Source organism: Tamandua tetradactyla, chromosome 2, assembly GCF_023851605.1.
Source record: "Tamandua tetradactyla isolate mTamTet1 chromosome 2, mTamTet1.pri, whole genome shotgun sequence".
In the NCBI taxonomy this organism is placed as follows: domain Eukaryota; kingdom Metazoa; phylum Chordata; class Mammalia; order Pilosa; family Myrmecophagidae; genus Tamandua; species Tamandua tetradactyla.
The window spans coordinates 149,128,940-149,273,118 of record NC_135328.1 but is presented as its reverse complement, the minus strand read 5'-3'; the positions used below and the strand labels follow the sequence as shown (position 1 = coordinate 149,273,118).

Below are 144,179 nucleotides of genomic sequence, written 5' to 3'. Positions count from 1 at the left end.
TGCAACTTACTCTCAAATGATTCTGAGAAACAGCACTGCAGATAGATGATTGACAGATGAGATAGAAAAATAAAGTAAATGGAGCAACAGCTTAAGAACTGGTATATCAGAGTAAATGGTCTATGGGATGTCAATGTACTATTTCTCACAAACTTTCCTATAAGTTTGAAATTATTTCAAAATAAAAAGTAAAAAAAAAAAAAAGAGCAAATGAAGACAAGAATAAACTAAAAACCAAAATAATTACTGTGCCTCAATTCAGAACCAAGAACATCACCAATGACTGAGCCACATCAATGGTGCCACGGGCAGGTTTAACACACAGTGTGAAGGGAGGAAAAATACAGGAAAAAGAAATATGCAGAACTGGAATAGTAAAAATTAGGAGAAAGGGAACACAAATAGAAAAGAGAGGTATATGTGAGAAGGTATAATCAGAGGTGTAGAATGAAGTTTGTGCTGCCATACTTTTAGTACTGAACTTGGTAAAGCACCTGTCGAATATAAGTTTTAAATATATATTTTTTAAGTTCTTAGGAAGTGTGCACATCCATAAAAAGCAGATTTTTCATGTTAAAATCCTGCTTTGATAGCTAGCCTTTCCCACAGATCACATTTTTAGATTCTCAGTCAAGATATGAAGGAGGTAATAGACGAATACTATGAGCAACTACATGCATAAATTAAACAACGTAGAGGAAATGGACAACTTCCTAGAAAGGCATGAAAAACCAACACTGACATGAAAAAAAATAGACGACCTCAACACCAATCACAAGTAAAGAGATTGAATCAGTCATCAAGAAGTTCCCCAAAACAAAAAGTCCAGGACCAGATGGCGTCAACACAATATAATCAATTAATGTAATACACCATATCAATAATTCAAAGAGGAAAAACCATATGATCATCTCAACTGATGCAGAAAAGAACATTTGACAAAATTCAACATCCTTTCTTCATGAAAACACTCCAAAGGATAGAAATAGAAGGGAATTTCTTCACTATGATAAAGGGAATATATGAAAAGCCCATAGCTAACATCACCCTCAATGGGGAAAGACTGAAAGCTTTCTCCCTAAGATCAGGAAAAAGGCAAGGATGCCCCTGTTACCACTGTTATTCAACATTGTGCTGGAAGTTCTAGTCAGAGCAATTAGGCAAGAAAAAGAAATAAGAGGCATCCAAATTGGAAGGGAAGAAGTAAAACTCTCACTGTTTGCAGATGACATGATATTATATGTGAAAATGCTGAAAAATCTACAGCAAAGCTACTAGAGCCAATAAATGAGTACAGCAAAGTGGTAGGTACAAGATCAATATCCAAAAATTACTAGTGTCTCTATACACTAGTAATGAGCAATCTGAGGAGAAAATCAAGAAAAAAATTCCATTCACAATAGCAACCAAAAGAATCAAATATTTAGGAATAAATTTAACTAAGGACATAAAAGACCTGTGCAAAGAAAACTACAAGAAATTGCTAAAAGAAATCATGAAGACCTAAATAAATGGAAAGGCATACCGTGTTCATTGATTGGAAGACTAAATACAGTTATGACGTCAATTCTACCCAAACTGATTTACGGATTCAATACAATACCAATTAAAATCCCAAGAACTTACTTTGCAGAAATAGAAAAACCAATAACTAAATTTATTTGGAAGGGTAGGGTGCTCTGAATAGCAAAAAATACTTTGAGAAAGAAAAACGAAGTGAGAGGTCTCATACTACCTGATTTAAAGAATATTACAAAGCTACAGTGGTCAAAATAGCATGGTACTGGCATAAAGAAAGACATATTGACCAATGGAATCAAACTGAGTGTTCTGAAATATATCATCTCATCTATAGTTAATTGATCTTTGATAAGGCAGTCAAGCTAACTTAGCTGGGACAAAGTAGCCTCTTCAATAAATGGTGCTTGGAGAACTGGATGTCCATATGCAAAAGAATGAAAGATGATCCAATTCTGACACCCTATACAAAAATTAACTCAAAATAAATCAAAGACCTAAACATCAGAGCGAAGACCATAAAACCTTTAGAAGAAAATGTAAGGAAACATCTTATAAATCTTGTTGGAGAAGGTGGTTTCCTAGACCTTACACCCAAAACACGAGCAATGAAAAAAGTAATAAATAAATGGGATCTCCTCAAAATCAAACACTTTTGTGCATCAAAGAACTTTCTCAGGAAAGTAAAAAAGGCAGCCTATGCAATGGGAGACAATATTTGAAAACACCTACCAGATAAGGTTTAGTATCCAGAATATATAAAAAGATTACAACTCAACAACAAAAAGACAAACAACCCAATTAAAAAATGGGTAAAAGACATGAACAGACACTTCTAAGAAGAGGAAATACAAATAGCTAGAAAGCATATGAAAAGATGCTCAACACCACTGGCTATTAGGGAAATGCAACTAAAAACTACCCTGACATATCATCTCACACCCACTAGAATAGCCACTATTAAAAAAAAAAAGACAAGTGCTGGAGAGGACCTGGAGAAAGAGGCACACTTACCCACTGTTGGTGGGAATGTAAAATGGTACACCACTCTGGAAGGCAATTTGGCAATTCCTCAGGAAGCTAAGTATAGAACTGCCACAATAAAGTCAGGAATCATGTAACAACATGGATAAAACTTGAGGATACTATGCTGAAATTAGCCAAAAACAAAAGGACAAATACTGTTTGGTCTCACTAATATGAACTAACATTAATGAGTGAACTTTGCGAGTTAAAGTAAGAACACAGGTTATCAGGAGGAAGAAGGAGGGTACAGACTGGGCATTTGGTGCTTAAGGAGTACGGAATGTGCAACAGGACTAACTGCAAAAATTCAGAAATGGATAGCACAATACTTTCTGATGGTAGCACAATAATATAAGTACAATGACTGAAGCTGAATTTGAGTATGGTTGAGGGAGAAGGGCTGGGGGTACATATGACACCAGAAGGAAAGAGAGAGGATAAAGACTGAGATGATCTAACTTAGGGATGACTAGAGTGGACAATGATGGTGATTAAAAGTACAAATATAAGAATGTTTTTGCATGAGGGAGAACAAATGAAGGTCAACACTGCAAGGTGTTGAAACTGGGACAGTATACAGGAAAAATACAGTCAATGCAAGCTAGGGTCAACAGTCAACAGTAACACTGTAATATGCTTCCAGTGAACGTAACAAAGGCATTCTGTCAAAACCAAATGTCAACAAATGGGGGATACTGGGGAGGGATATGGGATTGTCTGTGGAAGAAAAGGAAATATCTTCATATAGGTTACAGTGGCAAAGGCATGGCTTTGTGATTATACCAGGAACCATTGATTTTTTACTTAGGTTGGATTGTATGCTATGTGAATAAAACTTTTAAAATGAACAGAGAGAAGCAAGTGCTAGAGAAAATGTGGAAAAAGTGATGTGCCTATTCATTGTTGGTAGGGAGGGCAGTGTGTTGGTTCCACAGGAGGTTAGGGGTTGGGTTACCATAAGATCCTGCAACCCTGTTGCTCAGTATATACCTGGAGGAACCAAGAATGGGGACAGGAATGGACATTTGCGCATTGGTGTTTATGGTGGCAGTGCTCACAATTCCCAATGGATGGAGGTGGCCTAAGGGTACAAAGTCTGAGGAATGGAAGGGGGAACTGTGGTGTACACATACAGGACTACTGAGCAGCTGCAAGAAAAGAATGAAGTTGTGAGTCATGCAACTAGGTGATGAGCCTTGAGGACAGTATGATGAATGAAATGTCAGAAACAAAAAGACAAATATTATCATGCCTCACTCATATGGACTAATTAAAATATACAAACTCAGAGAATTGAAGTCGAGAGCCTAGGTTTTCAGGTTGTGTACTACTGTAAAGGGTCCTAGATTATAAGCTCTTACAGCAGTCACATCTATTTCAGAGTTGTAACTTATTTCTAAATTCTGGGATAGTGAGCTATTTGTGTATAACCTGGTCATTCCCTGAAATTGTGGGTATTTATGTGACACCTCAGATTCTGAGTTAAGAGCTCTGAAGCTATGCAAGTCAGCACTACCCCATACAACAACTGTTTAAAAAGTTGAAAAAGTGATCAGACTTCAACTAGAGATATACATCAAGCTGATCTGGATAGGACTAAAGTAAATCAGAATACAGGGTAAAGGATAATACTGTCCATCCATATTTTCAAACCTCAACTTCTGTGTGAGACGAAAGGAAGAGATGTTTATTTAGTGCAAAATTTATAGTTTGGGTAGTGCATTATCTAATTTAACTTGTATGCCAGTTTATTCAAACACTCATGGAATCCTGAATCGCACATGAGAGATCTTGTTGGTTTGTCCAGGTTAGTGTGATGCCACAATAGATCCCAGAGTAGTCTGGGCAGAGAATAAAAAAGTATTTGCAAAGTCCTCTTAGGGTTCTAGGGCGAAAAGAGGAAATATTAAACTTCCCCATGTGACAAATTTCTGATATTCTCACAAGCAATGCGGACAACCAATTCAATAGAATAGGCTAAACCCTCAATCTCGAATTTCACCCCTATGAAACTTATTCCTACAAAGGAGAAGCTAAGCCTACTTACAATAATGCCTAAGAGTCATCCCTGAGAACCTCTTTAGTTGCTCAGATGTGGCCTCTCTATGCCAACTGAGTAGGTTAGCTCACTGCTCCCCCCCCATGTGGGACATGACTTCCAGTGGTGTAAATCTCAAGAGGAAAGAGAGAACTGAGACAAAATAATATTTCAGTGGCTGAGAGAATTCAAACAGTCACAAGATTAAGCTGGAGGTTATCTTTACACATCATATAGATATCCCTTTTTAGTTTATAGTGCATTCGAGTGGCGAGAGGGAAGAACTGAAACTGTTGAACTGTGTTCCAGTAGCTCTGATTCTTGAAGACAATTGTATTAACTACATAACTTTTACAATGTGACTGTGTGATTGTGAAAACCTTGTGTCTGGTGCTCCTTTTATCCAGGGTATGAAAAGTTGAGTAAAAAAAATAAGGACAAAAAATAAATAATGGGGCAAGTAGGATAAAAATAAAATGGGGTAGACTGAAATACTGGTCATTGACAAGAGGAATGGGTAAGGGCTTTGGAATGTATGAGGTTTTTTTAATTTCTTTTTCTGGAGTGATGCAAATGTTCTAAGAATGATCATGGTGATGAATACACAACTATGTGATGGTACTGTGAGTGACTGACTATATACTTTGGATAGACTGTATGTGTGTGAAGATATCTCAAAAAAATTATTTAAAAAAAAAAGATATGATGCTACTTCCTTCAAGTTTTTTGCTGTTTTTTTAAACATCTCACACCAGACCTTAAGGATGTGAAATATGCCATCATTTAACTAAAATTCTCTCTTATTTGTCTTCATAAGTCTCAAAACATACTTTTTACACCTACCAGCACTTTTCATATGCCTCTGCCTCCCCCACCCCTTAAGAAGGGAAGGTGAAACAAATATATCTGCTCCCTTAGCAATGTGGGGGAAGGGGCTCAGGTTCTTTGGATTAAGGTAGTGAAGGCAACTACCTATATGGAAATCAGGGATTTTAAAAATTCACTATGAATTAAAAAGTGAATTATCCCAAACTGTTGTTGATAAAACTTCAATTCAAGAAAGTGGGAGATTCAGATAGTCAACTACTTAAAGAGTTCGGATGTGTGATCTGTAGACTGAGCTCTCGGATAAGAGCAGGAAGCCTTAGGGCTGTGGTGAGGAGTAGGGCCTGGAGCACAGGTGATCTTGGGCAGAGCACATAACTTCCCAGACCCTCAGTTTTCTCCCATGTAAAGTTAGGTTAACAAGGTAACCTACCTCATAACATTGTCATAATTATTAAAATGAACCACTGGATAGAAAACACTTGAAATAGTGCCTGGCACACTGTTAAGGGTTAGAGATTATTACCACCCAGTAATTTCACTCTTCTGAGCCTCACATTTTCATATATGTAAAATGAGGAGATTGAAGAGAAAAACTGAACTTTCAAAATCACTGTCTATTCTAACACTCCACGATTCTACAATCATCCCTCCTCCCTGCTGTCAGATCTTCCAACTGTCATGGTACGTTCTTATCAATGAACCACCCTAGAGGACAAAAGGTTAGGGAGAAGGGTCTAAAGAATTCAAAAATTCATTACTGTCACATCCCAACAATCCAGGCTTACTTAAGGTGGTACAAACCTTTCAAGTCTGGGCCCTGCATAGCACCCCCTTCAAGAATCCCCTGCCCCCAGCATGCCTTTTGCTAACTTGTAAACGGATGAAACTCTTCCTAACCCCACAGAGTATCACCTGAAGAAATAGTCTGCCTTCTCAGGGCTTCTCCAGATATCTCAACTCTTTTATTTAAGAAAAATATTAAACATTTATCACACTGTCTGCAATTCTCTGTTTATATGTCTCACTCATCAGACAGTGAGTTCCTTAAGGGCAGAAATTATGTGTTGTTCATTCTATTTTTCTTTAAATCCCCAACATAGTTAACAAGCATTTTGTTATTATTTCTTTAACAAAAATAAAAAGAAACTCAAGGATGGTGTAAATGAATTCTGTATTGTTTTGCATGCTTCTTCTATAAACCTACAACTTTCTCTTACAAAAAAAGTAAAGTTAAAAACCAAGTGCACCTTTGAAATTTATTACTTTTTTGTGTATACATTATTTTCCACAAAAAAAGAAAAAAAGTCAATTGCGATGATAAAAAAAATATTTATTCCTTCTAGCGTCCAATGTTCTAGAGCAGCTAGAAGGAAGAAATCTGCAATGATGGTATGGAAACCCATAACAAACTCTGGGATCTGTTGGGTAACTTGTTGAAGAGTGCTTTGAAAACTACTGCTTTTTTCTTTTTTTGCTTTGTATAAATGTTAAATAAGAAAAATTAAATTAAGAAAACAACAACACAGGTGTACATAACCCTTACTTCTCCAAGCTGTCCCCACAAGTCTTAGGTGTGTAAATTATAAGTCATCCCTGCAAGCCCTAGGTGTGTGAATTAAAAGTAATAAAAACTATGATACCCGATAAAGTGCCTGGCTTGTAACAGACACTTAATAAATGTTTGATATATGGATGTCAGAAAGACATCCAACTTTCTCTTTCAAGTGAGAATTTTCTTGGATTCAGATTATAATGCTCCAAACAGGCATTTTTAATTTCCATGCTATAATATCGCCATTTCTAGTACTCTTAAAACAATATTTACCAAAATATGTCTAGAACTGCTACTGTAATTAAGAACGGGAAATGTGCATAAGATACATGCCACTCCTTAGGATTCATAATATATATGAACATAAGAGAAGCCTAAAAAGTCCCGCTATAGAAAAAAAAGAAGTCTTGTAAGAAAGTAACTTTTTTTAAAAGAGAATATAGAAAAATATGAACTTGGATGATATAAAAATATAACAATGCATTCCATAGGTCTATCTAGGTAGATAATCAAAGAACAATAAGACCTTTGGGAAAAAAGTGATTATACTCTCCCTTGGAGACAGAAGTCTAATATAAATATATATCTTACCTGCAGATTTTTATATACAGTGAGATAGTAATAGCAACAACAAGGTATACTGGTCATATCTTCTTAGCATTTATGGCAAATTATTAATCAAGTCCCACCTGAAACAATTTGTTAAATTGATTTTAATCACTGGGCCTCTCATGTGAAGCTTTGTATAATCAGCATTTCATTTACAAAATTAATTGCCTGATTGATTCTCAGGAGGCAGTTGCTGTCATTACCCTGCTGTCATAACTTCTGAGGAGGGTGTCACAACATGAAATTCTGACAGTTTGAAAAGCACTGCTATTTTAAAATGGGTGAAAGGAGAAAGAGATAAAGAAGGAAAAGCAAAGAAGTTACATTACACCCTTTAACCTGAGAGAACTTCAAAGAGCTTCAAGCTAAATATACTCAGATAGCAATACCCTTCTACTAAATTAATCAATATAAAAATCTAGGGAACAGGGCATGAAGGATTTTTACTATCTTAAAAAAATAACCAGAATGTAAAAGCAAAAAGTCACCATCAGAGATTAAATTTTAAGCTATGTTACAAAATATATATCAGATAAAGAGCAGCACTACATACTATTAGACTATTTGCCTACTGCCAGCCATTTCAACATTTCCATACTCTTTTCTAATTAAAAAGCATGAACAGGGAGTGCAAGGGTAGTTCAATGGTATAATTCTCACCTGCCATGTGAGAGACCAGGGTTTGATTCCCAGCCATGCACCTACCTCCCCCGAAAATTCAACAAATGGTGCTGCAATAATAAGATATCACATGGAAAAAGAATGAAATGTGACCCTGCCATACAGCATACCAAAAAAAGCATGAATGAAAATTTCAGAAGTTTCTGACTGAGAAAGCAAAATCTATCCATTTAAAGGATAAACAATACAAACACAAACATGTATTCATTCATTTTTTCAAAAATACCTCAGTGTCTGTTATTATTACACACATTTTTATATGTAATTTCTTGCAATTTAAATTTAATAGACTTTTAAAGATGGGTCTTCACCTAAAAATCTACCAGAGTCAATTAAAGAGATTTGTTTAAGAACAACTTTTATTACTTTCTTTTATACAGAGTACAGAACAAGGGAGAAAAGAGGGGATTTTTAAAAGTTATCATCATTCTCCCAAAAGTGAGGTTATTTTATCTACATCATATTTTAAATGGACCACATAAGCATCAAATTGCCAAAGATCACATTGATATTCACCACTAATTTGCCTCTGCAGAAAGGACACCCAACTGTGCAGAAGCCCCTCCACCCTGGACGCGCACAGCCAGCTCACAGTTGCATTTCCAATCTCCACAACAATCCATAAAAGCAGGGTTGACCACACAAAGCCAAGTTGTTTTCAAAGGCTTAAAACAATTTCCAGACTATAGAAAAGGACTAATTTAAAACAATCCCCATTTAATGCAATCCAATTCTAAATAAGGCCTCTTCTAAATGGGTCACACTGAATATAAAAGAGGCATCCTCTGGAGACCAGATGTAATTTACCTTCCTTTCAGAAAATTGAATTTTCATTCCTATGTACATCTACAGAATTCCTTTAAAAAGAAAAATCATTTTATAAATTTGCTCTACTTTCTTCTGACCAAAAGGTATTTAAGGTACTGTGTTTCTTGGCTTGGTAAAGAGAACTAAATGGCACGTTGTATCCACTCCCATATCTCACGTTAACATGACAAATTCATGGTTAAGCGAACCCAAAAGCACAATCCTTCAAGCACACACACACACTCTTAGGGGACCCTAGTGGGCAGGCCCATCCTTTGCCTCTCTGTCCCACGGAACTCCCCACAGAGTGCGAGTAATGGTCCCGGTCCCAATTTTCACTTGACTCCCACAACGCTCAGAGGCATTGCTAAAGTAATGTCTACAGCGCTTAGAGTTCTATGAGAGAAAGTCATCATAAAAGCACAACCCAGGATCACTACCTAAGCTACCCCACATTATTTCAAATTCAAATACATGTCATTTTGACAGCTTTCCTATAAAAGAGTCCTACAAAGTGAAGCTGGAGAATTCTCTTCTACAGTTGGCAAAGGGGGAGAAGATTTGACACCTCACCCAAACATTTAATGCTAGCTTCACTACCACCTAGAACAGGACTCCACAGCTCTATTTAGAGCAGTAATTCAGGGGCAAAAATGAATGAATGTTATACAAGTGGGGATATGCATTGGTATGAGGCTGTAATTGAAACTCTATTAAGGATTATAATTTTCTTTTTTTTGGAAAAGGGGAAAATTATTGTTTTTACAACATACCACGTGAAAGTAGAACTTAGTTAAATAATCTTGATGGCTGAGGATTTGTAGAAGTCTAGTTTGTATCTTTCAAAGGAGGTGGGAGTGGGTGGGCCTATCCTTTTGTGAATGCTGGAAGGAATGTGAGGAAACTTAGGTTTATCAAAAGGAGGCACAAGTTATAAAAGGCAGAAAAACAAAGATATAGAGAAAAGAATAAACGAGTTAAACTCCATTCAAGGCCACACTACTCATTCATTCAACATTTTCTTAAGTGGAAAATTTTAAGATGCAAGGCACTATGAAACATGAATCAATGTACAAGACAGTTCTTGACTTAAATAAGTGTATACAAACAATGCAGATATAAATAAGGTAAAAATAAACTTGTAAATGGCACAGGGCAGAAGAAAATAGTACTATGAATGTTCAGCTGAGAATAACTTCCAACTGACAGAAATGGAAGGATTTATGGGAAATTTGTCACTGAAGGTAGATAATAAAAAAATGAAAGAGATAAACATAAATATCAAGACACAAACGTAGTAACAGCCACAGTTTAATGAGTGCCTCCTGGGAGCTGAGCACTATGCTCACCGTTTTACAAGTGGCATGTCTAATGTTAACAAAAAATCCTGAAGAGAGCTGACATCCCCATTCATTACTGTTAGCTGAAGAAAAAGCATCTCATGGAGAATACATAACAGGCCCAAGACAACATCACAATATGACACTCAGGTTTTTCCCAGGTCAGACTGATGCTCTCTGGGGAAGACTTATATAACTGCCATTAAATCCTTCCTCCAAGCCACTCCAAGTAATGTTCCTTGATATGAGGCAAAATGTAAATAGAAGACTCCTTTAACTACTTCTATCTTTACTAATTTGTGGCATACAACCTGTGGTAGGCAGAATTCTAAAATGGCTCCCTGTGACTCCTGCCCCTGGTACTCCTGTCCTTATGTAATCCTCTTAAGTGTGGACAAGACCTGTGAGTTGTATCTAATCAAGAGAACATGGCAACTTCCGGAGAAGATGGCGGCTTAGTAAGACGCATGGGTCTTAGTTCCTCCTCCAGAACAGCAACTAAAGAAACAGAAACAATACGAAACAGCTCCCGGAGCCACGACAGAGACCAAAAAGACAGTGTACCCCTTTCTGGAACGGCTGAACGGGCAGGGAGAATCCGCTGCGGTGAGATACCCGAGGGGCGCGCGTTTTCCCGGGCCGGGGCGGCTGGCGGGGTCCCTTCCACACACGTGGCTTCCCGGTCCGACTGGGAATGTTGGATAGCGGGGCCCTCCCGCCACGCTTGGCGTCTCGGGCCAGCTGGGCAATTTGGACCGGTACTCCCCCAAGCCGCGGTGGCCGGCGACCCCCCCTCCACGCACGGTTTCCCGGGCCGACTGGGAGATTCGGATTGGCCAGTTAAAGGAGCCACAGCATCCTTTACTGGTGGGACCCGCAGACAGACGAGCGCCACGAGCGCCACCTACTGGGCAGGAAAAGAAAAACAGAGCCCAGAGATTTCACAGAAAAACCTTTCAACCAGCCGGGTCCCACACCCAGGGAAATCTGATCAAATGCCCAGACACCAGCAGAAAATAATGGATCACGCTCGGAAAATTGAAGATATGGCCCAGTCAAAGGAACAAACCAATAGTTCAAATGAGATACAGGAGCTGAGACAACTAATGCTGAATATACGAACAGAAATGGAAAACCTCTTCAAAAACCAAGTCAATAAATTGAGGGAGGACATGAAGAAGACATGGGCTGGACAAAAAGAAGAAACAGAAAATCTGAAAAAACAAATCACAGAACTTATGGGAGTGAAGGACAAAGTAGAAAAGATTAAAAAACAATGGATACCTACAATGGTAGATTTAAAGAGACAGAAGCTACAATTAGTGAACTGGAGGATGGAACATTTGAATCCCAAAAAGAAACAGAAACTATAGGGAAAAGAATGGAAAAACTTGAGCAGGGGATCAGGGAACTGAATGACAATATGAAGCGCACAAATATACGTGTTGTGGGTGTCCCAGAAGGAGAAGAGAAGGGAAAAGGAGGAGAAAAACTAATGGAAGAAATTATCACTGAAAATTTCCCAGCTCTTATGAGACCTAAAATTACAGATCCAAGAAGTGCAGCGCACCCCAAAGAGAATAGACCCAAATAGGCGTTCTCCAAGACACTTACTAGTTAGAATGTCAGAGGTCAAAGAGAAAGAGAGGATCTTGAAAGCAGCAAGAGAAAAACAATCTGTCACATACAAGGGAAACCCAATAAGACTATGTGTAGATTTCTCAGCAGAAACCATGGAAGCTAGAAGACAGTGGGATGATATATTTAAAATACTAAAAGAGAAAAACTGCCAACCAAGACTCCTATATCCAGCAAAATTGTCCTTCAAAAATGAAGGAGAAATTAAAACATTTATAGACAAAAAGTCACTGAGAGAATTTGTGACCAAGAGACCAGCTCTGCAAGAAATACTAAAGGGAGCACTAGAGTCAGATACGAAAAGACAGAAGAGAGAGGTCTGGAGTAAAGTGTAGAAAGAAGGAAAATCAGATATGATATATATAATACAAAAGCCAAAATGGTAGAGGAAAATATTATCCAAACAGTAATAACACTAAAAGTTAATGGACTGAATTCCCCAATCAAAAGACAGACTGGCAGAATGGATTACGACCCAGCAATACCACTGCTAGGTATCTACTCAAAGGACTTAAGGGCAAAGACACAGACGGACATTTGCACACCAGTGTTTATAGCAGCATTGTTTACAGTTGCAAAGAGATGGAGACGGCCAAAGTGTCCATCGACGGACGAGTGGCTAAGCGAACTGTGGTGTGTACCTACGATGGAATATTATGCAGCTTTAAGACAGACTAAACTTATGAAGCATGTAATAACATGGATGGACCTAGAGAACATTATGCTGAGTGAGTCTAGCCAAAAACTAAAGGACAAATACTGTATGGTCCCACTGATGTGAACCGACATTCGAGAATCAACTTGGAATATATCATTGGTAACAGAGACCAGCGGGAGTTAGAAACAGGGTAAGATAATGGGTAATTGAAGCTGAAGGGATACAGACTGTGCAACAGGACTAGATACAAAAACTCAAAAATGGACAGCACAATAATACCTAATTGTAATGTAACTATGTTAAAACACTGAATGAAGCTGCACCTGAACTATAAAAAAAAAAAAAAAGAGAGAGAGAGAACATGGCAAAGGTGAAGCCATTTTTCAGTTGTGAGTAAGGCCCCCAATGAGCTCACTGAGTTTGAAGGGATGGAGGTTGGGGGGTAGGGGGAGAATTATGGCGGTGGGCCTGACCTAATCAGATTAGCCCTCTAAAAACATGCCAATCTGCCCAGAAGTTACACTCCAAGCAGCAGAGACATTCTCTCTCGTGGTGGCACCAAAAAAGCAAGCAGCTATAAACTCTACAGCCACACGGAAATGGATTTTCCCAAAAACGTGAGTGAACTTTCCCTAGTCCAATCTCCAAATGAGAATACAGCCTAGCTGACTCCTGGACTGCCACCTTTTGAGACACTGAGCAGAAGATGGAGTTAAGCTGTGTGTGGACCCCTGACCCACAGAAATTGAGATAATAAAGTACACTGTTTTAAGCCACTAAATTTCTGGTAATCAGTTATGCAGCAAAAGAAAATTAACCCACAGCTTAAGTAAAAATAATATGCTTCCCATGTAACCTCGCCTCAGCTGTGTATCCAACGGCACCATCGCTCCTGACCTCACTCACATAGGACATACACTGAAAGAGCAGTGAAATTATCAGTGCTCTGATGTTCTCACCAGCAGGAAATCTTAAAAACATATAATCCCAGAAGTTATTGGGAGGTTCTTTGCTTTTCTCATTTCATGAGATACTCCTACCCATCTTTCAAACGCAGACTGAAGGTTCTCCTTCCCTGTCAAGCTCGTCTTGAAACCACCAGGCAGAATAAACCATATCCTCTGTGGTCTCACTGACCTTTGAAGAAACTTCTACTCTAATACTTAAAAGGTTTAGTTGGCATTTTGTTTGTCCCCTCAACAGCAGAAGTCCAGATGAACAATAAGACATAGTTTAAAGATAAAGGGAAATACTCTAGGGCTTTGTTACAGAGATAGAACAGGAACAAGATTCACTTATTCCACTTTTCCAGGCCTCAATTTCCTCACCTATGAAACAGGGATTGCTTGGGTACCTGCTACCATTCAATTTTTTATAACCAAAACTGAACAAAACACATGCCCGTGGACTGAATAAATATGTGACATTAAAAATATATTTGACAGGTCAGCCTAAATTCTAACTCAAAAAACAGCAGAAGTACTAGCAATGATACCAATATAAGAAAATATGTACAAAATTGTGAATTGTAAATAAGTGGACAAAACTATTTAATAATACATGCATATATGCTGACAAACGACATAAATGATTTAAAATAGGAGGGCATGGTTTTTCTTCCCTTTTCTCCGCACTACCTTTTGTGCTTCCATGAAAAGAAGAATACACTCCCTTCGTAAAGGCTGTGAAAGGTCTACAAAGAGCCAGGGCCTGTTGCCAGAATTCCCCATGCTCTTGAATTCTATTCCTCCCCTACCTGCTGCACAGGTTTCCAGGATGGCTGTTTAAATCCACAGTTTGCATCTACTTGCTCTTTCCCTACTACCTGGCCAAAATAATAAACTCCATCAATCTCCAAGAAAATAATAAACTCCACCAATCTCCAAGCCTTGTCAAGCTTGCTGAACTTAATATGAGACCATGTTACAGTTATAGCTAGCTCCACTGTATGGTTGGTCTTACCTAAAGTGATGTGCAAAGGCTATTTTTTAAAATCATTTTAATAAACCAATAAAGTGAAGGAAAAAGGGAGTACTCCAAACTCGCATGCTTTTTTTCCTCAAAGGGACAGGCAAATCTTTAAATGCTGACAATCGTGGTAAAGAAACCTCAAGTTTGCCCACACTTATCTAAAAGTCACATCTAACCTAGTAATTCTGAATAATCTGATTCACTAGCATCATGTCACAATTCTGATTAGGTGTTCTCTAAAATCCTGTTTACTAAATTGCTTCCTTTAAGCATGTATAGTTACAAATTTTTTTTCAACTAAATCAGGTATCATGTGGAAAGATTATACTGCAAACAGTGAAAGAGGACTCCAGGGATCATGCTTCATTTAAATTTCAAAATTAAAATAGGACTAAAATTCTATAAATTTAAATTTATTTTTAAAAAGATAGGCAGCTTAATTTATACACAGCTCTCTGGATCAGTAAAATGTCAATATCCCATTATAACATGCTGCATACAAAATAGCTACAACTTTGACAAAGCATATGATGAAAGGCCAAAAGCCTCAATGTGGTTATCATGTGCTAATTTCTTTTTAATGAGGAGGTCAGTCACGGTATGAGCAGTTTAGCAGTTCACAGAGCTAAAACAGTTAGCCTTCCTGTGCCAGCGTGAATATACAAAATAAGCAACAATAGAGGCAGCCAAAATTAAGATATCCAATATTTTACTAATGTTAGGTTACTGGTGTCTTACTATTAAAAGGATAAGAGCAAATCAACTGAGTAAAACACAAACAACAAATAAAACTCTCCAAAAAGTATTACTTCAGATTTACTGAAGCCATGTGACTTTGATTAACTTCGATTAGTTACACAGATAAAACTATGTACAAACTTTGATATTTCCCCCCAAAGCCCAATAAAATAAAAATCCTGAACACCATTTGTAATCAGATTTTAGTGTCTTTAAATGTTTCTTTGCTTTCATCAAGAAAAAACAAGAGTAGAAGAGAGCAGGATATTTGCCTATAGTCAAAAATCATCAACCAATAATTTTGTCAATTCAAAAAAATCAACAAATAATTTGCAAAACTGGTAAATTCTTATTAATAAACAATACAGATAATGTTTTAATTTTCAATTTTCATATTTCAAATACAGGTTAGAAAAAGGGTTTGTTTGTTTTTTTAACTATGGAGACCTAGTGTAGATAATTACAAAACTATTTTTTCCTAGCTGAAATTGGGGAAAAAATGCACATTAAAAAATAAAAGAGCCTGAAAGAAAGGAATGATTTCAAAAAAATTTGTTGTGGGATAATATAGAGAATTACAGGTATGGACTTTAGCAACTGGTCTGTTCTGATTCCTGGTCAATTTAGGCCACGCTCAGAAGAGCCTATGTGATAGACTGCCAATAACGCAATGAAGGCAACCGTCTTTCAACAGATCTCTACAAAGTTACACTGTGTACACTTGGCTAGGATATCTATTTGGTACTTGTGGCAGTTTGAAGGGATTCTGCACCCTAGAAATTCATGTTTTAATACCGATCCATCTTGAGGAGGCAGCCATTTCTTTTAATCCCTATTCAGCACTGCAGGCTGGAAACTTGATTAGATTATCTCCACAGAGCTGTGACACACACAATTTTGGGTATTAACCTTTGATTAGAGGGAGATGTGACTCCACCCATTCCAAGCGGGTTTTGATTAGTTTACTGGAATCCTTTAAGAGAGGAAACATTTTGGGAAAAGCCAGAGAGCCATGAGAACCAGAGTCGATCATCCAGAGACCTTTGGAGATGAAGAAGGAATACAACCCCAGGGGAGCTACATGAAGCCTGGAGAGAAAGCTAGCAGACGTTGCTATGTTAGCCATGTGCCTTTCCTGTTGAGAGAGAAACCCTGAACTTCATCTTCATGGGCCTTCTTGAACCAAGGTATCTTTCTCTGGATGCCTTAGGCTGGCCACTTCTATAACCTTGCTTTAATTTGGATATTTTCATGGCTTTAAAATGGTAAACCTGCAACTTTTTAAAAGCTGCTACATTTCTGGCATAACGCATACCAGCAACTAGCAAACTGGAACAGTACTCTACTTTAAAAGGTATAATAAAGTGTTTCAAGAATTCAGTAGTGTTTCAATGTATACCATTACATGCTCTCCTTTCTGCTCAACTTACAAAGCTAATTACATACAATAAAAATAACTTCAAGAAAAAAAAGTCATCTGATACCTTCCAAATAAGAAATGTTCTCATCTTCTCTCAACTATTTTCATAATTTCAATCACAGAATTCAATTATTTTGAAATGTACACTTTTGTTTCTGCTTTGGGATACAAGAGGGTTTAAGCATCAAGAATCGTAAATCTCAACACACTTGGTGGTTACAAGCTGTTGGGAATAGCACACAAAGACCCAAGAGGCCTTGGACTGCCTTTGAGGTCAGAAAAGAAGTTATCGGGGCTGACACCTAAAGATTTTATCCATGTTCCTTCCAGGTAAATCCTTCAGCGAGTTGCCTTGGAGGAGAGTGCCACACCCAACAATGGTTCAGTGATTCAAGGAAGAAAGGACAATGTGGTTTGTTTTAATTTGTTCAGTGAACACTCAAACAATAAGAAAACCCTTCCCCTCCTTATCCCCATATGAAAGTACCCAAAAGAAAAAAGCACTGTGATCTGTTGGAAAGAGGCTTCAGCAGGGAAAATGTCAAAGATCATGTATGTTACAATCTTATTTATGGGTTTTTATGTTTATATAATTATGCGTTTCATACACGGTATTTTAAAATAAAACTACAAAAATACATTTAACTTAGGAACAGATACTTCTGGGAAGTGAGTAAAAGGGAATTTAAATTCAATATCCATGTTTCTGCCAGTGTTTGAATCTTTTATAATGGGAACATATTCAAGTACTGTATTTCTGTAATTTAAAAAAAAATTTTAAAAACAAAACTCAAAACTGTAGGTAAAAAATAATGGAACTAACTGAAGATAGGGCTTAAATGAATATGAACCATTAAACTGATACCTCCTTTAGTCTCCAGTATTTTAGAGCAGCTAGAAGTAAAAACCTAAAATTGTGAAATTGTAACCCATGTAAAAGTCTGAAATATTGGAATATGTTCTACAACTAATTGTGGTGCTGTGCTTGGAAATTTATAGCTTTTTTGTTTATATGTTATTGTTCACCAAAAAAGAAGGAAAAAAAAGTCTATTGTGATAATAAAGTATCTAAGCCTGCTAGCCTCCTATATTCTGGAGCAGCTAGAAGGAAAAATATGAGAGGATCCCACGACAAATTCTGGGATCTATCCTGTAACCACTTGTTGAAGAGTGCTTTGAAAACTATTGCTTTTTTTTATTTCTTTGCTTTGTATATATGTTATACTATGCTATATTAAAAAGCTTAAAAAAAATAACGGAACTGACAGGCTGTCTTGAACATGAAGAAACTCAATTAAATGGTAGACAGGAAAAAATAAAATAGACCACTGCATGGAGAATCAGAAGCCTGGTTTACTACGTGCAAGCTCTATTGCTTATAGGATTTCTGACCTTGGACTATTTCCTTATACTTGTGGGCCGCAGTTTCACCTTCTGATAGAACTAAAATCCTCCCCATTCTCCGTGCTAGCTAGCTAAGTGCCTCTGCTTGAGCCGAGATCCCAAAGAGATATACAGATGCAAGATTTGGGGATCCCAAAGAAATACAGAGATGCAAGATTTGGGGATCCCAGAGAGCTATAGAGGTGCAAGATTTGGGGATCCCAGAGAGATACAGAGGTGCAAGATTTGGGGATCCCAGAGAGATATAGAGGTGCAATATTTGGGGACCCCAGAGAGATAAAGAGGTGCAAGATTTGGAGGGAGCATGAAGTGATAAATTGCATACCTGTCCATACCAGGATTAGCAAATTACGGTCCACAGGCCAAATCTGTTTTCTTTTGTAGACGTAACCTAAGAATGTTTTTGTTTTGTTTTTTGGGGGTTTTGAGGTTTGTTTTTTTATTTTTAAATAGTTGGATGCAATCAAAATAATATTTTATGACACAGGAAATTATATGACATTCAAATTTCAGCCTTCATAGTGACACACAACCTCATCCAGTCATCTGTGTATTGTCTATGATTCCTTTCTTGCTACTACAGTGAAGCTAAATAGTTGCAACTGAAGACCAACCGGACTAAAGTGCCTAAAGTATTTAATATCTGGCCTTTTATAAGAAAACTCTGCTGACCTCTGATTTAAACAGTAACATTATCTCTAGGTTGAAGAACTATCAGAACACACCACAGGCAAGGGAATGTAGTGAAAAGCTCAGAATCTGGCTGCAATATCAGTATCCGGTTTGAATCTCAGCTGTGTCCTTAAGTCACCAGGCTTCACATTCTGCATACATACAATAAGGATAGTAATTAAACTTCTCAAGATTATTGTGAGGACTAAATGAAAAAAGCACTTTGGAAATTATTAAATGATCTATAAACTATTATTACTAAGTAAAAGCATACAATCCACATTTAAAAACTTGGACTGAAAACGTGATGCAGAAAAGGTATGCGGGGGTGGGGGGGTAGGTACAAGGATTGTTGTAGAATTCTCACCTGCCATGCAAGAGATGTAGGTTGGATTTCCAGCCCAAGCACCTCCTCTCCCCTTCCCGCGCCCCAAAAAAGCAAACAAAAAAACAAACAAAAATTCAACAAATGGTGCTGCAATAACAAGGTACTCACATGAAAAAGAATGAAATGTGACTCCTGCCATACAGCATACAAAAACGAAAAAGGTGTGTAAAATGTATTTTTATTTGAAGTGTATTTTTAGAAGAAAAGACAAGTGAGGAGCAGGAACTCCTCCAAACCAGCTCTAAGGGCCTTATTAAAGCTATAGATAGAACAGACAGAACCCGTTTTACAATTGAGTAACAGCACATTAAGGCACACTTTTTAAACTTCAGAAACTATGTACTGAAGGCCATAAACCTTTTAAACACTCTAAAAATCTGCTTAAATTTCCTGTATATGAAGATTAAAATTATTTTCTATCACTTACTAAGGACTTGGGCAGTGAACCCCTATTTTATGGATAAGGAAAAAGAGGCTCAATAGATTTATGGTAAAAACTTGGGGCCCTGCATTGAGCTTAATTCAATGTATGCACTGGAGGTTGTGGTCATTATATCAATTAGGAACGAATATTCTTTTTTAACTGGGGAAAAACCACAAAATGTATATAACATTTTCTCCTATATTTTCTTTCCATCTATGTGTGGAAAGAAAAGAAAGAGTTGGCAATAGGATAAAAACATTTCTTTCTGGTAAATGGTAAAAGCTCAACAAGCAGTTAGAGCATATTACCAGTCCTTGGATAAAGTGCAAGCCTGTTAAGTTTCTACAATTATAGCAATAATAATAATAATAATAGTAATAGTCAAACTTATATAACACTCTCCATATGCTTTACATACATTACCTCGTTTAATCCTCAACCAACTCCAGAGCTTAGGTATTATAATTATCCCCCTTCTACAAATAATAAGTGGAAAACTCATAACCACAATGCCCAGCAAGAAGCAAATGAAAACAAAGTGTTTGTTTATGCTAAACTTGCCTTCAGACTCAAATCGAAAAAGTCAAGACTAAAAATGCATCCAACTAGGAGCACCAGGACTCAAATAAAAAGGTAAAGTGCGGGAGTGCAAGGGTGGCTCAGTGGGAGAACTCTCGCCTGCCATGCGGAAGACCAGATCTGATTCCTGCCCATGCACTTCCCCCCACCTAAAAAAGAAGTCAACAAATGATGCTGCAATAACAGGACACTCACTTGGAAAACTAATGAAATGTATCCCCCCACCACAAAGCATACAAAAAAGTAAGGTAAACTTAGAGCCCTTTGCTCCAGCCTGAGTAGTATAAGCAACAAATATATAGTTATAATGAGTAATAATTGATTAAAAAGTCAAGGATCCATGTGTCAAGTATTGAATCTGAGCAAGACATTTATATTTTCCAAATTCTTGTCCTAATTACATGACATTTAGATACTGGCAGTTTATAATACTGCCTAATCTTTAAATTGTATGGTTTTGAGGAGGAGGAAAGGAAACGGGACATTAAGAGAAAAAAAGAGCAAAATTTTTAAAACCTATTGGCAAAAATTAAGAAAAGACACACAGGAAAAAATTTACATGAGTACCCACCCATGGCAGGACACGATTTTGAACCTTACAAACTGATCCATTAAACATGCGCATCCAAGAAGGAACAGGAAGAACTGGTTCAAAGAAAGAGAAAAAAAAGACAAATGAAAGCAAGAAAGACAGAACCCACTTGGAGGGTCAGAAAAAAAAAAAAAGGTAAATATGAAAACAAAAGTAAAGAAGACTCTAGGTAAGTATGAAGCAGAAATGCACACAGAGAGATGAGGGTGACAGACAGACACACACACAGGCAGGAAGAAGAGAGGGTGAGAGGGAGATCCACCCACTTTTCCACTCACTCATCAACAGACTGAACGACTATCATCTCAAAGACGAGAGTAAATTTTTAAAAAAGGAAAGGAAAATGAGTTGGTACCCTCTGTAAAATGCAAGTGGCATCCACTATAATCCTTGTAAGACCCATTACTCCTATATATACAAGAACTCACAAGCAATATACATGTACTTCTATTACATAACTATAAATGTGGACTGCTTTCCATAAATAAAACTCTAGTTCTTAACTCTTCATGAAAAAGGCTTAATATACACACAAAGTGACACGCAGAAAAATTCAATCATCTCTGTATACTAGTCAGCCCAATAAGTCACTCCTATAAAAAGGAAACAAAGTTGCTTAGAAGCTGTATAACAAATATATTATACTCCTTATATACACCTAGCTCTACAGCAGTAAGTGAACAAAGCAGGATTTGTTTGTTCATACACATACCCTCATAAGGAATAAAAATAGATGGAAAGATGCAAAAGTAATAGCTGCTGTATTAGTGTGACAGAATTATGCTTTTTGCTATTTTCCATACCTCTTTTTGTTATATTAAACATGTATACTCATATATATACACACACACATAAAATATATACTCATAAACACATATATACACATATATCTCTATTTATTTTAAGAGGCTAAAAATACTTGCAAATATAAGAGTAACCCTTAACTTATACTTAGCCATAGAAAAATAAGACCAATACACATTTTTTCTCTTTATTAATTTAAAACTTCTCCCCGCACACTCTGTATGAAACATCTATTTTAGCCATTTTATGTTTTGAAATTAAAAGCCCCAGTGGGATAGGGGAGCTATAACCTTCTATTTGCTACATCTTAATAAATTCTAACCTAAGAACCTAAATAGGAGCTTTAAAATGAAACGTGAAGGAGGAATAGCCAAAAATATAAAGTGCCACCTATTAAACCTGAAGTCATTCCTTAAATTAAATTAACATTTGATGTTTTAAAAGTAAAAGCCCATGATTTAAACACTTGATTATCTTTCAGTTCAAGCACTGCTTCACTCCTAAAAAACTGGGTATTATCTGAATAGAACTATCTAAAATGAAGTAATAAAGCATATAGGCACAATGAACCATGGACATACTTAACACATAATCAAGTTTTCAGAGACACAAATTTTATTTTGCTTCATCTAATGATGATTGTGAAGTTAAATGTTTGCAAACAGAAAGTTTATTTCTTCTAATCCATAGCCAGCAGTACTTCTTAATTATTCCTCATAGCAACACTATAATCTAGCACTTTCAGAAGGGCTGTGATTTTTCTGACTTAGGTTGAGGTCCTCTGGTGAAGACAAGCTGTGAAAAACCCGGTTGGAGAAAGGAAGAAAGGTGCCGTTGACACATTTATCTGCCAGGCTCACACCTTGGGTAGAATGCCAGCCAGTTTAAGCATTCCGCACTGCAATAATTTTGTCTCCATCCTTTTGACAATTTGTTTCAGGCCTCATTTGCAACAAAGAGTTAAAACATTTTAGTCAACCCTTGAGAAAGCAATTTGATTTCTTCCACAGCAAAATGCCTAACCTATTCCAACTACTAAGCCACTGGTTAAAGTTCAAACTGCAACACAGATAGAAATCAAGTACTTTCCTTTGAATGTTGCAAAAGGGAAAAACACTAACCAGTCTTACATTTATTTTCAGTAGATATAAAACACAATCAGGTAAATAAACTTCTATATGCTCAGTTTCAAACATCAGCAGCATGTTCTCTTCTATTAAAAAAAAGTAGAAAAAAAGATTCCCCCGTAATATATGTGTCCTCATCCTAATTTTCTCTTTAAGAAGGGGAAAGTAATGAAAACTAAGCCAATGGTCACCTTCACATAGTCATCGGAAAAGAAAGAAACTTTGGTTCAAATATGCTTTCTAACTGGTGGGGCAGGAGAGACCTATATAACAAAAATGTTGGTTATGGGGAAAATGGGAGTCCCACCGATGGGAACCTTAGAACCATGATTTGGAGGACACCGAACAGAAAAAATGACTCCCCTCTTGTTTCACTTCTTGGTTGGGACTCTTAACTATTTGCTCTGTGGCTCCTGAGGTGATTCTATTTTCTATAACTCTTTAACCAATAATAGCCCACTTGAGGGACAGGAAGAGTTTTCTTCATCAACCCTCCTAATATCCTAAAAGAATATCAAACAGTGTGAATGTCAACAAAAAAGAAGCAAAAAACCTACTAACTTCCACAATGTTGCAAATTCAAAGCCCTTATCTAACTTTGCTCATTCCGATAACTCCTGAGATAAAATACAGTATAATTATTTTTAAAAGTCTATGGCATCAGCATGCCTGGGTTCATATTGTGCCTACGCCACTTCCTAGAGCATGTGCCTTGAACTATCTAGTCTGCACCTTTGCATATTCATTTGTATAATGGGTACACTCATAGTACCTATCTAATAGATACTGCATACATAGTGCTTAGTAGAACATGTGATACCCAGTAACCATAATAAATTATTTTATATAATTAATTACTGGATAATTAATATTTTGGTCCAGTGGAAAAACAACTTATTTCCTTTTGAGGTACCAGATCCATGAGGGATTATGACCTATAATCTGTAATACATTATGCAAGCCATAATTTAAAGAAGAGTTTCATTATAAATACATGCTAGAAAACACACTTGCGTTACGTTAACAACATACACAGAGAGGTAACTGCTTCAGTTTTGGTGCTTGTTCTTTATGTGGTGGGGTGGGGGAGATGGATTCGTGAACGTCATGTCTCAAACACAAGTTTTCAAAGGAGGTAATGAGAAACCGTACTATAGCAAATTTTATCCTACCAACACTGCTTTAGCCTGAAGCTAAGCAAAGCTAATCACTCAAATACAATCATCTGTTTTAAAAGGTTTTTCCAGACAGAGATGTCTCCAGTTGACTTACTATTTCATGATGACAATCCAGTATACCAAAAATACCACAAGCACCCAAAATAATCTGATAGTTCGATCTATTACAACTTTTATTTTCTGAAAATGTCTGTAAATAGTCTTTATATAAATATGACTCCTTTCCCTTAAGCCTACAAATCTAGGAAATCTAGGAAATATCCTCCAGCCTTAAAGGAAAAAGGCAGCTGTGGCTTTGAAGTTAATGCTGCTCCAGTTTGAACCCTGGTACTCTATTGCAAGAACCTGGGTCAAAACACTTGCCCTCAAGTCCTAAGTTTCCTCAAAACCTATAAAATGGGGATGGCAAAATCTGTCATATAAACCATTGTTGTGAGAATTAAATAAAGAGAACTACTATAGCATATGCGAGCACTCAACAAACAATATTAAGTCCCATACTATATGGCAGATACTATGCCAGACACTGGGGACACAAAGAAGAAAAAGGTTTCCTCCCATCCCCAGCCAAGCAAGCTTTCAGTCCAGTGGAGAGAAAAAAAAAGTCAAGTGATATTTAGGAAGTTGGGACACAAGGCACCGAGCACAGCACCTAGACACAAAGAAAGTAATCAAATAAGGGCTGGATCTCTACCTGTCTTCCAGTTAAATAACAATTAAAAGAGGAAAAAAAAAACACTTCTCTTCCAAACATCTTGAAAAGCCTCTTTCTCACTCCCATTCAGTGAGCAGCCTACCACTTGCGTCCTTCCTGACCACCCTTCCAAAGGGCATCAATGACCAGATGAAGATATCAGCACCCAATCTTAGTGGATCGTCCCTCAGTGCTTACCCCAGTAGTCCCTGTCTTCTTCCCAGGAACCTCTGCCCTCCCCTGACTTCTGTGAGCTCTCCCAAGGTTTCCCACCTCCATTGCTGGCTCGTTGGCTGGCTTCTCTTTTGCCCTTTAAAGGTTGATATTCCCTAAAATTCCTTAGCACCCTTCTTCTCCACATCAATGCCCCCCAAAGGCAATCTCATAAACCCCCACACTCTCAAGTGACACCTCATGCTAATAACAGAAATTCACATACTAGGCCCCAGCCCCACTTCTCTCCCTGAGAGCCCTATTTCCTATCTGCCTACTGGAGCACCTCCATGCAGCTCTCTAGAACATACCTCAAACACAAGACGTCCATAACATACTCCTAAATACACAGGATGAGTCAAAAGCAAAGAACGCTTTCAAAACGCAATTTCACCAGATGACTTCTTGTGGAGAGAGCTCGAGAACTCTGTACAAGCTCTTCCTCTCAGCCTTGAAGAGATAAAGGCAGGCATCGTGGCTGCCAATGACATGTCAGCCGCAGTGAAAACTCTGCACAAGATCTGGGATGATTTAGATGGCAAGACTAGAATTGCCCAGTATCAAAGAGTGCACACTGAGCACTAAAAAGATTGTAGAAACAACTGTGTATGTAGTCAGTTCTAACAACTGTCCAGTTACTTATTTTACAAAGCAGATTTCACTACATATCCACACATAGCCCCATTACTAAATGAGAAATTTTTGGAAGTATTCAATTCCTCTAAGTCCCCCTGTACTGCTGTTCGTTCCTGTAGTAACTACCCACTGCGTGGAAGGATGGTTCTGCAATCTTTGGGATTAAATTTCACTGGAATGTAAACCTTATGACACTAGGGTCACTGCTGTACCCCCAGCACAGAGAAGGCACTGCTGAATGACTCAAGTGGGTACATAAAGTAGCATAGGATCTGGCAGTTGTTGGCAATCAATTTTAGGTCTCCTGCCTACTCCCAACACTGGTTTCTCTATCTTTCTTCCCAGGGTCTTTTGGGGTAGGGAAGATATCCCTTGAAATGCCTCTGTACTGTTATTATACTCAGTGTTTCTACCACACTGGTGAGACTCTCAGAGACAGCAAGGCATGTAAGGCTTAGCTTGCTTCTTGCTAAATTCCCTCAGAAGGTCATGAGATTCTGAATAACCTGCTTGTGCTTCTTCAGGTGGCTTAGCAGGATTTGCTGCATCTCACTACCCACCTGCTTCTTCTAACCCTACCACCTCTCACCTGCTGCCTAACTTCTCCACTTTGCACCTGTAATATGGCAAACAGGAATATCTCCATGGAGAACCAAATGAAAAAGGAGGGAATTGCTTCATTCATCTTCAACAGTCATGAGTATTTTGAGTTACTTTCTTAGGGCTTTCTATGCTGTTTCAGAATATTAAGATTGCTGAAAAATATCTTACTAGAAAAAATGATACATTACTTCAGAAATTCTCTGAAAGAAATAACACAGGTAGACAAGTGTTAACTTTCTAGGCAAAAGATACCTTTTATCATAATAAAAAAGATTACAATGTAGCTGTTAAAGCACTGAAGATGCCCATTCTCTTCATAAGCTTAAATAACCAAATAAATTAAAGGCCAGGTCTTAGAGAAATGGACTTGCTGTAACATACTGCAACAGCCTAATAAAAAACAGGTTACAGGGTTTTTTTTCCTAACTGTCAACTCATTTGCTTGAGATGAGTTAGGCGTAGTCAGCATTAACTTAAAAAACCACAAATCCATGATTACTCTAGTACTGCTATATTATTATAAATAATAAAGCAAAATTAAATCTTATTAAATGGGAAACAAGAGCCAGAAAAGCCTTCATTTAATTCTGAGCTAAAAAGAGTTTAATAGAGTAGGTCACTTGGAAATATTCTCAGCCTGAAATTAAAGAGTAAAGAGGAAGTGAGGAAAACACAAGTTAAAAATTGAGAAAACAGGCTGCAAAGAGCTAGTATTGTGAACTTTCATATTGTTTAGACACTTTTGCAGTACTAATGTAGTAGAATTTAACTTATATTCTATCTAAGACAGGGTTATGAGCCAAATTGATTTTTTTAAACAGTGGGATTTGGTTTTATTGACAAATTTTAATGAAAGAGAGAGAGAGGAGGTGGAGAAATAAAGGGGAAATCTGTCCCCATACTGTACTTTATCCATAAATCGTAAGGCAGAGAAAGACTGCAGGGGCTCGGCACCCATCCCTCTACCCTAATGCCTCACTGGCCCAGAAGCACCCCAGCTAGGTGAGCAGGAAGAGGATTTATTAGACTTGGCACTGTTATTTAGTGCTGCTATTGTCTTCCCCAACATCACTGAATCTGGCTCCAAAACGGCCACACAACAGCAGCAACGACAGAAACAACTATGACTATGTGTTATGAAATAACCTCGCAAAAGAACAGGAGTATTTTTCTGCCTTACAATTGTTCTTTGAACTACACATTAACATCTTGATTATTTTAAGATATGTTAATTTTGGTGTTTGGTCTACAAATTTCACCACACAGTAGTTCCCCCTAGTTACATTTAACTTGACTTCATTCATTTCTTACTCTAAAATCCTCTTTCGGCTGCCTGTAATCTATTTTTTCTCCAACCTCCTGGTCCCTGAATGGTTAATAGTTACTTGTTCTCCTCTTATTCTCTCTTCACACAATCTTTGATTTATCGATTTCTGTACTCCTAACACCAAATCACCTTGAGATGTTGTCCAAGCTCCATCCATTCATTCGCTCATAAAAAATAATCATTAAGCACCTATTACGTGTCACTGATTTGGACACTGGTCCATAGCCTCCCACCCCAAAAACTCCGTTCATGACCACACTTAAACAATTTCAGGCAGTGGAGAATCTACGCTCCTCTTTAAACATCAAGAGATTATTTCACAACTTTTCTGATAACTCAGCTCAATCCAATGACCCAGATGGTGGCACAGGATTCCCCTTGACAGAGAAATGTAAATTTATGTTCAGTGATATTACCAGAAAAGTTCAAGAGCCATCCTCTCCCCTCATAGAGCAGATTCTTCCCTCCTCTTTGTCTGGTAATGACTATGGAGCCAAAATACTCTAAAAGCGCGTCAATTTTAAGAATGCGATTTTTATGTATCTTAATAACAAAAAACCCCGTTTGTTTACATTTTATCTCCCGCTCTTCAACTTTCTCTCTGCAAGACACAGACAGCTGTGGTGCACAAGCCATCCCACAGCCTGATTAAGTCAGAATCCCTGGGTGACTCTGACACACAATCAGGTTTGAGAACCACCAGTTTAGTGGACTAAAATAGTATCAGACAACCTGGGTAACCTTGAACAAGCTTCTGAATTCTACCAGTGTATCAACCATAAAATAGGGATGATGACTGCCTGGCAAGACTGTTGAAAGTATTGCAATTAATAAGTGCAAGGTGCCTGGCACAGAGCAGGTATTCAACAGCTCTTACTGGTATTAAGGTTTTCACTGCAATGTTATTATTTATGGCTCTGCTATAACTCTCTAAATCTGCATTTCTTTATCTGAGTGGCTGAGAATAGGTAGCGGTGTGTTTGTAGGCATTTTACCAAGCACATTAAGCAGAATGAGGAACATTTCATACTCCCCATGCAGGCCCCACACAGGCTGCCCTGCCAGGTCCAGCAGCTGATTCACTATCCCCATTCCACCCCCCACCGTTGTCACTGACTCGGTGCCGTCCTTCACTTAGTTAGGCACGGCGCTCTCCAGAGGAACCACTCTGCACTGGTCTACTTTGACCTTAATTTGGCTCCTTCTAGTTCTCCTGTCATAGGCTTGTCTTCTAGTCCTGCCTCTTTCCCTCCACCCTTCATTAACCTAACCCCTGTATGGACTTGCCACTCCACTTTCCCACTTATATGTCAAGATGTTGGCCACTGTCATCCCAGTCTGCCCTCTATGGAATTTGACTCCTCATTTCTGGCATGTTCACAAAGTCCACAAACATTCTGTATGATCATAATCAGATACTTTCCTCAATTTTTAAATCAGTCTTTATATGGAATAAGTACAAATCTTCCTCAGGTCAAGGGACAATTTTATTTCCCCCTTAATCTGCTGTATCCTTTAAGCACATTCCCCACACAGGCATGCTATAGAATTTCTTTTTTCCACCCCAAAGAAAGAGTCAGGAACGTACGAGGCCTCCCGCAGAGCCTGTAATGTATGCTCTCACCGGCAGTATTTCATAAACCCTCATGTGTGCAGGAAAGGATTGGTTCTGAAAGCCACACACAAGCACTTAGAAATTTAAGACTGCTCTAATCGCCCCTCCTTTTGCTAAGAAACCAATTCGGACCCATTATTCTTGTAATGAGAACTGTCCCTCTTATATAGTCACATTGCCCTAATCAAGTATCAGACCTATTATTTATACTTAATTTTTACTTTAATGCCATGTATGATGTATTTATTAACAAGGCAAAGATAAACATTCTCTAAAACTAGTTTGTCTGACAAAACTGTTTATTAACTATTTTCATTAATCATTATAAAACTGAGTAAACCTATCTCCATAAGTATCAATTTGTTTCAAAATTTTATAGAAGACACTGATTCTTCCAGAGATAGGTCATAAACATTCATCTATCCAAAATTCTAATGACTTCCACTTTTTGAAAAGCTCCTCTAAACTGAATATATTCAAGACTATGATTGCCTACAATACTAAAATTATTTCACTCTCAAGTAGGATTAAGAATAAACAAAACTTTTAAATATTTCAAAAATTGCAGTTAGAGAAAGATTAGTTAAAACTAATTAGAAATGTCCAATTTTCTTTTTTAAAGTGATTAAGTTTTTTTATAAGACAATTTCAAAACTTCTACATTTATCTCTCTACCTATTTATCTCTTGATTTTAAAACCCTTACAATCATCACATTATCCATTCCACAGAACAAATGCCATCCCGAATGAGGTGGAGAGAGCTTGCTTGTTTGTATAGGCTGCCTCTCTGTGTTATCTGTCCACGTTCCATTTGAATCCAATTTCCTTGTATTACCTCTGCCCAGGTCAGGGATGAATGCCTGTCAAATTCCCAGTGGAATAAAAAGAAAAACCCTTTCTTCCTGAGGCAGCAAGTTTCAATTCACAGAGCACATGGCTAATCTACATATGTGAAGGTCACGGCACTTCAGTCAAAGAGGTTAAGAATGGAACAGCTCACGTAAGGGGTAGTCTTAAACATCTTGGCAAGATGCCCAACAACTGAGATTGTTGAAAAGCAAATAGATAGCTTCTGGCAGCAGCAAGGGGAAAAATATTTTGATCATGTGATGCTGTACACACTACCTAGTTTACTTCGTGTGTGAAACTTTCAGAGTCCCTAAAAAATACCACATAAGCAAACTGCATCCAGATTTCAGCTTTACCAGTTTAGCTGGAGCTAGGATATCATCTTCTTCATAAAATAGATTTATATAGAATTTCTAGACGTAGAAGAATAAAACTTTAACATGCTGACAGCCAGTTGCTGCAAAAATCTTAACAGCTGATTTTAACTTCCTTGCATTTGTTTTCAATGAAGCATGAAACTACTCAAACCCGGAAAGAGTATATAAACTTAAAAAAAATTCCTTTAAGCTGTCCAAATACAACTGTTTTAAGTAAAATTCAGGTTCTGCATTTCTTACTCTTCTTCCTCACCTACAATAATATAGCAAAATGGAAAATTACAAGAACTTAAAGCACACTAAAAGCCAAAACAGTTGCTTTTTGCATCCTATCTTTACTAATTAATTACAGAACGAAAGCAAAAATGACGTTTCAAAGTGCTCACACTTTTGATAAAAGTCACGCCGGAGGAGGAAGGACAATCTTGCTGCACACAGGACATGCCGAGCTAAAGGGGGAAAGCCAGCACGCCACCAACACGTGTCTGACTGTTGTTAGCACTGCATCTTCCTGAATGTTTTCTCTATCGACCAAAGGAAAATAAAGGGGGCTGGCGCCAAGAGGGTGGAAGGGAAAATTTTCAAACCCAACAAATTCACATAAATGTGTGGAAAATATTTAAAAGTTTTCACAAATATATAAACCACTTTTTTTAATACATGCAGAAAATAAATGAGAAACAAAAGATCCATTTCACCAATTTGTTGTTTGTCTACCTGCCACTAATTTCTCTCAACTCAGAATTTGGATTGCTTGTATATAAGTCCAAAGTTAGTTATTTAATTCATACTTCTAGTGAAATAAAATAGTAAAATAAAAATATCCCACAAACCATCTTCTTTAATTACTTTAGTCACTGATATTCACTTATTCAATAATCTAAGGGCCTCCTCTCTGCTAAATTAACACAATTTTTAATAATTTACAAATATTCTCTGGATATCTTATTTGGTACAATGCCCCTACACCAGGGTCAGTAAATGTTTGTTGATGGCGGTGAAATTAAATTTTTAAATTATCAATCTTCTGAATTTATTTTTCCTTATCAGTTAAGACAAAAATGACTGTTAAAACAAAATAGCAGACATTTTAGAAATATGATCAACTGGTCAATAACTCACTTTTCCTAAATACTTGGCAAGGTAGAGACATATCAGGTAATAAAAAATGGAAACTGCCTAGATTAAAATAAGCTTCAAATATTAACCTATTTGTTCTGAGTTGAAAGACTGACAAAGTATTAAATTAATTTGGCAAATTAACTAATACAGAACCACATCTAACTCATTTTAACTCCTTATTCAAAGAGGAAATACAATTCTCCGTCGGGCTATTAAAACGTTCCTTTCCTTGCCAGGCAGTATATTAGTACTTATTATGAAGTCTATTCCTCACAACAATTCCTTTAGAAAACAGAAAAGGACAACCTCAGAGAGGTGAAGGATTTGTGGAGGGTCACACAGCTGGTGAATGTCAGTCTTCCAGCATTCTCGCCCTCATCCTTGCCTCCATCTCCACTCCTCCACAGCCCAAAACAGGTATGCAGAGGCGCTGCACAAGCCTCTGCCTGATGCCCGTTCTCTTGCTACAAAGGCATCAATCTAGATTTCCAAAGCCTTGGAAACACAGAAAACAATGACTGAAATTCAATGAACTGAACATTAAAATCTTAGGGCTAATAATACTATTCCGCTCTTTCTTCAGCAGACAAATTGCCCTGTGAGCGATCTCCCAAATCACTCAAAAAAAAAAAAAAGTATAAATTAAGATCACTTTTTCATCAACGTTATAGCACCTAAGAACAATCTCCAAGTACACGGATATTTCACATAAAATAGTGAACCACTGATGGACAGATTTCCTTGAAATTCCTAGAAATGTATATAACATATTCATCAGGAAATTTTCAGTTTGAACACATTATCAACCACTCTTCAGATATTTCCTAGATGATGCACTTTAAGGGAAAAAGTCTTTCTGCATAAGAACTGCAAAAGAATAATGTAACCATTCATTTTAATTTCCACTCTGTAAAACACCAGGAGTCTATGATAATTCACCAGGGAAAATTATGGATCATATGTTATATTTACTCTCTGTATCTTAAGCGCCAAGTGGTGCTCAGTAAGTATTTGTTCATAATAGAATTAAATTGTCCCTGATACTTTTATAAATCTCACTGTGGGGGGAACAAACTGTTTTTGAAATATTTAAGGCAGGTCTTTGGCATTCTCAGCTCTTTGTATGAAAGCAGCCCTAAACCTCCTCAAAACATAAATAAATTATAATCTCACGAAGGACCATATATGAAGCATATATTCGGTGACAATGAAGCAAACACAGAAGCAAGATACTCAGCTAATGAGAAACCAAAACCCATCACCCAGAATCTCAAAGGGAGCCTATTTTCAAAATTCTGTTCCTTTGCAAAATAACAGCTCCCCTAAGAAGTCAATCATCAGTGCAAATCATGAAACAGAAAGGTCTAAGAGGTTTAAGAAAGGAATGGACTCTTGGACAGAAATCAGAATTTATTAATATTAAGAATGGAATATTGAATTGGGTAGCAGCTTGGATCCAATTACATTATTAGTTCACCATTTATAGGTAAACCAAAACCAATTCAAGTGATGGTTAGCAAGGGTCCCAATCAGTACAAAGCTACATTTCGTGAAATTATAGCAGAACACATAAAATCTGTATTTGCACAGGTATCAATTGCTATTCACTGAACATGTCTGGGAGCTACTGTAGTTTAATAAGCTGTTTAGCGGTGTATACCTAATTAGGCAATATATACTTTTTTTTTCTTTTTCAAAGAAAACAGAACTGATGGTGGCTAAGGTTTGTTCTGGATACACAGTGACTGTGGCAGAGCCAGGCAGAGGACAAGAACTAAGGACCCCTTCACCATAAGAAGGAATGTGAGGAAAGAATAAGTGACACATGCAGATACACCCATAACCCACATCTATTCCCTGCTCAGCAGGCAACAGCGGATAGGAGGAAACTGAGGCCTTGCCCAATTTCAGAAATGGGCACGGAAGGCTACAAATGAATCAAGGTCTGACCCTCTCCAAGCCCATGCATAGTATTTTCATCACATTCGTATGACTCATAATAAGTTGTTATTCCCTCAGAAGCCCTCGTAATCACAGAAATACGCAATATATAACAAACATACCAGTTCCTTTAGAAATATGCCTGCTTCTTCAGAAAGATACCTGCTCAGCAATAGCAGTGTTTTACATTTCTATTTCTAAGGTCATTTATAATTCATTGAGTAGAGTGAATTTATCATTAAAAATACAAACTAGAAGTTGGAAATTTAAACGGTATTTACATGGGTTTATAGCTTGATATATGTGAACACACAGTCATTGACTCTTAAAATCTGGTTCTTAAAATTTCACGAATTAGATGTCAAACTTTAGATGAATTTCAGAATTACCAATCATTTAAAAATAAGGCTATAAAGTTGGGTGAGTGGTTTAACTTCTAAGATACTCTTCACAGAAAGTAACAGAAGACGCTAGGAATACTGGAACAGCCTCCACTAATCATCAATGCCTTGCTTTCTGAAAGGTTTATTTCAGGACCCAGAAGCAGTTGCTGAATTTACTCCTCAGCCAGCATACATTATCTAAACAGTTACCAAAAATACTCCAGCAATCTAAGTATCTTCCTAAATCTGAGCAGACTGTTTAACTTTTTTTCTGAGAGTCTATGTAATGTAGACAACTGGCAAAAGAGAAAAGGACCCTTCTATATACATTTCAAAGGGATTATCTTTTCCCTCTTTCTGTCCTTAATTCCCTGGAGTGGATCTATACTTTGCTCTGGCACCAAGCCAGAAACTAATTCGTAGAAATAGAAAAGGGTCACTAGTTTGCATCAACTACATCGCGACAATCTACAACTACTTGTTTTGCCAAAATCCACTTCCCCACCCCCAAAAAAGCAGGTCAAATAGAGCTATGACACCCATACGATTGCTATTTGCACTTTGTTTAAATGAGCTAGTTCTAAGCAAATGATGGCAAAAATATTATGGCCCAGGTAGAATGGAGGAAGTTTTGGTACTGTCCCCTGCACAATCTGCATACAAAGCTGGGACAGTGCTCAGACACTAGCCACTGTCAGTACTGAACACAGGGCTGATTATGAAAATGGGTGCTCAATAAATATTTTCCTAATATTTATCTAACATACCTCCCAATATACTCAAACGTTGTTTACATTCAAGAAATAATTGTTGCTTCCCAATAGCTCTTAAATAGCAGCTCGTTTTCTCAAAGTCCTCTGTGGAATGTGGTGTTAAGGTTAAAATACATAACTGATGGTATAAAGATGGGACTACAGATCAGCATCGATAGCAGCTAAAATACAATTCCAATATTTCACACACAAAAAAGCTTGCTCATAAAAAAGACTAACTAGGATCTAAGAAATATTCCTTTGCAGTTGCCTCTAAAATTCAAATAAAAGACCAGGCATCTTAATTTAGTAATTTTTCTACATACAAAGAATTCCTACAGTTTTGCAGAGGGCTGCAAGTTAAAAACATGAGGGAAGAAAAAATTAAGGGGCAGAGAATTTATATAAATAAGGAAATCTACATGAGTTGTTTACTGGGCAGTGCCCAAAACTTTAAACATATGCACTAACAACAGAGAGATAAAACTTATATAGGGAAGTGGCTATGAGTGAGAGAGCAGCTTAGTGTTAGGGCTACCTAGGCGTGTTGGTTTCGGAATGGAGGAGGAGTGTGCGGAGAAGTTATCCAGTCATACCCAGCTGGATAATCTGTGAAGTGAAATCGGCTGAGAAAGAATCTTAGAGATTCATCAGTAGAAGCTTTGGGGTGAACTGTCATTGGATAAGAGAAAAAAAAAATGACTACCCTTGAATGTTTAGAAACCAAAACCACCCTTACTTCAACCCCAATCCGAGGAGCAGGAGATGGAATGGAACTGAGGAGCCATCTAAATCTGTTGAAGTCACCTTGGAAGACCAATCTGTAAAACATCACAACCTTCAGAGTCTGTGAAAGAATAAGGTTCCATCAGATACCCCAGGAGTTCTTCAGCTAGGGAAGATTCTCACTGAAAAAGTAGTGGAAGTTGAAAGCTATTAGAATATTAGTTCCCAAAGTTGCTATAACCCATGATATTCCCAACAAAAACGCAAAGGTTAAGTCTCTGGGACACCATGAAAGAGAAATTCTTGGTCAGTTAAAGGGATTTATAGGATTTAGGAAGGAACTATCAGAGGTAAGGAATATATTAGAAAAGCTCAAGAACTCTGAAAGGAGGCTGTTACAAGACAAAGACGGTCTTTCAACCCAGCTGGAAGTAGAGACAGAGTTAAGCGGGAGTTAAAAAGTTGCTGGTGGCTTCTCTTGGGGATGATCTTCAGTACCATTCTGAATGTCTAGCCTGAGAGAAAAAATCAGCTTATTTTAGAAAATGAAGCCTAGGGTGAAACACAGCTCAGCTTTCCGAACACTTAGAACATACATCAATACAATGTGATGTACGACGAAGTAAATTCCGTGCAAGCAGGGTTCTAGCAGATGAATTAACCAACTCCAGTGAAGTTTTACAGCGTCAGAACTGTGATGCACAGATTGCTATACGAGATCTCCTGAGTGAACGAGAACATTTTCATCAGGAAATGAAAGCTACCAAGAAATTATTGGAGGAGCTCTTGGTCTCCTTGCAGTGGGGAAGAGAGCAGACTTACTACCCTAGTGCACAGCTCACAGACAGCAGAGCTTGCATTAACAAATCACAAACCGGCAAAAGCAGTGAATTCCCATCTTCTGGGAAATGGTGGCACTAACAGTCAAAAAAGGTTTCCATCCACAGTTGAATTCTGCAATACCCCAGCTGAAATAATGGCTGAAACGGTAAAATATTTTTTCTTTCATGATCATTGGAACTATTAAGACTGTCCTCGTAGTGAAGGCTGACACAGTATAATGGAAAGTGCTTGGCCCTGAAAGTTAGGAAATGCAGGTTCTAAACCTGACTTTCACAGTAATGAACTTGTGATTTTGGAGAAAATTATTTCTTCCTCGTTAATTTTTTTCTAACCACTCTATTCTGAAGGAGAAAAAAAATGTAATTGTTTTGAATAAGGTTCTGTCATTCAACAAACAGTGTGAGAGTATACTTTAAAAAAATTATATAAAGAAGCAAAAGTGAGAAAAACAAGGGGAAAATGTTAATATTTCATTTCTACATCTACTACACCTTGAAGCAGAATGACTCCAAAAAGCTGCTTTTAAATTTTTAATGGCATAACTGACAATGAAACAACTACCCTACACAATATACACTTCCAAATAGGTAAAATCTGGGAAAATTACCCCATGGTTAGCACTAGAAGGAAGTAATGGACTTAAAAAAAATAGCCTTTTTGGTGGGACACTAGGCAAAAATGTGCTAAAAAACCATGAAGTAGCAAGATTAATGGTTCTAAAAATAAGATTGTTTTGCTTACGATATACATTAATAGCTAACAGTTTTAAAGTTTGACATGAAGAAAGGGGAGAATTATTTTTTAACATCACGTAATAAAAATAAAACTAAATGTGGTCTTATACACTAAGATTTTCTTCCAGATTTCAACAAATACAACTTCTCTTTCAGAGTCACCTAATATGGAATGACTTTTTGTCTGGTTCTGAAGATTCACCTTCCATCAAGGCCCCAAATAGACACTGAGAAGTGTGTTCTACAGAAAATTGTCAGCGAAGCAGGATCTAGTTCAATTCAAGAGTTGTCTTGCTGTGACATATCTATGCCAGATTCTGCTGCTATCTACCTAATTTTAATAATGGAACTAAAAGTGTCTATTGGTAAACTTAAGATTTTAAGGCATTAGCCTCTTTCTTAACAATAAATATCATTCAAGAAATGAATTAATTCCATCATTAGTTGATTTGTCTAAACCCAATAGCCTTTCTCACATTCTCGGCACTGAAATGAGTTTAAAAACTGCCTACCGGACCCTATTCAAATAAGTAAATCTAAGGAAATAATTCTCTTAGAAATTCTTAGAAGTAATCCAAATTAAACCTTGAAAGGAGAGCCTGTTTGGTAAAAACTTAGAGAAACATATATTTAATTTTGGTAAAATTCACTCACTCCTCAATCAAAATGAACTGCTAAATGAAAACTATAGTATATGTACATCAACAATTTCATTCATTTAGAGGTTAGCAAGACAAAATAAGTGACATTAAGTGATATTAAATGATATGAGGGTAACATACCTAAGTGATAACTTAAATAATTTTCTTTTCATCAGATTTCTAAAAGGAAAAGTTACTAAAATATACAAGGGTCTTTTGTTTGTTTTGGCATGTACAGGCTCTATGAATCAAACCTGGGTCTCGTCTCATGCATGTCAGATGAGAATTCTACCACTGAGCAACCCTTGCACCGCCCTATAACAGGGTTTTAAATTACAATTAATTCATTCAATCACCCAATTTTTAAAACCAAAAAGGGCCACTTCATCTTATATAAATACTCTCCAAATTGGAAAAATAAGTATTGTATAACAGTTGTATATCTATGATACATAAATATACTCCTAGTAGATAAGCAATTTTGCCTGGAATTTTCCTCTATAACCCAGGGAACTCAGCCCTGGAGCTCCTCACCCTCAGGCGTGCATGCTCAGCAAGTGTGCAGCACTGCTTTGCACAGCTGCAGACGAGCTGCAATCCGCCAGAGGCTACTACCCAAGTCCAGCAAGGGCTAGGACATGAATGTGGCTCCCTAGTTATAAATAGCACCATAAAATGTCCTAGCAATTTTATAACAACCATTTTAAAAATATAAATATTGCAAAAACAAGTGAATGGAATTTGAGTTTTATTAATATTCATCTTTAGCTGCCATAAATCTGTTGATGACATTCTATCACAACCTCAAATTTACAAGTCAACACACACCCCAAGATGAAAATGACATGAGTGAAAAGTAAGTCTCTCTCTCACATATTTGGACCAAAGAATACAGATCCATTAATGGAGTGCCAAAATCTAGGCAGAGTAGTGCTAAAAAGCCTTGAGATTTAGGACACCAGGCAAAAACCTGATTTATTCCTATATCAACCCAACCAAAATTTACACCTCGAATCAGTCTTCAAAGTAAGTAGCAAAATTTTATAGACCACAAAAAACTTTAAATCAAACTACCCTCTCTTCCTAGGAGAGGACAGGGTGAAATAAATGAAATCATCTCTTCAGTTAGCCTGTCATAAGTTGGTATGAAATCATCTTTTCAGTTAGCCTGTAATAAGTTGGTATTTATCCTAGGGGAATAAGTAAGTTCCTATTAAATCAGAAGTCATCATACTCAAATTATAAATAAAGCCCATTAACAAAAAAGAGAACTGAAAATTCAACCCCATTCTATTACACCTGTTCTCTTTACCATGTGTCTAGTAAAACTTGTCAAATGAGTTTATAGTAAAAGATTCTTCCTATACATTGTCTTACTTAAATTTTTTAAATCGGTTTTCAAAACAGAATTAATGCTGTTTTATACCAGAATAAAGATGTTATTTTTCTCAATTCTATTTAAGGAACACGATATTTAGAGAGTAGATCTATGAATAAAAGTGCCCAGGTGTAATGTGGACTGCTCACACATTCCTAACACCTTCTCATACTTCTTCTGATACTATATGACATTGGGAGAAATGGAACAAATTTAAAAGGCTTTGACAAAAGTTCATCCCTAGATAAAGATAACACAGATTTAAAAAAAAAAAAAAAAAAAAAGGAAAAAAAAGAGAGGCCTAAGGTAAGAATATGTTGTTTCCTGGAATATACTTATCAATTTAGTATTAGACATAAATTTTAGTGATACCTGTGTCTTAAAGAGTAGTTAACATTCAAAAAAATTGTTCTAAGTAGTGTAGATGCACAAATATCAAGATCCCCAATAAAAACAATTTATACTACGCATAACTGCACCCTAGATAAGCTAAAAAAAAAAAAAAGACTGCAGACATTTTTGTTATATTTTCTCAGTTTGTGTTTTAAACGAAAGACCTTTTCTTTGAACCAATTACTAAGTCCACCTCCTCTGACTGTACAGTAACCATCCACACTACTGGTTTGTACATTGGCAAATACACAAATGTAGGCCACAAAAAATTTTTTTAGAAGAGTTAAAATATTAGCTAGCCAACGATTTCACTGTGAGGGGAAGTAGGGAGTGGTTTTATAAAAGAATACAGCTCATACTCATTTTAAGGTTTCAGGAACCAATCTACTGTATCCTGCTTTGTAAGCCACTTTTTTCTCAATAGTAAATAAGGTTCTTTTCTAATTAACTGGTATTGTATTCTATAAAACTAAATTTAAAATAGCATTAGTGGAATTCAGAGCAAATGCAGACCTCATCAAATCTTATGTATGTGTACAGACTTCAGGATTCCTTTTGAGATTGCCCTATCTGAATATTTTCACAAAAATCAGTTACAAACTGTTTATTATACTTTTGAAAAAGAGCCTCTCTCTACAATATATGCATATGTTCTTCCGATTTACAAAAACATTTGTCACCCAATATAAACCATTTCCTAAAATCAAAAATGAAACTAAAGTATTTATTAAAATACAGATGAAAATTTCATCATTCAACAACGTGATTTAAAGTAGTTTATGACCTATGGTTAGACAGCAATTTAATATTTTGGACAAATGACTGTGTCTTAGTATACAAATACACAAATACTATCTTCAAAAAAAAAAAAAAACATATTATACGGTACCTAAAAGAAATCTGTGAATATAGGTCATATAACCATCTTTTTTCCTCAAAAATAAAAAAGATATTCCCAAGAGTCACACTGTGGACATAATGGATTCTACTGTCATTCCAAGAAAACAAATTATTTAAAATGATCTCTACCATTAATAAATAATACTCCAAAATGATACGGACCTACATCTGTCCCTAACTTCATTCATTTCCAGTTTTCGAAGATGTGGATCTTTTTATCTGTCCCCTTTAAAAGCAAGCTAACAAAGCACATCATTTTAAAATAAATTTTGTGGGTTTATTTACATGAGGTTTCTCTACAACGTTTTCACTTGTGCAAAAATAAAAACTGAAATCACAAGTTTTCTATTAAGAATAGGAAAACATTATTATTAAAAGTAAAACTAAAGATTTGAAAGCAGTGGACACCAATATTGAGCCCAGGATTAACATTATTACTTATTAAATTCAGTCCTTCGTTCACTCTGACATGTTATCTTCTCTATGATATCTTCATTATCCTCTAATATATTAATATTATTAAAATACACCTCTCTAAAGTAAATGATCTGGGTAAACACATATATAACCACTGGTATTTCCTCTTAACCAATTACAATGTTAAAAACTTTCACAGGATTAAAATATCCAAAAAAAAATTTTTGAAAGAAACACACCCAGCACAACTTGCTTGTAATACACTTTTTCCTAATTCATTGTGTAAGCTATTCAAATATGGTCACATTACCTAATCTAAACAAATAAGGGGGAAAAAGGATTCTTGCAGGCATTTCTATATTCTCTTAATCAGAAGCAAATATAAAATAATGTTAATACTTCACAAGAATATCCATTTTCCTTTTTAACGTTGTTCTGCAAAACTGTTTATTATATAGATTACTAATTCCAGGTTTTTAAAATAAAATGTCAATTCTAATTAAAATTCCTCATCCAAAGACATGTTAAATGGTCAGAATCTTAAATGGCCACAAACTACTAAATATATAGTTTTAATGCAGTTATAAGATTAATTAAATATCACCAAAAGATACCACATATCAGGATCTTGAAAATATTAATTTTGTATTAAACAATGTGCTCTAATGTAATTCAGTTGTCTGTTCCAATATCTATCTTGTAAAGGGCAAATTTATGTAAAAGCTTTGCCAATCCAAAAATTGATAAAATTTTTGGTTTGATTACTTTTCAACTAACATAGTCTCACCCTAAAATTAAATGTCTGAAATTGCAAGATTATTGAAAAACCGACTTTTGTAAATATCCAAAAGCAGACACTAGCATAGTGTTTTTACATAATCTTATTAACAGATATGATTCAAAATAAGTTAAACTTTAAATAATACTCAACCTTACATCTGCTCATAATAGAGCTCAGTTATTATTTGTGGCAAGAATTTTTGTGACTGTACTGCTCAACACTTCTATTTACATCAGCAGTGCTAAATGCCCAATGGTGAGAGGGGAGCCAATCAGATGGCAGATTAGATGTCAACTCAGAGGCAGCTGTCTGGAGACTATTACAGCCAGTTTACCTCCACAATTCAAATTCCAAACCTTTCAAAGGAGATCAAGTCAGACTTTAGGCTCAGCCCACTAGCAAGAAACAGCAAGTGTGCAGGACACTTCTTAATAACGCCGTGGGACTTCAGGGGCAGCAAAATAAAGGAAATCAAAGTAAATATGATCCCAAAAGATCCATTTTCACTGGTCTGGCACCTTACTGGATTTATCTAATAAAACACATGCATAATCCACGATCAAAAGTAAATTTAACTTACTCGGAATATGTTCCTTTAACACGGCCTACCTATTGAAGATGACTCCTTTCAAGCAGCCCAGAAGTCAAATAATGGATTTCATTGGCTATTCTTATGAAGGAATCAATATATTTTAGGACATTTTACCTCCACACAGTTGCAAATTTTCATTTTACGTTTGCTCCGAAACATTCAAACTCAAAAGACGGCACCAAACAACCCTGAATGCTCTAGCTATACGCGGCTCTACATAACTACGAAAAAAACACTTCAGTTGTCACCTAGCTAACCTATTTTTTTCTGCCATTTCCAGCTCTTTACCTTGCAAAAGGTAATGAATGCACTGTGGTTAAAGCGCTGCAGGAAAAAGTTCTTCATTCTTTTCCCAGTTAAAGGACATCGTCGGCCCTAACGGAAGGTCTGGTCAATCGTCCCTTCCCGACCGCACTGACTGGGAGACTATTTTGTTACAAAAGCAACCCAAATCGTCCCCACCACCCCAAACTGCTTTCTCCCGTGGGACGCCTTCCAGTGAGGACCCAGGAGGGTTGGAAGGCCGGGGGTGGGGGTGCTCCCAGAGAGTGAAATGACACCACCGGCGCTCTTCCTGACTGAAGCCCCCTCCCCAGGCTCCCTGATCGCCCGGTCTGATATTGTGTGCTCCCCGAACCCTCCGCGGAGGCGGCTACGAGGTAAAATGGCTTTGGGAATCTCGCCCCCGCCTCCCTCCAAAAAGCAGATGGAGAAAAGTAAATTCGAAAGAAAGAAACTCGGCTCGCGGGCCGGAGGCCGCCCGGGCGGAAGCAGGCCCGGCGGCGCGGTTACCTGGGCTCGGCCCATGCTCTGTCCTGGGTGGCCGGGGCTCATCGCCGGGTGGCTTCTTTGTTGCGCGGCCGCCCAGGCCGGGCTGGCCGCGGCGTACGGGGCGCCCATGTCCTTGCCCAGCCCCATGCCCGCGGCCGCCTGCTGGCCGCCCGCCGCCCCCGCCGCCGCCGCCTGGGACTGGGGCTGGGGCTGCGCCGGCGGCGGCGGCGCGCCGGGGCCGCTGTAGTCTGGGTAGCCGCCGCCGTAGCTCCTCATCATAGGGCTGGGCGAAGTGAGCAGCTGGTTCAGGGTCGGGGTGGCCCCCGACGGGTGCTGGCTCTGGCCGGCGAAGCGCTGGAAGCCCCCCGCCGCCGCGCCGCCGGCCGCCTTGCTGAGGCTCGCGGCCCCGCCGGCCCCGGGGCCCATCATCATGCCGCCGCCCTGCTGCCGGGGCGAGCTCAGCACCCCGAAGCCCGAGGACGGGCCCCCATAGCCGCCGCCACCGCCGCCTCCTGCTGCTACCGCCGCCGCGGCCGCCGCCGCCACAGCTCCCGCTCCTCCTCCTCCTCCTCCGCTGTTGCCTCCTCCTCCTCCTCCTCCTCCTCCTCCACCGCCGCCGCCGCCGCCGCCCGCGCCGGGCCGGCTGTAGCCCGGATAATGGTTGTACTGGCTGCCGGGGTAGCCTTCGTGGGAGTTGTGCAGGGGTTCCATGCCGCTGGGGGCTCCGGCAGCGGCGGAGGCGGAGTGCATCATCCCCATCCCGGGGCTTTGTTGTCCGCCATGTTGATCAAAGCCAGGCCCGGCCCGGACGCCGGGGCCGCCGCCGGCGGGGGCAGCGCTGCCGTAGTAATTATTAAACTCTGGGCCAGTCGCCTGGCCGCCGCCGCCGCCCCCCGGCACAGCGACGGGCGGGTGCGCGCCCAGAACGCCCAGGCCTGCGGGCTCCAGCCGCCCGCTCGCCGGCTCCCCCATTTTGGGCGGCGCGTCGTCTTCGTCGCCAGGCTTGCCCAGTGCAGGCTGGCCCGGGGGCTCGGCCTGAGGGCCGGCCGCGCCGTCCGGGCCGCCTCCGAGCGGCAGCGGCTCCATGTCGGGGCCCGGCTGCGCCGCGCCGCCGCCGAGGTTGCTGTTGTTGGCGATGGGATGCTGCTGCTGCTGCTGAAGCTGGCTTAGCTGCTGCTGTAGTGCGTGGTGGTGGTGGAGGTGGTGGGCATGGTGGTGGTGGTGGTGGTGGTGGGCATGGTGGTGGTGGAGGGGCGCTGCGGCGGGTGCCTCGCCGACGGCTTTCAGTTTGTGGTTGGGGAGCAGCCCTGTCTCCATGGCCGGGGCCGAGGAGGAGGACGAGGACGCCGACGACGCCGAGGAGCACGGCGCGGCGGCGCTTCCACCCTCCTTGAGGGCCGCCTCGGAGCCGCCGCTTTGCGCGCCGGGGCCGCCTCCGGCCGCCGCGCTCGCGCTGTGGGCCATGTTCAGCTCATGGCGGGGGCGCAGGGGGTGATGGTGCACATGATTCAGGCCGCCGTCGCCGCCGCCCCCCGGCACAGGCCCGGGAGCCGCCGCGCCGCGCGCCCCCGCCTCTGAGTCCCGGACCCCGAGCGCCGGCCGCGGCCCGGGGGGCGCCCGCCGCTCTCCGCCGCCCGCGCTCGGCCGAGCCGCCGCCGCCGCCGCCGCTGCACGCGCGGCCATGATCGGGCGGCCGGGCCGGGCGGGGCGGGGGCCGGGCAGGCCCTCAGTTGGCGGCCCCTCCTGTGCGCATCCGCACGCCCGGGTCTAATAAAGCGAGCCCCCTCCCCCTCCGAAGTCCCTGGTCTAGGCGAGAAGCGGAATAACGCCTTACGGTCTGGGCCTGTTCCCGCTGTGGGCTTTCATGGTGAAAGTTTTAAGTTCAGGTTTAAATGAAACTTTTCTCTTTTCCTCTCTAACCCGGATATAGGCGAATACACGACTGGCTGAGCCTCTCGGGCCCAGCATGGCATGCGAGGGAGCCGCGCGAGCTCGAGCAACTATTATCCGCTCCGCTCAGCTAGCCGTGCGCACTCGCAAAACGCGGACTGGACTCAGCCCGGGCCGCCGCCGCCCGCCTGGCGCCCTCGTCGGGCACCTCTCCGGGCCCCTGGGCCGGGGCCTGCGCAGGCTCCGCGCGCCTCCGAGCACAGCGACGTGGGGCTAGAGGAAGCTGCGCTTTCTCCCGGTGCCCTAGTCTCCTTGCCAACCGGGCGTTCGTGTGTTTGTTTTCACGTCTAAAAGGAACTATACAAAGGTGGAAAACGAGTCTGACTAGCAGACAAAAGAGAGAGGAGGGCTGAGAAACAAAATTGTCTGCTGACCTGAAAGGTTACGAGGAGCCGGTGGAAAAAGAAAATATTGGGGCACTGTGGGCAAAAGCACTGTCCCTCCCCGGAGTTATGTAATTTTTCAGAATGTTAGCCTCTCTGCGATGATTTTGGTCTATGTGCGTAATCCCCACTACTTCTTCAAGCTACAAAATAAGGGAAGGTTTTAAATGAATGTCAGCTGCATTCAAGGAGGGCTGTGCCCTGTACACAGCAGATACTCAATAAATGTTTAACATTGACTGAACCAGCCCCGAAGATAGTGTTGTTATATTTAACTATTAAAGGCACCTCAAATTTGTATGTAGGCTTATCAATAGAAACCCTTAAGCGTTCTCAAGGGAGCATTTATCTTACAATACACAATACACTATGCCCCCTCTTTAAAGGAGAAAATCCACAAATATGTAGAGTGGTGTGTTATGCTCCAAACAACTTTCAGCTGAAAATTTAACTATTAGTGTCATAATAGCAACAGCTAAGGTTTATGTCACATCTTCATTAATCTATATGGCATGTTTCATATTTCAGATGTTAATGTGTACAATTAACCTTCATATGAGTTTATTCTAAGAAATGTGAAGCAAAACTAAAATAGATGTTATAGTTAATAAATATAAATAATATAAAAAATGAAATCTAATGTTAAAGTGAAAATGTATCATGCTTTATCCTTTTAAAAATGTCTAGTCTCATCATTTTATAATGTTTTAAATGTTTTTCTGATTGTTAAATTACCACCTACTAATATTTTAAATCTCCTGAATGGTAGGTCTTCTTAACCTAAGCAATGGTCAGTTGTACTAATGCAGGCTCTGTGTTCATGGAGAAAAAGTATCTAAAACCAGAGCTTTAGAGGTCAAGTTGGCTGAAGTAATATATATGATTTTGGAAGAGTGTTTCTTTTCCAGAGTCATTTCACTCTTCAACTTTTCATAAAAAACTATTTTAGCTCATTTCAACTCCCACGGTTATTTTTGTTTGCTTGGCCATGTGTAAATATGTTACATGACTAATAGAAAATGAAAGACTGGAAAAAATTTGGTGACTAATTGTGGTAGGGGGAAGTCAGGTGCACACCCAAGGGTCATAATAGAGTGTCGAAACAACAAATTGCAATTCTATGCAAGCAGCTGGAAAACAGAGTTTATCATCATGTATAAGTGAGAATAACAGAACTATGAGATGAATTCATGCCAAATCATTTATCAGTTTTTGCCAAGAGAATGTTACATCTTTGTTAGTGTGTCTCTTTGACATTTTCTCCTTTTATAAATTCAAGTAACTATTAATTATACATATTTGTACCACGTCAGTTGAATTTTCAAAAATTTTCATATGCAAACATAAATGTTTTGTGAGTGTATGTATACATATGTTCTAAAATCATTTATGCTTTTAACATTTATAGTCAAACAATATGCATAATCATAAAAAAGCATTATTTCAAATTGATAAAAATATATCAAAATCAATTCATGCAAGTATAGCTATATTTTGTGGCTTATTTTCACAACTAATCCTGAGGGAAACTTAGTCACCAAGTTCAGTTTTGACCCTTCCCTTAAAAATATTTTTTCAAATAGAAAAAAATCATGAAATTAAGATAAAATTAAGTATAGAAGTCTAAATCCCTTTTAATTCCATTTGCTTCAGCAAGTCAACAAGAAGATTGGAGCCAAGGGCCTATGAAATAGAGGGCCTCAGCACAATGAAATCAGTCCGCTATAAAAGGCAACACATGCCAGTTTTTCCTCCCCAATGGCAGATGCCACGCCCTAACGCACACAGAAGCCACTGCGGTCTGTAAGAGAAGCACAGCACAAAGCCAGCAGGACTTGTATTTGTCTTTTAAACCACAGCAAATGTCAAAATACCTTTTCTTTAGCATCTTTGCAGAAGTAGTGAACTCATATTTTATTCAACTTATACTTCTTAAACACACCTTTCCAGAAAACAAAATAAAAGCTTCTTATAGTTTCCTTTTTTTTTTTAATTCCAAGTCTTAATAAACAAAACAGCAATTGTCAGGGGTCTGTTATAAAGGGATGAAATAGTTTTAGAGTTTACAAAAGCATAATTTTACCTACAGATTATCATTTCTATTGCATCACTTGCCTCAATTATCCTTTATGGCTGTCCACCATTATTATTTTTGATAAAATAAGGTACAAGAAATAACTGTGTTCATTTTTCCTAATGAATTCCTTATTTTTACACTTCTTACCTAAATTTCAAACCATGATGACAACTATAATAAATTGAGAAGGTGAAGGGCCAAAACTGCAGACCTCCCAACCACGTTTGCTCCCCATGCCTTCATGTTTAGCCTGAAGCTTACCCATTATTTTGTTAAGCATTCCTTTTTGGTTTATAAAGAGATTTTTTTTTAATTATATGGAAATATTAATATTCAACTGCTCCTTTTGAATAGTTTTAGGGCACTGAATTAAAAGCTTTTCAACTTGCCCACTTAAAGAGAATTGAGCCAGATGGCCCGCTAAGGATTCCACAGTTCTGTCCTCTTACTTCATCATAGCCCATCCTACTCTGTTTGCTTTCAGATTAACCCCCTTTAACTGTTCCACTTATTTATTCAATGACTGAAATGATCACGATTCACTTCCCATCATATTTCTCAGTATTCTTTGCGTAATTTGGAAGCAATTTAGAATAAAGCCCTGTCAAGGTTTTACAAATAAGAACTATTAAAGAATAAAGCTTTGGATACTTGCTTTCCTTTTAGATTTATGAGAAATGCGATGAATGGAGCTAATGGGATTTCCCTACTGATCTTGGTCAGGGACTTCAAAAAGCACTAAACAATTGTCCTTTTCACTTCTCTGATTTAGACATTAGCAATGAATAACTGAGTAAATGCAAGATGTGGGATATAGCATTTGATTTGAAACTACTATGCAAATTAACAGTGGCCCCTAAATTCAGGATGCAGAAAAATTAGGTAGGATTTGGGGAAAAAAAAAAAAAGTAGGCAAAAAAATATATTTTAATAAATTTGAGAACTGAACTATGGCGAAAAATAGCACTGTTATGTTTACTAAGGATATTATAAAGGGGATAATAAGCCTGAATGGGGATAAACTATGCTTGTTTATTCAAATTTATCTAGAATCTACTTGGTGCCGTGCCTGAGAATAAAAAGATAAATATTACCTTGTTCCTGTCCTCAAGTGTTTCAGAGTCTACTAGAGGAAATAAGCAATTAACAAATACACTAAAATTGGACACTATGGAGGATTTGACTAGTGAAAAAGCAAGTTCAGCCTTCCCCCATACAACAGCATTCTTGCTATTAGCAGGATACCTGACCCTAATCCTGTTTGGGCAAGTCTCTCCCACAACACCAGGAACCCACTACTGAATGCTGTTGAGGCTAGTTGGCACAAGCAATTAGGCCAAAGACAGAATTGTTCTAGTTTTGGATGTAGATTTCCAGAACCTTAAGTCTAACATTCAGCTGCTATCATTTTCCTCAAAAGTCATGAGACACAGAGTAACATCACTGAAATAAAGATCTAAATACCTTATTACATTTTAAAACATTGTAACTTTTATCTTACAATGGACTGTCCACATTTTGAATGACGTAATAAATGTTCCTTTATTACAGCCTACTTTAGAAATTATGACTTTAGACAAATGTGTTCTATCACATCTTTCATTTTATTTCTAGTATTGTCCTCATCCATTTACCACTATCAAAAATTATTTATTGAGGAACTACTAAGGCATTTCAAAACCCTCATTCTGTGATTATATCAGGTCTTATAGTCACCTGTGTAACTCCCATCAGTGATAACCTGCTGCTTGGATAACAGCATTTTATAGGTAACTCCACTCTAGCTTCTAAACAAGTAATACTTGGGTAGTAAACATATTTGAGATCATATATAATAATCAGGACACAAAGAGAAATCAATTTGGTTGGGTAACCACTTCAATTTTCTGAGGTGCTTTCGGGAACTTCTCTGAGGGCCTTCTGTGTTTCTCTCACATATGAAGTTCATTGCTTCGTAGTACATGTAGACTTTAAAAATAAGACTACTTTTCAAACACAGTATATCCCAAATAATCCTAACTCGTGCATTAAGGTAAATGCATTCCTGATTTTTATTTTAACCTACTTATACTCAATTGCTTTGTCCCTAATTCATTATGAGACTCAGAAGGTACTTTTAAGCAGGGGTCGGGGGTACTCATTGTCATCTGATTGTTCTGAGAAGAGCCAAAGGACTTAGTCATATTACGCTTTTCTTTCATATAATGATATAATTTCATTGAGGAATTTGCTTATTACTTATTGAAGCTCCCAGTATATTAAATGGGCAAGTTGTTAAATTTTTTTCTTTCTAACTTAAAGAAATGTAGCACATTGCAGCATGTTATTAGAAGACTCAAAATTCAGGGACCTCACAAAAAATTTCAGGGGGATACACCTGGCATTTTCTCTGACAGTTCACATGTCTCCTCTGACAAACTGGCCTTCTATACTTTCTGGTGCTGGGTGACCTGCTTTCTCAAAGACAATGCATGGTAGAAGGTTTCCCTCCCATAGCATAACCCACAAGAAGGAGCTAAGAAGGTGGCCTCTTGACTCAACCCCATTCATTCATTCAGTAAATAATTGCTGGGCTCTGCATCACACTGCATCTACCTGCTAGATGTGAATCAAACAATCACACTAATAAATGTATAATGGTAAAGATAACATGCAATGAAGGAGAAATAATGAGGGAAACATGAAGGAAATAATGGAGGGGCCTGTTGTAGACTGGGCATTAGGGAAGGCTACCCCAAGGAAATGATGTTTGGGCTGAAAGCTAAAACATGAGGAGAAATCAACCCAGTGAAGAGGGAACAGGCCAGTGGGGCTAGAGAGCAGAGTGCTGGCAGGCTGGAGCCATTGCTAAGGTAGGGGCACTATGCTGGGTCCACAGGCTGGATTAGGTCAACCCGTTATCCATGAGCTCTAGGAAATACCTGGAGCATTTTAGCAAGGGGCTGACAAGATCAGATATGGGGTATGGGCAGAACCCCCGGTTGCTGGGAAGAGAACACTTTGGAGGTGGAGCCAAAGCAGATGGAAGTTAGAGTGGGGCACAAGACCCAGGGGTCCAATCCCATTCTCCTAGGCCAGGGAGGCCCAGCCAACCTCAGTTATTGAGACTCCCAGTAAATCATGATAATTAAGAAATGGGAAAAGAAGATTATAAAACTTACAGTTTAATGTTTACATTTTTAAAAAATAATGTATTTGACCTCAAAAATGCAATGCAATGTGATTGTGCTTTTAACAGTATAACTCTAAGATTACAAATTTAAATATATATACATGATGAGTATCTTTTAATTTAGTCTTTGTATCTCTAGGACTAAATGAATAACCTTACCTGGCAACAATACCACAGCCTAATATGAGACTATTTGTAAATAACTCTGAATTATCTGTCACAACAGGGCACAATACAAGTGCAAGATGGTGCGTTTGGATAGGGGAAGGAGGCATTACATAAATGGAGGTAAGTGAACTGACCCCCAAAGAGTCCTTGTGTTCACTGCACAAGGGTGCACAGCCCGAGAGATGAGTAGAGGCTGCCACCCAGCCTGAGTCTTGCCTGCCACTCACTGAGTCCTACTAAAGGACTGAGTCCACTGACAGGATAGGTGTCTTTTGCAACTTACATAAAGCACCATGTGTGCCTGTAAGGGCTTAGATGGGAGAGGCAGAAGACAGCATTGAAGAACTTGATGATAGATTAGTTATGGGGTGAAGGAGCAGAAGAGTCAAGATCTCAACTCTTCTTTTTTATTTTTGCCACATCTCTCTGGCCCAAACCAATTTATGATGCAGCTGGAAACTCCAACTTTTATCCCGATTCTCTATTCCAACTTATCCAGCTATTCTACCGAGCTGTATTTACCCACCCAACACTGCTGACATAAGCCAACTGAGCTGGTTTGAAATTGTAATGTACCCAGAAAAACCATGTTTTCTTTCCTAATCCAATCTTGTAAGGGTAGATTATATACAATAGGTCTAAACAGGGTGGAAATATTTGATTTGATTGTTTCCATGGTGATGTGACACACCCAGTTGCGGGTGTGACCTTTTAATTAGATGGAGTTGTGACTCTGCTCATTCAGGATGGGTCTTGATTAGTTACTGGAGTCCTTTAAAAGGGGAAACATTTTGGAGAAAGCTCGGATGTATGGATAACAGCTTGAGAGTCAACAGAGATGCAGATATTTGAAGATGCTTGGAGTGCAGACAGGGAGAACAGATGCCTAGACACAGATGTTTGGAGATGCGGAGCCCAGCAGACATCGCCATGTGCCTTCCCATGAGATGCTAAGCAAGTCAGAACCCAGAGTTGTGTCCCAGAGTTGCTAAGTGAAGGCCCATTGACATTTAGATAGGAAACCACTGTCATCAGAACCTGGAAGCAATAGAAACTGGAACAACAACCAGCAGATGCTAACCACATGCCTTCCCAATGTGATAGATATTGGCCTTTCTTGAGTCAAGGTATCTTTCCCTGAGTGTCTTAGTTTGGACATTTTTATGACCTTAGAACTGTAAACTTGTAACAATAAATTCCATTTTTAAAAGCCATTCCATTTCTGGTATATTGCATTCCAGCAACATTAACAAACCAGTACACCAACTCTGCTCAAAATAGAATCTTAGACCTAAAGAAACCTTAGAAGATTAAGAAGCTGAAGGTGATTCCTTAAATCCATACACTGCAAACATTTTGGGGCCTGAAAGCCTTCTCTATCTAGGAATTTGTAATGTTGAGGTGGAGAGGGAATGTCATGGAAACTCCTTCAAGACAATTAAACCAAATGAGTCAAGACATCCGACCCACAAGTTACAGCTTGCCCACTACCCAGGATTGAAGTTACAGCTTGCCACTACAGCACCAGGTGACGTCATTCTTGTCCTTTATATGAAGGGTGCCTCTGATCAGTGTACTGCTTGTCCCCTGGGAATATACTTTGGGGCTGCCCTGCTTCTTCCTGATTTGTCAGAGACCAGAGCCTTTGAAGTGGTGCATGGGAAAAAAGCAGTGGCCTCAGTTAGGGAATGCTAAAGCCTGAGCATATCCTCGTTTTGCACCATGACTTGGCTTGCTGCTGCCTTTCTGCAGATGCAAAACCTTGGCTAGGAGCAAATCTCATATCTCTCGAGGAGAATTATGGAGTCAGTATTCCACATGTACACCTTTTGGGGCACCTAATACCTCATCTCTTCTCTTTAACCTCCCTCGCTCCCTTAGACAGAAGTAGTTATATTTAATCAGTGAACCAGCCACTTGTTTGCTGCTGCTTTCAGCTTTATAATTATTATTACTTAACATTTAGTGTGTTTGTCCTATGCAGAAATGCAGGTCAATTAAGCCAACAGCTGTTCTCCCCACCTTTCTCCCTGTCTTTAGTAATAGAAACCCTGATTTTTAGCTGGATACATGACCACTGTGATGGTTAGGTTCAGGTGTCATCTTGGCCAGGTGAGGGTGCCCAGTTGTCTGACTGACCATTACTGCAAGTCTATTTCATGGCTGGTTGATAAACCAGAGGGCGGGTTTATTAAATCATCAGACACTCTATTGCATCTGTGGCTGATTAAGTCTATGATCAACTAAGGGTGTATCTTCCACAAACAAGATAATCTAATCAAGTAGCTTTGATCCAAGCAGTTGAATACTTTTAAGGGAGAAAGAATTTTCACTGCTTCTTCAACAAGTGAGACCTTCTTGTGGAGTTTGTCCAGATCCATCATTGGAATTGCCAGCCTCACAGCCTGCCCTATGGATTTGAGACTCTTGCGTCCCCACAGCAGCATGAGACACTTTTATAAATCTCATATTTACGGATATCTCCACTTGGTCCTGTTTTTCTAGAAAGCTCTGACTAATACAACCACCTTTGAAAAAATGTCTAGTTTTCTCAGATTCCCTTGGAGTTAGGTGTATCCATGTGTTTAAGTGGAACTGCTGAACCAGCTAGGTTACTATCTATCATTAGGCTTTGTTTGTAAGTGGGCAAAATAAATACTATCTTGTTTAAGGTACTGTTTTGTTTTGTTTGCTTTATTTTGCTTGGGGATGCTTTTTATCCTTTTTCTTTTTATTCTTCCTTCCTTTCTCTTTATTTCTTACTTATGAAACCAAATCTAAAACTGATGTAGTGCATTAAAATTTCTCATATAATCCTCACAATGTCCCTTTGAGAGTTTATAAACTTCTCAAGCCTTATCTCCTGTATAAAACATAGATAATAATAGTACCTACTTCATCAGACTTCTGACAATGAAACAGAATGATTGCTATAAAGCTCTGAACACAGTGCCTGGCATCCAGGAAGCATTCACCAACTACCCTGTATTTTATGAAGGACCTTACATCTCTCTAGCTGGATTATCAATCCCTAAAGGACAAAATCCCTGTCTTCAATTTCTCTTGTGTCTTCTAAAATACCCAGAACAACTCTGGACCCACAGTTGACCCTAAGCACTTAACTGCCAACAGAACTTTGCGGTTGGAAATGAATGTGCAAACAAAATTGCTAGATGCATTTTTTAATTGATCACTTCTTTAGATACAGAGAACAAATGCAGCTTAAGGAACAGTAACTTTTCATGTGACTGCTCATTTAAAATAAATGAGTAACTTGTTATTTTAATTTACATAAAAGGCAGAGGAATTTTTTCTTAAATTTTGGTAATGTTAAGTGCTAAGCTTTGTTAAGAAATGAACTTTTCCTGATTTCCCATCTTCCTCTCTAGGAAAACTCTTCATTATCCTTGTTAGTTAAAGGAACATTTTGTGGCATAAGATTCGTAACTATAGAGAACACTGCAGAGTTGCTTTGAGCATGTTTAATGTTTGTGCACATCATAGTAAGGCTTGGTCTGTGAGAGTCTAGTGTGGCACTTGTTTATAAACAGAATGATTATTAGTGCTGATTCTATGAGATTGGTTTCCCATTGACCCAGCAACAGTGAAAAATCTTCACCCTTTTCCAAAGCATAATAAAACTCCCATGGTTTTTGAAACCAGACCAGTAATACATGCTGAAGCTCATGGATTATTTTAATTGAACTTATTATTTTTTAATCTCATTAAATTTTCACCATATGCTGTTTACTTTTTTGTTTCCTGTATAGGCTGAAAAAATGAAAATAGGCCAGGCCAGTATGTTTCATTGGGGCCACATCATTACGAAAATGACAGGCACACACTCCGGGGAGTTCAGAAGCAAAATGATTAAGGGGGCTTTTAAATATGACTTTTGAGCAAAGATTCTTACAGCTCTATGTATTGTTTAACTAAGCAGCCCAGGAGGCAAGCAAGAAAACTGCTTCCCACCATGTGAACACTGTATAATCGCAGGAGGCATTGTGATATAGTAGAAAGAAGATGGGTTCTCATTCCAGTTCCATATTTACAGGATATGCAAGTTTGGGCAATTTACTTAATCTTGTTGCATATTAGGATGTATGTGAAGCAATACCTACTTTGCATGATTTTCTTTTTGTAAGAATTTAATGTGAGAGTCTATTATGTAAGGCACTTAACATATTACCTGGCATCAAATAGTTGAGCTGGTATTATGAGTGTGTATGTCTGTGTGTTTATATTTTTAAATAGAATAGATATCTGTAGTGTGATTTCAGGAAAGGCAGGTATATTCTGCTCAACCCCCAAAATTTCTTATGTAATTTTAATTTCTCCAATTCAAATTTATAGGTTTATTCCTTTTCTAAAGGTTCTGAGCCCTGTCAAAATACAAATTTGCTTCTACAGAGTAATGACTTAAACTTTTATCATCCATTTACACTATATTATGAATATATTTTGCATCCATTCCTGAAGTTTGGATGCAGAGGAAGAAGAGGTGAGAAAAAAGGGCATGGGTCCCAGAAAAAAGATGAGTTGAATGAGGGATGACTGGTAGTGAAGGGGTATGTCTCAGAGAAGAGGACAAACTCCACTTACTGCTCAGTGTTCCCTCTGAAATAGCTCTTTGCATTAATTGGCTGAAATCATGAAAAGGAAAACATAGTTAATATTCAAAATGTTTTTATTTTCATCCAAACAGTGCAGTCTTCTGAATCTTCAACCCATTTCCTAAAGGCTATCATTCCAGGATTTGTTATTGCTAACTACGTTTCAGTTTAAGCCTGGGAGATGGAATCAGGGACAGACAGGGGAGAGAAAGAAGCTGTGGGACAGAGGTGCTTTTCCAGGATGAAGTTAATTCTGGAATTTTGTGGCTAGATAGGACGATGGATGATGTAAAGCAATTTTTCTTTGGAGGTGATAGTGAAACATTGTGAATGCCGGCACTACGGAGGCAGGGAGAAGTATAGCTATGAGGTTCCCTTTGGCTACAATGACAAAAAATAGTACAGGAAAATGAGAATTTTCCTCAACTAAGGAGAAAAGAAGAGGATAAGGAAGAAAGGAAAATTAGAAGGGAAGGAGGAGGAGATTAGGGAAGGATGGAGAAGAACTCAAAAAAACTGATAGAGATAGCCAGATACACTGTTACTAGAAGCATCACTCATCTGGAAAAAACAATATTGCAAACTGCAATTTCTTCCTTGATACATTTATCACTAACTAGGCCAGACCTTCTTACTAAAATGAGATAACTTACAGAAAACATAAAACTCTTAGGTTCAAAGTTACACTTTAGAAGATGAATGAGACTATCTCAGCCTTCCCAATTACTAACCTCTCTTGCTGACCTTTCTTTGGTGAATTCCTTGCCAACTGGTCTACCTGCCTCCATTTTTTTTTTTTTAATTTTATAATCCCTGCCATATTCTGATCTCTAGCTCATCTGGCTATTGAAAAATTTCCACCTGTGAACTCTAATAATCTCCTTTCTTCTAGGAAAACTCTCATTTCTTTTCTTGGCTTTCCTCTGCTTCAATCTTTTGGAAATATTTATTGATATTTGAAGCATAGCGTTCTGTAATTTTAATTCTACTCCTGTTTATCAAAGCTGGTTTTGAAGTCTATTTAGAAGAGCTAGGCCCCTTCTATATGCCAAACATGCCTATGTATGATAGGACTCAGGGGATGCATGTTCAGGGACGTGTAACAGTCTTTGACGTGAAAGAGACACACATTAGTGAGGACTTCAATTTCCTGATCTAAAAAAGGAGGTAATGGACTAGATGGTGGCTACTTTGATGGTTCTTTTTATTTTCCTCCTCTCTTGACTTTCCTGAGGCTATTCTAGTCCTAAACTACTTCTACTCTTTCTCTTTTTCCTTCACCAACTTCTTTTCCTTGTAGCCACCCAACCCTGCGGGGAGCCCTGCTTTTTTTCCTTCAGGGTCCACTACCCTGTGGGCATTCAGCTGACTTCTGACTTCTCCGGAGACTCTGGCCTGGTCACAATGGCATCCTCTCTGCCTTGACACACTTTTGCTGCCCCCTCCCTTTGCCCTCATCCCTGTCATTCCTCTCAATTTCCAGCCACTCTCTCCAAAGGCTGGCTCACAACTCACCCTTTCTAAGAAGCTATCCCTGATGATGTCCATTTCTACTTCCTTGCTCACACCAGGCACCCTTATACCTCTCTGACTTTAAATTTGCTACTTTCAATGGTCCTTTCCACTTAAAAAGCTACTATCTTTAAAAACTCAGCCCAAATATCCCCACCTTTGGGAAGCCTTCCTGATCACTGTTCCCATTTACCCAGGTGTAACAGTTACCTCTCTGAGCTCTGAAACTAACTCGTGGGCCTCACTGTTTTAGCCCTTATTATATTCTGTGTGTAGATTGCTGTGAATGTTTATTTCTCTATGACTAGAGAGTGTGCTCCAAGAGGGACCACACATTTTTATATATTCAGAGCCTAATGCAGAACCCAGTTCTCCATTAGAGTTTGTCAAGTGAATGAATGACCTCAGCAACAAATCAGGATGAAAATTAGAACACTGCCTCCAGCATGGTACCAATGTGATGGGTACATTTGAGTTCTGTAATCCATCCAGAGCAGTCACAAGGTCTCTATGTATGAGGATGTGTCCTAAGTAATCAAAGGATTGAATTTTTGTTGTTGTTGTTTGTTTGTTTTACCAAGAAAATCTCTCTTCTCCATTAAATGAAAGCCAAAGATCTAGAAAAAAGAAAAACAAACAAACAAAAAAAGTCAGAGATCTAAAAACAGCTATTATGCATTGCTTTAATGATACCATCTATCAATATAGGCAAGATGTGTAGGACAACATAGGGGAAATTGTGATATTTGTGGAGGGGAGCACACATTTAAATTTTAATTAGCATGCAAAAAAGACTCTGCAGTCACCCTATAGACTTAGGTGTTTCGTTGTTTTTTACGATGCTACAACTAAAGCATACTTTTCTAAAAGCTTTCCCACTACACTTCTAATAGCTTAAGGTTATTAAAATTATTAGATACAGATATTAGATATTTCTTTGAGCTGCAAAAAATAAACTTATTAGCATGATGTATCTATAACAAGACTAATCATAGCTGACTTTAGAAGTATTTTCCAGATATTTTGGCTTAACTTTTAACTTGCTTCTTTCAAATACAAGATGTTTTTTTTTTTATTTTTAATTTTTTTTACTTGGGCAGGCTCCGGAATCGAACCCGGGTCCTCGGGCATGGCAGGCAAGCACTCTTACCTGCTGAGCCACCGTGGCCTGCCCACAAGATGTTATTTTATGACATGAAATTTGGACATTGTATCATTCTGTCAGGATCTATCAGTTCATTGTTTTTCCTCTAATTTAAATGTTTTGACATATATATATTAATATTCTCAGGAAAATGTTGTTAATTTGGCTCCTGGAGGCCTTCTTATGAAAATTCTACAGTGAAGGTAGCTAACATCATTAGAGTTTTATCATGAGATTGCAGCAAATCAGTCACATCTTCAGGCTTCGCTTCTAATCCTAGTTCGCTTGCTATTTCTACCACAATTGCAGTTACTTCTTCCATTGAACTCTTGAACCCCTCAGAGTCATCCATGAGGGTTGGAATCAACCCTTCTTCCAAACTCCTATTCATGTTGATATTTTGGCCTCCCCTATGAATCATGGGTATTCTCAATGGCATCTGGAGTGGTGAATCCTTTCCAGAAGATTTTCAATTGACTTTGCTCTGATCCATCACAGAAATCACTATCTGTGACAGCTACAGCTTTATGAAATGCATTTCTTAAATAATAAGACTTGAAATTTGAAACCACTCCTTGATCCACGGGCTGCAGAATGGATGTTGTGCTAGCAGGCATGAAAACAACAGTCATCTCATTTCAATAGCTCCATCAGAGCTCTTAGGTGACCAGGTACATTGTCAATGCTTAGTAACATTTGGCATATTTTTTTCCTGAGCAGTAGATCATAACAGTGGGCTTAAAATATTCAGAAGATCATGTTGTAAACAGATGTGCTGCCATCCAGGCTTTGTTGTTCCATCTATAGGACATAGTCAGAGAAGATATAGCATAATCCCCAAGGGCCTTAAGAATTTCAGAATGGTAAATGAGCATTGGCTTCAACTTAATGTCATCAGTGGCATTAGCCCTTAAAAAGAGAGTCAGCCTGTCTTTTGAAGCTTTGAAGCAGACAGTGACTTTCCTCTCTAGCTATGAATATCCTAGATGGCATCTACTTCCAATATAAGGCTGTTTCATCTACATTGAAAATCTGTTATTTATTGTAGCTACCTTCATTGATTATTTTGGCTAGAGCTTATGGATAACTTACTGTAGCTTCTACATCAGATGTTATGGAGACGGCTTCTATCCTTAAACCTCATGAACCAGTCCCTGCTAAATTTAAACTTTTTCTGCAGCTTCCTCACCTCTCTCAGTCTATATAAAATTGAAGAGCATTAGGACTTTTCTCTGGATTAGGCTTTGGTTGCAGGGAATGTTGTAATTGGTTTGATCTTCTCTCCAGATCACTGAAACTTTCTCCGTATTAACAATATAGCTGTTTCCCTTTCTTATCGTTTGTGTGTTCACTGGAATAGTACTTTTAATTTCCTTCAAGAACTTTTCCTTTGCACTCACAACTTGGCTAACTATTTGTCTCAAGACGCCTAGTTTTTAGCCTATCTCAGCTTTCAGCATACTCTCCTCACTAAGCTTAATCATTTCTAGCTTTTGATTTAAAGTGAGAAAAGTGTGACTCTTCCTTACACATGAACACTTAGAAGTCATTGTAAGGTTAACTGTCCTAATTTCAATCTTGTGTCTCAGGGAATAGGGAGGGTTGAGGAGATGGAGAGATGAGAGAATGGTTGGTCAGTGGAGCTGTCAGAACACGCACGTTTATCGATTAAGTTTACCATCTAATGTGGGTAAACTATGTCACAGTTTGTGACAACCCCAAACAAATATAATCATAACATCGAAGATCACTGATCGGGTGGGCCATGGTGGCTCAGCAGGCAAGAATGCTCGCCTGCCATGCCAGAGGACCCGGGTTCGATTCCCAGTGCCTGTCCGTGTACAAAAAAAAGATCACTGATCACAGATCACCATAACAGATATAATAATAATGAAAAAGTTTGAAATATTGTGAGAATCACCAAAATCTGACATGGAGACATGAAGTGGGACATGTTGTTGGAAGAACGGTGCTGATAGACTTGTTTGACACAGGGTTGCTGTGAACCTTCAATTTATAAAAAACTCAATATCTGCAAGGTGCAGGAAAGCAAAGTTCGATAAAATGAGGTATGCCTGTAATTCTGAAAGATATTCCATAAAGTATGTTGTGGCAGCATTCAAAGGGATAATTGGAGAAGAAGAGAAATTGTTACAATTCACATGTTGCATGATTTTTGTATGTAGTAAACCCAAAATTATCAACCAAAGAAGTTACTGGAATTAATAAGAGAATTTAGCAAGATAGATGCAAAATCAATATAAATTTTATGGGAATTTGTAAGTTTTCTTCTAAATTTCTAATTTTATTTACATAAAAAGTTAATAGCATTCCCTTCTCTTTTTAATCTCTCCGGCATCTGTATTTATGACAGCTTTATCATGTTAATGATATTTATTTGTGCCTTTTTCTTTTCCTTGAGCAGTCTCACCAGAGTTTATCTATTTTGTTAGTTTTTTCAAAGAACAATATTTTGGCCTCTGTGAGCCTCTCTATTATTATGATTTCTATTTAATTGATCCATTGTTCTATGATTGCTATTTAATTGATTTCTGCTCTTATCTTTATAATGTTCTTTATTTCTTTTCTGTTGTTTTTCCTTTAACTTTATTTTTAACTTATTACTTTGAAATAATTTCAAACTTACCAGATAGTTGCAAAAATAATACAAAACCCATTCAGAGAACTCTAATATTCACCCACCCAGATACCATATTCATCAACTTTTAACATTTTGCTACATTTGCCATGCAATTCTGTTTATCCATCTATCCATCCATCCATCCATCAACCCATAACCATCCATCTATCTATCTGATGATCTGGCTATATATTTATCCATCTGTTTTCTAAACATTTGACAGTTGTATATATCATGCTTCTTGAACATTTAATACTTCCATGTGCATTTCCCAAGAACAAAGATATCCAGTTATATAACCACCTTTAAAAATGCCAAGTCCAAACATCTTAACATTGATATAATGTTTACAGTCTATATTCCAGTTCTTTCATATCCCAATGATGTCCTTTTGGGCATTGTCTTCTCCATGATTAGTTCCAGTCCAGGATAATTGATTGTGACACCCCCAAACAAATAAAATCATAACATCAAAGATCACTGATCACAGATCCCATAACAGATATAATAATAATGAAAAAGTTAGTGTCTTATCTCTTTGGTTGCTATATTTCTTTTTCTTTTTTCAATTGTGGAAACATATATACAATATAAACTTTGCCATCTCCACCACTCCCAAGCACACATTTAGTGGTATCACTCACATTCAGAGTGTTGTACTACCCTTACCAACATCCATTACCAAAATTTTTCCATCAACCCAAACAGAAACCCTATGCCCATTATGCAGTATCTCCCTAGTTCCCCTCACAAATCCTCTAGTAACCTGGGCTTTACTTCCCATCTCTGAATTTGTATATTCTAGTTATTTCTTATAAATGAGATCATATAATATTTGTCCTTTTGTGTCTGCTTTATTGCACTAAATATCATGTCTTCAAGGTTCATCCACGATGTAATATGCATCACACCTTCATTTCCTTTGGTGGCTGAGTAATATTCCATGACGTGTATATAACAGTCTCTGAGTTAAAAAAAATATATTTTATTGATTTTTTAAAAATTTCTTGAGGTTCTATATATTTGTTCTAATCTGCTATATCAGTTTATTGTTACCAATTTCTGTCAGGTATTTTCAAGTTTGTGTTTTATTTAATCATAGTAAGTGTAGTTGTTTTTACTTTCTTTGACTTTTTTTTTTTTAATATGGGCAGTCACAGCAAATCGAACTCAGGTCTCCAGCAGAGCAGGCTAGAAATAGAATGCTGCCGCTGCGCTGCCGCAGCACCACCGTCACACGGCCTTCTTTAACTTTTTAATTTGGAAATATAGCTACTTGACTTTCATCCTTTGAGTATCAAGGCTGTAAATTTCTCTCAAAGTACCATTTTTTTCTGCATCCCATAATATAGTATGCTACCTTTTATATGTATATATTATACACAAAAACAAACATTGCTAAAATACATGAGGATAATAAGAACTTATACCCCACAATCACGCTGTACACAAAAATCAGCCAAATCAAGGAGATTTAAAGTGTTAAATATGAAATTCAAAACTAAAGCTTTCAGGAATCAGTATGCAATAATACTTTTAACACCTCAGAGGCACGTGTTTTATTAAACAAGAAAAGAAAATTTTTAAATGAGGAAAATTGACAAAATTGACTACATTAAAATAATATTTTATTATTCAGTTAATAAGTAATACATATTTGGGTCATTTGTATGTTGATTATATTTGTTCATTTATATTTTCTATTATTGAATCATCCATTTGATAAAATGAATCGATGGTTCAAAAGCAAAAGCAAAAACAATATCCGTTTATCAAAAGACACGATAGTGAGAATGAAAAGACTAGCCACAGAATCAGAGAAAATATGTGCTAAATATGTCATTGGCAAGGAATTAGTATCCTGAATGTATAAAAAAATTTTATACATCATTAAGAAAAGGACAAACCAATGAAAGAGTGGCAAAAATCTTGCACAAGCATTTCATGGAAAAGAAACACAGATTGCTAATAAAGGTATATAAAATCACTCAATCTCATTAGCAACCAGAAAAATACAAATTAATTCAACTATGAAGTAACATTGTATACCCAAAGAAGTGGCAAAAATGTGAAAGTGTGAAATGATCATGTGAAGGCAACCATGCCGAGGAAGGCAATCTCTCATGTACTATTAACCCAGTCACCTTGGAGACCAATTTTGCTTTATGGTCAATATGAGAAAATGCACATATTCTCTGACCTAGCAATTCCATTCCTAGGCATATAGTCTAGAGAAACTCTACTGTTACAGGAGGCATCTACAAAAAGATTAAAGCAGCACAATTCCCACTAGCAAAAAGAAGAAGCAAACTAATGTCCATCAATACTAGAATGAATGAATAGAGCGTGGAAATGATGAAATGGAATACTATATAGCATTGAATGTGAAAAAATTATAGCTACCCTTAATAATGTAGTAGAGTCCCAGGAACATGATTTTCACTGGAAAAGACAAATTGAAGGACATATACAGCATTAGTCCATTGATATAGAGTTAAAAACATACATAACATTTTTTTCTTTGTGACTAACACATACATACTTATTTTAAAATACTGTCTGAGCTGCAAAGCATTGATTAGAAATGATTTTTTAATAATTTACTTTGAATTGTGGTAAATACACGTAACACAAAAATAATTTTAACCATTTTAAGTGGACACTTTTTTGACATTAAGTGTAAGTTTCACCATAATTTTCATAACCCTAATTGAAAACACATGCTCATTTAGCAGTGACTTCCCACTCCTCCTTCCCACCACCCCTGATAGCCATTATTCTGCTTTCTGTCTCTATGAATTTGTTTTTGTCTGTGTTCCATATAAGGGGAATCATATCCTTTTGTGTCTGTCTTATTTCACTCAACATGAAGTCTTCAAGTTTCATCCATAGTGTAGCCAATACCAGCACTTTACTTCTATTATGGTTGAACAATATTGCATTGTGGATATACCACATTTTGTTTATCCATTCATCTGTTGATGGAACTAGTGTTGTGCCCACCTTATGGCTATTATAAATAATGCTGTGATGAACATTGAGGTACAGATATCTGTCCAAGCTCCTACTTTTAATTATTTTCAGGATATACCTAAGAATGGACTTGCTGGGTTATATAGTAATTCTATGCTTAATTATCTGAGGAACTACTAAACTATTTTCCACTGTGGCTGGACCACTTTATGTTGCCACAACAATGTAAGGGAGTTCCTATTTCTCTGCATCCTCACCAAGTTGTATTATTTTTAGTTTTTTTTTAAATAAAAGCCATCCTAGTGGGTGTGACGTGGTATCTAGATACAGTTTTAATTTGCATTTCTCTAATGGCTAATAACTTCGAGCATCTTTTCATATACTTATTGGCCATTTGAACATCTTTAGCAAAATGTCTACTCAAAGCCCTGGCCAATTTTTTTTTAATGCAATTTTATTGAGATCTATTCATATACCATACAATTATCTGGTATCATCACCCACATAAACATACAGTTATTCAAAATCATCCAGTATCATCATATTGTTATGCATTTACCACCACAATCAATTCTTGAGCATTTTCATTTCTCCAAAGAAAGAGTAAAAATTAAAAAAACGAACACCCAGAGCATCCCATACGCCATTATTTATTTATTTTTGTCTTTAATTTCTTACTCATCTGTCCATACACTGGATAAAGGAGGTGTCAGTCACAAGGTTTTCACAACCACAATCACACTGTAAAAGCTATATAGTCATACAGTCATCTTCAATAATCAAGATCCTGGATTACAGTTCAATAGTTTCAGCTACTTCCTTTTAGCTATTTGAAGACACTAAAACTCAAAAGGGATAGCTATATAATGTATAAGAATAACCTCCAGAATGACATCTCAACTCTATTTGAAATCTGTCAGCCACTAGAACTTTATTTTGTTTCATTTTTCTTCTCCCTTTTGGCCAAGAAGACTTTCTCAATCCCATGATGCCAGTTCCAGGCTTATTCCCAGGAGTCAGGTCCGCATTGCCAGGCAGATGTACAGACCTGGGGTCATGTCCCCCATAGAAGGGAGGGCAGTGAGTTTACCTGCAGGGTTGGCTTAGAGAGAAATTGGACCATTTTTAAGATTTTTTTTTTTGTCTTTTGTTATTATGTTGTAATCAATTCTTTATATATTTTGGATATTAAACCCTTATCAAATATACGGTTTCCAAATATTTTCTCCCATTCTGTAGGTTGTTTTTTCATTTTTGTGATACTGATAATGTCCTTTTATGCACAAGAGAAATCTTATTTATCTATTTTTCTTTTGTTGCTGATGCTTTTGGTGTAAAATCTAAAAATCCATTACCTGCTACAAAGTCTTGACAACACTTCTTTCTGTTTTCTTGTAAAAGTTTTATAGTATTAGCTTTTACATTTAGGTCTCCGATACATTTTAAATTTATTTTTGTGTATGGCGAGAAGTAGGGATCTACTTTCATTCTTTTTTTTTTGTATACTATATGGTGGGGTCATATTTCATTATTTTTTTGATGTGAGTATCCCTTTATTGTAGCACTATTTGTTGAATTTTTGTTTGTTTGTTTTTCGGGAAGTGCATGGACTGGGAATCAAACGTGGGTCTCCTGCATGGCAGGCAAGAATTCTACCACTTGCAGCCCCTACATTCATTCTTTTGCATATAGATTTCCAGTTGTCCCATCACTATTTGTTGAAGAGACTATTCTTTTCCCATCAAATGGACTTGGCACCCTTGTTGCAAGTCAACTGGCCATGTATGTGTAGATTTAACTTTGGACTTTTAATTCTATTCTATTGGTCTATATGTCTATTTTTAATTTTATTTCATTTTACTTTTTTTACATGGGCAGGCACTGTGAATCAAACCCGGGTCTCCGGCATAGCAGGCAAGAACTCTGCTGTTGAGCCACCGTGGACTTTCTGTCTATTCTTATGCTAAAACCACACTGCAGCTTTGTGTTAAGTTTTGAAATCAGCAAGTGTGAGTCCTCCAACTTGTTCTTCTTTTTCAAGATTATTTTGACTATTTGGGTGCCCTAGCAATTCCATATGAATTTCAGGATCAGTGTTTCCATTTTTGCAAAAAAAAAAAAAAAAAAGGCTGCTGGAATTTTGATAGGGCTTACACTGAATTTGTAGACTGCTTTTAGGCAGTATTGACTTCATAACAATATTAAGTCTTCTAATCGATGAACATGGACTGTCCTATCATTTGTTTAGATCTTCTTTAATTTCTTTCAGTAACATTTTATAGTTTTAAGTGTACAAGTTTTTTACCTCCTTGGTCAACTCTATTCCAAGGTATTTCATTCTTTTAGATGCTATTGTAACTGCTTTCTTGATTTCCTTTTCAGATTGTTCATTACTGGTGTGTAGGAACCCAACTGACTTCTATGTGTTTATCTTGTAGCCTGCAAGTTCGCTGAATTTGTTTATTAATTCTAGTATCCTTCTTGTGTATTCTTTGGGATTTTCTCTACACAAGATTATGTTATCTGTGAATAGGGATGATTTGACTTCTTCCTTTCTGTGCTGGTTTGAAATGATGTATGTGCCCTAGAAAAGCCATGTTTTAATCCTAATCCCATTTTGTAAAGGCAGCTGTTTCTTCTAATCCCTATTCAGTATTGTATGTTTGAAACTGTAATTAGAATATCTCCCTGGATTTGTGATTTAATCAAGAGTGGTTGTCAACCTGATTTTGGTGGAGGCGTGCCCCACTATTTGGGTGGGTCTTGTTAGTTTACTGAAATCCTATAAAAGAGGAAACATTTTGGAGAAAGTGAGAGATTCTGAGAGAGCAGAATGATGTAGCCACAAGAAGAAGAGATTCTACCAGCCAGTAACCTTTGGAGATAAAGAAGGAAAATGCCTCCCAGGGAGCTTCATGAAACAGGAACCCAGAAGAGAAAGCTAGCAGATGACGACATGTGCCCTTCCAGCGGAGAGAGAAACTGTGACTGTGTTCACCATGTGCCTTCTCACTTAAGAGAAAAACCCTGAACTTCATCGGCCTTCTTGAACCAAGGTATCTTTCCCTGGATGCCTTTGATTGGTCATTTCTATAAACTTGTTTTAATTGGGACATTTTCTTGGCCTTAGAACTGTAAACTAGCAACTTATTAAATTCCCCTTTTTAAAAGCCATTTTGTTTCTGGTATATTGCATTCCGGCAGCTAGCAAACCAGAACACTTTCCAGATTGGATACTTTTATTTCTTTGTCTTGCCTAATTGCTTTTGCTAGAACTTCCAACACAATGTTGAATAACAGTGGGTATCCTTGTCTTGTTCCTGATGTTAGGGAGAAAGTTTTCAGTCTTTCACCATTTGGTATGATATTTGCCATGAGTTTTTCAGAAATGCTCTTTGTCATGTTGAGAAAGTTCCCTTGTATTCCTAGTTTTCTGAGCTTGTATCATGAAAGGATGGTGGATTTTGTCAAATGTCTCTTCTGCGTCAATTCAGAAGATCACATGGTATTCTCCCTCATCCTGTTAATGTAGTGTGTTCTATTGATTGATTTTCTTATGCTGAACCACCCTTGCATATCTGGGATAGATCCCACTTTGTTTGTGGTGTATAATCCTTTTAATATACTGTTGGATTTGAAATATCAATATAATGATTCAACACTCATACTAATTTGTTAAAGTCGAACTTCTCTGTATAACTCCATCATCACATTTGATCTTTCTCCCACTTTTTAGGGGTATTTGGGCTATTCCCATTCTAATTTTTTCATGTTGGAAGGGGCTGGCAATAATATGGCATGGGGGATGGAACTAATTGATGATCTGGAGAGATTGGCCCCTCTGGGTTTTAGGACTTATCTAGTCTGGGAACCCATCTGTAGGCTATAGGTTTCTGGAAAATTATCCTAGCGCATAGAACCTTTGTGGAATTTTATATATTAGCCTAGGTGTTCTTTAGGGTTGGCAGAAATTTTTTTGGTTGGGGTTTGGCAAACTATGAAAGGTACCAATGTCTAACTGAAGCATGCCTAAGAGTGACCTCCAGAGTAGCCTCTCAACTCTATTTGAATTCTCTCAGCCACTGATATCTTATTTGTTATACTTCTTTTCCCACTTCTTTTCCCCCTGTTGATCCCACAGTGCCAGGGCCAGGCTTATCCCAGGGAGTCATCTCCCATGCTGTCAGTGAGGCTTTCATTCCTGGATGTCATGTCCCAGGGCAATGGTTTTACTTGTAAAGTTGGGCTTATACAGAGAAAGGCCACATCTGAGCAACAAAAGAGGTCCTTCAGAGGTGACTCTTAGGCATGCCTAAGAGTCTTCTCTGCTACATACATAAGAAGCTTCTCCGCTATATACATAAGCTTCACAAGAGCAAGTCTCAAGATCAAGGGCTTGGCCTATTGATTTGGGTGTCCCTAATGTTTAATACAGGACCCAGGGTTTCCCTGGTGGTAAAGTTTAATGGTTCCATAATATTTCTCCCAACCCTCAAAGGACTTTGCCAATACTTTTTTATTATCTACTTAATATACTCTGAGATATATCCAGGCATTACATTAAGCTATACAGGATTAGAGGTTCTCATTCTTATTCTGGGCTTCCTGTGCTTAGATTGTTTAAATGATCTATCCAGACAAGTTGAGTTAGATTAGGTGTTACAGAAAACCTAAGTTCTGGACATAAAAAAACTTTCTTCCTTTGGTCTCAAAGAGTAGGTGAAGTTCTAAACTACAGGCAGTGTCTTCCTTACCCTGTATTCTGAACCCTCCTGTTCATTTTATGGAAGAGTTTGAGAAGAATTGGTAGTACATTGTCTTTAAATATTTGGTAGAATTCAGCAGTGAAACCATTTGGTCCTGTTGTGAGATTCTGATTGATTCAATCTCTTTACTTGTTGTAGGTCTGTTGAGATTTTCTATTTGTTCTCGCATCAGATTAATTTGTATATTTCTAGGATTTTGTCCATTCTATGTAGATTTTCTAATTTGTTGGCCTATAATTTTCACAGTATCCTCTTATAGTCCTTTTTATTTCTGTAAGATCAGTAGTAATGTCTCCCCTTTCATTCCTGATTTTCTTTATTTGTGATCTCTCTTTCTTTTTCTTTGCCAGTTTGGGCCAGACATATATGCTCCTGGTATGTGCATAAGTGTTACTCTGCTCCCTCTGAAACTGGGGCTAAGAATCCATACTGGGGGAATGAGCTGGTCCTGTGCAGAGCCATGGGGGTGGGGGAGGGGCTCCAGCTAGGCTTCAAGAGATCCTACCACCTTTATGTAGCCTTTTTTCTGATTTGCTGCTTGCCCTGTTACTGCAGTCCTTTAACTCTTCCCTGGAATTTTGAGAAAGATGTTTCTATCAATTCCAGCTGGTTGTTCAAATCTTCCATTCATGGTGTGGATTTTAATACACATCTCTCAGAAACTAATGTAGTAGCACATCATTAAGTAGGATAAGATGTCTTGAACAACACAATTAATAAGCTTGTTCTAATGGAAATATAAGAAATCTAGCTCCCAATAAATAGAGATAACATATAATTTCAGATACTCATGGATCATTAACAGACAATAACCATATCTAGCCTCAAAAAATACCAAGAAATTCATTTAATACAGAGCACATCTTCATATCACAATGCAATTTAGACACAGGAACAAAAAAACCTCAAAAAGATAATTCACAAATTATATTATTTTACAACCTAAAAAACTCTTTAAGATTAAAATAGACAGATGATAGAAAGACATACCGAAAGATAGAAAAATATAGATAGAACTTTATATGAAGGATAATTAGGTAAATAAGAGATGATAGGACCATACTATATAAAATAATTATGTGAACTGCCCTTTTCACTTAATATTATATTATACATAAAATAATTTATTGTCCATATCTTTCCATATTAATAACTGTACATTCATATTTACAATGATATGATATCATTTCATTGTTTGAATTACCATAATTTATTTAACCACCCATTTTGAGACAACATTTTGCTATGTGGCAGAGACTGCTAATTGTCCCCTTATATCCCTTCTTTCCTTCTTCCTTAGTAATAAGACACATGTTTTTAGCTAGGCAGATGATGTTTGGAAAAAAGACTTGTTTTCCAGCATTTTTGCAGTCAGCTATGGCCTTGTGACTAAATTGAAGTGCTATGTATGACTTCTAGGGTGTATCCTTATAGGAAATAACTTTGCCTTTTTTCTTCGTATTCTTACTAAGCCAGAGCATAGGTGAGATGCTTGAAATTCAGATAGTTATGTTGGACCATAAGATAGAATCTTCATGTAGAAGAGAGTGTAGACACAAAAGAGAAAGAATCTGGGTCACCATTGATATGGAATTGCCATTTTAGCTATGGATTGCTTATCTCAGGACTTTGCAAACATGACAGGGAATACTTTAGCTATTAATTTGGGTTTTCCTGAAGAATACATGTTTTCCCAAATATTGCTATAATGATCAGCTGCCGTAAGCATATGCACATCATTATGCAAATAATGTAATGCAAATCATGTGCCTATGCATGTAATGATATGCATATCATTACCTGCTTCTTCTAGAATAGATTCCAAGTGGAACGTATAAGTCAGAGAAATATTATTTTAAAGGCTTTTGAGATGTATTATCAGTTTTCACTCCAGTAAGTTTGTACGTTTACTTTTTCACTAGCAGTGCATAAAAGTGCCCCATTTTCCATACACACTCCAAGGCTAGTGATCATTCTTTCCTATCTTTGTCAATCAGGCCAAATACCTGATTGCACTTATTTGATTATTAATATGGTTATATGTTTATTTGTCATTTGTGTGTCTCCTTTTATATATGCATTTTTCAAGATCCCTGCTCATTTATCTATCAAGGCATTTATTTTATTCTTATTGACTTTTAAAGATGTCTATGTAGTGAGTAAACTTTTGTTTGTCTTAAATATTGCAAATATTTTCTTCAGGAAGTTCATTGTCTTTAAACTTTGTTTATGATATTTTTATGTAGAATTTTACAATTTTATCAGGATTGCTCTTCTTTTTTCATTTCTGTCTTTGGTATCATTTTTAAAAAGTTTTCTCCTCTTAAAGATATAAAAACATTTACCTACAGTATTGACCAGTACTTATATGTTTTGCTCTGTTTTCATTTGGTTTATTTTGAAATTTTTAATCTATCCAGCATTTATTTTGGTATGAGGTAGGGATCTAAATATTTACTTTTACAAGTGGTTAACCATATGTTCCAATCTTTATTTAATAAGTTATACTTTTCCATCTGATACAAAATTCTAGCTCAAGGAAAAACTAAATTCTTCCTATACCCATGAATCATCTTTTAATTCACACCCATGTTCCAATGATCTTTTTATATATTTTTCTACAAGTGCAATAGCTTTAGTTATTTTAGTGTTGTAACAGCTTATCGAAATTAGTATGGTATATCCTCACTAATAAATAAATTAAAAATAACAATTATTCACATGAATTCACCACTCAGAATGAATTATAGAATTTTTTATAATGTTCCAGTAATATAAAACAAAAAACACAGACTCATGACAATTAGGATTTTTATTTGAATTTTTACTAGAATAATTTGCAATTATTTGGTATCTTTTTATTGTTTACTCTTCCCATCAACACATTTATTTTTGTTTTCATGTTAATTCACTTTTTTCTTTCTCTCAGATGTTATCAGACTTCAAGAAGTTAAGGGTCTAATAATAATTATGAAGTCTCTAATTATTTTGGTGAAAGTGAGGAGGTAGTCGAAGCAGTCTTTGCCTTAAAGACTGTTTGATAAAGCTGCTGGAATGCTATATGCCAGAAATGGGTTGTCTTTTTCAATAGGGATTTATTAGGTTACAAATTTACAGTTCTAAGGCCATGAAAATGTCTAAATTAAGGCATCAAGAGGAAGATATCTTTTCTGAGGAAAGGCTGCTGGTATCTGGGGTTCTTCTGTCACATGGGAAGGCAAGTGGCCATGTCTGCTGTTCCTTTTCTCTTGGGCTCTGGTTTCAACGCATTTCTCTCTCAGCTCCTGTGGGTCCTTGCTTGTTTCTTCTGGGGTGTTTCTCTCTAAGCTCTCTGGGCTCTTGCTGTCTTTCATCCTCATAAAGGACTCCATAATACTCCAGTATTAAGACCCACCTTGAATGGGCCGGGTCACATCTCATTCGAAACAGCCTAACCAAAAAGTCCCACCCACAGTAGGTCTGCCTCCACAAGAATGGATTTAAAAAACCTGGTTTTTCTGGGGTACACAACATATTCAAACCAGCACAGACTCTACTGAATTAATACAGTGACCCTTGAAGCAAAAATAAAATTCTCCCTAACTTCGTGATTGTGAGGAAACCACTCTCTCTTGAATTGTGCAAAGTTGACAGGAACGACAAGTGACAATGAGAGTGGAATGGAATTGATCTGGAATGGGAAAGGGCAAGAGGAAAGGCATTTGAACTGGAGAAAGAAAATTATGTGACAGATTCACAAGTGTTCTAGGCTAGAAAAGATAACAATTTACAATCATTTAGGGAGAAGGGAACCAATTGTGAGAAAACCTTCCAACATGAGTCAAAAATGTGGATTTTCACATAAGCAAAGGTTAGATCTACTGGTTGTTTCTGAAAATGGGCCAGAAAAATCAAAGCAGTGCTTAAAAAAGATAATTCTTGCTGCAGTGAGCAAACTAGTTGGGAGTGGGGAGGTAATTAAGAGTCTATTTAGAAATTGGTGCAAAAATAATTTTGAAATTTAATTTACTCAGTAGTTTTTATAGAATAGTTCTATGTGCCTATCATTGTATTAGCTTTGAGATGACTGTGTTTACAAAACGCATTGAGACGTTTGCTTTTAGAAGGTCTGCACAACAGATGTGTGATACCACTTAACATGAGGGAGACATTACCCAGGTACTCCTGTACTTTGTTTAACAGAAATTTCACTGCCCAAGTGAATGCGTGATTGATGTTACTCAGTGATTAATGCAGCAAACTCCCTACTTTACCCTCTGCAGCAGAAATCTCCATTTAACCCTCTGGGATATGTAGGTGCCTCATTTCTTAAGAAACTACTGTGAGCTTAACAAGAAGGGAAAGCTTCACAAAGCAATTAGGAAGAAGGCAGTTTAATCCACCCTCTTCCTTATTGAAAAGCAGGTTCAACCAAGGTAATTCCTACTAAAATAAACTCTAATCTGCAGAAAGGTTTATAGGAAAATGTAATCAAATAAGAAAATGACAGAAATAAATAAAACAGCTGTTAAGACAGCGTATTTCTCTCCTGTTTTTTTTCCTTTCAGTGTATTGAGTCATAGCAGAAACAATCAAATAAGCATTTCTATGTGTATTGGAGCTGCTTTTCACCCTGCAAAAATCACTTTTCTCACATGAGTATTTAATTTTTTTCTCAACATCGAACTGATGTCAACATGATATGAAGCAAAATACTTTTGGTTATTGTTGCTGCTATTTGGAATTGGGAGAGTTATTTGGGATTTGGTCTACCCTACAATAGAGCTTTAAAATTTTGCTTCATTTTGTGCCTTTAATTCCTCTCTGCCTTCCCTGGCTTGTAATTATTGGCTGCTAAGCAAGAGAATATTAGAGGAGATGAAAGAAGATTGCATGTAAGTGTAGGAGTTTTTATAAAAGCATATTTAACTTTCAGTTTGTAAAGCCAACTTTGGCCCTCAGATCTGGTGGTGTGTACGAGACCATCTCCCTAGGCATCTTTTCAATGATATGTAAGAGCATTTGGACATTAAAGATATTAGCACTTTGTCATATGAATTTAAAATATTTTTCCTGTGAATGTCAAATTGTAGAGCCCTTGTGGAAAACAATATGGTGGTTCCTCAAAAAGTTAAATATAAAATTACAATATGACCTGGTAATTATACTCCTAGATATAAACCCAAAGATACTGAAAACAGGGACTCAAACAGGTACTTGTACACCAATGTTTATAGCAGCATTAAGTGGAAACAGCCCAAGTGTGCGTTGGCAGATGAATGAAAAAATAAAATATGGTACATATACACAATGGTGTATATTCAGCTGTAAGAAAGAATGAAGTTCTGAGACATGCTGCAACGAGAACAAACCTTGAAAGCAATGCTGAGTGAAATAAGCAAGGTACATAATGAGAAATACTGTATAATTTCACCTATGTGCAATAATGTAGAAATAGCAAATTCACAGAGGCAGAAATTAGACTAAAGGTCCAGGGGAAGGCGTGGGGGAAGAGTTATTGCTGGTGGGTTTAGGGTGTTTGTAAACTTTGGTCATTTTAAACTAAAATTAATAAAAGAAAATTTTCCCAAGAATGTGTAATAAACATTCTATTTCAAAAGAAAATTCTTAACTTCAAAATGTTCTACAAATTTTCTAATTTTGCACAGTTGAGGATTTGTACTCTAATTTCTTCATGTATCTTTCTACCTTTTAGAAGAGGATTTTTACTAGCCAATGAGTCTATTTTGTTTTTCAAATAAGTAAGGATGCAGCATTTCCTCTGTGGATTTGTAGTATGGTTCTGTTATGCTTACGTCCATTTTGATAACGATTTTATCACTGTTTCCATTTTGAAGTTATAGTCTTCACTATTTTCCTTTACACACTTATAGTAGCTTAAAATTTAAAGCATTATAGTTTGAACAGCAGAAATTACTTTAAAAAAAAAAGAAAATTCCTAGTTTTAGTAGAAGACTCCCTTATTCAGGGAGGATTTGATTTTAAATAATTTCTATTTAAATCTTTCACTAGGGAAATTGGATTTAATCAATTTTTCCAAAGAAAGTGCTTTCTTCCATTTGATTTCATCTTAAGACAGTTGTTTGATGTAACTTTAATACATAGTCATTATCTCAAAGATTGATGTTTCAGAAAGAAAGAAAAATGAGGAAACAAAAATGAAAAGTCAGAGAATAATGATGACCATCTCCATGTCTCATGAAACCTTTAGAATAAAATAAATTAAGAATATAAGGCATAGAACATTCATGGTGAGTTCAAGCTTTGCTCAAAACTTTGTCCTTAATTACTTTGCCAAAAATTTTTTTTTTTATCATTTCTATTGCAGTTCTCTCTGAGGAGAACATATTCTACACTCCCTCTCTTTTTCTATACCCTCTCCCCAAATGATCTCACTTTATCTTCTGAAATTTTACATTTTTGGGGGGAAGTAAGGCTTGCCTTAAAAGCTAATCATTACTAGATTCCATGCACCATTTTATTAAAAAGTCATAGAATTGGGCATTGACAAAGACTCAGATCTGCTAACTTATCTGACTTAACAAAAGTGTTATATCTGAAATAGTTTGAGTAAGAAAATTAGGAACAATGATGTTGGAGGAAGTAGTCTAAATACTAAATACTGGTTATGAAAAATGAAATTCTTTAACTTTTCTAAATCTCTGACAATCATATTCTATGATTTAACCCCTAATATTTTGTGAACTGATGATTTTAGGATTTCATATGGAAGCAACTTTTTTACTATGTTTTAAAGACCACTGTTTGAAGTTCCAAAGTGTTTTAGGTTCTTAATGGTTTATTTGTAAATGTGGGTAATTAACTTAAGAAATAACTTATTCCTTGGACTAAAGAGGCTGTCAAATTGCAGGCTAAGTAATGAAGTAACTAAATTAAAATTTGATATAACAAAAAAAAAGTTGATATAATTAAAGGAGGATATAGATAATAGATTGTCACATTAATATTTTTAATTTATTTTAAACAAGAATAAAGTAGCATTATTTAAAACATTACTTTAACCATTTTTATTAATTAGATTTATTATAAAGCAGTAAGGAATTTTATTCATATTTATTTTTTTTCAATTTTATTTTCGTGTTTGGGCAAGGGAGAGCAATGTGGGTTTTTTGTTGTTTGTTTTTAACTAAGGGAAGAAAAAGTAAATGTATCAGAAGATATAGAAGCTTTTAGTCCAAGATTTATCTTGAGATGATCAGATACACAGTCCTTTCCATTCATTAAAAAAATACTTATTGAGGACCTATTGAGATTAATTTGGATAAGAACTGAATTAAAAGCTTTTGAAATCTGAGTAAAAGAAGAAAGGGACTTTCTGAAAGCCTCAGGTATTCACTGAGCTTTGAAACCACTCAGAAGCGCCCAAGTCCAGAGGGATTTAATTCATAAATTTCTGTCAGCCCCAAAATAAATTCAAATTTTAGTTAAGGTACAGTTATTGTGTGAATATAGCCAGTTTGTTGTTAGATAATTATATTTCTTTAAAAATTATTGTATATTTTAATTTATTATAAAAGAGAGATGCTTTTTTGGAATAAATGTCAGTGGTCGTAATTTAGTAAAGAATTTATTTCTATATGTAACAGAATTTTGTTGGTGGTAACCCTCATTGCTTTCCAAGGATAGATACTTGTGGTTGGGAGGCCCTTAGTTTACTGTGTGCTAGGGTAAGCTAAGGAATTTGGGCTTGATGACTGAATTACTCTGCATAATAAGGAAGGGGTGAAAGGGATTAACAAATAGTTTACCTTAGAGAAGATGCTGGAGGAAGTCATCTGGAAAAGGTCTCTGGTTGAGGGCTGTTCTGGAAAGCCCTGGGAGCTTAGGAGGACAGATGGGGGGAGAAGGGGGTGGGTGGGGCTGGGAGATGGATGGCATAAGAGAGGTTCAATGGGTTTTGGAGTGAAAGGTTGTACAGTGTGGGATGTAACCTGTCATAATGCCACCACAAATCTTCAGTAAATCTTTAAGGATCTAGATATATTGGGGCTGATTGGATTTCTTGTGGAAGGCAGTGAATAAATAGAGTTTATGTCAATATTGGCTCCAGGAAGAAATAGCTTAACATAGATTAAAAGGGCAACAGCTACAGATACCAAAGTAATAATAATAATAATAATAATAAAATTTAAATTGAAAACTGGGAACATTATTTGCCAAATGCTTTGACATTTGCTTGTGCCTGGGATTATGAATACTACTGGGCCTATGCAATACTTCTCAAGACATGTGTGTCTGTCTGGAAGAGCAACAGAATTCACGGCGGCAAACAGGTTCAGAGATGAAAATCTCCCCAAGACAGATCTTTCTGGGTTATTTATTAAACAAATTACATGAACTTAATCCTCACTGGAATTTTAGGTGGTAAGGGACCTCATAGCTAACTTTAACAATTGTTTATCGTTTTTTTGGCATGGGCAGGCACCGGAAATCCAACCCAGGTGCAAGTCGTCTTCAGCATGGCAGGCGAGAACTCTGCCACTGAGCCACCGTGGCCCACCCAACAATTGTTTCTTAAGTCAAGAAAATTGTACTCCTTTTGCAAAAAAAAGTTATAAACTATATATATATATATATATATATATATATATTTCAGTTGTAGAACGGATTTCAGAGTTTGGCATGGGTCACAATCCCACAATTCCAGGTTTTTACCTCTAGCTGCCCCAAGACACCAGAGACCAAAAGAAACATCAATTTAATGATGCAGCAATCATATTTGTCCACCAAACCCCAACCTTCCCTATATAATCCCACCATCACCTTTGCTCTTTCTCCCACTCTTTAGGGGTATTTGGGCTATAGCCATTCTAACTTTTTCATGTTGGAAGGGGCTGTCAAAAATATGGGCTACGGAATAGAACTAGTGGATGTTCTGGAGAGGCTGGGCCCTCTAGGTTTCAGGACTTATCTGGTCCAGGGAACCGTCTGGAGGTTGTAGGTTTCTGGAAAGTTATCCTAGTGCACGGAACCTTTGTAGGATCTTATATAACACCCTAGGTGTTCTTTAGAATGGTTGGAATGGTTTTGGTTGGGGTTTGGCAAGTTATGATAGGTAGCAGGGTCTAACTGAAGCTTGAGCAAGAATGACCTCCAGGGTAGCTTCCCAACTCTACCCTGTTATAAACTCCTAAAAGCCTCTTTCATTTGTACAGTTGAAATTCTAAAGGAAAGAAGTTTTTGTTTACACCTCTGTTATATTCCATTTTCAGTTATTTTAAGGTTATTCAGACTGTTCTTTTCTTAAATTAATTATACAAGAAACCTACTATAACATGTATCTCATACTTAAATACTGATGGAAAATACTGTCTTCAAACTCCTGATTCCCTAATGGCAATAATTTTCCACTGTGAGGCTGTATTCACGGGGCATACTTGAATGAAATTTCTATATGCTATGACAGGAGGTAAAAATCACTTGGCAAGAAATTTCTGACTGTGGCAGTATTTGTTCATTTGCATATTGGTAAGTGATTTGCGTACCAGTTAAGTTAAATATGCCACAAATGTATCTCTCATTTACATCATTGAGAGGCGGGGAATTAGAGAATGACAAGTTGTATGTGAAAGCACTTCGTAAAGTACCAACAAAATGCAGCCCTCTAGTATCAAGGTTAGACAGAAGCTAACGAAAGTCTCAGGAACAGTTACAAGGCAAAGGAAAATTATTGGCTTATGAAGTCAGAATTATAAATATGCAGGTACAACTTTGCATCAAATATCTTAAACATTTTTCTTGTATAAATTGAGGTGACAAAACAGTAAAAAAGATTAAATTCATGCTTCAATACAGTTTGTGTTTTTCACTTCTTATTGATACCATGGTCATTTTTACTTTTCTAGCAAGTATTATTTTGTTATAAATTTCTAATTTTACTGTAGTATGATCGGAGAACGTGTTTCTATATGAAACCAATCTTTTTGTCACTGATTGAGATTTCCTTTGCGGGAAACTTTGGAACTGTTGGATTTTCTCCACAGTATATCTGTTTATACTTGTTTTTACTTTCATTGCGTGGGAATAAGTGTACTTCTTCAATATTTAGACTCATATATTTCCTCAACTATGGAAAGTTTTCATTCATTTTCTTTTCTTTTTTTTTTTTTGCATGGGCAGGCACCGGAAATCGAACCCGGGTGTCCAGCATGGCCGGCGAGAACTCTGCCTGCTGAGCCACATTTTCTTTTTAAGACCTGCCTTTCTCCCATTTTCTATTCTCTGTGAGACATATCTGATGTATGTTGGATCTTCTCATTCTATTTTCCATATCTCTTAACCACTCTTTTCTCTCTTCCATCTCTTTCTCTCTGTACTTCATTGTAGGTGATTTCCTCATATACATCTTCCAGTGTGCCAGTTTCTCTCTGGTGTGTCTAGTCTGCTATTTAACCTAGCCGTTGAGATTTTAATAACTGTAATTTTCATTTATAGATATTCTATTTAGTTCTTTTCACATTTGCCTGCTCTGTATTTCCATAATGTCCTATTGTTTCATTTTGTTTGCAATTCTTTTTCAAAATGTTTTTATTCATTTTAAACATATTTATTTTAGAGTGTCTTTGCTTTTGCCCTGTTATCTGTAGTTTTTTGTTTTTTTGTTTTTTTTTTTTTGGTACTGACTTTTGCCCCTGCTGACTCTCTTTTATGGTAGCGTCATTCCTGCGTATTTCATAATAAATTTTGTTGTTCTTGTGCTTTCATCTTCAGTGTGTTCAGTTGCTAATCAATGAGAGGCTTCTGATCCTTAGATTGGCAAAGTGTCCTCCCAGAGTGCTTTTGCAGTTGTTTCTATCAGATTCTTAGGGATTTCAAAGCTCTGGAATGATTTTTAGGTTAATTTATTGTTATAGAAAATACATTCCAAGCAAATGGCTCAGGGCTACCTTTCCAAGCAAACAATATAAATCAGATTCCTCAACATGTGGTCTAGGCTGGCGTCAGTATCTCTCAGCTGATGCCTTTTTCTCAGCCAATCCACTCGAGGGTTCAATAAACCGCAAGCTACTGTGGTGCTTCTATAGGCCAATAGGTGAGGTCTTTTCTAGTTTTCCTTCTTTGAGGGTCTCGGCTTTATGCAAGGGGCTGGCTGCAGCTTCGCCATCCAGTGAGTCTAAGGCTGCATCACCTGTCCCTTGCTTTGTCTTCTTCCCTGTCCATCATCATTCCCAAGGTCTTTATCCAAGACTAAAACCCCACTGGCCCCTGCAGCACTAGCTTGCACTTACTGCTTTGGCTTTGGTCTCTCACTTTGTTTCTGGCATCGGAGGACCTGTTTCATTTTATCCAGAGTTTCTATGAATTGGTAGCAGGAAGAGAGTGTTTCCATGCCACATCTGTCCACCATGTTCACCTTCGAATTGTGTGTCCTAGAAGGAGTAAGTATTTTTCTAACAGGCTGGAAGTAAATTTGTCTTTGTGGAGTAGGACCAACGAAATCATATGAGTTAGAAGTTAATAAATTTATCATGACTACTATCAAAAAAAAGTTTGTTGCAGGTAGAAGGATAAATTATTTTTAGAATGAATAACCTTCAGTAATGTGATGAAACTATCATCAGGGATCTTATTTCTAGACTTAATTATAACAGTGAGATACATGTGTATGGACACACACATATGCATTCATGGTTTTAGGGCAGCAGATGTCAATAAAAATTATATTTATAGATTAAAAAGCAAGGAAAAAGACTTCATCTTTGTATTTGAAATATAACTGCAAAGTGACAGGTATCTTCATCAACATGCAATGCACATACCATCCGTATAGCTGTAACTCACTTTCTTGGCATATGTTCAATTAAGTCTATTATTCAGGTTTATGCTCCCTCTACATACTTTCCAGATAAGTAGGAAATGATAGTTTGTGATTACCCCAAATTTGGAGTATTTAACACACAGTCAAGACTCTGAAACCCATTTCCCCCCATTAAAGCTTTCCTGACTCAAAAGCACTCTTAATTAGTCCAAGTAACTCATTGTTCTCCCTCTTATTCAGCTATCTGAGGCTTGATTAAGATTAATGCATTTAAGTGTCTAAACACCAGACCTCATGCTGGAGGGTGTCAGAGGATTTTACTAGTGTGTAACCACCAGTAAATAGCATGTCCTGGGCACAGTCTGAATGGATGAAATGTGCATGCTGTGAGATCCTTGCTGTGTTCTCTTAACATCTTAGTTTGTGGGAGGATGAAGGGGGAGAAGCACAATTCTTTCTCTCACTAAGGCATCATGAAATCAAGTAGTCTATTGCATAGACAGACTATTTCCATGTTTCCTGGTGCCATCTAATAACCAAGATGATAAGGAAAGGAGGCCATGAATGAAGCACAGATAGAAACCAGGAGACTTTCTGCTTTCCAGACTGTTCCATTCTAGCCTCAGCCTTATGAATGATTTCCGTGTCCTTACAGGAGTCCTTGAAGCTTTAAATGTACTCATTTTCTTCATTTCCATTTAACAGGGAAGTAGTTTGGGTTTTGTTATCCTGATGTCATTCAATTTCCTGAAATGATAAGCCTAGTGCTGGGTGATAAAAGAAACTCCTGGATGTCATCACTGTCTCAGTAGGTGTGTTACACAGAGCCCAGAGGAGGCATTTGGTTGTGGAGAAAGCTGGGAAGCCTCCCTGTTCAGGCATTTCTCAGCATGGTCATGATGCTTTACTGATCCCAAACACTGACAAACCAAACAACGCTGTATTTATACAGATTTCTTTTTAAAATAGTTGTCTGTAGTGGTCCTGAATCAGCAGTGTGGCAATCTTCTGGGAGCTTCTTAGAAATGCAGGGTCTCAGGCTCTATCCAGAGATACTGAATTAGAATCTGCAATTTATCAAATCCCTGCGTGATGCATAAGCACGTTCAAGTCTGAGAACCCCTGGTTGAGAGTGTTATGCCCTAGACTTAATATAGGCTTACTTCTTTTGACTTAATACCTATGGAACAAGATGAAAGGATTCCCCACAAACCCACCTAACATGGCATTTTGATATTCAATTAACAATTAGGAGTCATAGTAGGGTCTCTCTTTTTCCACATGTAAGAAAATTTAGTATTAAAATCTGCAGGCGGGCCGCGGTGGCTCAGCGGGCAAAGTGCTTGCCTGCCATGCCGGAGGACCTCGGTTCGATTCCCGGCCCCAGCCCATGTAAAAAACAAACAAACAAACAAAATACAATAAAACAAGAAAATGTTTAAAGATGTTTCCCTTTCTTCCTTCCATCCTTCCTTCCTTCTCTCTGTCTTTCCTTCCCTTCCTCCCTCTAAAAAAAAAAAAAAAAATCTGTAAATGAATCAGAGAAATTGTTTCCATTTCTATTTGGTATGAATACAGTCCAGTTTCCAAGTGCTAAATTAGAAGCAAAGAACTGCTTCCTTTCAGGTTAATGGGTTTCCCCTCACCAAGCTGTCCTTCCATCATGTATTCTAGACTTGCCTCCACTTATTTATTTTTTATAACTGTTCTTCTTTTTAATAGGACTATTCATTCTTCCAATATTAACAGCAATTAGACTCACCTCACGGCATGTCATGCCAAGTCAGTTTGTGATTCTCAGAGTGGGATGATCTTAGTCTTGTCTAGGTAATAAACTTTGACAACCAAAACAAAGTGGCAGGCAAAACACATGAAGAGAATTAACAATAAAGGAGTGCGAATGACAAGAACCTCTGAAACATCATGCCTGCCTTGGCCTCTGCTACTGAAATGGAAATAAGGGAGTTCACTTTGCTGGGACAGATGAGACTGAGACATAGCCTTAAGTTCTATTTTTCCAAAAAGTTTTTAAAGAAAACTCCTTAAAAGCCTTTGATACATTAGCATTCTTTTTCTGAATCTAATCTATTAAATTTTATTGGAAAACATTTACATAGCTCATCAGCAGACTCCCTGTTATTGAGTAATATTTAGCATGCTGTAATCACGGGAAGGAGAGATTTAGATTAAATGCTGCTTTTTTATTACTGTTCAATCATTGTAAGTTGTTCTACTTTTTATCTTTTTAGTCAACAGATTTCAAAGGTGGGAAAATATCTTCATTTGCAGACATACCTGTATTTATCTCCTATTATATTTTCCATTAGTGTCTACATGAGATTTATTCCTGGTAATTTCTAACAAAGTAAATGTGAATCTCCCAACACCAGATGCTAATAATAAAGACAAATGATCCCTATCTCTTAGAGATGTTATGAAAATAAATTAGATAATATTTACAGGGGAATCTGACTTCACTAGAGATACTATATAAATAAAATGTAAGGAAACAAACAGAAAAACCTTTAAAGAACAGAAAATTCCATTCAATTGTAGTCTGATTGATTTGACAGTACCAAATTGTGTTCTGAGTAAAGTTAACAGGCCTTCTAATAGTGGTTCCACCAGTTGTGGGTAAATGCCAAATATTGATAATGAATTCTGAAACCACAGTTATCAGTTTGGATGTGAGCAGATGAATGCTTTGCCTTTTACTATATGTCTACATTTATACTTGGGATACTGGTAAATCCTTGCATACATTGGGTTTCATCATTTAAATTACTTTAAACGTCTTTCCAAATTTAATAACACAAGGATAGTTACTTGGGGGGGGGGCTTGCTATATATAGTAAGGTACTGATATAAACAGAGATTTTTAAGGACATTTATAAAACATATACACCTAACAAGCTATTTTTACATTTTTATCATCTAGAATCAAAAAAGGGCTTTTAGAAATATTTACAAAGTTGCCCTAGGGGAATGGGGAGAATTGGGGATAAATTCAACTTCCCCATTTGGAGAATTCCTGATATTCTCACAAGCAGGGGAGACAATCAAATCAATAGGCTGACCCCTTGATCTTGGGATTTGCCCCTAAGAAACTTATCCCTGCAAAGGATAGGCTAAGCCTACTTAAAACTAAGCCTAAGCGTCATCCCCAGAGAACCTCTTTTGTTGCTCAGATGTGGCCTCTCTCTCTCTCTCTAGGCCAAATCAGCAAGCTAATTCACTGCCCTCACTGCTCTATGTGGGACGTGACTCCCAAGGGTACAAACCTTCCTGGCAACATGGGACTGAAATCCTAGGATGAGCTGGGACCTGGCATCAAGGATTGAGAAAACCTTCTCAGCCAAAAGGGGGAAGAGAGAAATGAGACAAAATAAAGTGTCAGTGGTTGAGAGATTTCAGAGTTGAGATGTTATCCTGGAGGTTATTCTTATCCCTTATTTAGATATCCTTTTTTAGTTTATGGTGTATTGAAGTGGCTAGAAGGAAGTACCTGAAACTGTAGAGCTGTGTTCCAGTAGCCAACTTTCTTGAAATGATATAGCTTTTACAATATGACTGTGTGATTGTGAAAACCTTGTATCTGATACTCCTTTCATCTATGGTATGGACAAATGAGTAAAAAATATGGATAAGAAATAAACGAATAATAGGGGGAACAAAGGTTAAGATAATTGAGTATACTGAAATATTAGTGGTCAATGAGAGGGGGGGTAGGGTATGGCATGTATGAGTTTTTTCTTTTTTCTTTCTTTTTGCTGGAGAGATGTAAATGTTCACGAAAATGATCATTGTGATGAATACACAACTATGTGATGATATTGTGAGCCATTGATTGTAACCATGTTAAGGATGGTGAATGTATGTCAAGAATGTCTGTATGTTTGTTTGTTGTTTACAACAAAAATAAAAACAAAACCAAACAAAAGGGGCTTTTGGTGGGTCAGTAGGCAAAAAAAAAAAAGGAATCCCATTAAAACAGACTGAAAGGCACAGTTGTGCTCACAGGTACGGGGAAGCCATCAATTATATCCTTAGTAGATTTGTAGAGTGCTGGAAAGTCTCCCATTATACATATGTTTTGAAACATCCTTCCAAATTACCCTAGGTTTTACCATTTTAAATCCTTCTGAGTTAAGGAAAGAGGCTGCATATTCAAGGAAAAAAGGCAAGGGCAAAAATTGTAAGATGATGATATTCAATTAATGTGCCTCTACTACCTGCCAGCTACTATTCTAAGTGCTTTTCAGGACTATCTCATTTAATTCTCACCTCAGCACTGTGACACAGGTACTATTACTATCCCAATGTCATAAGTGTGGGAATAGGCACCGGGAGGTTAAGTAGCCTGCCTGAGTCTGCACAACCTGTCAACACCAAAGCTGGGCAGCCACCCTGGCTGTCAGTCTCTAGAGTCCAGGGTCATGACCAACATGCTTTCCTGCCTCCTTTAAAAAAAAACAGCATAGTAAGGAGTTAACTACATCCAACATATTCCTGTTAAAAAAGCAAAACAAACACTACTTTTCAATGTTTCATAGAAAGAAATGTACGAAAGTTGGACATTTTTAGACTGTCCAGTGAGCATTGGCTGCATCTTTCTAGAAAAGCCAAGACTGAATATGAGATAACCTCCATCTTTCCATTTTAAACAGAGTAGGGCTGATGCCCAGCAAGAATCCGTGTACAAGAATATCGTGTTGAAAGGATTTGCCAAGAATGGATTGCCAGATACTATGCCAAAAGGACAGATCTCTTATGAAACAAACAACAGATATTCAGGTGGAAATAAGACCAATATGGAAATGAATTTAGAGTTGGATGTATCAGAGGAGTAAATAATATACTGTAATTAACATGCATAACTTTAGAATTAAATTCTGTGGTCAGGGGGCTACTGTGGATGTTAGAATGCAGAAGAGCTTCTTTTAAAAATATATACATATTGTGGTAACATACAAAACATAAAATTTTCCATTTTAACCACTTTCAAGCACACAGTTCAGTGGCAATAACTGCATTCAAAATGTTGTGCTACCATCATCACTGCCCATTACCAAAACTTTTCCATCATCCCAGGGAGAAACTCTGAGCCCATTAAGCGTTAATGCCCTCAAAGTATCTTCTTGATACATATAATGTAAAAAAGTCCTTTAAATTTTTTCTTCAACGTCTGAAATACGTTCCGTACAAGGTTTTCCTTTTGTTTCAGCCCATAAAACACACGGCTTTAAGAAAAAGATGAGCTAGTGTCCTGGTTTCCCTGCTCCTAACAGAACACTATCATATAGTTCAAGAACAAACCTTTCCATAGCAACAGACATTATATATCAGACACGAACCCTAGGCATCTCCCTTGAAGAAAGCTTTAAGGTTATAACAGATAAATTCAAAATAAAGCTGATGATCCCATCACCCTAAAGCCTGCTTCCCCAACGAGCTCAAGAAAGGACACATTGACAAATGACTCACCATGGCTTCCTACAGCTCATTTCTTTGCCTTCCTTTTTCTTTAAATGGTACTTTAGCCTTAATAGTTACAAAGGTTTCAACAGAGAGGACCAGTGCCATCTGAAAAAAAGAAGAAAAGAAAGGCCCCAAATCCAATACAACCATGGTTTGCAGTTCAGCATCGGGTGTACTGAATGGCTTTGGGGATGGGGGTGGAAGGTGGTTTTTCCACTTTGAGACCAAAGTTATCCATTCCTGCCACCCTTCCCTGTTTTATATTGTGCGGTTCCACTCTGTGAACATTATGCGAACACTGCCTACATGGTTATCTATAATTTTAAAATAGGTATGTCACACGGGGGGAAAGGTAGCTTCAGGGACACTATCTTGGAATGTTTTCATACAAAGATATGAAAAACATGATATTAGGCCATTGGAAGTAGTGGCTAATGCATGGGCAGAGCTGGGCTTATACAGACAATTGCATATGCAAACTATAATTAGATTCCCCAACCACCTGATTGTACAGATTGGCTGCCTCCAATTAGGCAAAAGGCACTGCTGAGGGGCCACGAAGTAATCTGCTCCCTATTGTCTTGGTGTGGGAAGACCCAAACGCTCTGTCTGCTAACATTGTACTTTGTTTTTAACATGCGGAACTAGGCTTGCAGACACTATTGATGCTAGGAGAGAGGAAGTTAATGATATGTTGTGAGTGGTTGTGCTGTATACCATCCCTATTCAGGCTTTAAACAGCATCTTCCTCCAAAATTTCTACTCTAAAGGTTGCGAGTTGAAAAGTGAAACAGATGGTCCAGTTTTATGTTTCTTTTCCTTTAGAATTGCATATGCAGCTCAGGGGCCTCAGTTTTCACACGCAGCTCAGGGGTGTTGGTCTTCTGGGATCTCAAATTATATTTCAGTCCATTACGTGAATATCAGTTTTGAAACTAAGATGGTATGTAAAAATTATTCAAAATTCGCATAGCCGCAGCCTTTGCTGGCTCTTAGTGTGTACCATGTGCTGTTCATTTTACTTGAGAATATTCTAAAAGCAAGATTGATGTGTTTTCTATGGTCCTAAAATAGAAACAGGTTCTGGGCTCATAATTGAACACTCATAAGCCCCCTTTCCCTATTAACATGCCTTCTCTAATTTGTGCCTCTGTTTGTACAATATAAATGGCCTCTAACAGCCCTTCATTCATACAATGGTCTCCCTAACCCAAAGAAAATTAGTAGCAGGCAAAAGCCTATTTTTACTGACACAGAGACAAAAATGCTAATTACCTTAAAATATTCTCAAGTGTGTATCTTTGGCATCCTTCCAGGCGAGGCTCAAAAGTTTTTTTTTTTCCCCATTATTTACTAGTTATACAGGGAAGGTTTTCGGTTTACATTCAGGCTTATAGCTAACTAAATTTATAATTATAATTTGATATCTTTTATTTTGGGTCCTGAGTATCAGTGATTTGCAAGGTGGTTGATTTGCTTTCCACTTATTCTTGGGTATACTTGAGAAAGTTCCATATTTGTGATTAATTACACTTTTGCTATTTTTGTTAAGGTACTCAAGGACAGTCACAGGAAAAAAAAAAACAGTGCCTAAAACTCTAAATTTATCTTATTTAAATACAGTAATTGCCATAAAATATTGTTTCCTCATAATTCCAGAGAATTTTTCTCTGATAATTAAATTCCTTTGTTCAAGTTTATCTACCTTTCAAAAATGGGTCAAAACTAAAACCTCTAGTGTACAAAATAAGTAATAAAGCAACAAAATTCAATGTGACTTACTAAATGATGATATCAGCAGTGCTGACAACATTTACATAAAGATGACATGTTTTTCTCGTTTCTGTAACAACTATTTGTTGGGGATGTATTATTTTTCAGGCTACTTTGTTAGGACTGGTATATAAAAATATAAATAATGTAAAAGTGCTCTTCTTGAGGGAGTTGAAAAATCAAATTTGGGGAAAGAAAATATATGCATGCTGAAAGTTAAATAACAGTGCTGGAGTGAAGAATCAGTGGAAGAAAACAGAAAAAGAGAGGTCACAGTCAATGTAAGGTGAAGTATCACTTAGTGGAAAATACAGGTAACATGCAACACAATAATAAGACAAACAGCACAATTTGAAATTGAGCGAAAGATTTGAGTAGACATTACTCCAGAGAAGATAGAGAAATGGACACAACAAATAGCCAATGGTACATGAAAAGATGCTTGACATTATCTTTTATTAGGAATTAAGGAAATGCCATCAAAACCAACAATACCACTTCCCACCCACTAGTATGGCTATAATCAAAAAGACTGACAATGCCAAGTGTTGGGGAGGATGTGAAGAAACTGGAAACCGGCTACCTTGCCGATGGGAATATAAAATGGGAATGGAAACTTAGCATAAAATCCAGCAATTCATACCTAGGAGAAATGAAAACATTTGTCCAAACAAAGATAGGTATATGAATATCCATAGTAGCATTATTCACAGTAGCCCAAAAGTAGAAACAGCCTAAATGTCCATGAACTGATGAATCGATAAACAAAATGTGGTCTCTCTATTCCATGGAATACTATTCAGCCTTAAAAAAGAATAAGTACTGATAGATGTTTCTATGCAACGAATTTCAAAACCATTATGTAAATGAAAGAAGCCAGTTGCAAAAGACTATATTTAGTATGACTCCATTTATATGAAATGGCCAGAAAAGGCAAATTTAAATGGGATAGAAAGTACATCATTGATTTCTTAGGACTGGGGGTAGGAGTGGAGACTAATTGCAAAAAAGGCACACAGGAACTTTTTGGAGTGATGTTTTAAAATTAGGTTGTAAAGATGCCTCTGTGACAGTACAAATTTACTAAAAATCATTGATTTGTGCACTTACAATGAGTGGATTTTATGAAATGCAAATTATACCTCAGTAAAGCTATTAAAAAAAACCAGTGCCGTACATTTTCATTGGAGTGGGTTAAGTGGTCATCTGAACTTTCATTTTTATTTCAGTGTTGAAATATAATTCAAATATGTGTCTATATCAATAGATAAGAACAGTTCATAGTTTGCAGCATCCTTTACAATTTTCAAATTTGTTTCTCACACCAATCCTGGAGGTAGGGTGAGCAAATATTGCTTTCTGATGAAATTGTAAATGCTGTAGATAATATAATTTTAAAACCAAGGGCACCCTGATTAAAGTAACCTGAAGAAACTGGAAAACAAGGATTATCATTGCCCAGACTACCCCAAATGCTCTTACAAAGACAAAGTGTTACTAAAGGTAAGTCCCCTGCTGGGATATCCGCACAGCCACCAGCCATAGACCTTGTTGGATCTCAGCACCCGCAGACCTGCCCGTGTCCACTCCCCCATTTAAGCCTCTCACTCTTAAACATTTGCATTCACAAATATTGAAATGCATGTAATATAACTGCATATACAACTAGGCACACAATGATTACCATTATAGGAGCTAATATTGCCCTGCAGAAACAAAACTATAAAAACAAAACTGGAAATTAGTGTATTAATTTGCTTTATGGCATAAACCTCTCTAGTATTTCTCAAGAAAGCACAAAAGGAATTTGAACGAACAATTCCAACTTAGCCTGAATTAGAGAATGATATGTTTTAAGAAATGTGGTTTATAAATAAGGTGTCAGACAATGTAATTAGAAAATGTATATGGCATGTGCACAAACACTCTTACACAATTAAAAACGACATAAATCTTCATTTCGGTTATACATATACAAGACAGGCCAAAATCGCAGTCTTTCCCATACAGCCTGAGATTTAATGCTCTGTGATTTATGAGGTCAGCTTTGGTGATACCTTCCACACACATTTTGCTCAAGAAATTAGGTGTAAACGGTGTTCTCCAGAGATGGGGAAGTATTAGACTCTTCTAAAGTTTCAACCTTCCTACCTTACCCTTATATTTGCTAATTTGTCTACCTATATGTATATGTAACCTCCGTTTTATGGAAAGGCACAAATTTTGTGCACCTTGTTATTCTTTGACTGGCTAAATGACCTTCTATATGTTTCATCCTGAAATTCTTTGGCAGGCAACATGTGTTGTTTAAGGGTGCTTATGTCATTTTTCAATCTGCACAAGCTGCGCTTCTGACTGTGCTTGAGATGTCCATCAAACTTGGTTAGTTTAAACAAATGTAGGATTTTCACGTTATTTCAATCAACAGCTAATTTTGATTTTTCAAGTTGCAAAAATATATTAATTTACACAATGTAATATGTAGGGTAGTGGAAAAAGCCTGTGACCCAGGGGCAAGATAATTGGGTTCTGGGCTGGAATGCACAAATGTGACCTTGGTTAAGTCACTCAGCCTCCGGGACCCCAGTGCTCTGAACTGGCAAAGTCAAAGTTTTTGGGTAAAATAGTCCCTAAAGTCCCAAACATAACTTGACAGTCATTTATCAAGAACCTACTGTTTCTCTATAAAATAATACAAATATTTATCTAAATAATTTGAGCTTTTCATCATCCAGGTCACATGTATTTTAGCCTAATAGCCTATATTGATAAAACAACTCTGAATTTGAAATCCATAGGCAGAATCTTTTGGCAGTAACATAAAAACTAGAGACTGAGAGTAAAAATTATAAATATAAGAATTTAATATTAATTGAATGATACTTCACAGACATGTATGCACATATATGTATTCATTTGTAAGGAAAAGCTATGCCATCTAAAACTGTGCCTCTGATTTATTTTCTTTTTAAAGTCTTATAATACTACACTGGCTTTCAAACTTCCTAGAGCCCCAGTGTTCTTCAAGGGTGCTTTTATGGCCAAGGAGAACATCGAAGAGAACTGAACCTCCTTCCCCACTGGCCTGTCAACACCTCTGTTTTTATCTGTTTTATCTACATGGCTTCTGTTTAATATTTTGTTTTGAAAAGGGTCCTTAGATCAATGCAATCTGAAAACCACTGCACTATATAATTTTAAAGGTTTTGCTTAAATGCTGTACTTGAAAAAAGTGTTTTAGTATTATACATTCCACTTAAAATGTCATCCTACAAGTTGTTCCAGCAAAAACCAAATGCTAGAAAATATTTTTCATTTATAGTCTTTTCTATACTGTAAATGGCATGCTACCTTTAATTTTAAGAGTTTCTATACAAATCATCAAATACTTTCATAGCTATACAAATATTAATATTTGATACAGGGCAAGGGATCTCTGAAGCTAAGGTATAATCATGGATTGATAGGGAGCTAAATAGGAAAATCCTGTTTAGACAGTTGTAAGAGAAGGGAGAATGTTTAATGAAACATGCTTGATAACCTTCCCATCACAAAACTGATAGATACTTGGCTCAATTTAGTCTTTGCCAAAAAAGGATTTAGAGAAAGGAACAATCAGTAACATATTAATTCCCCATACTTCTCCTTGTGTCCACTTTATCTATTGTTCTATAACTGATCCCTTGGTCTGCTAGTTTTAACAAATTCCTTTTTGCACCATTGTTTAAGTAATTAAAATAGTTTTTTCATTTTATATTTTTAAGGTAACGTCATTGGTAATTTCTAAGAAGTCAAGTAAAGACTATTTCATTTTGATCATTGATTTTCTAAATTGACTCAGATAGTAAAAACAAAATATAATCTTTGGGTCATTTTCCCCATGACTTTAAATCTACATACCACCCAAACGGGTTAGTCCACTGTGTTACTGATAGACTTTGTGAAATAATGGTACATTATTTCAGCCAAGTTCCCTAGGAGTCTGTCCTCTTTCCACACTAATAGATGGATTTAGATTCCTCTGTAAAATGCTTTGGGGACCACTGAGATAAAGTGCTATAAAAATGACCACTATACTGGAATAGTGGAAAGGAATCTTTTTCTCTATTCAGAACACCCACAAGTAAGTAACAGGAGGTGGAGAAGCAGCTGGTGTTACCAGGAAAATGATTGGAGAATGTCTTGGAGAAGCATAGGGAATGGAGCTATTTATCAGTTTTCTTCAATCCCCCTGGAGTTGACAGCATGATATCATCAATTTATATATATATCTGGATCTCACTTCCAGTAGGTATGGATCACCTTACAAAGCAAAGTGTGAAAGAATTCCTTCATCTTTAAAAAGTGGTTCACTTTTCCTTTTTGTTTTCTCCCTCGAAGAAAGCCACCGTTCTGGTTTTTTTTTCTTTCTCCTAGGTTCCACCCTTACTGAAAAGGCAGACATTGGTGAAGTCAGCAAGCTCCTTCCAGAGGAGGCGAATCCATAGTTTGGACTGACAGCTACTTCTGTTTTTGCTACTGTTGTAAGGTTTGACTTTTCACCTCTTCACATGGAAACCTGACTTAAGGGTGCAGCTTTTTCAGGTCAAGACTTCAGTGTGATCATGGGGGCACCTTACCAGATCTTCTTTCTGTTGCTCTAAGTTAGGGGCCTGGTCTCCTAAGTATTTATGTTGTCCCAGGGTCTGAATCCTCCTTGTGGAAGCAGTACAACCTGGAAAACAATGCCAAATGTCACCTCTGCAGCCAGAATTTAAAAGCACGCCAGTTTACACAGCAGCCGGAGCCCTGCAGATATACAAGCATTCAGAGAAAAAAACTGGAATGGCTGACTTTCCCTGATACTGTAGTTTTAAAAAGTCTTAGAAAGAAACAACTATTTTGCTGGAAATATAAAAGCATTAGAGAGCCAGGACAAAACTGGATTCAAAATGAAGATAAGGGAGATGGAGAACGTAAGAATTAATTGCTTTTTTAGGACCAACTTAGAGTTGTTCAGAATATTCTACTTTGACTATATGATATCGCTTTAATCCTGAGGACTCTATTCAAGCTACTGGCAGAGCTCTGAAGCATTGCTTCCTTTTGAATATTAGCCGGCTGGGACTTCTAAAGAGGATAGAGGAGTTTGTAAGGGGGGGGCGGGGGCGTTGGGGGGGATGGTGGAGTGAAGGGACGCTCCAAGCCTGTCGTCCAGGATTCACATAGACCCTTTTCCTCACTCATCTGCCAGGCAGGAGTGCTGGGCTGGGACGCGTCGTGTTCCGCGTCTTGCAGAACAAAAGCACCAGGTAGGGCTTGGTGGCTGGCTCGCAGGATTGCTCCCGAGAGACTCTGGCATATGCCACGGAGGAGGAGAAAGTGCCACAAACAACCCCCAGATCCCTCCACCCAGTTCTAGTTACACCTGGTTTCTCAAGAGCAGATTGCTTAGCCAACCTTAACAATCCCAGAGGAACGCCAGGGCAAAAGAGACTGGATTCCAGCTACCTTTGCCCTAATTTATTGAGGCCTTTAAAAGCAGAAAATAAAACTTTGAACTCAACTCATCCAACGCGTTTTGATTCAGGTGTGGTATTTTCCTTCAGGGGCACCCGAAATCGCTTAAGTTAAAGTGACCAAAAGAAAAAAGGAAGAAGAAAAAAAAATATCCTGCGAGCAGAACAGAAAGCGTGTCCAGACCTGGCGCGCTGATTCCCGCCCACGGTAATTGGCAGGACCAGCACGGAAGTCCCCTGCGCTGCCCTTGTCCTTTGCTAATGGATAGGATTTCCCCTGCTTAAAGGCTTCTAATCCATCCTCCTCGCCCGCCTGCCGGAGTCCAGAAAAAAGCGAGCCGTGTCAAGAAGGGAGCAGAAGGACGTGGGAGGAGAAAGTAGAAAAAGGAAATGAAAATGGCTCGTGAGAAGTGGTTGAAGAGAAAAATAATAGGGCAAGGGTGAAGTCACTTCTGATTTAAATACGATTGAAACTTGGAGTTTAAATATCTAACGCTGCAATAAGCTGGCCTGTATGACTTTGGACAAATATCGTAGCCTACGGGGTAAACCTTAAGCCTTATTTTAAAATGGGGACATTAAATGCAGCTCATGTTGCTGTATAGGGATCCATTTAATTAATTTATGTGGAAGTGCCTAGCAGGGTCCTGAGTCCTATTGGGTGTTAAATTTAATTCTGAAACAAAGATCCCCGTATGATTCACTAGAAAGCAATTTGGTGATATTTAAAATTAGACGCAGCCCTTTCAGTTACAGGAAAAGCCAGGCCCAAAAGGAGGGAGTGATCTTGGACCTAACCAAAGGAGAGTTGGACTTCTCTCCCACATCCTTGGAAATAGAAGTTTCTAGGCTTTTCTAGAGGGCAGACCCACCCTCATCTCCCAAAGGTTGCCTTTGGATGATTTCCTCCTCCTAAATACAGTTACTAAGCATTTTCCCTGGAAAGGCGGGAAATTTAAATAACCTATTTAGCAAATCCTACTGCAGCCCCCGTGTGTGTGTGTGTGTGTGTGTGTGTGTGTGTGTGTGTGTGTGTGTGTGTGTGTAACAAATGCGAAGTTATGCCAGGTGCATGTTTGAGGTACTGTTGATGAACCAGGCAGTTGCTGGGCGTGTGTATCACCCGGTAACGTCTGCCAAGCCCTTTGCTAGGCCTGACACATGAACTAGTTTCACTCCTGGTGAGCACCTCCTCCAGCCGGCTGAGTGGCGAGGGGTGGGGAGAAGGCAGGTTAAGCAACCAGGAGCAGGCCTTCCCAGGGCCAAGCAGCCGCACCCTGATCCCGCCCGCCTGGTCTCGCAAGCTGGCTCCTTTGCAGGAGAAGCCTCCAAAGCAGGCCTGGGTTTGTTCGTGCAAGACAGGGCTTCCCCGGGAGGTGCTGGGTAAACAACATTGTTGTCAATCAAATCTCCTTTTAGAGGCAACCAGGGAGTTTGTGGTATAAAGAAACTCTATGATGGATTACTTTGTGAAAGGAAAGTCTTTTTGCTAGGAAAAATCTCTCCCCCTTCCTATTTATTTCTCTCTTTATTAATTCCTGGGTTTTTGTAAATTTTTCAGGCTTTGGTCTTTGAATTTCTCTCTCCAATCCCTCTTTTCGATGATCCATTCTGCCCTGTAATGTCACCTGCCGAACAGCTGAGATCACGTGGCCAAGGATCTCAGTTTTTTACACTAGAGCTTTTAACCCCAAGATTATGGTGGGTGGGTAACAGGAAGGATGAGCATGTCCTCGAACTCTCCACCCTCCAGGATGGAATGTGGGTCCCTTCAAGTCACCTGCTTTTAATCCTTGCTGAACCGCGCGGTCCTTCCCCAGCAGAATAGTAATCTGGGACACTCTCCCCTTATTTTCCCGGGAGGAGACGCCATATTTCACCAGGGGATGAAGCGATTTACGCACGCAATTTAAATAGTGTTTTGGAGCGCTCAGGAATGCAAAATACAACATGACTTGACGGCACAATATACTTGAAAGGAGATGTGGAATGCACCGAATGTTTTCCTGCTGGTAAAGCTAGTTTAAAATCTCGCTGAGGAAACGGGTTGACCTTGCGCATGTGCAAAAATGTAACCCTGGCACCTGACCGCCGTGTTGATGGTCAGCCAGGCCGGGGGTTCGCACAGCCCCTGGCTCCGGGCTGGTCGCAACCATAGGTCTCTCCCCTAATGTACAACACGTTGAAGAAATAAAACAAGTACTGCTTTTCATAGATTCCATGTCTTTCCTCTCTCTTTTAAATATGTATGTGTGTGTGTGAATACACCTGTTACCTCAATGGAGATTCTTTGGGTTTTAACTGAGGTTGGATTATAATAATTATAGTAAAATAGTCTCATTAAAAGCAGTGTCTTTTTTTTGTTTGTTTGTTTGTTTGTTTTTAAAGTTAAATGTTCTGGTTTGGAAATCCAATTTTTTTCCAAAACAGAAAATGTAAAAATATTTTTAAACATTTTTCCAAAAGTCCACGATTACACCTTCCATTAATTGCATTGCTAAAGATACCCTTAATTTCTAATTATCTTACTGTGTGAGTATTACTTCTTTTTTATTATGAAATATTTTAGGCATACAAAAAGTAGTTATATAATAAACCCCTGAAATCCATCACCCAGCCCAAGAAAAAATGTTTTAAGATATAAGTGAAGCTTTGGTATCATTCCATGAGAACCTCTTCTTAATCCCATTTCCCCTTCTCACATCCTAGAGATAACACTAATTATCCATTCTACATTAGATGGGCATTTGGGTTGTCCCAAGATTTTACCTTTATAGTGTCATTGTGCCTAGCTCCATGTGGGTCTCCGGTGGTGATGCGTGACAGCTTCCCTCCAGTTCTACCCATTGTATCGCCACTAACCACTGACCAGGTGTGTGACTTCACGAGTGGATTAACCATTATGAGCCTCAACTTACACCATCTGCAAAATGGGGCTAACAGGATAATGACTAGCTTCATTGAAGACTCCTGAGAAAGCAAAGACTGCTCTAAGTACTTTACAAAAATTGCATCATTTATTACTCGCAGAATCTCTAAAGTACATATTACTATTATTTGCATTTTATAGATGATTAAGCTGAGGGAGAGAGGGATGACATAAATTGTCCAGGTTACATAATTGGCAGAACCAGGATTGATACTTGGGTCTCTGTACCAGAGCTTGTCCCAAACCCCTGTTTTGTTTGGTTTAAAATTTTTTTTTCTCAGTATCCTTATTACTGTGACTTTGTTTCATGATGAACTAAAATATACATCATTTTCTTGCTACTATAAAATCTTTCCTTATTATTCATAGATACATAGCAGGAGATTTGGATGAAATAATTACAAACTTTTTCCCCATTAAAAAACCAAATAACCACCCCCCCACATCCCCACCCCCAATTTCTGACGACAATAAATACAAAAGGAGGCTGATTTTCCCTCTGCTCCCACCCCAAACTGAGCTGAGGGTCACTTGCAAAGGGCTGGGTACCCCCTGAAAATACGGATCTGTTTTTTGTTTTTTTGCATGGGCTGGAACCAGGAATCGAACCTGGGTCTCCAGTATGGCAGCTGAGATCTCTGCCTCCTGAGCCACTATGGCCCACCCCATTTTGAAAACGTTTTTACATTTTATCACACTTGCTCTATTTATCTCTTTCCCTCACATGCTTTTTGCTGAACTATTTTAAAGTTACAGACAACCAAACATTTTATCCCCAAATACCTCAGCATTACCACACCCAAGAAAATTAACACTAATTTAATATACATTATCTATACTATAAATGCATACATTCGTACATACACACATCATCATGCCAAAGAATAGAATAGCTGGGGTGTAGGAATGAACACCAACTTTACCAGGTAATTCAAATTGTTTTTCAAAATGCTGTACCGATTTAGATACTCCCCTTTCCACCCCACCCCCAACCCATCACACCAATTTTGATGAGAGTTTCTATAGTTTCACATCCTCATCAACATTTGGTATTATCAGACTAAAAAAATCTGATGGGGTGTGACATGATGGCTCATTGTGGGTCTAATTTGCATTTTCCTGATTATTTATGAGGTTGAACTCATGCAACCATCTTTCTTTTGGTCAATACATTTCTCATGTGAAATGCCTCTTCATTGCTTTTACCCATTTTACTTTTATTTATTTTAATTTTTTTATCATCACAACTGACTTGTTTTCTTTTTTGTGAAAAATAACAGCTACAAAAAAGCAATACATTCCAAAGCACAGCACAACAATTAGTTGTAGAACAGATTTCAGATTTTGGTGTGGGTTACAATGCCACAATTTTAGGTTTTTACTTCTAGCTGCTCCCAGACACTGGGGATTAAAAGAAATATCAATATAATGATTTGGCAATCATGCTCATTTGTTAAACCCTACCTTTTCCGTATAACTCCACCATTACCTTTGATCTTTCTTCCAGTCTTCTTTTTTAAAATTTTTTATTAATTAAAAAAAAAATTACATGAAAGAAACAGAAACATTCCCAACACATACAGTCAGCAATTCACAATATCATCACATAGTTGCATATTCATCATCATGATCATTTCCTAGAACATTTGCATCAATTCAGAAAAAGAAATAAAAAGACAACAGAAAAATAAAACAAAAACAGAAAAAAAAATTTTACATACCGTACCCCTTACCCTTCCCTTTCATTGATCACTAGCATTTCAAACTAAATTTACTTTAACATTTGTTCCCCCATGATTTATTTTTATTCCATATGTTATACTCATCTGTCAACAATGTAGATAAAAGGAGCATCAGACACAAGATTTTCACAATCACACAGTCACATTGTGAAAGCTATATCATTATACAATCATCATCAAGAAACATGGCTACTGGAACACAGCTGTACATTTTCAGGCAGTTCCCTCCAGCCTCTCCATTACATCTTGGATAACAAGGTGATATCTACTTAATGCATAAGAATAACCTCCAGGATAACCTCTCGACTCTGTTTGGAATCTCTCAGCCATTCACACTTTGTCTCATTTCACTCTTCCCCCTTTTGGTCGAGAAGGTTTTCTCAATCCCTTGATGCTGGGTCTCAGCTCATTCTAGAGTTTTTCTCAATCCCTTGATGCTGAATCTCAGCTCATTCTGGGATTTCTGTCCCACATTGCCAGGAAGGTCCACACCCCTGGGTGTCATGTCCCACGTAGACAGGGGGAGGGTGGTGAGTTTGCTTGCTGTGTTGGCTGGAGAGAGAAGCCATTTCTTCCAGTCTTTAGGGGTGTTTGAACTATGCCCATTCTAACTTTTTCATGTTGGAAGGGGCTGTCAATAATTTGGGATAGGGGGAAGGAACTATCCCCCTATAGAACTATAGGCTGGCTCCTCTGCATTTCAGGACTCATCTGGAGGTTGTAGGTTTCTGGAAAGTTACCCTAGAGCATGGAACCTTTGTAGAATCTTATATATTGCCTTAGGTGTTCTTTAGGATTGGCTAGAATGGTTTTGGTTGAGGTTTGGCAAGCTATGATAGATAGCAATGTCTAACTGAAGATTTCATAAGAGTGACCGCCAGAGTAGCCTCTCGGCTCTATTTGAACTCTCTCAGCCACTGATACCTTATTTGTTAGCACTTCTTTTCCCCTTTTTGGTCAGGATGGCATTGTTGATCACACAGTGTCAGGGCCAGGCTTATCCCTGGGAGTCATCTCTTACACCACCAGGGAGACTTTCATCCGTGGATGTCATGTCTCACGTAAGGGGGAGTCTTTTATCCGTTTTTAAAAAGGATTTATTTGTTTTAAAGGTATATTTAAGATGGAGACTAGCATGACAAATTAATACTGAAATCTCTAGTTACTCAGTGGCTCAGTATTACAAATAAACGGTCCAAGGAGAATGTAGCTGAAAAATAGAGGGATGCTTTCCTAAAAGCGACTACTTGGAAATTCAGATTTCAAAGCTAGAAATGCAGCATACACTTCATGCTGAATAGCAAAATATACCAATACTTGTAAAATTTCCCAAGTAACAGAACTAGCAGCAGTGCTATATTTAAGTAAGAGAGATGAGTTGAATTCTGTGCCCTATTTCCCACCTGTCCTATTTCCAGGATGTTGAAATCTAAGGTATGAGGATGGCTATAGGAAGGCACTCTAAGTACATCATCTGCCTTTATACCTATCCTTTAGACAGAGAGTGGATTTCAGTCATTAGTGCTTCAAGTCACTCAATTTTAACCAGGACTAAGCACAGAAAATCAATAGTAGGATCATTTAATAATGCTCCAAAGACTTGAAAAGAGGCTGTTAAGAGAGGTTTAAACCAAAATAAAGGAACTTCAGAGCAAGGTTTTTCTGTATTTGTTGTTATTTTCCTTTGACTTAAAAAGAACTATTTGTAGCTATGTATGCCTGTTGCTAGAATGGAATTCAGCCAAGGCTGTTAATCCAGATTTTTCAGATAGGACAGAAGATAAGGTGTAGAGGTGAATTCATGGTGGCAGTAAAAGAAAATTTTTAAAGTAAATAAAGTCTGATTAATCACTTTTCATAATAGAAGGTTAAGATTTGTACTTTAAATTCCAATCACTTTATAGTGATTTATAGCATTTACTATTTTTTATCTAAAGGAAAAAATAACTTCTTATAGGTGGGATAAAATGTACATTTTCTCAGTATCTCATTATCCTCAAGTCTTAGATTTTATTTATGAGATTTCAAAAAGAAGATTTTGAAATACGTGAAGCTGCCATGAGTCATAGCTGTTGGGTTCCTCTAGGTAAGAAGTTTCCTTAAAAATTGACTTGACATTGTGCTTTCATTGGTATGCCACTTACATGAGTGTGTAGCTTCATCAAAATTAGGAGACTAGGATACCAGTTGACTATGATGGCAGTATAAGATGGTACAGTGTATCATTCCCCACAGAATCTTTGAACAACTAGCAAAAACTGTCAGTCATCTTCTTCAAAACTCCAAAAAGAGTTAAAGCATTTCCGCAAGTGGGCAAGACCTAAATCAAACACACAGCTTGGAGAGGGGGTGCAAGGATAGTTCAATGGTTGAATTCTCGACTGCCATGCAGGAGATCCAGGTTCGATTCCCAGTCCATGCACTTCCCAAAAAACAAACAATTAAGCAAAAACAAACAAAAATTCAACAAATGGTGCTGCAATAACGGGATTCTCACATGGAAAAATAATGAAATGTGATCCTGCCATACAGCACACACACAAAATGATAGGAGAAGCCAGTTGCACCCTTTCTGGCTATTCCACCATTCCCCCCAACTTCCCCGCCCCAGCCTACATTCTCATTGTGGGATTCAGGACAGAGCAGAGTAACTCCTATGAGCATACTGGTTACCCTGTATCCATGCAAATCTATCAGCCTGAAAGACTGAACCAGGAAATTCCTTTCTGCTTGACTTCTCAGAAATTGCCACATAGGCGGAAGCAGTGTGTAGACAGTTAAAGCTGTATAAGAAACTATTCAGTCAAAGTGGCCCAGGGATGAAGGAGAACCTGCTTTAAGTCATAGAAGAGAGTACACAGGAGGGGGAGAAAGTCTATTTCCTAGGGAGTACAGGGGCATTTAAATTCCTGTAGATGGGGGAATTCCTAAAGCCCTGAACAAGCACAGGCTCAGGAAGAAATGAGGGCTCAGAAAAGATAGAGAGAACCTGCACTTTGCATTTGGTTTAGGCTGATTTCCCGTATGAGGTCTGAACTCTGAAGGAGAGAACCAGTCAATGCAGAGACAATTTGCAAAGACTCTGAAAGTTATTTAGTTTAGTTTTCTTTTGTTTGAGAAAATTTGTCTGTCTTTATTAGCTCCTGGTACTGAAGGAAATTTCTTTTCTTTCACTAGCTGGATACAAAATTAAGGAACAGACAATTCAGGGGCTAAATCATAGAATTAGCACATTAAAATATTCATTGTGCAACCAAAGATTATAAAACAAAGAACAGGAAGTTATAGCTCATCCAAAGAAACAAGATTAAAATACAGAAGCCATCAGTGAAGTATCCCAGCTACTAGACTTTGGATATGCCAAATAAATACTTAAAAAACAAAAACAAAACTTCTATAGGAATGCCTAAGAGTTACTTCTGGAGGACCTCTGTTGTTGCTCAGATGTGGCCTTACTCTCTCTAAGCCCAACTCTGCAAGTGAAATCTTTGCCCTCCCTCCTACATGGGACATGATATCCAGGGGTGAAAGGCTGCCTGGCAACAAGGGAGATGACTCCCAGGGATGAATCCAGACATGGTACCATGTGATCAACAATTTCATCCTGACCAAAAGGGGGAAAAGAAGAGTAATTAATAAAGTATCAGCGGCAGAGAGTTCAAATAGAGTTGAGAGGCTGTTCTGGAGGTTGTTCTTATGCAAGTTTCAGGTAGACCTTGCTACCTTGCTACCTATCATAGCCTGCCAATCCCCAATCAGGACCATTCCAGACAATCCTAAAGAACATCTAGGGCAATATAAAAGATTCCACAAGGCTTCTGGGCACTGGAGTAACTTTCCATAGACCTACAACCTCCAGATGGGCCCCTGGTCCAGATAAGTCCTGAAACCTAGCCCAGCCTCTCCAGAACATCAGATAGTTCCATCTCCTTAACCCATATTAGTGACAGACCCTTCCAATATAAAAAATTTAGAATCGCCATACCCCAAACAACCCCAAAGAGAGGTATGGAAAGATCAAAGGTGATGGTGGAATTATACATTGAAAATAGACAACAAATGAACATGAATGCTGAATTGTTAAATTAATATTTATTTTAGTCTCCAGTATTTTAGAGCAGCTAGAAGTAAAAACCTAAAATTGTGAAATTGTAACCCATGTCAAAATAGTCTGAAATATGTTCTACAACTAATTGTGGTGCTGTGGTTTGAAATTTATAACTTTTTTGTATATATGTTATTATTCACAAAAAAAGAAGGAAAAAAAAGTTGATTGTGATGATAAAGTATTTAAGCCCTCTAGCCTCCTATATTCTGGAGCAGCTAGAAGGAAAAACATGAGAGGATCATATGGGATCTGTCCTGTAACTACTTGCTGGAGAGTGCTTTGAAAACTATTGCTTTTTTATTTGTTTGCTTTGTATATCTGTTATACTATACAATAAAAAAAGTTAAGAGTGAAACAAAAACAAAAGCACTTCAATATGCTTAAGGAGATCATGGAAAATGTAGAGAAAGAACTAAAGATTATGAGGAAACCAATGAATGAATAATATGAGAATCTCAATAAGAGACAGAAAATTTAAAAAGGAACCAAAAAGAAATGCTAGAGTTGAAGACCATAATAACTTAAATAAAATTCCCTGGTGGGTTTCAACAGGAGACCGGAGCTGGCAGAAGACAGAATCAATGAACACAAAGACATGATAATTGAAACTATTTAGGCTGAGGAGCAGAAAAAGAAAAGAGCCTTAGTGCCTAAGAGAACTGTGGGACACCATCAAATATACCAACATGTGCACTATGGGAATCCCAGAAGGAAAAGAGAGGAAGTGACAGAAAGAATATTCAAAGAATTAATGGTAAAAAAAACAACCCTCTGAAATTTAATGAAAGGAGAGATTATGCATATTCAAGAAGCCCCAATGAAATCCAAATAGGATAAACATGATGAGAACCATCCCCAGATATGTAATAATCAAACTGCCCAATGCCAAAGATAAGGAAAGCATTCTGGAAGTTGCAAGAGAAAAGCAGTGTTAGGTATGAGGGGGTCCCAATAAAATTAGTGTTGATTTCTCATCAGAAACCAAGGAGGGAAGAAGAAAGTGGGACAAAATATTTAAAATGCTGAAATAAAACAATGGTTAATTAAGAATTTCATATCTGGTGAGACTGTCTTTCAAAAATGAAAGCAAGATTAAGAAATTCCCAGATGAAAAAGAATGGAGTTCGTCACTCCTAGACCTGCCCCAAAGCAATAGGAAAGGGAGTTTTCAGATGGAAAGGAAAGTTTATCAGACAGTGGGTCAAAGCAGCATCAAGAAATAAAGACTTTCAGTAAAGGTAAACATATGGGTAGTGTGCTGGTTTGAAAGGAAGTATGCCCCCTAAGAAAAGCCATGTTTTAATATAAATTGCATTTCTTAAAGGTAGAATAATCCCTATTCAATACTGTATATTTGAAACTGTAATGAGATCATCTCCCTGGTTGATGTGATTTAGTTAAGAATGGTTATTAAACTGGATTGGGGGTGACATGTCTCCACCCATTTGAGTGGGTCTTGATTAGTTTCTGAAGTCCTATAAAAGAGGAAATATTTTGGAGAATGAGAGATTCAGAGAGATTCAGAGAGAGCAACACTACAAAGCAGAGGGTCCACCAGTCAGCGACCTTTGGAGATGAAGAAGGAAGACACCTCCCGGGGAGCTTCATGAAATGGGAAGCCAGGAGAGAAAGCTAGCAGATGACGCCGTGTTCGCCATGTGCCCTTCCAGCTGAGAGAGAAGCCCTGACTGTGTTCGCCATGTGCCTTCTCACTTGAGAGAGAAACCCTGAACTTCATTGGCCTTCTTGAACCAAGGTATCTTTCCCTAGATGCCTTTGATTGGACATTTCTTTAGACTTGTTTTAATTGGAACATTTTCTCGGCCTTAGAACTGTAAACTAGCAACTCATTAAATTCCCCTTTTTGAAAGCCATTCCGTTTCTGGTATATTGCATTCCAGCAGCTAGCAAACTAGAACAGGTAGTCATAAATGTCGGAATGATTGTATTGCATTTTTTGCTTTTTTACTTCTTATAGGTTCTAAAATACAAATGCAAAGTAATGATTAATCTATGGCTTTGGCAATACAATGAATAAAGCTATAATTTTTTTGCTCTTATTTTATTATTTTTTAATTGTGAAAAATAACACATATACAAAAAAGCAATAAATTTAAAAGCACATCACAACAATTAGTTGTAGAATAGAATTCAGAGTTTGGTATAGGTTACAATTCTACAACTTTAGAATTTTACTTCTAGCTGCTCCACAACACTGGAGACTAAAAGAAATATCAATATAATAATTCAGCAATCAACTCACTTGTTAAATCCTATATTCTCTGTATAGCTCCACCTACTCCTTTTATCTTTCTCTCAATATTTAGGGTTATTTGTGCTATGCCCATTCTAACTTTTTCATGTTGGGAGGGGCTGTCGATAATATGGAACAGGGGAATGGAACTAGCTGATCCCTTTGAGAGGCCTAGGAACCCATCTGGAGGTTGTGGTTTTCTGAAGAGTAATCATAGAGCATGAAATCTTTGTAGAATGTCAGATAAAGCCCGAGGTATTCTTCAGGATTGACAGGAATGGTTTTGGTTGGGGTTTGGCAAGCTGATAGGTAGCAATATCTACTTGAAGCTTGCAATAAGAGTAGCCTCCAGAGTAGCCTCTTGACTCTACTTGAACTCTCTCAGCCACTGATACCTTATATGTCACACTTCTTTTCTACCTTTTAGTCGGGATGGCATTGTTGATCCCACAGTACCAGGGCCAGTCTCATCCCTGGGAGTCATATCCCACACTGCCAGAGAGACTTTCACCCCTGGATGTCATGTCCCACATAGGGGAGAAGGTAATGATTTCACTTTGCAGATTTGGATAAAGCTATAATTTTTAACAAGTAAAAAAAATACAAGGATGCTCACTGTCACCACTATTACCCAACATTGTACTGGAAGAGCTAGCCAGGAAATTAAGCAAGAAAAAAAATAAAAGATATCCAAATTGGAAAGGAAGAATTAAAACTTTCCCTATTTGCAGGTGACACGATTCTACATAGAGAAAGATCCTGAAAACCTACAACAGAGCTTCTAAAGATAATAATGAATTCACATTATGGATAAAGACACAGAAGTCAGTAGAGTTTTGATACATTAGTAATAAACAATTTAAAGAGGAAATCCAGAAAAAATCCATTTAAATATTTAAATGGCAACTAAAAAAATAAAATATCTAGGAATAAATTAACCAAAGCTGCAAAAAATTTGTACATGGAAAACTACAAAACATTGCTAAAAGATATCAAAGAAGAGAAAGTCATTCTATTTTCATGGATGGAAGACTAAACATTGTTATAACATGTCAATTCTCCCCAAAGTGACTTAAATATTCAATGCAATGCCAATCCAACAGCCTTCTTTGCAGAAATGAAAAGCCAATCATCATATTTATATGGAAGGATAAGGGGCTCTGGATAGCCAAAGCCATCTTCAGAAAGCAGAACAAAGCTGGAAGATTCATGATTTCCAATTTTTACAGCTTTTTACAAAGCTACAGTAATCTAAGCAGCATAATATTCACACAAGGACAGACATATAGACCAATGGAATTAAATTGAAAGCTCAAAAGTAAACCCTCACATCCATGGCCAATTGAATTTTTACAAGTGTGCCAAGTTTATTCAATTGGGAAAATACAGTCTCTTTAACAAACGGGGCTGGAAAAACTGGTTTATCCATTTGGAAAAAATGAAGATGAACTCCTACCTCCACCATATACAAAAAGTAACTGAAAATAAATTAAAGACCTAACCATAAGAATGAAAACTACAAAATTCTTTAAAGAAAATGTAGGGAAGTATCCTCAGGACCTTGTGTTATGCATGGTTAATGAGATTTTACATCAAAAGCATGAGCAACTAAGGAAAAATCAGTTACATGTGATTTCATCAACATTAAAACGTGTGTACACAAAGGACTTCATCATGAAAGTAAAAAGACAACCTACAGAATGGAAGAAAATATTTGGAAACACACATTCAATATGCATTTAATATCCAGAATATATATAGAAACCCTACAACAAACCAGCAACAAGAAAAACAACCTAGTTAAAAAATGGGCAAAAGACTTTAATAGACTTTTCTCCAAAGAAGGTATGCAATAGACCATAAAGCACATGAAAGAATTCTCAATATCATGAGCCATTTGGGAAATGCAAATCAAAACCACAGTGAGATATCATTTTACACACACTAGAAAGGTTACTATTAAAAAAAAAATGAAGAAAAGAACAGAACAAGTGTTGGAGAGAATTTGGAGAAAGAGGAACATTTTTTTCATTGTTGGTGAGCAAATAAAATGGTGCAGTCACTGTGGGAAACAGTTTGGTGGTCCCACAGAAATTTAAGTATAAAATTACCGTGTGACCCTACAATCCCACTTCTATGGATATACCCAAAAGAATTGAAAGCAGGAGTTGGAACAGTTATTTTTATACAGAGTGTTCATAGCAGCATCAATCACAATTTCCAAAAGATGGAAACAATGCAAGGGCCTTCAACCAATGAATGGATAAACAAAATGTGGCATATGCAAACAATGGAATGTTATCCATCCATAAAAAGAAATGAAGTTCTGATGCATGCAACAACATAGATGAACCCTCAAGACATCATCATATTGAGTGAAATAAGCCAGACACACAGGACAAATATTGTATGATCTCGCTGTTATGAAATAATTAGAATAAACAAATTCATAAGTTAGAAACTCTACAGTGAAAAAGTTTTGGTAGTGATGGTAGCACAAAATTATGCATTTAATTAATACAGTGAACCATATACTTAAAAATATAAAATTGGAATCTTTTGTGTTTTACATATATATATTGCCACAAAAATTTTAAACAAAACAAAATGGGAGCAAATTTTCCCACTGATACAGTCCTTATGGCCAGTTTGAATTGGAAGATATGTAACTATATCCCTTCTTCTCGTAACTCTGGCCAAGTTAAAGGAAGCCAACTACCTGAAAATTGTGGGGTAGGAAAAATATAGAAAGCTATCATATTTGAAAATTTTCCCAGTTCTCTTTGCAACCAACCTTATATGTTAGTGAGAAAAGAGCAAGGACAAAAAGGTAAAGGTAGGTGAGTGGTTTAGGCAGCGTTTTACATCTGATCTTGACCCCTTCCTTTTCAGAATAATGGCTAGCAGCAGAAGGTGGAGGAACCTCCTCAACTTGTGACTTCTATAATTGGAAGCGTCTGGAGAGGTCTTTAACTCACTCAACATGTTCTGCAATTTTTTACCTAGATTTTTGCAGACCTACAAGTTTGAGAACCAGTAATCTAATGTGCTTTTCTGCCTTCAAGGAGTTTATTATATTGGTCAAATGATTCTATCTCATGTGTAAAAAGTTTAGGGAAACAATACTCTTTAAAAAATATATATGTATGTACTAAATTTTATCGTGTGTTATAAAATCATTAGAGACCCATAAACCTTTCTTCATTCTAAGATCAACTTTGCTTTTGCAAATTAAATCCAATTTCTCTCCCACAAATCTCTGTAGATGGTTAGAAGACTGATCCAATACCCGTAGCTGAAGACAAACGCTGTTATCACGTTATTCTTAAGGGGTCTTATTTCATGCTTATTCATGCTTTATCTATTTCTCTGAACTTTATTTGCTGAGAGAATTTTCTTGAGTTGATGTTTGTATAGAAATTACTCTTATTGGAGTAATAATGATGGCTCATCGTTTTTATTTTCTTTCTTTTATTATTATTATTTGTTTCACATTAAAAAAAATGTAAGGTACATTGAAGCCCTTTTGTACCTATTTTTAATTCTAATCTCTTCCCTTCCCCTTTAGTACTAGCCATTATTCTGAAATTGGTGATTATCTTTTCTGTCCATGATTTCACACTTTTACTTAATATATCTTCCATTGACAATTAATGAACCATTAATTTATGGTTTAAAATCCTGTGTATGTTACAATATGTTGTAAAATGTATTACATATTCATATAATGTATATACAAATCAGTGAACATTATGTTTGCAGGCTATTTATTCAGATTTACTTAGCTTTAGATTCTGTGATCATCTTTTTTTCCTTCTTCCTCATTTCCTAACTTTTACTAACTTGTCAAAATCTCAAGTTCTTTTTTCCTTTTAATTTTATTTATTTCCTCCTTTTTGGCTTGGAAATTGCACTTTATATTTCTATTCCTTCAGTATTTATTCTGAAAAATTCTTTAGATAATTTAAAGTTAATAGTGTCTCTATTCTCCTTCTGAATAACACAGGCCCATAGGGCCCTAGCTCCTTTGCTATCTCCCTGTAATCATTGACTGGTATCTTAGTATTACCTGACTTTCAGTGTTCTCTCAAATTAGTTCTATTTGTCATTTATAGTATTTTTTAATGTAATTTTTGTATGTTTACCAATTTCTTCATTTGCCCTTGCATTTTGCCCTCCACCTCTTCCTTCTGGATTGAATTGTTTTTCTTATTAAGTTAGTAGGTATTTTAGAGTGGGTCTTTGAGAGGTGAACTCTCAATCTCAGTTGGTTTGAAATGTCATTTCACTCTCCGTCTTGAATGAAAATTTAGCTGGATATAGAATTCTAAGATGTCAATTCTTTTCCCATAGCACTGTAGCGATGTATTTCATTTTCTGCAGTAGCTGATGATCGTTCCCTGATGGTCTAATTGCATGTTTTTTTTGTTTTGTTTTTGGGAGATTTGCTTTTATCCTTTAGTTGCTTTAAGATTTTTCTCATCATGGAAATTCTAAAGTTCCCCCATAATATATTGAGTTGTGGATTTGTTTTTATTTATTCTGCTAGGGTCTTTGTATCTTCTGACATCTGAAGATTCATTTCTGTTTTTTCTTTAGTTCTGGAAAATTCTTGTTAGTTTCTTCCTCTCTTTTTGTTATTTGTTTTTATCTCTTCCCCTCTTTGTTCTCTCTGGAATTTCTACTTGATTCGTACTGGACCTTCTCAATTGAGTTTCTTTTTTTCTTTTATGGAGCACAGGCCACTTTCAGAAACCTTCCCCACTCCTACTGTGAAAATTGGCAGAAAGGATCCAGGAGGGGAGGAGGACAGAGAGAGCTCTAAGGAGATCATAGTTATGTGACTTGAGTCATTCTATTTTCCGTGGCCCTTTGTGACACTGTCCCCATTTTTGTTTCTTTTTTCATTATGGTTTTATACCTTTGTTTACACCTTCAGTTATTTTATATACAGTTTTCTTCCTGCTGATTTTTCCATTTACTGTGTTTGTTAACTCTGCCTCATGGTAATTTATTTTTTAATTGACCTTATAACTTTTGACTGTGAATTTATCTTTAATTTTTTCTTCCCCAAGGAATGTTCTGAGATGGGAATATGTTCCCAGGCAGTGAGTATGCTTTTTTTACTAATAGGCTCTAGAGGTTTCAGAGGTCTTGGTCTGATTTGTAATTTAATTTAATTTCTCAAATTAGGATTCCTAAATCATGCAGGATGTAAATTTATATTCTTAAATATAAATTTAGAGCTTATACACATATGTATCTCAGGCCTGGAGTTTCCTTTTATCAAAGTTGTTTCTCTTCTTCACAAGTTCCCAGACATAGGATATATAATTCAAGGATGCAACCAAAACCTGACTATACTGGCCCAACCAGGTGGGGGCTTATTTTCCTCACATAAGAAGGTTAGAATTAGACAGAGCACAAATACTATCATGCATGTCCTTGTTCTCAAGCTCCTTATATCTTCCTGCCTCTCTGTCCTCAAGGTGTGGCTTTTATCCTTCTGGTTGCTACAGGGCAGCAAGTTGGCTGTCCCAGTTCCAGCCTCACAGCTGCATTCCAGGTAGGAGAATGGAGAAGGAAGCAACCAGGAGGAAGGGTGGCACCCATGTTAGGAAAACCAAACTTTCTCAGAAATCCCTGGCAGACTTCTGCTTAAGTCTTGTTGGCTGGACTTGTATAACATATCCCCATTCCCCCCTCACCCTCATCCCTATCCTTTTGCCTTTCTGGGAGTTGGGGCTGCACAGCTTGTGCTTAACCCCCTAACTTTGATGGTTCTTTTTATTTGGCACCTGGAGATTTTCTTCCCCTTCCTTTCCTACTTGGCTGCTAAAATAAATTTTTGTTGGTTTTATTTAATCTAGAATTTCTATGCATTTGTTAGTCAATCATATTGCTGGAGGAATCATTCATTTTTTCCCTACAAGCTATCATCCATACGTTCAATAGATACTTGTTGATTGTCCAGTTCAGGCCAGGCCCTGTGCCCAGGTTTGGGATATAGTGGTGAACAAACATTTTTGTGGCCGCTAAAAGTTATATCCATTTAGAAGTTCAGCACACTGTGCTGTTTCTCTAGCCTCAAATATCCACATTGGGGGCCCTCCCCAGGGAAATAGTGCGTTTTCTATAGGGAGGGGTCAGACAGGCTCAGTTCTTCCTTGGCCTTGTAGTTAGTTACCCTGACTATTTTGCTCCCCTGTCCACGTACGTGCCCCATACCTGCGAGCTATAGAGACTTCTTGGAAGAAGGGTTCCCATTTCTACAGCAACCTTCCTCAGGGCTTGTTTCAGTTTGTGTTTTTTTCTGCTTTATCCACCGACAGGATTCCACCTGCTTTTTTGTTTTCCATAAGTTTATCAAACTTTCCAATTTGTTTTGGTACCCTTTCTTGTTTAAGCACCATTATGGAAGCATTCATTTTTGTATTTCATCTTTTTAATGGGATTTGAGGGCATAGGTTAAGTAAATATTTATATGAAATTTGCAACACCATGAACCAGAAGCTCCAGATATGTGGTTCTGAATCCTATTCATGCAGCATTATACTTGGCACTAAGAAGATACAAAGAAAACAGTATAAGAGAAAGACTAGTATCAGTGCTGTGCCAGCTTGCACCAGTTTGCAAGAGTCAGTTAAATTTTCAGTGATCTCATGAATTAGTTGACTTCACTTTGGAATCTTGAAATTGGCAAGGGGAGAAGTATTTATACCTCTGAAATCAGCCCCTCCTCTGTGAGTGCCAGTTTAAAATTTACCAGTATACCACTTATCTTTATTCTTGGGCAACTTGTGGTATAGCTATAGAGATAAGACATTTATTGAAGAAAAAGAAAATGTAAGATAGCCAACAAATACTTAACAGAGTAGTATAGATAGCAGAGTATTCCAGCTGCTGAGGAATTCAGACAGCAGAAATCAATGTGGACTGGAATAGATGAGAAATCTGGGCAAGATTGTAGATACAATGCATATAGAGCATTGATGCTCTTGGCAAGGTAAGAAGGTGATGCCGAAGTTAGAATTCCAGCTTTTCCATGTACTGCTGTGCAATCAAGAAGAATTACAAAATAATTGTAGCAATCACAGTAATCACGATGACAGCCAACGTGTTGTGTTTTTATTATGAGCTGACCACTGTGCTAGGTGCTTTACATGGATTGGTTTTTATCCTTTGTGCATCATCTGCAAAATGTTGCCTACCTCAAAGGGTTATTTTGAGCATTAATTGAGATCATGCGTTTAAAGAGCATGGCATAGTAAAATTTCCATAATTTTACTATGGTAGCTTTCTTATGGACAAATTTCTTGAAGAAGTTAGGCAATTTCTACATACAAATTTTTTCTACTGAGTCTCAAAATATGGTGGAGATCTGGTTAGGTGACAAGGCTTGCAGCGGTCATTTCAACCAAAGGACAGAGACAGAAGAAAGAAAGAACAAAGAGGAGTGTGGCTAGCTAGTTCTGATGCTGGCCTAAGAGAGGCAGAAGGTCTACTTTGGAGAATAGTTAAAACATCTGAATGAGTCAGATGGGGACAGATGGTGGCAAGTCTTGTGTTTTAAGTAGAGAACTTTACATTTAATATGATGGGAAATAGAGAGCCATTTTAAGTTCTTGAACAAGGCAAAGTAATGTTTTGAACAGGATTTTAGCAATGGGATTCTAGCAGCCTGGTATTTTTGCAAAATGAGTTGGAGAGGAGCAGTGTTTTCATTTCCTAGGCTGCTCAAATCAAATGCCATGGAATGGGGCAACTTCAACAATGGGAATTTATTAGCTTATGTTTTGAGGCTAAAAGAAGTATCAAATTAAGGCATCATCAAGAAGGCACATGGCAAGGTCTTTGGGTCTCTCTCTTCCCTTCCAGGTTTCATTGATTTCAGTGTCTGGCTTTTGTGGCTTTCTTTCTCTCTGTATTTATAAAGGACTCTAGTAAGATGATTAAGACTATCCTGATTGAGGTGGGTCATACCTTAACTGTAGTAGCCTCATCTAAAAGTTCTGCTAAGAACAGGTCCACACCACAGGAACAGATTACATTTAAGAATATGTTTCTCTGGGATACATGCAGCTTCAAACCCCCACAGACAGTGACTGGAGGCATGAGGCAATAAGGGTTTGTCTGAAGGTGGCAGGCATGGCTGAGAAAGATAAAGCCATATCAGAGACATTTCAAAAGGGGATTGAAATGACAATTTTTGTTAAAAAAACACAAAAAGAATCAGATTAATTTATAATGAATAAGCTAGAAATACATAGTCATGATATTTGGGAGAACAATTTGTACCAGAAATTAAGAAAAATAAGAAGGGAGGCTTCTTTCCCCATTTTAAAATAAAACTACTCTAATTTGAAAGTAAGACTATATATTAAATCAGTGTGAAGTTGTGGGTTTTTTTTTTTGTTATTTTTGTTTTATTTTGTTTTTACATTGTGTGTGATTTTTTTTGCATCATTTTTCTGGTAACAGCTGGTTTTGGCCAAGGTCACTGATGACCTGCATGTTGATCAAGTCAATGGGTCAATTTTGGCCTTCATCTTTCTTGAGTTTTGAGCAGGCTTGACATTGTTGATCAGTCTCTTCGTTTTGAAAAACACTCTTTTCTTTTGACTTCTGAGACACCAGACATCTCTTCCCTCTTCTCTGGTTATTTTAATATGAGTAGGTTCATCATCTAGCCCTTAAATTTTGTATCTTCTCAGCATTCAACCCTACAATGTAAAAAAAATTAGTCTCTATTCTCTACCCATGTAAACTCATTGCTACACATGGATGCTACCCATATATCGGTGAATTCCAAATTTATATCGTTAACCTGGCCTTTCCTTTGAGTTCTAGGCATGTAACCAACTGTCCACTCAAAGTCATTTGACTGTCGCAGAGATTGTCTGAGACTGAGACATGTTGAATTCAGCATTTGAATCTGAGACAGTCTTTGATTCAACATGTTTGAAACTAATCTCAAAATCTTTTCCCTTGTGTTTTCCTTTAATTTTACCCATTCCATAATGTCGCCAGTATCTATCTGAAACCTTACCAGAATCCTTGGTGTCATCCCTGATTCATCCATTTCTCCGTTCCCCACCTCCCACCCCTCCAAAAGGATCCAAATCTACCACTAAGTCCTGAAAATTTCACCACCTATGATGGTTACCTTTATGTGTCAACTTGGTTGGGTAATAGTTTCCAGTTGTTTGGCCAAACACAGCTTAGATGTTGCCATGGAGGTATTTTGTAGAAGGGCTTAGCATCTACATTCAGTTGATTTTAAGCAAAGAGATTGCCGTCAATAATGTAATTGAGACACATCCAATCAGTGGGAGGCATTAAGAGCAAAGAACTGAGGGTTCCATAGAGAAGAATAAATATCAGCTCCCACAGTATTTCCAGCCTACCAGCTCCCTCCATGGATTTCAGACTGCAATATCACTTAGTAGAATTTCCAGCATGCCAACCTGCACTATGATCTTGGATTTGCCAGCCCCCACAATCAAGCCAGCCAAGTCCTTAAAATATATCCCTTAATTTTTATATAAGATTGGTTCTGTTTCTCTGAAAAGCCCTGGCTAATACACTTTCTAAATAGCTTTTTGATATGTCTATATCTTTCTTTTTCCATGCTTTACCAGTGTCTAATGTACTATCATTCTTTTCTTGAATTAATGCAATAACTGCCTAACTTGTTTTCTGGAATCTACTTTGATTCCTTTCTATCTATTTCTTGAGTATTAGTTACTCATCTTTTCAAAGCACAGTTTTGCTCATGTCCCCATCAGACTCCATAAAAGCCTTTATCTGAGGTGTGAGGGTAGTTCAGTGGTAGAATTCTTGCCTGCCATGCAGGAGACCTGGGTTTGATTCCTGGCCCATGCGCTTTCCAAACAAACAAACAAAGAAACCAACAAAAACAAACAAACAAAAATTTCAACAAATGATGTTGCAATAATGAGATTCTCAGAAAAATAATGAAATGTGATCCTGCCATACAGCATACAAAAAAAAAAAAAGCAACAAACAAAAACGTTTATCTGTCAAAATAGGTTAGGTAATGCTGAAAAACAAACAACCCCAACAATCATGAACTTTCAATAATAATGGTTTATTGCTCAGTTATTGTATGTTTGTGGCTAGGCTCCATCGAAACTCCACTTTGGAGTCCTGGCAGATGGAGTAGCCTCTGTGTGGGACATTGCTGGTCATGGTAGAGGGAAAAGAGAAAGAGTTGAGCATATGCTGACAGTTAATGCTAGAAGGGACACACGTTGCTGCTGCCCACACTTCCTTGGCCAAACGGAGTCACAAAGTCTGTTCTGAGTTTGACAGGAAGGGGATACATAATCCTCACACAAGGATTGTCGCTACATGAAATAAAGCTAGAATATCTGGAGACCAGTAATACATTTACCATACCCCTTAGTGACTTCTCATTGTTTTTAGGGAAAGAACCAAAACAGATATAATGGGCCTTAAAGGCTCTTAATGATGTTCCCTCTGCTGAACTCTCCAGCTTTACCTCTCTCCTTTTTATCCCTCATTCTCTGCACTCTAGCCATGCAGCTCTTTCATTCTCTGATCATACTACTTGCCCTTTCTTTACTTGTCCTTGAAAATGCTATTTCCTCTATGTGTTTTTTTTTGTCTGTCTTCCCTTCCCTACTTTATTTCACTATTCCTTCATGTCTCAGCTCAGTCATCATTTGCTCAAAGAAACCTTCTCTGAATTTCTAGACTAGACCAGGTTCCTTTGTCACACACTTGTGTAGAATGAAATTCTTTTCCCTCAGAGTACTTATCTGAGCTTTTAATCATCAATCCATTAGTGTGATTATGTAGTAAATGTCTGTCTCCCTTGGCTTGACTCTAAGATTCATGGGAACGTGGACCATGTTTGTTTTTGCCCATCGTTATATAAACTAGCATAGCACAGTGCTTTAAAATAGTGCATCTTCAGTAAAGTTGATTGGATGAATGAAAGAGAAGGAAGCTGAACTGCCTAGAAGAACCATTAGAAATGTTAGGGATATTTGACTTGGAGAAGAGAATACTCATTGTGAAAGCTAAAAACTACATGTAAATACTTGAAGGGCTTCTCTTCTAGTTTGCAACTGTTATGTACCCCAGAAAAGCTCTTTTCTTTTAATCAAATCTTGTACGGGAAGACCTATTGTTAGGTGGGAGCTTTTAATTAGGTTGTTTCCATGAAGATGTGACACCACCCATTCAAGGTGAGTCTTAATCTGCTTACTGGAGTCCTTTAAGACGGAGACATTTTGGAGAAAGCACAGATACTTGGAGACAGAAAATTCCCCAGGAGATGCTAAACTAAGAGATGAAATCCAGAGTTTATCCCAGAGAAGCTAAGAGAGGACTCTGGAATCAGAAGCTGAGAGAAATGAACTGGGAGCAAGGACCAATTGATACCAGCCACATGCCTTCCTGGCTGACAGAGGTGTTCCAGATGCTGGCAACATTTCTTCAGAGTCCAGGTATCATCTTGTTGACCTTAATTTTGATATTTGCATGGCCTTACATGTAAATTTTTAACCTAATAAATCTTTTTTTGTAAAAGCCAATCCATTTCTGATAATATTGCATTCTGGCAGCATTAGTAAAATGAAACAGTTTCTGTTTTAGTTTCCTGGCTGCTAAAACAAATACCATTCAATGGGCTGGCTTAAACATTTGGAATTTATTGGCTCACTGTTTTGAGGGTAGAAGTCCAAAATCAGTCAGATGATGCTTTCTCCCCGAAGACTGTGGTATTCTAGGGTTGACTGATGGCAATTCTTGGGACCTTGGCTTTTCTGTCACATTGCAATGCATTTGGCAATATCCTTTCCTATCTCTTCCTGGTTCTGTTGATTTCTAGCTTATTTTCTTCCATTCGGCTTTTTCTTCCTAAAGCCTCTCGTAATAGGATTAAGGGCCAACCTCATTCAGTTGAACTACACCTTAACTAAAAATAACATCTTCAGCTTTCTGCTCATGGACACCATTGAGGAAACATCACTGAAGTCTTTCCTTCTATTGTTGTCATGTACCAATGTGATGTCATGTACCAATGTGATGTCATGTACCAATGTGATGTCATGTGCCAACATGCTATTATGGAAGTCAGCGTCTCCTAAAGAGCCTGAAGAGCTGCAGAAGCTCTTCATCTGCGGGTTAAACTTTGAAACAACCAATGAGAGTCTGAAGAGCCATTTTGAGCAATGGGAACTGTCACGGACTGTGTGGTAACGAGAAATCCAAACACCAAACACTCCAGAGGCTTAAGGTCTGTCACCTGTGCCATTGTGGAGGAGGTGAATGCAGCCTGAAGGCCATATAAAGTGGACGGAAGAGTCGTGGAACCCAAGAGGGCTGTCTCAAGAGAAGACTCTCAAAGACCAGGTGCCCACTTAACTGTGAAAAAGATCTTTGCTGGTGGTATTAAAGAAGACACTGAAGGGCATCACCTAAAAGATTATTTTGAACAGTATGGGAAAATTGAAGTGATTGACATCATGACTGACCAAGGCAGTGGCAAGAAAAGAGGCTTTGCTTTTGTAACCTTTGATGATCATGACTCTGTGGATAAGATTGTCATTCAGAAATACATACTACGAATGGCCACAACTCCAAAGTAAGGAAAGCCCTGTCTAAGCAAGAGATGGCCAGCGCTTCAGCCAGCCACAGAGGTTGAAGTGGTCCTGGAAACTTCAGTGGTGGTCGTGAAGGTGGTTTTGGTGGGAATGACAGCTTTGGTCATGGAGGTGGTTTTGGTGGGAATGACAGCTTTGGTCATGGAGGTGGTTTTGGTGGGAATGGCAACTTCAATGGTCATGGTGGCTTTGGTGGTAGCCAAGGTGGCTATGGTTATGGTGGTAGTGGAGATGGCTATAGTGGATTTGTTAATGACGGAAGCAGCTTTGGAGGTGGCTGAAGCTACAATGATTTTGGCAATTACAATAATCAATGTTCAAAATTGGGGCACATGGGGCGGGCCGCGGTGGCTCAGCGGGCAAAGTGCTTGCCTGCTATGCCGGAGGACCTCGGTTCGATTCCCGGCCCCAGCCCATGTAACAAAAACGGAGAAACAGAATACAATAAAAACAAGAAAATGTTTAAAAATGTTTCCCTTTCTTCCTTCCTTCCTTCCTTCTATCCTTCCTTCCTTCTCTCTGTCTTTCCTTAAAAAAAAAAAAAAAAAAAAAAAAAAAAAAAAAAAAAAAAAAAATTGGGGCACATGAAGGGAGAAAATTCAAGATGCAGAAGTTCTGTTCTTTATGGTGGAGGAGGCCAAAACTTTGCCAAACCACGAAACCTAGGTGACTCTGGTGGTTCCGGCAGCAGCAGCAGTAACTACAGCGTGGCAGAAGGTTTTAATTACTTCTAGGAAACAAAGCTTAGAAGGAGAGAAGAACCAGAAAAATGACAGGGACGCTAAGGTTACAATAGATTAATGAACTCAGCCAAGCACAGTGGAGGCAGGGCCTAACTGTTACAAAGAAGACATGTTTTAAACAATACTCATGTTTATGGACAAAAAAAACATGAGGAGTGTATTTGTGACTAATAGTATAACAGGTTATTTTATTTTTTGTGCTGTGGAAAGTGTAAAGCATTCCAACAAAGGTTTTTTTTTTTACATGAGCAGGCACCAGGGAACGAACCCGGGTCCTCTGGCATGGCAGGCAAGCATTCTTGCCTGCTGAGCCACCGTGGCCCGCCCCCAACAAAGGGTTTTAATGTAGATTTTGTTTTTGCACCCATGCTGTTGATTGTTTAAATGTAATAGTCTGATCATGATGCCGAATAAATGTATCTTTAAAAATATATATATTCAGATGCTCCTATGTATAATAGGTTCACATGCACAGAAATAAATTAAGGTTAAGAGCATGCTTGTTTCTGGGGTACTTAATTAACCTGCCACAGCTTCCTTGAAAAAAGAGGAATAGATTTCTCATTCCTTCAGAAAGCAAGTCTAGGATTAAGGTCTGGAAGTTACAGGTAATCATTCAAATTTTGGCTCACTATAAAGATAAGCTTTCTAACAGTGTGAACATTTATAATGGAATGTTACGTTCACATATTTGTTCAAACAAAGACTAGAGTAGAAAATATTGTCAAAGTGCATTCTAGGTAGAAGCAGTGGTATAAGGGAGGCATGATATTCGGTCCCTGCAAAGTGGCATAATTCTAATAGAAAACATAAAGATAGTAAACAGGGAGACAAGAAATCTTAAGACACCAATGACAGGGCAATATAATTGTGTCCATAGAGTGACCAGCCAACAAGTGCCATGTTGATGCTCTTGTCTTGACTTGTGATGTTAAGACTTGTCACAAAGAGGATCTTTAGGTGAACCATCCCCCAATCTATGCTTTCATCTATAATTACTGAAATACATTAATTATAGGAGTGTCTCTTTTTGGGTGGCCAAAGGAGGTAGGCAAAATAGTTTATAAGTATTGAACAAGCCTTAGAAAATTAAAAATTCTAACAATATAGCATGCCACGTTAAATAGAGCTTAAATCATGATGAAACATTTATACATAAAAAGAAAGCAAAAATGTTAATCCTAATGCTATACCTCATGCATATATATTTAAAAATTCTCCCCCTTTACATTTTTATTGAAGTAGCAAATTCATGGTTTATTTTACATAGTGCAAAAACTAGTATGAAATGCTTATAATATAATATTATATTTAGCAGGTGTTAGTCAACATTACAAGAAATATGACAATATTTTCCACAGTATTAGTTCAGAAGGAGAGTGACACCACATTGGGGTAGTTTCATTGGAGTAGTTAAAGGACTTTTCTTGAAGTAAGGGTAATGGTTGAGTCCCTGAAAGATGGGATAGATATTTATAGATGGATGGACAGAAAGAAATGCTGTATATATTGCCATCCCAAGTCCTTGAACTTCTGGGACAGTTCTGATTTCAAGTATAACCAAGGTGTTCTGAGTTTGGCTAGAATAGTCAGGGCAGGTGCCTCTCTTTTAAGTGTGAAGATGGACATGAACAAATGCATTGGAGTGGAAACTGGAAAGGGGAGAACCACGAGTCAGGTGGTGTGTACCCCATCAGAAAAGGAGCAGGAGTAAGCTTATGAGTGGAATCCCAAGAATATGTCATCTCCCACCACCCGGCCACCAGTCACCTCTCCACTTTATAATGCCCTCCCCCACCCCATAATAAATGAATATCAATCACATTCTGGTGTTCCAGAGGGAGAAACATTGTAACTGTTGGAACTATGATAGAAAAAGAACTTTACAACCCGTACCTGCAATCCACAGCATGGGTTGTGAAACAACAGTCATGGTTCTAGTTGTGACAGGATAAAAATGGCAAATCTTTCATAAGATGCAAATGCAAGCCTAAGTAAGAGAGACTCTGAACATGTCCTACAGAGTTTACCAGGTCACATTTTCAACCCTCCCTTCTCTTCCCAAGTCCCCATTTGTTCATCCAGTCTCAACCTCTGGGACACAGGGACAGGGTGTGGAGGGCAGAGAGGTTTGGTGAGGTTTTGCACAAACACTGTAGATACCTTACTTTTCGTTGCTATTATAATGGCCAGGCAGTGTAAATAATATAGAAGGGGACATCAGGGAATCAAATAGAGTAGGAAGAACTAAAAACAGAAGATTTTCAATTTTTTGTTTCTCCAGCACATGAATCAAAGGCTTATTAACAAAGAAAAAAGTATCTATAAAACATATAAAATGTAAATAACATTAATCCATTCAGAGAAAGGATATCCTTCTTAGGATGAGAAAACTATTTCATCATTTTTAACTTACCTTGGGTCCTGGTCCCAATTTCATTATAAAAGCTAAAAAAAAAAAAAGGTGCAGCCATTTGTATAAAAGGGCAAAACATATGAGGAAGTAGATAAGGATTTGAATAGTAAGACACAATTCATTGTTTTCCTTTTGCTGATTTTTACATACATCTCTTCATTTTACTATTTTGACTTAACAAGAGTTGAGCTTTGATGAAAAAAATCCAGTATCTGGCTTCTGTGCAGTAAAATAGCGAGGCCGAGGAGAATGACTCTGAAGGCATGACACAGGATACTGACTCCTATAATTCCTTTCACAGTAAAAACTGCACATGCTTAACTTTATCCATCACTACACAGTTGTCCTCTGAGTAGTGTGTCTAATCCCCCTCGGGCCTCCTTTTAGAACTTCCTCGTTGCCTATGTCCCTCCTTCATCTGCAGAATTATCCCCAAGTCCGTATTAAATTTAAATACAATTTTCTAAAAGGTAAAAGTTGATGCCTTTTTCTTTGGTCAATTGTTGCAGCTGTCAGCCTCGCGGCCTGGAGAGCTCCCAGCACGTGGCCACAGAGTTCATTATTTAGAACGGGCCACAGTCCGTTACACATGCAAGCAAGACTCTTTCTGTAGAGTAAGTAAAAAGTATGTGTGACATCGGTCTGCGCTCATAGAATGATCAATGCATAGGGAGCTAATAACTAATACCTAACTGTAGTTAACATCTTCGTGGATAGATCCATTTATTAAGTGGATTGTTTTGTATCTGATCTCAGATTCCCTCTCCCCTGCCCACCAAATCGTCTTTCTGTCGGTGAGAAAGGCAGCGTTATCAAAGCAGAAAGGAAATGAGAACCATTAGCAGCCAATAGGATTGATTTGGGTGGATGACTTCATAACCTGAGGTTTGGATGAATTGTAGAAGTCACTGGTTTTCTTAGTGGCCTCTCCAATTTGACCACCAAGTCAAATGATATTAAGGAAATGTTTTAGCAATTGCGCTAGTTAAAACAATGGACAAAGTAAACATAACCAGAGAAGATGATATGTTAGTGTAAATATGTGTAGCAAAGTTAGGCCTAACCAAAGAAGATTTACTGCTAACCAAAGAAGATTAGACAGCAATCTAGACAATACATTTTCATGCCTTACTTATTTTTTTTTTAATTTTTATTTCATTTCTTACCTTTTTTTTTCCAACTTTTTTGGGGGCTTGGTTAGTCCAGTCATTCATTCAAAAAGTGCCAATATTGTCGCAGATATTTATTTTTACTCAACCTTCTCATTTTATAACTCATCTTTTTCTTTCTCTTCTTCTTCTTCTTTCTCTAAAACATCTTAAATTTTTCTACTCAGATTTGTTCTAATTTTTTTCTTTGTCATCTAGATGTGAACCTTTCTTATAAACAACCATTTTTTCCTGCCTCATCCCTCTTGAAAAGGAGCTTCTTTCAAAAGGAAAGAGTGGAAAATAGCCATCAAACTGAAGCATGTCCACAACTATGCAAGTATTTAACTGCTATTTCTTTCAGTATTATGAATTAATAAACTCAATCATTTATTTATTTATTTGAAATGTATCTTTGCTTCTCAGTGAATTTCTGCCACTTTGAGAACCAACTTTCTGGCATTCCTTACTCACTGAACTAAACAGACAAAGCACCTTAGCTAGGATTGAAATAATTTCAGCAACCATGAACTACTACAGAAAAAAAGTGGCCAACAGAAAGCCTTCATTCTCTGTGTTTACATTGGTAATGATCTTAATGGTATGCTGCTAACTCAACATAAAGAGATGCCTTTTAAAAGAATTCAACTTCAAAAAAAAAAAAAAAAGAATTCAACTTCGAGGGCATCCTGTGTATAACCAATTATGTTCCAGGCCTATGCAGTATTTGCAATAACAATCTAAACTGGCATAGAACTTATAGCTCACCCTGGGCAGCTTTCTCATCATGCATCGAGACACATGATCTCATGATCAAGTGCAAAAGACATCTCACAATTCTAGGAATCCGTGTACATTGATACACCATTATATTATTATTAGATCCAATTGCTTTGCAATTAACCCCATATGACACCTATACAAATGATTCAAATAAAGAGCCTCAAGTTTCACAGGAGGCAACCAACACAGTGAAATCACAGCTCTGACAATGCCAGCAATTTGGCTTGTTACAGAAGTAGCACATTTTCTTCAGGTTGAGGCTGCTATACCCCTTGTTGAATCACAGCTTCCATACCTTTCAACTACTGGCAATGTCCATGCCGCATGAAAGCAGAATATTCAAACAGACTTGGCCATTTGTACCCGTCTTAGCTGAGTCATGAAAAGTTACACCCAGTCTGAGATGCATTAAAGTGTAATTTTGTTATTTTCTTCTTTGTTTAAAAAAAAAAAATTAGGGCTCTTTTCAACAGGAAAGAACCCTCAACAGTGAAAAAGAAGACGATTGGTTTTGTTGATAGGTAAGATAAGTTCACAGGAAAAAAACAATTCTTGCCCTTTTCCTTGCACAAAGTTCTGACAATTAGAAGTCTGAAAGCAAAACCAAATCATAATAGCAACTGTCCCAGTTATTGTTATTAATTCTATAGCTGTATCATCTCAATTTTAACTAAATAAAAGCACTTTACAGATAATAATCCTGATCAAAACCAACCTTTTGGATGGCGTTAAAACTCCTTTTATATCACTCCCTTATGGCAGGTGTTGCCAGCATGTTTGTCTGTCAGATCACTTGTCTTAGAAATCAGCTTCTTGAGGCCTGGTACTGTGCAGCCTATTTCTTTCAGAGTTCTTAATAGTGTTGTGTGCAGACGTTTATTGACAGACTGTTTGCATGATACCTTGTTAAGACCTCATAACTCTGTATTTTAAGGAGACGGAACTTGACGTTATAGAGCATTTAGCACAGTTACCCACGCAAAACGAATCTTTTCCATGTCTCTCTTTATGTACTTGTTTCCAGAGACCAATCATGTTAGAGACCAATCATGTCAGACCAAACATGTCAGGATATGTTGACAGAAGACCATTTCCATCTCCTGAAATGGGGAGAGTAGTATGCAAAATGTCTCTTTTTTATTTTTTAACACCAGTCTGGACGATTTAAGTCAATACTGTGTACATTACGATGACAATGTTCATCACAAAGTTCAAATTTCTCCAGGTTCAGGGAATAAACCCTGAGGTGAATCATGGTTTCAGTGACGAATGTCCGGGAGACGGCTGGTTAAAAGAGGAGCGCGAACGAATCCTTAAGTGCAAGGCTTACAAGGTCTAAGAAGGCAACAGAGACCTCTTTACCCCGTTCACCTGGCAAAAGCTTCCTGGATGTTCACCTCCTGGAGAGAAATTCAGAAAGCAGAGAAAACCAAACCCAACATGCAAGGTTACCCATGTTGCAGGGAAAAAAGACAAAACAAAACCCTTCCTTCCTTTGGGGGAAGAGAGAGAGGTGGTTGCCTGGAAAGAGGACATTCTCAGCATTTGCTGAGGACACAACTGAACGTACTCATTCGTGTGAAAGAAATTCATTTGAGAGCAATTGGATTAGAGATGGAGATTTACATGGATGACTTTAAAGAAGAAGAGGAGCGTGTAAGAGGCAGTCAAAATGCACACCGGTCATTTGCTACAAAGCTGTGAATAGCATTGGTGATTTAAGATGCACTTAAGTGGAGAAAGAGGCAAATTCCTTTTTAAGTGGAGAAAGAGTAAATTGCAATTGAACTCTGATTGCTGTTATGTAAAATATGTGGCTTTATGGACAGTGACTAGCCAGGAGCATGCAGGAATTTATAATACAGTTATTGTGTTAATGTTAATGTAGTGATAGTATTTGTTTTCCATTACTTAAATCGTATGGGTGTGAATGTCAGCATGGGCTGGAGGAGATGATAGAGATAGACCTGGAATGAGGAGTCCTGTGCTCAAGTTTCTCCTGGCCATGCTACCTGTGACCCTAACCTCCTTGAGTCTCCAGTGTCCTTACAGAGAAGGAGGGAGTAACAGTACCTGCCCTGCCCAAAGCGGGTAGTGCAAATACTTGGTAAATTTGAAGGTTTTCGAAGAGATTGCATGAGGGATTAAGGTCAGAGTACTATATAGACTAGAGACTTCAAGAGTCCAGAACTCAGAGAGTTACCTGGAAGCGCTCTTTTCTCAGCAGGGACTGTGGGAGCTGGAGAATATGTGTTAATCTCGTTTAATTTCACAATAAAAAATTACAAACATTTATTGGGCATCTACTGATTTGTTTTACTAACCAAGCTTTCCAGTACGTTCTATAGAATAATCCAGTTTTCCTACAGTGATTTAAAACGCTGCCTTTATCATATACCCGAGTTTATTTCTAAACTCTACTCTGTTTGACTGCTCACCACTCTGATTTAATTACTATAGTTTTATATGTTTTTTTTTAATCTGGATAATTCCTCAGAATTTTTCTGTTTATTTGTTTTTTTAATAGGATCCAGGTTAGAGAGTGCGCTGTTAAGGAGGACAGCCAAACTTGGGTCCAGGGGGGAGTAAGGAACCATCTCAAGGGCACGTGGCAGTATAGCACAATCTTAGGAAAAGAGACTTTGGAATTAGAGAAGGCTTGGTGTGATGGTTAAGTTCATGTGTCAACTTGGCTAGGCTATGGCGTCTGGTTGTTTGGTCCAGCAAGCACTGGCCTGATTGTTACTGTGAGAGTATTTTGTGGATTTAAATTATCAGTTACTTGATTGCTTCTTTGACTTTTGATATCTATAATTAACTGTGGAGATTGCCTCCAGCAATGAGGGAAATCTCTTCCAATCACTTGAAGGCCTTAAAGGGAGAACTGATGATTTCTAGTAGTCAGGATTTCCATCTTTAATTCAGCCAGCTAGCTTTTCCTGGGAGAGTAATTGAAACCTTCATCAGAATTCCCAGCTTGTGGCCTGCCCTATGGAATCTGGATTTGCCCATCCTCATGGCCACATAGAAAATTCCTATAATAAATCTCTTAATATTTACATTATATGTACCCTTGGAGAATACTTGGTTCAAATTCTGCCTTATTATGTACCATCTGGGTGACCCAGCGTACGTTATCTACTCTCTCTAACCTGTGGTCTCATTTGTAAATTGAGGACAGAGGCAGGTATCTCAAAGTGTTGCAATGTGGATTGAATGAATGTGAGTTTATCCAGCACTGTGCCTGGCACATGTCCCTTTGTAGGCAGAATTGGCTTCCCTTTCTTGGGTTTTATTGCATCTGCAATGAAAGGAGGAAGAGCAAAGACTCATCACACCTACAGGTATTTTGCCTGTCAGTCCTCCAGGGGACTGAAGTGCAAAAGCAAAGGGAAATTGCTGAGGGTGACAACAACAGGTTAGGAAACAGGTGAAAAATAATAGGGCCTCTCTTCTTTCTTTTGCTTTGACAAGTTTGGATTTTAAATGATTTGAGGGCAGAGATCATATCCCTTGCCCTCCTTTTTGTAGTTTCTAACACTACTTTTTTAGAAACAATATTTGATAATTAGCACGAAGAAGTATTGCATACAATGTCAGAGTAACCCATCCCCCTTCACCCTTCCTTATCTCTGAGAGGGGCCACAGCAACTTCTGCAGAAGCCTCTGTAGTCTTCTCTCCCTGGGAAGCCATCAATGGGGTCTGATAACGATTAATTTCAATAGAGACTTGACATACTAGAGTAGAGTCTTGACCATTCAAATGAAACAGGACCAACCAGCCAACCTGGACAAAAAAAAAAAAGTCACAGTTTCCTCTCATCACGGGCTTTGGAGCAAATCATAACCAGTTGGGAAGTATGGATTGAAAGATTTTTTTTTTACCTAGTACTAAAAAGGACCCTGTTTGGCATTCACTGTCTGTATTGGACCAACAAATGTAATAAAATAAAGTAATAAATACCATCCCTCGAGCCCCCGACAAATGCTCTGCACTGATCCATTTGTTCAGGGTTCATTATTGCTAATTCATTAACTCATTCCATACACGTTTCTTGATTGCTGATTATGTGACAGGCATTCTAGTTGCTGGGAATACCACAGGGCATAAGAAGATCAAGGGTCCTGCTCTTGGGAAACCTATGTTCTGGTGCTTATAAGCAAATGAGTATACAGTATAGTTTTAGATGGTGATAAATGCTACAAGGAACAAAGCAGGGTAAAGGGATGGAGTGGGATTAGCATCAGACAGGGCCTCTCAAAGGAGGTGACCTGTGGGGGTGGGGGTGGGGAGAAGTAGGCAAAGCCCCTGAGGATGGAAGAGGATGGAGGAGTGTTACAGGCAGAGAGAACAGCGTGTGTGCAGGCCCCAAGGGGAGGTGAGCTTGGTGTGCTCAAAGACCAGCATAGGGCTAGCACTGCCAGAATATGAGGGAGGATGAGAGGCTGGAAAGGAGGCAGGAGAGACAGGTACAGGGTTAGGCCATGTTCTAGTTTGCGAACAGCCAGAATGCAATAAACCTGAAATGGAACAGCTTTTAAAAAGGGGAATTTTTAAAGTTGAAAGTTTACACAGTTCTAAGGCTGTGAAAATGTCCAAATTAAAGCATTCAGAGAATGATACCTTTGTTCAAGAAGGCCGATGATGTTCATGGTTTTTCTCTCAGCTGAAAAGGCACATGGTGACGCCTGCTAGCTTTTTCTCCAAAAATCTTCAACAGCTTCCCCGGGGCTCTGTCTATTCTTTTGGCTTTGTTGGTTCTGGTGGCTCTTGTGGCTCTCAAGTTTTTTCCAAAATGGTTCCCTCTTAAAAGTCTCCAGTAAGCAACCCCACCATGAATGGGTGGAGACACATCTCCATGGAAAACATCTAATTAAAAATTACCACCCACAATTTGATGGGTCACATCTCCACGGAAACAATCAGAAAGGTCCCACCCAGCAATACTGAATGAGGATTAAAGACATGGCTTTTCTGGGGTATCTAATAGTTTCAAACTTGCACAGGCCATTAGGGCCTTGCGGGAGATGAGAAGAATTTCAGGCTCCATTCTGAATGGGAATGGGCATGGAAAGCATTGAGAAAACTTTGTGCAGATGAGGGTTACCTGGAAACAGAGGGCTATCTGGAAACATACCGAGATGGAGGTTTATGTGCAGGAGCTTTACTTTTCCACCATCATATGAATGTGAGAAGAGCAGGACTAGGAACGTGAGTCATCTCAGTCCCAGCCAGTTCTGATGAAAGCCATGGGGTCGGGGTGAACCTTCAGAGTTCTCTGAAATTAAAGCAAGGCTGGATTTTGTAAGCTGACATCAGGCAGTCACTGTCTCCAGAGAAGGTGGGCCTCTCCCTTGGAGCACAGCTGTGACCCTTCTACAGGAGAACCTTCTACAGCTTCTACAGTAGCTGGGACCTTTAGGGTTCAGACCTGAAGTGGGTATCTGGGTGGCATGCTACTGCATCCACCACAGGTGGCTTTATGTTTTGATTTTCTAAGCATCCTACAAACTAAACACTTTTATGTCCTTAAAGACAGGAGATATCTGGGGCTTGGGGAGTTCAGCAACACGCTCAACGTTACACAGCTAGCAGATGTGTAAAAAGAAAGTTAATCCAGGAACTTTAACTGAACTGGAGAGTTCAGTTAAAGTTCCTGGATTAATAATGAGTTACAGAAAATTACATTCTTTTATTTCCTAGGGTATCAAGAGGACTCAAGAAAAATGCAAAATTTGGCTATCTATGCTGAATTGGTCTTTAAAGGCTTTTCTTGGGGACCCTAAAATAATTTAGAAAACTTTGCTCCTCTTCACACATTCAAAAATTAAAATCTATAACTTTATCACATATTTAAATTGTTGCGAATAATATAAATTTCTGGCATATTGTAACTTGTGACATTTTAAAATAAAACCGCTATATCACTCTTTCAAATATACCAAACAGAAGCTAATTATCACCAGTTTGTTATCCACCATCATACATTTAAGAAATATACAAAGCAGCTCATCTTTAGAGCCAGAAATCATATACTGTTCTGTTCTGTCTTTTTCTTTTTTCATTTCCATTCCACTTTCCCTTCAAAATTTTATGCTAATGTCATATATTTATGAATGAAAGTCTTTTACTGAATATGCCATGTTTTCTCTGTCAAACATATGTATACAAATAAAAATGAATACATTTTTGAATTCTTGCGACAAAAATTTCTAAGTGTTTTCTGAATTTAGTTATCATTATAATTATTAGTACTACACAATTGATCAAAACCACATTTTAACATATAGCAAATTTTGATAAATGCTAGCATAAAAGGCAAAATATTATGGAAGTTTGCATCTCTTAATAAGATAAATGACACTGTCCTTTTCTCAAGCCTTACATGTATTGTGAATAAACATTGCTTATTGCTGTGTTTAGCATCAGGTCTATTTCAATGTTTCATTGTCTATAGATGAAAAATCCCTAGCTCATAGCTAAGGACATGGAAAGAGTTTTGCTATGGAAATGTCATTCAACTTTTAAAATTCCTGGTGACTTATTTGTCTCAAGTCACATGGTAACCTGTTATCAACTATTTTTTTTTAATGATCCATCAGCTGACAACTTTATGAGATCCTCTTTCCCTTTTGTTAGAAGCACAGTATTAGAAACCACCTGACTTGTGAAGGATTTGTAACCCTGCCTTTAGAGGCCTTTATTTTTCCTAGATCTAAACCAATTTTCAGTTTTTTCCTTTATTTGACACCCAGGAAGGTCTTGTTAAAACCCCAGAGCAATGCACCATGGTGAGATTAAGAATGAGTGAGATTTAGTTTATTAAGCTGCTAGAACACAATATAACAGAAATGAAATGGCTTTTCAAAAGGGAATTCAGTAACTTGCAAATTTACAGTTCTAAGGCCACGAGACTGTCCAAATTAAGGCACCAAAAAGAGGTTGCCTTCACTCAAGAAAGGCTGATGCTGTCCAGAACACCTCTGTCATCAGGAAAGGTACATGGCTGGCATCTGCTGGGGTCTATGGCTTCTGGACACCTCTGTCAACTGGGAAGGCGCATGGTGACATCTGCTAGCTTTCTCTCCTGGCTTCTCATTTCGTAAGACTTTCTTGGGGATGTTTTCATCCTGCATCTCCAAAGGTCTCTGGCTGTGTGGGCTCTGAAGAAACTGCTCTTCAGGCACCTGCATCAGCTAGTGTCTCTGACATTTCTGAGGTTTCTCCAAAATGTCTCCCCTTTTAAAGAACTCTAGTAAACTAATCAAGACCCACCTTGAATGGGCAGGGTCACATCTCCATCTAATCAAAAGGTCACACCTACAATTTGGTATGCCACATTTCCATGAATATAATCTAATCAAAAGATTCCACCCTACAGTATTGAATCAGGATTAAAAGAAATGGCTGCTCCCACGAAATTGAATCAGGATTAAAACATGGTTTTTCTGGGGTACATAATACTTTCAAACCAGCATGTTCCACCCTCTGGACTTCCCCCAAAGTCATGTTCTTTCTGTATGCAAAATACATTCACTCCATCACAATATCACAAAAGTGTTAAACCATTTCAGTAACAACACAAATGCTGTACAAAGTAAAAAACAGAACAAAATCACATCAAAGGTAGCTACAGGTATGGTCTGTTCTAAGGCAAAAATTCTCCTCTGGCTGTTGACCTGTGACATTCAGGACAAGTTTTCTGCTATAAAGAGGGACAGTCATAGGATACATATTTCCATTGCCATAGGGAGAAATTGAAAGGTAAACAGGAGCCGCCAAACCCAAACAGTTTCGAAAACTTGCAGGGCAAACTCCATTGGATTTCAAAGTCTGAGAGTCATTTATCCTCAGCACCAGTTTAGAAAGCACCAGTCCCACCCTTTCCAAGGGTCTATGTAGTGGCCTTGCTCTCTCCAAATGCTGGGGGACACTGGAGAGACCACCTTTTTCTTGGTTTCACTCTCTCTGAGCTTTGGAGCATACCCAGAATCTCTGACATTTCCAGGTCACACGCTCAACCTCTCCAGAACAATGGGGTGGCAGCCAGACTGTCCCCAATCCCCAAGGAATGTGCTTCACCCTCTCCAAGGCCTGGGGCACCATAACTTTTTTAGAACATCTAGGTGGAAGGCCCACTTTATGCTTTCTGGGCTAACTTACCCTCTGTATGTATATGGATTGGTCTACTCTCCTGACCCGAGATTTCCTAGTTCCAGACTTTAGCTTCCATGGTTCTGCCTCTGAAGTCATTTTTCCTTCAATCTGTCACTTTTCTGTCCTTTTTAGTCCAGACTGGCAGTAGCTCCATTTATATAGATTCCATAGCACTCTTGTTGGTTTTCTATGTAGTAGGCAGGGATCATAACCATCAGACAATAGGACTTTCTACAAATCTTTTTTGGATATCTCCATCTCCAATCCTGGCTTTTTCTGAAATGGCTGACTGGTTCCATGCTTAGTTAATTCCTTACATGGGGCCCTATTCACTGAGGTCTCACTTTCTGGAAACCCAAAATTTTCCAGACCATCAATGTCTGTTTTCTTTATATCTAAGAGTTCAGTTCTCAACTTTTCTTTTCCCTCTTGGATTTTACTATAAGCTGCAAGGAGTAGTCAGACTGCATTTTTTTACATTTAGTTTGGAAATTTTTTTCTGCTAAATATCTTCATTCATCACTCTCAAATTCTGCCTTCCATCCACAAAAACACCTTCCTTCCAGTTTGCAACAACATATTCATTTCTGTCTAAAGCCTTGTCAGAAGGATCCTTAGAGTCCACATTTCTATCAACAGTCTCTTCAAAGTATTCTAGGTCTCTCTCAAGGTCCTTACAACTCTTCCAGAATATTCCCCTTATCCATTTAAAAAGCTGTTCTAGCATGTTTGGTTGGTATTTGCAAACTGCAGCACCTCACTTCTCTGGTACCAAAATCTGTTTTCATTTGTTAAGCTGCTGGAATGCAATAAAAGGGAGATGGAATCTTCTAAAAAGAAAATTTAATAAGTTGCAAGTTTACAGTTCTAAGGCCATAAGAATGTCCAAATTAAGGCATCAACAAGAGGTTACCTTCATTTAAGAAAGGCTGATGCCATCTGGAACACCTCTGCCAGCAGGAAAAGCACGTGGCTGGCATCTGCTGGGATCTATGGCTCCTCAACATCTCTGAGCTGAGAAGGCACATGATGATGTCTGCTAGCTTTCTCTCCTGGTTCCTCATTTCATAAAGATTCCCCAGAGGCATTTTCCTCCTGTATCTCCAAAGGTCTCTGGCTATGTGGGCTCTGAAGCAACTGTTCTCCAAATGCCTGCATTGGCTAGCATTTTTGTCATGACTGAGTTTTTTATTCAAAATGTTTCCCCTTTTAAAGAGCTCTAGTAAATGAATCAAGACCCACCTTGAATGGTGGAGTTACATCTCCATCTAATCAAAAGCCACATCTACAATTAGGGGAGCCACATTTCCATGGAGATAATCTAATCAAAAGATTCCTCCCTACAATATTCAATCAGGATTAAAATAAATGGCTGCTCCCCTCAAGATTGAATCAGGATTAAAACATAGCTTTTCTGGGGCACATAATACTTTCAAATTGGCACAAATGTCATTCTCTTTTAAAGTGGGGAAAAGAGACATTATAGAATGTGGACAGGAATGTTTAATTAAAAGCAGATATTGAAAGTGAAGATTTGCGAATCAATTTTTTTTCAAAATATCCTTATCAGTGAGAGTCTTTGGAAAAGCTTTGTTAGCCCCAGAGGTACATGGGTACTCAAGTTTGAAGACTTGCTGTGCTGAACTGTAGAATATCTACTGTAATTCAGAGATGTGGAACCACCAGAAGTGTTATGACGTTTTCATGGAGGTTACAATATCTGCCGGTCTTGCATGTAGAATTTTTATTTGTGGTATGGAGAAAGAAGTGCATTCCAGCCAGGGTGGAAGCAACTTGGAAATGGGCTTCTGAACTAACTAAAGAGTGGGTAGGGTGGTACCAGCCCACAGACGACCTTGAATTATAGGCCTAGGAGCTTGTACTTACGCACTAGAGATTTTTGCATGAGCATGTGACCCAATCCTCCACATCCTTCAATATAAAACATGGAGGGGTATGTATGGAGCTGGGAGGCAGGAAGCATTCCAGAGATGTGTGTTCATTAATGCATGGACCAGTAGAATAGCCTTGCAGACAGTAAGGTGGCTGTTTGCTGGTTGTGATGGAGGTAAAAATCAAGTGCTCATATTGCGGTTAAATTGCGTGCTGATCCATTAATGATCTTCATTTCAGATAGGCTGCCAAGTCGAAAAGCTAACTCCTTGCCTTTTCTCCACTTCTTTACCATTGCCTTCTGTGCTGATGGAGTGCTGAAAGACAAGAAAGACTATAGGTACTTAGTCAAGTAGAGTACACTAGGGGCAACATTTCTCTACCCCTGGACCGATCCTTTTATTGTAAAGACGAATTGAGTAAATGTATGTGAAAACACTTGAAAATATAAAGATAGTACCGTTCATTATTCATTACTATTATTGTTGCATGCTACCCTTTCTTAGAGGCAGTGAAGAGGCTTCCTGAGTGCCTCCTTGAACATTAGCCCTGAGGAACTGAAGTTCAGGTAAGAGAGGCACCGTTGTATGCTGCCTTTGCAAAATGGGAAGGTGCAACAGGACCGCCTGCTGAGCCTCTCTTGGGAGAAGAGCTTCTCTTTACTCTTTCTGCCTCAGAGATGCCTGGCCTCCTGCCCAAGCACCCACAGGGGAGTGTTCATTTTCTGAGCTTTCTTGAGCCTTCCTGATTATAGAGTAACTTAAATAAAGCTTTCCTATGTCCTGAAAACCAGATTTGCTAAATAGCCACATGCCCCATTCTGAGCATGGAAGCATACAGAGATACAGAGTGTAAGTACAACCCCGACACCCGGCTCTCTTTCTCTCTCTGTTGTATGAGACAACCATTGTGTTTTAAGACATTGAGGAGATCAGAAACTGGTTTTATATTAGAAGAAAGTGGCAGTTGTTTCTGGGTCATTATTCTTACAGTCGTCTTCCTAAATCACATACACATAGTGACCCTCTTTATGTGACCACGTGAGTCAGTGAAACTTTCTGGAGTTTTAACCCTCCACAGGAATCTCTTGGAGATGCTGGTAGGAACACATTCTTTCGGTCTTGGGGCATCTGACCATTTGAACGTTTGGCTTTTTTTTTTTTTTCTTTTTTGCAAGGCTGAGAAGAAGATTATTAATATTACCTACAAGACTGTTCTTACCTACATTTACTATCATTTCTTGTTCATGTGTAAGTATCTTCATTTAGATGACTGCAGTAAAAGCTTATGCAATGGTAGAAAGACAATGTGCTGGCATAAACTAATTGCCTCTGCCTCTGCCATTTAATAGATGAGGAAAATAAGCCACTGTGGTGAGATGATACTAATCGCTGCCATTGCACTTGCACTTTAGTGGATGCAGACAAACCTTCAGACATTAACTCATTTTCTCTACTGACCAGATGGAGTGGGAATATTAATACCTACATTTCACGGGGGAAGAAACTGAAATGGAGAGTGGGGTTAAGTAACTTTTTTAAGGTCACAGAACTAGCAAATGGCTGCTGTATTAGTCAGGATGGGTTATATAAGGCTTCCAAAACAAACACACCCCAACTCTTAGTAGCTTAAGGTATGTGGGTAGCCTCCAAAAGCTAGAAAAGGCAAGGAGATGTATTTTCCCCTAAAGCTTCCAGAAGGAACATGGCCCTGCAAACACCTTGATTTTAGTCCAGGAAGACCCATGTCTGACTTCTGAGTTGTAGAGCTGTAAGGTAATAAATGTGTGTTGTTTTAAGCATACACACACATAAAATCTTAGTTGCTTAAAATAACAAAGACTTGTTGCACATTCATGCTACAGGTTGCCGAGGGTCAGCAGAGGCTCTGTTTTGCTCTCAATCTGGGGCCCAGGGGACATAGCTGGGAACTGCTGGTTGTCATGGCAGATGGAGAGAGAGAACACGGCAAAGTGCACACTGGTGACAGGCCATACTCTTGTTCATTTGTCGGCCAGAGCCTGTCATGGGTCACACTTAACTTACAAGGGTGTGGAAGTTCAATCTTCCCCTCTGCCCGGAAGGAGAGGCAGAGGAGGAATATGTGTAGGCAGTGCTGGTGGCTGCCACAGAGGTGCAGCCACCATCTGCCAGCAACGGTATTTTCCAAAGCCTGTGCTCATCCCTTCCGTGAAAGTCTCACTCCCTGAGCACCTCTGCAGCCAGGGGCTGTGCGAAGAGTTCCCCGATACTACTTCTGGTCTTCACAATGACCCTGTCAGTAGATACTATGATTATCTTCATTTCACAGATGAAGTTATCAAAGCCGAGAGGCGTTGAAGGAGTTTGAGCCAGGACCTCCAGGGAAAGAAGAATGGCCCCGTCCAGCACTCAGTCCCCTCCAGAGATCATCTTCTTTCCATCTGCTGTGAGGACTTCCCAGGCCACAGATGCCACTTCAGTGTCACACCAGAAGACCCAAATATATTTAAAAGCAATGAAAACTTACTGAGTCGTGTTTCTTTTCTGACTAAAAAGTTAACTTCTCATTGCAAAAATTTCGTACTTAAAGGGTATGAAAGAGAAAGTGAAAAATCATCAATAATCAGAATCACTATAAATAAGATCAAGATAATCACTGCTAATATTTTAGATATATCCTTCCAGATACATGTTTTTTTAAAAAAGCATAATGGGATTATTACATCCATGCTGCTTTGTAACTTGTGCTTTCCCCATAACAATTTAAACAATTTATTGTGAACATCTTTCCAATATATATACCTCATTTGGGTGAGGAGTGTGGGCGCATGGTCTGGATATACTTCATCTTTAATGGCTGTATAATATTCTGTTGACTAAATGTACCACAATTTATATAAAACTCTTTAATGATGACATTTATCTTATTTCTAGCATTTCAGTGTTCTCTTGTTATTTTGAGTTTCATTTCTTTCTTAATAGCAATGTCTAAAATCTTTTCCAGTTTCTTGATCAATTCATGCCTTCACTGATGATAAACAAATTGTAATGCTCAAGTATCTCCAGGCCTAATATTAGTTCCATTGTTACCTCATTCTCTCTCTCTTCCATTGATTTCCCCCTTAAATACTATTAATTTTGTTATTTTTGTTCCCGGAGTCTAAGCTAGGCATTCTCCTTGGCATTTCTTTTTTTGTTTCATATAATTTTTCTGAACCCCTCCTATAAACTGCCCTCTTTATCTTTCTTCTCTTTACTTTTGTTTTTTCTGTATGTCCACATTCCTTATTTTATATCTGCATACCTATATTCCAGAAATGTTAAACAGAATGTTTGGTTTTTCCTAGCTGTTACCTGTATGGCAAGGAAGGCCTTTAGCACCTCCTGGCATCTCCAACCTTTCCTCTCTATTCCCCTGTGGTGGTTTGAAAGGATATGTACCCTAGAAAAGTGATGCAAGAAAAGCGATGTTTTAATCCTGATCTAATCTTGTGGAGGCAACCTGTTCATTTAATCCCTATTCAACAATGTAGGTTGGAATCTTTTGATTAGATTATCTCCAGGGAGCTGTAACTCACCCAATTGTGGGTATTAACCTTTGATTAGATGGAGATGTGATTCCACTTATTCCAGGTGGGGCTTGATTAGTTTACTGGAATCCTTTAAAAGAGGAAACATTTTGGAGAGAGCCATGAGAACCGCTAGAGACCTTTGGCGATGAAGAAGGAATACACTCTCAGGGGAGCTTCATGAAACAAGAAGCCCGGAGAGAAAGCTAGCAGACATCGCCACATTTTCCGTGCACCTTTCCAGCAGAGAGAAAAGCCCTGAACTACATCGGCATTTCTTAAGTGAAGGCAACCTCTTGTTGGTGCCTTAAATTTGGACATTTTTAGACCTGCGTTAAATGGGACCTTTCCATGGCCTTAGAAATGTAAAATAAAATAAATTTCCCCTTTTTAAAAGCTATTCCTTTTCTGGTATATCGCATTCTGGCAGCGAGCAAACTAGAACACCCCCCAAGTCAGCTCCTGCTCCACTCTACTGCACTCCCGCCCATTGTACAGTCTTCCCTACGCCCATGCTGCTCCCTCAACCTGGAATAGCTTTTACTGTCTTTAATGGTAGGTCTTTAGGGTCCACTTCAAACACCAGCACTTTCAAGGAGCCTTCTCTGACTCCTCTCCTTAGTCTGTGCTTTGCAGCACTTTACTATCACCTCCAATATATATTCATTTAAGGAAACCTTTATTTAGCACCTATGGGAGGTTTTGGAGCCCTGGAGCAGATACAAAGAGCAATAAGCCTTGGTACCACCCTCTAGGAATCTTCAGCAGTGGTGGTGACAGATGGGTCAATGGGTCATTTCGGTACACTGTGGTAAATGCTGAAATGGAGGTGATGCAAGATGCCATGGGAATAACATGTTACTCTTTGTTACCCTTGTTTATTTTTTGTTGTGTAACATATATACAAGATAACATTTCCCATTGTAACCATTTATATATGTACAATTCAGCGGTATCAATTACATTCACAATCTCCACCATCCACTACCCAAACTTTTCCATCATCCCAAACAGAATCTCAGTACCCATTAAGCAATAATACCCAATTTTCCCTCCCCCCTGCCCTAGTAATCTCTAATCTACTTCCTGACTCTAGGAAGTTGCTTATTCTAAATATTTCATGTAAGTGAGATCATACAATATTTGTTTTTTGTATCTAGCTTATTTAACACAATGTTGTCAAGGTTCATCCACATTGTAGCATGTGTCAGGTCTTCATTCTTTTCTAATGGATAGACTACACTTTGCTTATTCAAGGAACTTGTTTTTGAGTGCATTTTTTCCCTTAGCAAAAGTAGTTGCTTAAGGTAAGGGGTCCATATTTTAATTCACCTTTTCATCCCCTAAAGATTTACATATTTGTTTTAGTAGACACTTTGTCTACAGTAAGCACTTATCCTAATAAACAAATGTCTCAGATGTGCGACATGGACAAGCAACAGGCACAGGTCCAACCCAACCAGCAACATTCCCAGAATCCGGGCTACTCTGCACAGCTTTTTTTTTTTCCTTCCCTGAAACGGATGCACATTCTCTCCAGATATAGACAAGAAGTAATAACTGGTTCGCGAAAGGCTGGAAAATATGACTTTTCCAGAAGTGGTTTTGCTCGGTCACAGATCTTAGGCTCCTGGAAGTGCAGGACAGGGCTGTGCCCTACTTGGACCTATTTACCCCAAAGGCCTGCTTTGGAATGCCGTCCAGGCCTGGCTCGCACCAAAAATCACCGCCCCGGCCCGGGAGGAGGGCCCGAAGAAAGCCATTTCCGAACCAGAGGCGAACTCTGCGAAGTGGGCTAGGGGGCTTCCTCGCGTCCCTTGCCCGTTCCGCGGCGCGGGCCCGGAACTCCGCGGCTGCCACCCGGATCCGCGCCGGCCTCCGGCCCAGGATTTGCGTCCCGCCCGCCGCCGCGCTCGCCGAGCCGGGAGCGGGCGCCGCCGAAGCCAGGCGTGGGGAGGCGGCGCGCGTGCCCGTGAGGTCGGGTCCGGACGTGGGAGGGAGGGTGCGGGGCGCGCGCCCGCGGGCTCGGTGGGTCCCTGCGCCCGACTCTGCGCGCCCGGGACCCCGCTGAGTCGATGGGTCCGAACCCGGCCGTATCGGATCCCGAGGGACCCGCTTTCGGTGCCGCGTCCGCTCCCAGCGGCGGGAGGGACATTCCTGGCCTCCCGCTGCGCCCCCGCCGCCTGTTTACCGCTCCAGGCGAAACCAAGCCCCACTTATCCCCCTCGGGCACCCTTTGCTGAGCCAGCGGGAGGAAGGAGAGCGCCGAGCCCGGGCGGGCCGTTTTCACGGCGCTTCTGCGTAGTGGCCCAAAGTCTTGTTTTCTCCCCAAAGTGGAAGGTATGGGGGGCGGGGGCGGTTGCGGGGCCGCTTCCAAGCGCGCTACACGCTCGAATAGTTGTCGGTAAAATCAAACTGACGTCAGCCCCGGGGAAAAAGATAGGCTCTTTTGTTCTCAAGTTCTCCCCCCTTCCCTGGCGATCAAAGGCAAAAATAAAAAACAAAAACAGTTTTTTTTTCGGAGGTAGAGAAAAGACAGAAAAAAAAATCACAACGCAAAGAGATAGCTTCCATTAGACTGCTGCCCGGCGATGGGAATGTTTAATGAATGCATCAAGCCTTTTGATCACCCTCGCTCGGTTGGGTTCAGTAGTGCCGGAAGGTTAGTTGCATATCCTGTGGCTGATCTGAAATTCGATCAGTAGAGGGGGCAAAGAAAAGAAAAGCATTTTAATGGGAATCAATAGAAAATCATAGGTCCTGGAAGGAAATACGTGTTGATTAAAAATGCCACAAGATTAAAAAAAAATGTTCGCGACTGGTTTTGAAAAAGGAGAAGGAACTAGCGAGCGAGAAAGGAGGAGGGAGGAGGAGGAGGGGAAAAAAACCTTAGCAATCTATTTTCTGCGTGTGTTACTGCCAGAGAGGCAGTCAGCAGACCAACAGTTTGTGTAATGCTTCAAGCTACAGCGGGCAAATTTAAAGCTGTATGCTCAGAACAACATAACAAATACTTACTGAAAATGCATTTCTATTTCTAAGCGGGATTCACTCATGTATTATACGAAACACCTAGGGCTGCGGTAGCAGGACACATGGGGACAAATAAGGTGAACTGTGATTCAAGTTTTTAAAACTTAACTCTTGGGCTTTTAATAGTTGGCAGCAAGAGCATATTCACATGTTTTATCAAAAACTCAACTAATACCTTTGAAAGATACCAGACTTAAATTGTATGAAACCTTAAAAAAATTGCTATTTAAAAAATATCTGATATCTCCAAGGGTGAGGAGAAGTTTAGTAAGGGAGGGGAGTTAATGGTAGAGAACATATTGATTGGATTACAGAGTGGAAAATTATTGCCCTGTAGGTAGAGAAAGTGATCAACAATGTGATAAAATGGGTGAGGATTATATGACTGTCTGCCTACTATAGCTGGAAAGAGAAAGAGCCCTTTAAACCCAGTCTTTAACACAAACACAGGTACACACCCTGTTTGCATGGCCATTTGGAGAAGAATCAATAACATAAATTTTCATGCATCAAGGAAACAAACAGCTCCTTCATTATTGTGAGGGAATCCAGAGAGCAAAGGTGGAGGAAGATTCCTTTCAATTACCTTTCAGGGATTCCTCAGTGGGCTTCTGCATTCTGGTCTTCACCCTTTCCTCTACGTGGTCCTTATTTTCACCTTCCTATCTCTCAGAAGAACATAGAAGGGATCAAGGAGGCTTTTCAGGGCAGTTTCCCAATATTTAATTTCGGTAGTTTGGAGCAGGATCTGTCAAAATTGAGGTTTCCTGTTCAGCCACAAATTCTTTCAAAATACTGAAATTCTTTTCAATATTTTGTAGATTCACTAGATTAAAAAGTCCTGGAAGTCAGAGCATGTATCTCCTTTCTCATTTATATCACCAACTGCGCTCTTTGAACAAAACCTTGCACTTAGGAAGTCACAGCCAGAGCTGATTGAGAGTGCTTTGGATTAATAGTGGCAGGTAGCATGTTGATTGGATTTTAGAGAGGAAAATTATTGTTGGGCAATCTCAGACGAGTGATTTAGCTTCTCTGACTTTCAGGTTCCTCATCTGTAAAGTGGGGTTACCTGTGCCTACCAGTGCATTTGGGAGTGAAATAATGTATGTAAAACATACTGGATAATGATGCCTTAGGGTTATATATATATAATTATTTCTCCTTCTCCAAAGAGCCCTCCCTCCATTCTCACCCTGTTTGTACTTTTCCCTAGCACCTTCTTGAATTTTGGCTGCAGCTAAAGTGACACTCTACAACTAGATCTTAAGAAACTTGCTACTTCTATTTGGGTCTTTTGGAATGTTTGCTTTTGGGACAGTTTCAGGACTCAGCTGCATTATTTGAGAAGCCCAAGCTCTGTGGAAATGTCACATGTCCTGAGCTCCCAGTCCCTAGGTAACAACAACTACCAGCCACGTGAATGAGCCATATGAATACCCCATCTTTCCAGCCTTGTGATGACTCATATTCTAGCTACTATCTAACTTCATCCTTATGAAGAACCACAAGCAAGAACTTCCCAGCTGAGCTTTGTCAACCCACAGAACCATGAAAGATTATAATAAGTGCACAGACAGACACATAATCTAATGAGCAAATGCTAGCTATTATTAATATCTTAATTATATAGTAGATACTAAAACCTGCTTGTTGAACAAACATAAATTGAAACAAAGTAGCTACTTGACAAACACTTTCTTGCCCCTTCCCTCCTCCTCCTGGGTTTTTCTTCAGCACCCCCAGTGGCCTCTCAGTCCTTATTCCGATAGGTTAAGCTAGGGTCTTGGAACTCAAAGACACAAAGACTTTAGTAAGCCCTTTCCTCAAGGAAATTAAGAGTCTGGGGAGAATAGATGCTTCCCCCAAGAAGGCGAGACCATTTATACATTGATGGGTCCCAGCATAGAGCAAGGAGTGTTGAACCATCTTTTGTTAAATGAAAATATAATTTATTTTCTATACCATACTGACAGAAGGGTGGAAAAAGCTGTCTAGCAGTTGAGTTGGCCTTTGCTCATAGGAGTTTTATTTTTGCTTTCAGTTTCTTTCTGGTACTGTAGTTCTACCTTTCCTGAAATTTTGAAAATGTTAGAAGTCAGGAGGACATTTCTACCAGTTTAGGAGCCATCACAATGAACAGATACAGTTTAAATTTTTATTTTAATATTTATAATACTAAATGATCCCTTGGGAGTATATACCCTCCCATATATAATATAGTAGTGTCCCTTGCTCCCAGACTGAGAGTAAAAAATGGCTTCAAGTAGAAGGCCTAGAGCTTGGGCATGGCATTCTTTTTTTCTGAAATCTGCTGCATTTGCTGTGTATTTCATTTGTGAGGCCTGCAGTGGTCACATGAAGTTTTTTCCATCACAGGTTACTTTACCCAAGGATGATGTGAGGGAAGGGGAGGAAAGGGAGGACATGGTAAGGAAATCAGCTGAGATTCACAAATAAGTAAAATACAACTTAATTTAGTTTTTTTTTTACTTGGGCAGGCACCGGGAATAGAACCCGGGTCCTCTGGCATGGCAGGCGAGCATTCTTGCCTGCTGAGCCACCGTGGCCCACCCAATTCAGTTTTTTTTTTGAAGAGAAATGTCACCAACTTATTTTTAAAAATGAATAAATATCATAGATGAAGAGAGAAAGGCTAAAATCTTACCTATAGAAATGTAAAGGTAGAGATGGACATGGGAAAGAGAAAGGTGGGAAATGGAGAGAAGAGGGAGAGGAAACTTGGTTTCCAAGATGAGTCATGTGTCACACTGATACTTACTTGATTTAGAGGTAGAGAGATTCTGGTAATATTTTCAGCTGTGTGTTTTTGTGTGGATTTCTTACATTTACCCTAAAGTTGCTTATATAGATAGTAAAAGCAGAGCTTTTCTTGATTTGGTTGATGTATATGTATATACATGTACATCATGAGCCCCAGTGAAAAATATTTTTCAGGAACAAATGGACCAGCTACTCTTTACAGCTCTTCACAATTTGCATTCTGAATGAAATAGCTGCAACACATTTCCAGAGTGAAAGTTGGTTTCTGGAATGCATTAATTGTGTAATACCTTCTCATAAGGTACTGGTTGAAATTGCATCCCACCCCTTTTTGCTGTCAATGACTTGTTTGTATCATTTTCATGGTGGCTTATAATGCTTCATTCCAGTTGGGTGGTTGGGTCTCTAGGGCAGTGTCTTTTGGGGTTGAGCTTGTCTCTTGAAATCAGGCCCTCTACATAAAACTTGGGCCATGTGGTCCAAGTTTGGTAGCTCATTCATTCATGCATTCATTCATTTGATCATTCAATAAACATATATTCTGCCTACTATAGGCCAAATGCTGTATTAAGTTGGAAATACAGAGACAAACACAACACAATTGTAGTCTTCCAACCGCTGCCAGGCTTGATGGGGAGACCCCAGTAATCAGTTACACACTGCTAGGGAAACTGGGGCTATAATAAAGACCCCAAGGACAGAGGTGGTGGGGGAGTATCCTCTGAAAGTCTGACTTGAGACCTAGAAAAATGGCTCTGAGTTAGCTAGGTGAAGGCCAAGTCATAGGAAAATGTATTAAGAAGGGAGACTGGAATCACAAGTATTTGAGATGTTTTATGGAGATTATTAATTCTGCCCTGGGATCTGTAAAGACACCGAGACATGGAGATGCTTAAGCTAGTTTTGGCTTAAAAAAAAAACAACCCTTGGTGATTAATGTACAATATCCTGACTTAGTCTCCTTTCTAGCTACTCTCTGTTTTTCAGATTAAATGTGCCCCACTTTCACTTATGTCTCTTAGCAATGGTTTCCCCTGTAAATAACTTATGCCCTTAAGTAGAGTTTCCTTTATTTTAGCTGCCATTATTTCCTCCTATTTTTATGGATATTATATATTAATGTCATTATGATGTCATATTATATTCTATGATATTGTTGTCTTTTATACCTACAAACATTCTGAGGTGTTTGTACTTATTTTGTGGCTGCTGTGTTTTAATATTATTTTACATTTTAAACTTTTTGGTGGAATAGTTAATAGACTTTAAATGCAACTGGAGGAAGATTTTACAGATGAATTTACTGAAAATTTTAATGCGTTTAGGTGTTCTGCACACAGATGTTTAATTTTCCATGAATATGTAATTTATTCTGAAGTTGGTTTTATCAGTGTGTCTCAAGTCACCATCAATGGGGTAAAAACTTTTGGCCTGATAAAAACTATTGAACAGTTAGGATGGTGTAACAGCAATATAAATTAAGTTGTGAAATTCTATCGCATCTAATTTGATAGCACCTTCCTTGTGTATGTGGAGGTAAGTGTCCTTCAGCTAAAATGATTTTATTCAATATTCTTCAGAGAACGTCTTAGTTCTTAGCTGTCTTAGTATATGGGAAAGATGGTAAATATTATGGAGTATTTTTATAATCACTAGTTTTATACGTTTCTGAAGACAGCAAAATTAACATTTTGCTTCCCTCACAAATATCTGAAAAAAATAGCATTATATTTTAAGGCATAAACATTTCTTAATTTAAATAGTAAAAATGACTCTGAGAAATAAAGATAGGAAACTATAGCTTATATTCTTCCAAACCTTTCTAAAAAAAATTACCCATAACATTATAGTCATACACTTAGCTTATAAACAATTTTTCTGCCAAGATATCCATGTGGAAATTTAATTAATAAAAATTATACATTGCAATAAAAATAATCTCTATGATGGCAAAATTTAGGCTTTTACAGCCTTCTGCTTTCAATATGATGTCATCTTTGCCAGAATGATTTGAAAAGCCCCTCAGTCTTAGAACTAATTTCTTCAGAGGAATTCCATTTCTTAGGTTGCAGTAAAGACAGTGGAACCTCATTAATTCTCACTTTGCTAATCTATAAACCCTAAAATTTCCACAAAAATCCCTGAGCAATGTCATTTCACCTCACAGGAAACATTTTACAGCCAGGAGCTGTAAGCAAATCTCAATTCACTAAGAATTCATTACTTTTGCCAAATATACTACAAACCATTCACTAGCTGACTATCATAAAGTATTAGGACTAAACTACATTTTTCTAAATAAACTAGTAAATACCATGATTCCAAAAACAGATGTTAAAAAAAATCAGGTGCATATGTTCGTATATTTCATATGTAAAACACAGCTTATGTGTCAGATTGTTACAATAAATGGCCCCTAATGAATTGTTCTTTGTATTCACGTCCCTTTGCTACTCCTTCGATTGAGAGGTACAGTATAATTTTCCATCCTTTTGAATATAGGCTGACTTTCAACTGATAGAATATGGCGCAAGTAGCCCTGGCTGTGTTCTGAGGCTAGGCTTTAAGTGATCTGGAGCTTCACTCTGGTCACTCTGAGCTTACCGTGCTATGAAGCAGACCAGCATAAAAGACCTTCTAGAGAGAAAGGCGCAGGTGAGCCTACCCCCCAGCCAGCCTGTCAGCTGAATTTAGCCCAGGTGAGATCAAGAGAAGAACAGCCCAGCCAACCCCTGTGTTCTGGTTTGAAATGTGCCAGAATGCAATATACCAGAAATGGAATGACTTTTAAAAAGGGAAATTTAATAAGTTACAAATCTACATGTTCTAAGGCCTTGAAAATGTTCAAATTAAAGCAAGACAATAGAAATGTCCAATCTAAGGCATCCAGGAAAAGATACCTTGGTTCAAGAAGGCCGATGACCTTCAGGGTTTCTGTCTCAACTGGAAAGGCACATGGCAAACACAGCGACTTCTGCTAACTTTCTCTCCAGACTTCTTTTTTCATGAAGCTCCCCCAGGGGCATTTTCCTTCTTCATCTCCAAAGGTCTCTAGCTGCATGGGCTCTCTTGGTTTTTGTGGCTCTGTCATGGCTCTCCAGCTTTTTCCAAAATGCCTCCTCTTTTAAAGGATTCCAGTAACTAATCAAGACCCACCTGGAATGGGTGGAGTCACATCTCCCTCTAATCAAAGGTTAATACCCACAATTGGGTGTGTCACATCACAGTGGAGATAACCTAATCACATTTCCAACCTACAGTGCTGAACAGGGATTAAAAGAAACGGTTGCCTCTACAAGACTGATCAGGATTAAAACATGGCTTTTCTACAGTATATCATCCTTTCAAACTGGCACACCGTGGAATTGTGAGAA

General features: G+C 38.2%; 1 protein-coding gene, 2 long non-coding RNA genes and 2 pseudogenes across 4 annotated transcripts in view; 3 read left to right on the top strand and 2 right to left on the bottom strand.

Moving 5' to 3' along the window:
- The window catches only part of ARID1B (AT-rich interaction domain 1B), a 574,571-nt gene extending 530,207 nt beyond the window's left edge, over positions 1 to 44,364 (bottom strand). The window contains 1 exon segment of the mRNA XM_077149343.1: positions 42,703 to 44,364. Coding sequence (XP_077005458.1) covers positions 42,703 to 44,364 — 1,662 coding nt within the window.
- On the top strand, positions 35,164 to 38,084 carry LOC143654331 (golgin-45-like; annotated as a pseudogene).
- A 12,521-nt stretch (positions 44,365 to 56,885) lies between the features above and the next one.
- Positions 56,886 to 115,598, bottom strand: LOC143674052 (uncharacterized). Its single transcript, XR_013170836.1, has 3 exons — positions 115,355 to 115,598; positions 91,730 to 91,824; positions 56,886 to 57,173 (listed from the first exon to the last, which is right to left on the bottom strand). It is a non-coding gene; the product is annotated as an uncharacterized LOC143674052 (long non-coding RNA).
- A 154-nt stretch (positions 115,599 to 115,752) lies between these two features.
- LOC143657623 (heterogeneous nuclear ribonucleoprotein A1-like) lies at positions 115,753 to 121,012 on the top strand (annotated as a pseudogene). Its single transcript, XR_013162925.1, has 2 exons — positions 115,753 to 116,372; positions 120,824 to 121,012. The product of XR_013162925.1 is annotated as a heterogeneous nuclear ribonucleoprotein A1-like (transcript).
- A 10,687-nt stretch (positions 121,013 to 131,699) lies between these two features.
- LOC143662627 (uncharacterized) lies at positions 131,700 to 133,928 on the top strand. The gene is made up of 3 exons (XR_013165495.1): positions 131,700 to 131,778; positions 131,945 to 132,006; positions 133,749 to 133,928. It is a non-coding gene; the product is annotated as an uncharacterized LOC143662627 (long non-coding RNA).
- The last annotated feature ends 10,251 nt before the right edge of the window (positions 133,929 to 144,179 follow it).